General features: G+C 43.8%; 1 protein-coding gene across 1 annotated transcript; it reads left to right on the forward strand.

Moving 5' to 3' along the window:
• Positions 1-21,737: 21,737 nt before the first annotated feature.
• cacna1bb (calcium channel, voltage-dependent, N type, alpha 1B subunit, b) lies at positions 21,738-119,588 on the forward strand. Its single transcript, XM_036528791.1, has 46 exons — positions 21,738-21,766; positions 22,558-22,710; positions 27,565-27,752; positions 41,586-41,689; positions 46,743-46,858; positions 47,576-47,665; positions 50,231-50,320; positions 51,682-51,900; positions 53,105-53,217; positions 53,923-54,035; positions 55,794-55,925; positions 61,449-61,521; positions 62,036-62,153; positions 62,448-62,515; positions 63,109-63,215; positions 66,543-66,605; positions 72,296-73,048; positions 73,790-73,995; positions 74,837-74,969; positions 75,639-75,768; positions 76,391-76,450; positions 77,392-77,498; positions 85,731-85,827; positions 86,755-86,915; positions 87,456-87,593; positions 88,539-88,740; positions 89,697-89,861; positions 90,722-90,832; positions 92,332-92,415; positions 93,919-93,924; positions 94,462-94,578; positions 95,303-95,368; positions 97,144-97,235; positions 98,861-99,011; positions 99,425-99,552; positions 101,386-101,482; positions 104,692-104,797; positions 105,204-105,311; positions 106,671-106,780; positions 107,571-107,731; positions 108,588-108,723; positions 108,941-109,051; positions 112,020-112,058; positions 113,943-114,162; positions 117,321-117,541; positions 118,962-119,588. The coding sequence occupies exons 2-46, from the start codon at positions 22,584-22,586 to the stop codon at positions 119,514-119,516; spliced, it is 6,492 nt and encodes a 2,163-aa protein (XP_036384684.1). The 5' UTR covers positions 21,738-21,766; positions 22,558-22,583; the 3' UTR covers positions 119,517-119,588.
• Positions 119,589-144,179: the final 24,591 nt, after the last annotated feature.

A 144,179-nucleotide genomic window follows, 5' to 3' on the forward strand; every position in this document is an offset into this window, starting at 1 on the left:
TTCCCCCAAAGAAACACTGTGGAGTCAGCCAGTGCTGGGGAGGCCATGTGTGAACTTAGGTCTCTCACACTCTCATCCTATTCTCTGTGGTGCAATTTGGCTGGACTTAAAAGCACACCAGCTGGACAGGGCACTGTTTCATTACCAAATCTAAACCCCAAAATGCTACACACCGGTCAGAGAAGCAGTGTGTGCTACTTCTAAAGACATTTGTGTGACTCAGCTGGGGATTGGACCCAGCGAGTGTAAATGTATTTTTCGAGCTAGTGCTATGTTACTTCCTCTTGGGACGGTGTACAAGCCGAGCAGCTATCGGAGGAAAATCGTTAAGTGTATTTCCAGCACAGTTGCTGGCTCTCAAATTGGCTGTATCACCGCAAATACTGAGAATATGTGTATCTTTTTAGCTACATTGCAATCAACGGGGACAGCAGTGTGGCATAGTAGTATGGAGCGGGGCATGTAACCTGAAAAAACATACTGGTTAATTCCAAGTTGGGGAAGTGCTGTTATACACTTTGGCAAGATATTTAACCTGGATTGTTTTGGTATGCATCCAGATGTATAAATGGATAACGTATAAAAACCAGTAAGCTATCAAAGTCACTCAGAGCAAAAGCATGTAATGTGTGCCTCTTCCATTGCAAATGCATATATTTTGCAAGGAGGTCTATTTTAAAATTATATCTGCCATTTTTATTGCCTTCAAATGAAAGCTTAGAATATAAATATATTTAGCATTTGGTTTTTACATGAAGCGCATATTATATAGCTTCTTATGTAATAAAATAACCCCTAGGTGAATGCATAATAGCCCTCTGAGTAAGAAAACACATTATGGCAACTGAATTGCATAGACAGAGTGACCTGTAATCTTATGACACTATACTCTCATATTGCCTGTAATTACATGCTTTATATGTATAGGTGACCTTATGTCACCTAATATAAGATGGTCATAATTAATATGTATGCTTAAGAAAATGTTCCTGCTAAACCCGGAGCTAATAAAGATGTTATGAATGCTGTGTAAGATCTACCTTAAGTACAGTGTTACCAAGATCATTTTTGTCTTGAGTGGAGAGAGACTTGTAGTGCTGCCAGAGGAAATTTGTTTTACCCCCCCCCCCCCCCCCCCCCCTCCTCCTCCATGACTTTATGAGCTTCATTATGTACAAGCTAATTAAGGTTCGTTCTTTCGTAGAGACCATTGCATAGTGAAGTAGACCATAATTATCCTATAGTTTGCAAATGACTGTGACAAGGGTGCGCAGCTGCGTGAGGGGTGATCCATCACTCGGGATGGCAGGGATCAATAGCGGGGTAATAAAGATCGAAAATGGTAAATGCTTAAAGAGAGCCGCGTTTCCCAAATTGATTAGCGCCAGAGATGCATTCATTTCCCCCCTGAACGGGGAAAAGTTAGCCCAGGATCAGCGATCGTTTATCATAGCACGCGAGCCCAGCTTTCGCTGTCAAACTATCGTGCGCGAGCAAGTGTCTCGCCATTATACAGGCTGTGATTAATGAAGGCCCCTGTACTAAGGCCAGAAGGGCGCTGATGCTATGTGTACAGTGTGCCTTAGGGTGCTTTCACACTAGAGCTTTTGGTGCGGCCCCCGAGTCTGCTTGAGCCGTTGGTTCGGTTCATTTTGTTGATGTGAAAGCTGTTTTCCTAACTCGGGTGCGTGCCAAGGACCGTACCCGGGTCCTCCAGAAAACGGGGGTCTGGGGTACGGTTCACCTGATCTCCAGTGCGGTTTGCATTTGGTGTGACAGCTATCCAATCTAAAACCAGGAAGTAAATGCTATTTTGCCTCCCTTTTGCGTTGTTGCCTAGCGACGTTGGTAAATAAAAGCTGCACGTTCCTCACGTGTTGATGACGTAAACGGACCAGGGTTCGCAACCAAAAAATGTAATGTGAAAGGAGACCAGCGGGGGCAGGAGGAGGGGGGAATAATCGCACTCGAGTTCAGACCAGCAAAACGGACCAAGTGTGAAAACAGCCTTACAGTCTCGTGATAGACCACATTCTGCCTCTTTCATTGAACGAAAAGAAAAAGTTGTGTGGTATTCTTCCTGTGTATTTATAGCCTATTGTGATTGTTATTGGTGTTTCCAGTATATCTATGCCTTTCTGTGTATGGTTTCAAAGCTTCCAGTATATTCATAGTTTAAATTCTGTGGTCTCACTGCTTCCAGGATCGATATAGCTATCTGCTTGTGGATTATGTGCTGCCTGTGTCGTAAGTTTGTTGAATGTAATTTCACTGATTCCAATGCATGTATAACTTCCTGCATACCTTCTCAATGCTTCCCGTATAATCAAAACTCCCTGTGTGTGGTCTCCATTAGTCCAGCATAGTTATAGGGTGTCGTGTTTGGTGTAAGTGTCCTCATAGCCTTCTGTGTGTGGCTGCAGTTAGTCTAGGTAGTATGTGCTACTGTCAGAGTGGTGCTCCCTCTGCAGCCGCTCCTAGCTTTGACACTGAGTGACATCTGTGGGCTCCTACTCCGACAGCATGAAGCTGCATGTGCCATGGCCCTTGTGACATCCCTCTTTGTTGTCTGGGGTCAGGGGTCACTCAATGGCACCGCCCGGGGAACAGCGTAGAGAGAGGCGAATGCTGATTCACCCACCTTTTGCAAATCATTTCCACTAGCGGAGCTGAGTGTAATCAGAGAGCCGGTTAAAGGTTAAATCCCAGGCATGGGAGCACCAGTTATACGTGTGAGTAAGGAGCATGAACTCAGTTTCTTCAGTAAAATAGCCAGGGGCTTGAAAAGGTAATATGTTAGATTCTGTAAGTTACCCTGAATAAAGATCCCTGCTAAGCAAAGGGATCAAGGTCATTTTCTAGAGAGCACCCTGGTCACACATGTGCTCCATGGTTTGTGTGAGACATTCTGCTCAAACCAGTGGTTTGCCATTTTGAGGTTGAGAATGATTGTGCGCTTTGCATTGTTTGCTCCGAGAGCTCCCTACCTCTCACTACTGTGTAAACAGCTCATCTGAAATCTTCGAAGCAGATCCTGAGAGTTGGTGAGGCTCCAGATGAATCCACGTAACATCTCACTCTGCATTCCCCTTTGTTTTAAAGTCCATTCAGACTCATCCGTGTAAGGAGAAAATAAAGCCCTCAACCCCACCGAACATTATCCCTGAGCTCGCAAACAAAGCCGGCTCTGTCTGTGAACAATGTGAGCTGACAATGTTAGCGACAAAAACTTTGTTGCTTCTTTGATCCCTCTAAATTGGAAGGAGGGCTTTTACATACTTTCCGTATTGTGTGCTGAAATGTGGCTGGTCTCCAGTGCCCTGCTTAATGGCAGCTGCTGCGAGAAGGGTCTCATTCATCGGCTGGAGAAACTTAATAAATTACGAAGCAAGGGCCGTATCATCTCTCTAAAACCTCCAGCAGTCAGCCGCATTAGATTAATTGCAAACATGCCGGCGTGCTCTTTTTCACTCTCTTTCCTTTGTCATTGTTCACAGGTATGAGGAGAATTTATTTCCCATCATTTATATGGGAAAAGGAAACTTTTTATGCCGTGGTGTTCTCTGTAGTTCATCAATCCCATTCATCTGCTGAGGAGGCATGACAAAAAACTTTAGATAATTCTTGACAGTTTCCACCTCCTCTATCTGAAAAGGATGGACTCCAAACTGGTTACTATTTGTGCTGTTCTGTGGATCTAGCAAACAAATAGCAAGCTGCTTCAGGACAAGTCCTGTCACTTTGTGATGGGAGCCAACATTAGAGAAGTCTATGTTAGATGTAAATCTGTGATGCTTATTTGTATTCTGTGTTTTTGGTTTTGGTGTGTTGTAGTGGACAGGGCATTGTTTTGACAGCCTGAGACTCATGGGGTCACATCCCATGGGTCACACCCTTAAGCACAATGCTGGAACTGCTCTCACAGTAATGGGTTACACACACCATTGGCTTAGTGATGTTAGCACCCCCCCACCCATCTTGCTTTCCTTCTCTCTCCCTCCATCCCTCTCTCCCACACATTCTTTCCCTCTCACTGGGTGTGGATCTGTTCCCCTGAGCCCCTGTGGCAGAGCGTGAGACTGCCTGTTTATGTTGAAGTAATTCACACTAATGAGAGCAGCCCTGAAAGTCTGTGGCATCCTCGCTCTGAAGTAACAGGCAACAACAGTTTCTTGCCTGTCTGCTTGTCCTATTTGTATTTTGTATTATTTCTTTCCCTCTTTACTTGTGTTTCCCTCTTTATTTTTTCTTTGGCACAGAGAGCTAATTACCCTGCCTGTCTTCTGAGGTACAACAGGAGCCCTGGTGTATATCGAAGGTTCAGTCGCAGAATTGAAGTCTTTGATGTTTGGGCTATACCTTCTGTAGGTCAAGCAGAAGTTGGCTAGTTTGTTAAGTTGTTTGCGTTTGAGAGTGTGGCAATCCTGCCTCTTCCTCTATCATGTCCTTTCTCTCTCTGTCCACCCCCCTCCTTTCCACTGTGAGAGTTAAAGAGAGATATTTTATAGTAACAAGCTCAGTGTTGTCATCAGCCCCATTGTTCTAAGGCTATGACATGACAGTGTTGAGACCTGATAGGAAGATTGATATAGAGTTTTCCTGTGCATGCAAGTGAGTCGTTCACAGATTTGGCACACATTAGCCACACATTAAAGCACATTTATTGTATTTGTGTTTGTGTGTGTGTGTTTTTTTTAACCTCAGTTGGAACCGTTATCTAGACATTATAGGTTTGGAAAGTGTGATGCAGTGGCATCCTGAATTCTCAACAACCAAAAGTTTGATTTGTTCCCCTCTTGCAGTCATTTCCCATTGCTGAGAGAAATGTTGTACACCCTCCACCTCTGATTTGCACTCAACGGTAATGTGGTTATTTTGATGATTAGTTAGGAAATTGATGTGAGCTAAACTGTATTGCTTTTCCATTTATTTCGTTGTGTTGTTTTGTTTTTTCCTGTTAGGTAAAATAAGGATTAGCAGATGAAATGACATCATTTCTCATTTCTCAGATGAACCCCCTGAGTCCCATGGTTTCGAAAGATGAAAACCTACATCAGCTTTTGAAAACAACCAGTGGCTTTGAAAGCACATGATCAGATTATATTCCCAGTTTGTAGGGTGGGAGGATATGTTAAACCTAGTGGTTGAAAGGTGATGCTTCACGAACCCCATAATACATAATTGAGCCACCATTTGCTGTGAACCAATCAAAAGACTTGCTGTCCACACCAAACAGTATTACTGATTACAGTGAGAGAATCACTCATAAAACACGGTAGTTCCATCCATTTTAGGGTTCATGAAGCCTTACGCACTAACATTACTAGTTAAAACCTTACCTGGATACATGAACTAGACTCCATTTATATGGAGCCAGGCTGCCAGGAGAAATTTCTTTACGCTGTAATAATTATTAAAGAGTTATGGAATGGACTGTGAACTGTAAAAAGCAATTAGGTTAAACTTTTGCAGTTTCTGTAACCACATGCTGACTCACAGTAATAATCTGGCAGTTGCTAGATGGCAGCTGCCAGATGACCACATTCTGCCCCCTTTCACAGCTGTTTCTCTGTATCTGCATTTAGTAGCTCTGGAGTAAAACTCAAACATACAGCAGTAAAGGGAGTAAAAACTGTTTTACCCACAGATGGGTGTGGACGTTGTCACCCTTCTTCATGATGAAATGCTCCCTCTGTCGTGAAAGCGGCTTCTGCAGTAATGCACACAGGCAGAGACACCCAGGAGAATGGAGCTTTTAACTCAGACCTGTTCATTTTGAGGAAAAGGTGATGTTTCAGGACAGACGGTTGGCTGTGTACCTGTTCAGATGGAGAATACATCGTGCTGCCCTATCCCTTAAATTACGGTGCATACAGTGAGCCTAACAAGAACCCTGCAAATGCTGCCCCTGTGAACACATCAATCCCCGGGCCTTGCGTCTCCCCCTGAGGGCTCCTGTTACTTCATCGTGATATAGTGTTGCTGGAAACTCGGTAAATACACAGTGTCAGTCAAACTGTTGGATGGCTTTTTAGCTCCGTGCTCCGACGGTGGAGGAATTATCACTGGCTGGCACAGATGCGAAACAATGTTTCCAACCAGCAGCTCCAGTATCTGGTGAGCGGCCCATTATTTCATGCGCTGGTTGGAAACCTGTTTGTTTTGGTTGGATTTTTCTGCGTAGGCCGCCGCCCACAGTTTCCTGTTTATTTATGTGTTAAATCACTGTGATTTTTTTGTGGCCGGGCGCAACACCGACTGCAGGTAGTTTGTGAAATATGTCACAAGCAGTTTAATAATGTTACTGTTTAGGAAAAAAACTGATCTGTTCCAGGCAAAGATGTGTGGGTGACAGTAACAAACCTTGTAAAGGCCTGGCCAGAATGGTGCCTCCGAAAGTCTTTTAACCACTGTATTCAAGTGCTTGTTAGAGTGAATGTCCTCATGTTCTATGTTCCCTATTCAATTAATGTCTATTGCAGTTGGGCTTGCTGTGTTTATTGTTGACGAGTGTCAAAATACCCAGTTTGGTGGGTCTGTGCAGATCAAGGTACTGTTTGTACTGAAAAAAATTCAAAAATGGTTTAGATATTTGAGAGGTTTCCTGAGAGATTGTCGACACCCACAATTTCGCTCCTTTGTTTGCCACTGCATTTCATTATCATAATGTATCATTCTGCAGAACACGAAGGAAGATGATGAAAACTCATTGCAAATACTAAACACTTGTAGGTCCAACTGATCTGGCCTTTGTCACCTGATCTAAACAAATCTGTTCCCATGATGCATGATGGGTGCCTGCTGACTGTTATTTAAGGGGAATTCTCACAGGTTTTGTTCTGATAAGGATAGAGTTTGTGGTAGTGCTGCCTTGGCTGACCAAGCTGACAAAACTTTTCTGTGTGCAAACACCTGTGCATCTATAGATTTACTCTCAACTATAGATTTCATGCACCAAACCAATAGACTGAGCATTGAAAGTCTGACGTTTTTTTACACTTTGATCATCCAAAGATGTTGATCATCTTGAGAAATGTATTATTTTGTGATTCTTTAATTCAGCCTGCACTCCAACAGATGAACCACTCTGTAAGAATAGAATGCAACAACTCAGCACTTTCCTTTAAAGTGCCTGCTTGCAGATGGCAGCTGCAGTGTAATAAAGGGACTAATTACGCAGGGTTGTCTTAGTTATCTGAAGCTCCATTAAGTAACTAATTTCCTACCAAGCACTTCCAGCTCTTTTCCTCTCCCTCCTCGCTTTCCCAACTGCCGTCTCTCTGGCTCTGTGGGTTGGCACAGCACGGCTCATGCCAAGGATTGCCATATCCGGCAGTGCCTCTGTTAAAAATGAGATCTTCCTGCCCTCCCTCTCGACGTAGTTTTCCTTCAATGCCAGATGGAGGGCCAAATTGTGGATGGGAGGCCGTCCGGGAAATTAAATTGCCCCTCTCGTTCGTATCCATTACTGTCCTGTCACGACAAAGCGGCCTGCTTCGGTCTTCCTCCTGTTGGCTTCTTTTGGTGTTGGTAGCTTGACTGGCTGGATGGCTGTGCGGCTCATAGCACACGCTTGCCTTGGGTATGCAGCTCAAATGGGACAGTGACATTTTAAGGGAATAAAGCTCTGTCACTGTCCTTTTGCTGCACTCTTACAGAGTTAATGACAGTCTTTTATTCCCCATTAAAGCAGCCAGGGCCAGAGGGGATTGGTTATAATATTAAAGCTGATGCATACCCTCTCTTTCCCCTTCTAATTAAACAAATGAACAAAGTGTAAAATGGATTTCCAACTTGACATGTACACTAAGTACTGTAGTTACAGAACATCAAGTCATTTGTAGATATATCTTTTTTTTTTTTTTTCATTTTCAGAAATATTCGTGGTTCACAAGTATGAACAAATAGGGAAAACCGGGCAGGGAAAAAAAGAAAAAAAAAATCCAGGGCTCAAATGCATATAAGGCACAATCACACATGGTGATCAGATTATTACACAGACGTTTACACTGCAGAATTGTAGTAGAAGTTAGAAGAACATTTTCTTTGTTATTTTGGCTGATTAGACTCCCTTGCATAGTGTCATTCTGCTGGAGGTTTTTACCCAGAGAATTCAGCTTTGGGCACCACTGTCCTGTCTACCTGAGGATTGAACATAGAATCTTGAGGGGAAAACACGGTTCCTTAACCACTCTGCTGCGCTATTGTGAGCTCACTGAGTGTTTGTCCTTCTTAGCCTGTGTGACTGACCTGAACAGATACAGCGGGTTTTTCACACGGGACCTAAACCAAATCGCATCACAAGTTGGAGTAATGACAGAAGGAGACACTGTATGGCACACACTGACACACACATACACACAGTTCCTGTGCTCTCATGCCTAGTCTGAGATCCCATTCGTGAACGCTCACAGGCTGAAATGGGAGAGAGGGCCGAGGGTGACCATGACCTTTGACCTTGTTAAACAAGTTCCTGAAGGAACAGGGACACGCTCTCTCTCCTTGCCCATGTGTTTGGATTCAGACCCAGGCTTCAGGGCCTCCTCCTTCAGGGCCGACTCAGCCACGCACTGCCTCCTGTGTCTCCAGCTCTCGAGGTGAAATGGTTACTGCGTCCAAGTGGGGATTGTGTTAGTGTCAATGAACGGTGTATAACAGGGGTTTAAACCAACAATCCACCGGTTTCAGGCCAGATGCTGTAATGGCAGTGGCATGAAGAGTATTATTATCTTATCGAATGCTTCAAAAACATTTCTTTCCCAAAGCTGAACCCTCTACTCTGACTGCAGATGATGTAACTGGGGCTCAGATGTTCTGTTGCTACATTTCAGTGGGCAGAAGTTACTGGTTATCAGCAAACATCTTTTTCCTCTGCATGGAGGCCTCTGCTTGCTTAAAGACTCCTAGAGTGTGATTTGTGTATGTTGAATATGTATTTTTTGGCAAAATATTTATTTTTGCATAACTCAGGTGTTCCCCTTGGTATATATTCCGAAATCAGTTGCACAGATTCTGCTGAAGCTGTGCGCGAGTCTGTACTGTGGCAGTGTGGGTTGAGAGCATGTGAACTGGGAGATCACCACAGTGCTTACACCACTGGGGCTGGTCTAAGATAAGGATGTGTCTCTCTGTTTCTCTCTCCCCTTCTCTCTCTCTGTCACTCTTCCCCCCTCTCTCTCCCCTCCTCTTTCTTTCTGTCATATACTCATTCTCCATCCCTCTCCCTCTCTCTCTTTTTCTCCCCTTCTATCTCTTTCTCTCATATACTCTTCCACTCTCTCTTTCAATACTCCATTTACTTCAAATAAGAGGCAAAACCCCCCGAAGGCCTGGAGACCCATATCTAGTTTATGTACTTTTAGATTTGCTGAAATTTCAGGGAAGAGAAGCCTCCTGCTGCAGATTGGTTTGAGGCCTTTGCAGAAGGCGGAGGCTGGTTGTCACCCATGTTAACTCGAAGTACACCGTGCTGCTTTGCGACGTCTCCAAACCTGTGCAGTTTCTCTGTGCTCCTCTGCTCAGCAGAACCACCGTCTTTCTCACCCCCATTAATGAGCGGGGAACGAGACAGGGCATCGACGGGGTGAAGGAGTCGTCTGCTGCTGTCACACTGTGGCAGCCGATTAGCAGAGGAGTGGTGATCTGCCTTTGAAATGGACAGCCTATTACCCACACTGCCACATGTGTCTGTCATATGTCCATATGTCTGAATATGTGACATATGACATCCTAAAGTTGAGACTGAACCAGAGGAGTGAGGGTCTGCAATCTCTCAATTGCGATTGGCTCCCTGAAAATCTTGAGCTGAGGGAGGGGCAACACTGTCGCTGCAGCTACAACAAGGAACGGCTGCTTCTTGAACACATTGAGGTCTTTGCATGACTTTCTGTTTCAGGAGGGCCAGGCGATAACTGTGCAATTTCCTGTCCACATTACTGGGGTTTGTGTGGATAAGCGCTGTGGTAGGCATCCATGCAGTTGTGCCTTTACTGAAATGAGTCAGGTATCCATAAGGATATCACATTACAGCTCTGCAATCCTACTCCCTTTGCAGCATGCGAGTACATTAAACATATGGCTCAGTTAATATTGTGGTTGCTTCTGTGGAATAACGTTTTTGGTCAATAATAAAGCCCCCCCCCCATGCTACATATATGTCCATGATGGAAGAAAGTGAGAGCATTGGAGGCGGTGGGAGAGATCGGCTGTGTGAGCTGCCTCCACTCTCCTCTCAGTCCCAGTCAACACCCAGTGAGGTGTGTGCTTCACAAAGCCAAGAGGTGCTGTGCGCTTTTTCCCTCGGCGACACACGGGTGGGCGGCAACCGGAGGGGGTGGGGTTGGGGGAGGGGAGGGGAGGAAATGCGTGACTCAGGGTTTTTTTTTTTTGTTTTTTCCTCTTTGCAATTAGCGCGAGATCGGCTGGGGACGCATTAGCTGGGGCCAGCATTAATTAACACTCTGGAAAAGAGGCGGAAAAAAGGGGGAGGGGGAGGCAGAGCAGAGGGCAGGCGGGCCGAGATCTGCACGCTTTGCTGCTTTAATCGACTGAACGCACGGCACACGGGAGGCTCGGGCCCGGACCCGCCGCCGGCGCTGCAAATCTGCCAAGCGCGTGGGGCCCAAAAAAAGACCAAATATTTGCACGAGGTTTGATGCACGCAGGCCATAGCCTGAAGCATTTACAAAAATGGAAAAAAAAGACAAACAGCAGATTATGAAAGGAGCTGTGCTGTTGTCGAGTGCTTGGTGAGGGCTTTATTTATCTGTTTTTCATTCTTTTGTTGATTATTGCTTTGTTTGTGCCAGAGTTGTTCGAAAGTCAGTTCTAATTTACATACGAGCCGAAAGTTAATCAGCGCCACGCGCCTCGCAAATTTGATCCAAATAGTCAATGGCAGGCAGGAGGACTTCATTATACTTTTCTTCATGGGCATTATAAAAATATGATTCTGTCTCCATGTGCGTGAGTCCAGGCATCCGGGTCCGCCCTGTTTTCCTTGCCGTCTCACTCGCTGACACTCCACATCTGAGTCGGCATGATCTGATGACTTCTGATGGCCCTCAATGAATGAAGAACCTGAGAGTTTAATATGAGCCCCGAAACAAGAGTGAAAAGCCATTTAATGGAAATTGAAAGTGGGAATTAATACTGAGTGGAGTGGAAATGGAGGGTATTAAATGACTTCGAAGGGTCTTGAGTGACTTTTTTGAGACAGAGTTCACAATGCAGGTCCAGTTGGAAAAAAGTCAAACCTTATGCAACTGATGACTTAACCAAACACCAGCTCTATCTGTCTGTCTGTCTATCTATCTATCTACCTATCTATCTATCTATCTATCTATCTAATCAACTTTATTAGTATGACTAACATTATGTGTAATGCATTGCTAAAGCATATAAATTAAGAATAACTATAAAATTAACAATAATGGGAGGGGGGTGAAGTAATAATGTTAGTAAATGTAACAGTAAGAATAATGGTAACAATAATGATTTCTTTCTTTGATGTCCTACTTGCTTTCTCACTGCCAGTCTGACTGTCTGTCTGCTGGTCTGTCTACTCACACGTCTGAATATTAAGAAACTAATGGTGCATTCATGTCTGCTTTTGTATCTGTTGTTTATGTCACAGTTACCCTAAGTTTGTGTGACGGACAGTGTCACGTGTTGTCATTTTGTGTGTCTCCTGTATTCTGGCCCTCGGCGATACTTGTTCTGACATTTGGTCCCTGCGTATCATCACTGAAGACATTTACTTCAGCTGCAATCTGACTCGACCTCTGGCACTGCCACAGTCATGTGATTGGCCGTGTCTGTCTGTCCGTCTGTCTGTCTGTCTGTCTGTCTGTAAACAAAACAGTGCCTGAAAAAGTTAACGATAGATTCAGCGGAAACCTGCTGAAATTAATACGGGATACTCTGAGGACTCCTGGGAGCGGCAGGGATATGCGCTCAGTCTCTAGCGAGCGCCGCTCTGGTCTGGATTTGTTGTCTCCTCTGTTTCTGCATCAGTGCTGTCACTGAGGAATGACTCAAAGGTGTCTCAGACACAAATAATGTACTGCATGCCATGTCAAATCCTTATGGCTGCGCTTGTGAAAATATGTGTTGTCATGTACAAGATTTTAGGATTTGTTTATCTGGTTGGCAGATGCCCTTTTCCGGAGTGACTTAATGCATGCTGCCTGCTGTTCTACTTCTGGCTATTATTCTTATTTTAGCTTTAATTTTAGTTTTCAAACCCACAATCCACTGGTCTACATTCAATTAGCCAATATGAGGATGCACTGGGTATAAAGCATTGAAAAAGTATTTCTGCCCACCCCCACATTGGGTGGGCAGAGATATTGGCACCGCTTTGTCCGGACGCCGTTCTGGTCGCTCCGTTTAGACTGTGCTTTTTACATTTCAGTACAAGTTGTATACTGTTTATAACTGTGTATGTGACAAATAAAGAAGTTCTTCTTGAATCATCGACATACATGATCGGATTGCTCTGTCTTGTCAGTAGAGATTGAGGATAATATTCCTGTATTTTTCACCTTGGAGTTTTTAATCTGAATTTCCTGTAGGTAATTCAGAAAATCTGCATGCGTAAATTGCGAGGATGTTTGTGAGCTACGCCACCCATGAAGGCCAGTGCAATAAGTGCAATAAGAGTAAGATTGTCTTATGTTACTTGGCCTATCTATCAGACCGGGCACGGTGCCTCCTCAGTTATAATGAAGAAGCGGTTGGCTGCGCATGATTAAACCTGCAATAATCGGTCAAAAGAGGTATGGAGGAACTAAAAGGATTAGTTCGCAGGGAGTCAAATGTATTGGAAGGCATTCAAAGTCTCCCTGACCGCAGGGTATGGCGAGTTATATAAGCGAGCCACCATAAATAATATAGTGCATGTCAAAGACGCTTATTTTGACATCAGACAAACAGCGGTGGGGGGTGCTCTCAGATTAAAACAGCATGCCCTGAGACATGTGAACCTTCACTCCATCTGCTCTCAGAGAGCAAGTGCTCCTTCAGATACCTGCTGCTGTTTCTCACATGATGATTTGACAGAGCGTTCCTGTGAGTGAAGTGCTTAATCACTGTGCTTTAAATTTGTCTGGAAAGTATCGGGCAGCTGGGAGAGGAGGAAAGGTTCATAATACAGAGATGACTACAGGTTCATGAAAAGCTATTTGAGCACTGCGCGATACTTCAGAGATTTAAATATCTCATGGATGTACCGGTGTAGTTATTACAGAATTCTATGACTGGAGGCTTAATCAATGGTGTTCTTTGCTAGGATCTGATCTACAGCTGTGTGTGCGTGTGGAGGACTTCTGTGCCAGACCAATTTGCTCCAGTGAAGCCTTTCACAGCCTTTAGTCTTTCAAAGTCTTTCTGGAAAAATTACACTGAAGCCTAGTGATCTTAATTCTGCTGTGGCTCTCCTTCATCAAAACATTTGACAAGTGAATGCCATGTGGTTCATTGCTGGAGACAAATAGGAGCACAGCTGATGAATTGGCAGAGAAGACAGGCAGTTAGACAGGCAAACAGGAAGGCAGACAGACAGGCAGTGGGCAGATAGGCAGACAGACGGACAGACAGAGAGGCAGACGGGCAGTGACACAGATGACAAGCAGACAGACAGATAGACATGGGCACAGGTAAGCGGTGACGCTGTCACACAGATATGCGACAGGAGACAGCACTGCTCCTGCACCTGGTGACAAACCGGGTCCTCCTAGGAGAGTAGCCCTGTCTCCTTTTCTGGAGACTTGTGAAAAATTCAATTCCGATCTCACGCGTCTGTGTGCAACAGTAATTAGACTGTATCCTTCTATCAGGGAAGGTGAGAGCTTGGCGGCGGGGTGGGGGCTGTTTTTTCCGCCTCCCGACAGTGCCGTGTGTAAAGGCCAGTGGGACGGCATTTTTATTTGCGCCGTGGTGTATTTCTGCTGCTGCTCAAAGCCTCTGAGGTCTGAAACTTGGGAACAGGACAGAAGCTGCAAGCCTCAACACGCTGGCATCTCCTCCCTCCCTCTACCTGCAGATGACTGCCGCACGGCCCACAAAAACAGCAAATGGAAAATAAAAAACACCAAAAACACTCAAGTTTGCAGTGATGCCGTACTTCTATTTTAATCAGAAATGAAACAAAAGTCCACTTTGTGACCACTGACCTGTCCTGGGCCTGGTCCAGGAGGGCTCCTTTCAGCCCAGAAATTTGAATAGTTTAATTAAAATAATTACTGCATTATAAAGGCACTGCATTCAACTTCTCTAATTTCATGTGTTGCATAATACAGTGTGTGTGAAACATTACTTTCATGTCTGAGAATAATGCTTTTAAAACGCAGTTAGCCTAGAGTCGAACCTCACCATCATGGCTGCTAATGATGTAACTGGAAGTAAGAACACTGATCTGAGTTTTTTGCTGTAATTCTCAGGGATCTAGGCAGCCTGTTTCATGAATGTTATACAAAGTATCAAATTACATATACCGACTGGAGTGGCCCTTTAATTGAAACCAATTCCTCCCAATTCAGGGATTTCTGCTCATGTAGTGGGTAATTTCATTGGAGATCAAAAATATAATATGTTGCTCCTTATTTTATAGTTTTGTGGGTATTTGTTCTGAAAACAGTGAACTGGATTAAGGGCAGATAGAACTCCATTTCCTGGTTTGTTTTTCCATCCTCTGTTGTGACATTCCTTATCTGTACAGATTGAGTGATGGACAGATGATGGAAGAATAATAACCCCCTGCAACAGGTCTGTTTTTTTTAGTCTTTGTATGAGCATTCAGTACATTCACTGGTGGCTGCCCTGAAAAAAATCATTTCTTTATTGAAATGTTGCTATTTAAAACAGAATGATAATTCATAGGGAGTAGAGATAGAGAGTTGGAGATGGATTCAGCAGTGCTTTCTGGGATTTGCATGGGAGCAAGACTGCAAAACCAAAAAATGATTTCAAACATTTAAACAAAACCTTTTCCATGTACATACAACCGTGGAACAAGGTAAACTACTACAACTACTGTTCAATCCTGTTCATAGAGAACTAGGAAACCTGGACTATGGTCATCTAGCAACCTAGACTTTGGTCGTCTAGAGTGCATATTGAGCTGTCAATATTGTAGCAGTTCTCATTCTCATACGTCATTGTATTTTTGTGTGTTGGGTGGTGGTAAGGAGGTAAGGAGGTGGTAAGATGTAAGCCAGCTTGTCTGCATAGATTTGCCATCATGTCACTGACACAACCAAGCACTTTGCATAACAAGGTGGCATTTCCCTTGCCTGACCTGACATTTTCAATCTCCTCTTTAATGTGCTCTGTACATTCCTGCTTGAAGCTTCTGAGGAATATCTAGAATGGAAAGTCTCAATATCCCTGCATCTGATGTGTGTTTGTGTGTGTGTGTGTATGTGTCTATCCCCCACGTCCTCTTGTGGTATTCATAATGAGTATTGTAATAACAAAAAAAGTTTCTGTCACATTTGAAGGTCCTAATGTTCTGTTATGTTTCATATTTTGGTCACCCGTAGATGTGATCATTCAACATCACATTTTATAATAAAATGTCTGATTCTGCTTCTGACAGTTTAAGAAAATAACAAAATAATAAAAGAAAAAAATAACCCATAGTAAAATTGTCTGTACACCTTTATGCTTTGCCTTTCATAGTTAAACCAAAGTTGACATCTAAAGCAGGCAGACCTACAGTATGTCACACAAGCATGACACACATGTACTGTTTTTAAAAGAGTCTTTTTCATTTTTCATTCACTAAAGTGGAACCTTGGGTCTTGAAGTCAGAGCGCATATTGCTTGGGAAAAGGTTTCAGAGCACCAAATGTAAGTAGAAGGTGTTACACTTAAGAATCGGCTGGTGCCAGTCAAAGCTGTTACGTCAGCCTTTATTTAATCTGGTAAAGGACCTAATGCTCCTCGACCTTACTGCACTAGCTTTAACAGCTTCTTCAGTTGGCAGGCGGACAGGCAGGCAGACACGTTCCGCATGCTCCTATCATGCAATGTTTTCCAACACAAGTCATGTGATCAGATCCAATGATCTTTATTTCATCTGGCTGACTCATCCAGTTCAGTTGGATTGGAAACATCACATGTTTTGCATTGTTCATAAAGCAAATATACCCATCATCAATACATCAGTTAGCAGTAAATCAATCAGCCAATCAGCCATTCAACCAATTATTCAACCATTGTATCTACTGTTGTAAATGTTGTGTGTATGAAGTACTCCTTCATAAAGGAATTGTAAGAGTGTGCTTTGCTATTGTCAGAAGCCCAGTTGAAATGGGGTTGGTTGGTGGTTGGTGATTTTTGACAGGGCGTTAATCTATACATATAAAACTTTGTAGCAGAACACATATAGCAAAAAGAAGCTTATACACCGTGTAATGACACACTTACACATGACCATGCATCACTCAGGTTGGCCTACACTCTATATCATTCAGCATGGGCCTACCTGCCCCTGTGATACACTGCAGGCCTGGTCAGGTATAGGAGAGTGGCAGTCACTGTGTCCAGTTTGTGTGTGTGTGTGTGTTTGTATGTGTGTGTTTGTATGTGTTTCAACAGAGAATAATAGTGTGAGTCGGCACATCAGCATCCACTATAGAAGGTGACATCTGTGAAAAAGTGTGATTAGTCTCCTCAACCTGGGACCTTGGATGACCTCACCGTTACCCTCGACACACTGGAAATGGCAAAGGCCGTATTTTCAAGACTGGGCCAGGTTCATGGGTTTTGAGGGAAAAGCTACACAGAGTGAGTTGACTGGACAGGACAGTTTCTCTCTCATGGGGCCTTGGTCCAGCCAGGGAAATGGACCCCCTCTCTCTCTGTCCTCTCTCAATGCATCTTTAATGGTGAAATTATACAGTCGTGAGCATGATATTATATCCTTGAGCAAAGCCTCTAAGCTGGTTCCTTGAATATATCCTGCTGTATGAAACAGATAACATATTAAAATCAAAGCAATGAGTCACCCTAGATATTTGGAGAAGGGTGTCTGATATGCAAATAAATAATAGCAGATAGAGCATTTTCAAACAATATTCATGACTAGATGTCATATTAATTATTAAAGCCTGCCTGTAATAGTTTAGATAGACAGATGGAAAAGCATGTTGGTTTTAATATTAAATGGACTGATATATTAATTTTAGGGTTTTCCTTTTTTGTCATTGTAGAACCAGCATTTGAATTTTTAAAAATGCAAGTGCGACTGATACCTTGATGTGATGGTCACTCCACTTGCGGTTGCTGTCAGGTCACATTAAACGTGTTTTGTCACTGAAGGCGATGACTGCATTTTAACCTTTTAACTTCTGAGTGAACTCACTCTCGCTACCATTGCAAAACTCATGATGTAACCTGTCCCCCTACTTCACATGCCAGTTGTATTATTATGTGTATTGAAATGTTATGCAAAAAATATGGCCTAATATATCTTATCTTGCACAATAGCAAGATGAATCAAGATGTTTAGCATTTTTGGGTACAGTGTTCTTAATGTGCTATCCTGCCCTAAATAACATCAATATGTTAAGTCAGGATGTTTTATGTGAAATGGGAAAATCATATTAAAGACATGCTACACAACAGTGATGAAGAGCTCGTCGAGTATTACCACATTGTTTCCAGTCTTCAGTTGCTGGAGCTCTCAAAATAGAAAACGGCAATGTCTAGAGATTGTGTGTTTGGGAACTGATTAAGCAGACTGTAAGCCACACACACAGAGACTGCTGTGGGATGTTAAGGAATATTGTGGGTTTCCTGAGCATCTCCACCAATGCATCAGAAAAAAAATGCTCCCTGTGTTTTCACCAGCAATGTTAAAATTCAGGATAAATTCTGCTATATTGCTACATGCTGCATGGGGCTCAGTTCCTGCTCAGGCATGCAAAAGCAAATGAAAATGCCTTACAGCCTCCTCTGGTGCATTTCATGTCTAATTAATTGTTTTCTTACATCTTGTGATCTGACTGCATCCATCTTATCAGATTTCTCATTAGGCCCTGATTAATCTATTTCCACACTGCTTTGCCTTGATCCATTCTGTTGCAAATCTGTGAATTTGTGTGTGTGTGTGCGCGTGCATGTGTGTGTTTTTTGCATGCGTTTGTGTTTGCGTGCAAATTGATTACACAATCAATTTGTTGAAGACATGATTTGGGCGGTGGACCCCTGAAAATGTAAAGTTATATACCGCACTGTATCAGAAGGGATTAGGAAGTCTTCTACAGAGGGATGAATCTTTCAGTGCTACCCACAGTAATACCAAAAAAGGATAACAGCGTGCATGAAGATGGCTGTTCATAAGCCTCTAATGGAACTGTATATCTGTGTCTATGGGATGCACAATGAAGAGTAAGGATTTACCTTTCATTTCCACAGATTATTGAACAAAAGTCCCCCACCTTCCACAACCTGGTTGTATTAACATTGCAAGTTTGAATCCCCCATGTGCCCATGCTGTTGTGCTTCTGAACAGGTGCTTAACCTTAAATGCTTTGGTAAATATCAGCAGTGTCTTGAAAATGTTGCCTACATAATACATGTGTAATGTGTCTCTGTTTGGTATAGCTCTTCAGTGCTCTCTGTATATTTATGAACATGTCGCGTTATGGCTGATTGTTTAAATATTTACATTTATTTAGCCATGGGCAGAGTAAGTTATGAAACAGAACATCCAAATGTGGCTGCTGCATGCCCACAGCCAGCTCAGACGCTTTTGGAACAGTTTGAAACGGCAGAGGAAAATGTGCGCCTGTTTGCGGCTGTGAGTGACGAGCCAAGCGTGCATTTCTACCCGACACCATTGCATGTGCTTTTGCTGTATCCAGAGAGACTGTGCGCACACACCAGTCCCCACCCGGCGTGTGTGACCGATGGCCCGTGCCGTCGTGTTTCATAAATCCTGCGTGCGGGCGAGTCGGTGCAGAGATACGCCATCCCGCTGATAAGGCCCACCGGTCGGCTCCCGTGCGGGAGAGACATTGATCTACCGTGCGCAACATCCAGTGTCAGCTTCTACAGCTACTGCTGCTCTCTTGCCACATCATTTCCCACAACCAGGCTACATCCATAACATACATAGACATGTGAAAGAGGGCTCTGACATTCAAGACTGAGTAGCGGTCTTACACACTTATCATTTTTCTGGCCCTCATCATCGTTCTCCCACATATGCTGATCATTTCGTGCTTTGTGGTCTTACTCAGGCCATTGCCTGTTTGCTTGAAGCAAAGAGCTGAGGATGTAGTCTGTCCTGTTTCAAGGTGTTCCAAGTTTTAGGGATACTTTTGTAGGTTTGTAGGATTTGTCATCTCTTAGTGTACTGTGGTTGAACTCCACAATCTGTGACTGTCGTCAACCAGCAGGGGGCTCCAACAACGAGGCTCCTCTGTCCCCCTCTCCTTTCTCTCCTCCTCCCCTGTTTCCGTCCAGTCTCCCCCTCCCCCTCACTGTCCTCTCTCCTCCTCCTGCTCCTCCTTTCTTTCTCTGACTGTGTCTTAGTAGTGCCCAGAGCGAGGTTTTTGTGTACGTGTGTGTGTGTGTGTGTGTGTGCGCGTGCGTGTGTGTGTGCGTGTGGCATAGCGCAGCACTCAGCTCTCCTCCATGTGCCTCTGCTAATGGCAGCAGCCAGCTGTGGCTCCCTGGCTGTGGGCGACGTGGCGCACGGGTAACGTGATGCTCCGCTGTCCCCTTTGTCAGGGGAAGCCACTCGAATGCTCCGGCACGCTTGACTTGTGCAACAGCACTCAGCAAGCAAGGATGGGGGGGGGGGGGAGAGAGACAGAGAGAGAGACAGAGAGAGAGACAGAGAGAGACAGAGAGAGACAGAGACAGAGAGAGAGAGAGAGAGAGAGAGACAGAGAGAGAGAGAGAGAGAGATGCAGGGCCAGGTAATTAGACTAGCTTAAGTGGCACAGCATAATAGTTAGACATGCAGGCCCCCTTCACCCCTCCCTTCTCCATACTGTCATCTCTGTATATATATCTCTGTCTCTCTCCCTTTATTTATCCCTACTCTCACCTCTCCCTCCCTCTCTATCTCACTCCATCTCTCCTACTCTTTCCCTTCCTGCCTCTCTCTCACCATACATTTCTTGTTACTCTTGCTCTCTCTTTCTCTCTCTCTCTTTCTCTCTTTTTCAGAAAGCATTCAGAATAGTTTTATTTCTGTGACAGGAGTTGTCCATTGTTGCCAAAGCACCAACATATTGTAAAAAAAAAAAAGACAAAGTAAATTATATAAAATGATATCTCCCTCTCTCCTGCTGAAACCAGAAAGTGCCATTACGTCAGGCCATTACTGGCGGGCAGGGGACAGGAGTGCAGTTTTAAGCAGAAGGGCAGCGGTTATGCCCACAACCAAGAGAGTAAAAGTACTTTTTAACTGCCCCAGTTTGAGAGCCAATCCACAGTTTCAGGGAGGTGGACCCTCTCTGGCCCAGGAACTTTCGGTTCTTCGTAAATAACAGTCACGAACAGTCACGGTTAGTTCTGCAGAAAAAAAATAAGAAACATCAACTGAGGCCCACCTTCACCTTACCACAGCCGTATCAGGGGAGATGAATTATGCTGTTGGCATGCATTTTCTCATTCTTAACTGTCTTTCCTGTGGATGTTTCAGCTATGTCTGGAGTGGAAAGAAGGGAATTGCACGTGAAAGTCCCTTTCACGTCCAGTTCCCAGCATGCCTTGCTGCAAGCGAGGGTGCGCAGGCCATGCTTTCCCTGGCAGTAGGTCTTGTTTTATTCTGATGGGGTCAGATTAATGCACCTTGTCTCCTGTTTGCCTCTGTGCCGCATCAGTATTTTGTGTGTGTCAGACACATTTAACAGCCAGGGATAGAACAGAGGAAACTGTTCCTTTGATCATGCTGCTCGTGATCCTGTTTCATTTATCTAAAATGAAATTGGTGTCACATTGTTGTTATTGTGACAATAATGACAAATTTTATCCTTATCTAGCTTACAAAAAGAGCTACATATGATACATTGATACAGCCAGATATTTACCGAGGCAATTCAGGTGCCTTAATAAAGGGTACATCTGTAGTGTTCTACCAGGGAATCAAACCCAAAGCCTTTGGTTTAGAATCCTAGCTCAAGGTAATAGCCTCTGGAACATATCCTGTGAAAGACTGAAGTCACTCTGCAGCTTGTGCAGGGGGAGAACAGAATGACATGCATCTGACTTACTACGAATGTTTATCTGCGGAAGACTGTATCTAGTCGCTAAATGCAGCCCTCCACCATTGATTAGTTGCTGTTGATGATAGACAATGATTTCCATATTAATAATTGATGATTATGAATTGTTTGTGGGTAGTAATGTTGTTGTGGGTTGAAAAACAGTAGACTCTGGTAGGGAAATAGTAATCTTGTCCTCATTTTTTTTCCCGATACTGTAGGACATTAGGATGGTCATGAAAAATAAATTTTTTTTAGCTGTGTCTACAGCACAGTATAATCACAGCCATCACAAGCTTTATTGTGATATAGTGAACAGGAATCAAGTGATGTGTGTTTTCTCTGGTGATATAAAATGACATCATCAAAATCTTTCGTTTGAGGATGTTTCTCTTGGTGGAAGTGAACTTGTAGGTGATGACTGTCCTCCCCCCTCTGTTTCCACAGGATTTTGACCACCGTGGGATCGGACTTTGACCTGCGGACCCTGAGGGCAGTGCGTGTGCTTCGGCCACTCAAGCTGGTGTCAGGGATTCCCAGTAAGTGCTGCTTCGTTTCCGCATCAAGGTCAGAGGTCAAAGGCCACCTTATTGGTAGACTCTACTAAATTTTTAAGATGGTGTGGAAATTATGAAAATTACCCACTGTCTCATTGCTCAGAAGTTTGCTCACCAGTGGGGCTTAATGATCATTGTTCTCATCTTAGTTGCTAAATTGGTCTCTATCCATGTCATGCAGTCATGTAATAAAATGATCATTAACTAGCTCCGCCAGCAGCGCTACTCACTTTTAGCACTGTTCATTTAAACAACAAGCAATCCTTTAGGTGTGTGTTCAGCCATATCCTCTGTACAAAGAGCCAGCCATACCGCACACTGTTTGTTCAAACTGCTGAATCTGCAAACCCGTATCTTTCAAGGTTAGAATGCAGTTACAAAAAAAGGTGAAACCCTGTTTCTCATAAAAAAAAAAATAAAAAAAAAACAATAAACAGAACAAAACTTCAGGGCAGTAACTTTAACTGTCAGTTATGCTATTTTTTTTTAACATTTTTTTTTTTATCATAACTGATTTTTAATGCATGTTAGCCTGAAGCCAAATAACACAGTTTCTGTGTTTGAATTTGTGTCAGTTTGTGTGGAAATGTGTGTATATTTGTGTTTGTGTGTGTGTGTGTGTGTGTGTGTGTGTGTGTGTGTGTGTGTGTGTGTGCGTGCGTGCGTGTGTGTGTGTGTGTGTGTGTGAATTATACAGCTCGATATTCTTGTTTCAGTGTCTTCACGTCTTCCTCTCTCTCTCTCTCTCTCTCTCTCTCTCTCTTTCTCTGCAGGTCTCCAGGTGGTGCTGAAGTCCATCATGAAGGCCATGGTACCACTGCTCCAGATCGGCCTGTTGCTCTTCTTTGCCATTGTCATGTTTGCCATTATCGGCGTTGAGTTCTACATGGGCAAGTTCCATCAGACCTGCTTCAAGCATGACAGTGGTAAGAAGAAACAGTCACACACACACACACACACATACACAGAATCAGTCACATATTCACATGTACATATACTCACACACATTCACACATTCACATGCACACACAAACACTTTGAAGGCAATTCATCATCATATACAGCACCTATCTCTATTCTGTCACAGTTACAATGAACATAATGCTGAAAATGCATTGCTACTGTTATGATGACATGGAGATTAGCTTGTGAGAATGCTGTTCCAATGTTGGGGAATGATGTGGTAATGTGTTTATTGTGGCGTTGTCCATAAGATGGGTGGGTTTCACCCCTTGTCCTAAGAGGGTTCTGCCTTTCAGGTTTTTCTTTATTCGGTGGGAGAATAAATGGCAGAGATGTGTCATGCTTTCAGTTGGGATCTGATTTGGCTTTGTTTAAATTTCAAATTAAGAATGTGTGTGTTGGCATAGAAGGTTGCATTATAAAGAAGCAGACTAGACAGATACTGTGATACTTTGACTTAGATACAACGATGGGTGCCTTAAACAAGCGTGTAATATTTGTCCAGATGTTATGTAAAAAATTTACAACTCCCCTCACTCCACAGCTCTCATCCCATGGCCAAATTAATGATGAGAATCGAGCACACTTAGATATGTATTCTGCTTATTTTCAATATTCTCGCATTACGTATGCTAATCTATCTGACAATCTGAGAGAAAAATAACAGCCTGCTGTCTCTTACAATAAGAGCTTTTCTTAGATCCATGAAATGGACTGTGTCAGGACATATTTGAATATTGTGATGCATTTTGTATGTGTACCTTATTCACAAACAAACTGATTCATTTTTAGACAAAAATTCAGCACATTCATATTTAGCACAGGCACAGAAAATTGTGTTGAAAAGCGTGCAAATAGAGTCCATTATCTGTACATTACTGTATGACTTCATCTGTTTCAAGCTGCCGAAATTTTGCTTCTGCATTTTTGATGTTCCAAGTGCTGCTTTTTTTCTTGGGGCTTTGAATTGTCAATCATACTGACACCTGCAAAGACAGGACCCCTGTGCCTCTGTGTGTGTGCACCTGGCAGCGTGTGGTTTGTGTGGTTTGTGTGCCTGAGTGCTTGAATGCACTGCATTGGTGTGTGGGTGGGTGTGTTTACGCCTGTGTATGCCAGTGTGGGTGTATGTTGTGTGTGTGTGTGCCTGTGTATGTGTATGTGTGTCTGTGTGTATTTAGATGTTGAGAGCTTCTCACCGTTTGTTTGTGTGTACAGTATGTGCGTTCATGTGTATGCATCTAGGTGTAAGCAATGACCATGTATATCTCCTTAAACATCAAAGGACAATTCTGCTTGTAAATGTAACTTTAAAGGTTATTCATTTCTCTTGCTTTCTGTAACAGTGAGTGTGGTTTCATTAGGCAAGTGTTCGGAAAAGCGAATGCGGCTCAGAGCGAAACAGGACTATTGGCAGCTCTGAGCGCATCCCAATCAGTGCTTAATTCAGAGCCCTTACTGTAATGCCGAAGAGGAGCATGCGGAGTGCTCAGAGTGTAACGATAAAGACGGCAGTGAAGACTGAAGGGACTGGAGGCGTCACTGCATGCACGGTCCTGTCACTGCTGTTCTGTCACAGACGCCCCACAGTGCGTGCTGACAGTCAGAGCAGAGACTTCGGGGGTTGAGGATTTCGGATTGCTGTGGATTGGGGGGGGGGGGGGGGGGGGGGTGACCAGGGAGCACGATTCTCACATCCCTCTACCCCTTCATCACCATATCTCTCTCCGTCACACGGCTCACTATCAGACCTCCTCCTGGTCTTTCGCGCTCTCAGTCATCAGCAGCTCGAAGCTGGGCGGACAGGGCGGAATTGATGTGGTCGGTTTTCACAAAGCTTTACTTGCAAGTCCGGGCACAGTGCACCGCGCAGTGTCAAGATTGTGAACACTGTCCCATCTAAAGCAAGCATTACCAGGATGCTGGAGCCACACATTGCAGAGCCCCTTGCCATTTACCAAGGTCCAGCCTCTAGTTGATTAGCTTTTATTGTACTTCGTTGAATTATGTTCTGAAGTTGAATTACATTCTGCTCTAGTATAGATACATTGTTCCCATGCAGCATCATGAAAGAATATGATTGAATATGATTGGTATCTTCTAAAACCTTTCCATTCTTAACCCTTCCCTCATTGTAACAACATCAGTATCATCAATATAATTAATGTTAATCTGAATGTGGCACAGCTGAAAATGGAAAGACCTGCACTCAAAAACATGCAAACAAAAACTCAGCTTTGTGTGGGTTAAGGACATCTTCCCAAGCCAGCTGTCCTAAGGGGCAGCAGTGTGGTGTAGTGGTAAGGTCTAGGGCTTGTGATCAAAAAGTTCCTGGTTCAATTCTCCGCTGGGGCACTGCTGTTGTACCCTTGGGCGAGGTACTTAACCCACAATTGCCTCAGTAAATATCCAGCTGTATAAATGGATAAAATTGTAAGTCACTGTGGATAAGAGCGTCCGCTAAATGACAATAATGTAATGTAACGTAATGGCTCAGGGTTCTGGGCGGGGTCAAAGGCTCGGCCCACTCTGGCTATGTCCTCTGAACCCCCACACTCTCGTCCTTTTTGTGGATGAGCTGCCCCCCCCCTTCCTCTCAGCCGGTAGAGGTACCCCAGTGAGAGCTGTCATCTCCCCGCCAGCCCGTCCAGGAGGAGCTCTGCTGCACACGCTCCCTCCAGTTAGTCGCCTGACTCTGATGTGCGCTCAGACCCCCCGCGGATCGCTCGGCCCGGACGGATCACAACATGTCAGAGAAGACTCGCTTCACGGGCCACAGAGGAGGGATCAGGGAACAACATGGTGTCAGGGAATAGAGACAGAGAATGGCTCAGAGCTCAATGTTCCCCTCCCTATTTATATTTTACATTAGACTGACTGATACATTCATGAACCTGTCCTGGGATCTATTGCCATAGATTTGTATCTAATGCACACATTTTTGAATGAAGTCAATAGTTGCATGGTGATGATGTCCTGATAACCTGTTTCCTGAGCAGATATTAACTTGGTATGTTAAACATGGAAAATCTATCCTTGAGACAGACCATTCATATAAAGCACAAGAAATGCATAAAACCCACAGATTCTTTATATATTGAAATTTTGCTTTGCCATCATTGGAGCTACAAGTGTTCCATGGTAAGCATAGGAGTGCAGGTAGCACTGAAACCTCCTAGACAGAGGACCAAAGGCATGCTTGAGCTGAATATCTTTGCCTGAATCTTCCATAACCTTCTGTAAGAAATTCTTAAATCCAGAAGGAAAGAGAATAGAAGGAACACAGAGTTGTGTTTTCTGTTCAGTAAATAGAACATCTTTGAGGATACCTTGTGGAAATAATTAAACAGGCAAATCTTTAATTGGTCATGCCCAGCAGTGACCTTTGACAGGATGATTCACCTATAAGTATTGGTTACAGAGTGGCAAAGTGGTTAGGTTACTGACCTTGTAACCAGGTAGATTTTGGGTCAACGTTGGGAGCGTGGCACTGTCGTTGTACCTATGAGCAAGATGTCTAAATTGAATTGCTTCAGGAAAGTGTGCACGGTGTGTAAAAGACTGTGAGCTATGTTAGTTGCCATGGATAAGGGCATCTACCAAGCAAATAAATGAACAACGTCTGTTCTTACTGTTCATTTTCAGGATTATGGTAATTACATAAAAAACAATTATCTTCAAAATGATCTCGTAAATACTCCACTCATAAAATCTGCTCAGGGGTATTAAGTTATATTGGGGCTGTGAGATTGATGGGAAATAAGATAATTAGTATTGTCTAAACTTATCAGTCTTTCAAAAAAAAGGCATAGAGAATCACCAACATGGTTACAGCTGTAGGGGTAAGTGAAATCTTTTGTTAGCTCTGAGTTGCCAGTAATCACAGATTAAATGATTCAGATGATGATGGTATTCATTTTCACACCAAAGATCAGATTTCAGCAGGTGCTGGCCACTTCGCTGCTTATGCCAAAAACACCGCATTTTTTTTCTCTCTGTAATACTATTAAAATCAGGCTATCATAATCATTTTACTGTATGTAACTGACCAATTAATAGGTGTGTTGAAAGTGCAGGGTGAGTGTAATGTGATGCTTTGAGGTGTTGTGTTTGCTTACAGTAAATAGATAACTCAACACTGACAGCAGCAGGACAGAGCAGACTACTCAGCCAAGAGTTAACAAGGCTGGAGTTTGATTTGTCTATTTGACGTGGAGACAATGTGTTGAAACAACTGCCTGTTTGTGGCGTGTGAAGCCCTGACAACCTGATAATGTAGATGTGCATGAGCATGCGGGTTATTTTGGTAACAGGCAGAATGTTTAATTAAGCACAGATGACATCACCGCTCCCGTTGTGTAGCCTTTAGAGTCGTTAACTTTCTCCCAGCTGCTGGCTGCTGCTTATGAGTCATCAGCAGGTGCTGGATGTTTGTGAGAGTGTTAACTCAGGGAGGTGTGTGTGTGTGTGTGTGTGTGTGTGTGGGGGGGGGGGTGGGTGCATTCTGTGAGATGTGTGTGTGTGTGTAAGTGTATGCTTGTGTATATGCACAGTATGTGTGCACTTGTGTGTTTGTGGAGTGTGTGCATGTTTGCATGCTCTGTTTGTGTATATGTGCAGTGTTTGTGTGTGGTTTCTTTGCACTTCTGTGTATTGGGTGTGTGTTTGTGTGTGTGTGTGTGTGTGTGTGTGTGTGTGTGTGTGTGCGCACGCGCGCCCATATTTCATGTGAAACTCTGGCCCTATCTTTTGTTAGATGCAGAGGGCATGTCAGTTTGTTTGATCTGGTTCTCACCTCATTGTACGTGTCTCTGCAGATGAGCAAGTTGCCGAGTACCCCTGCGGCCTGGAGGCTCCTGCTCGGACCTGCCCCAACGGCACTGAGTGCCGTGAGTACTGGATTGGCCCGAACTTCGGCATCACCAACTTTGACAACATCCTGTTCGCAGTGCTAACCGTCTTCCAGTGCATCACAATGGAGGGCTGGGTGGAGATACTCTACAACGTAAGTCCCCTTCTCCTCTGCACCTGACCTACTGCAGCTGAGTGGGACTGATATTTCTGGGGCTAAACTTTAGAGATGGGGGAGCAAGGCCTAATGGACTCCAACATGGGTGTAACCATAATGTCATCAGTCAGCTGGTGAAAATACGAGTGACTTGATGACCAGCATATTTGCTGCGGATAAAAGAAGTGTTTTGAATGGTTAAAAGTTAAAAGTCTTTTCATGGTGCTTCTCTCTCCCACCACTTCTGAACTATTGGTTCCAGTTCCAGGAAAGTGGTGTGCATGTAGGAATTGACACATTTGCTATGAACGTTGGCACTAGAAAGCAATCAAAGCTAATTGAAGTGACCTGAGGTTATATGGAGTGGGAAATAAAGTTCTAAAAACTGAAGTTAATAAAATAATTATAATTGGCAAAATAATCCTCTGCTCTGATGGTCAAATCCATCTGTGGTTTGTGTGATTCTGGATGGCTGCGACAGTGCTGATGTTGGGACAGCGGGTTGCCCAGAATCCTTCAGTCACGCTTTCTCTGTCAGGAGTGTTGGAACTCTCTGTCTGTAAGTTAGCCAATTTGGATAAAACTCTACCAGGTTCAGAGGCTGGGCTCTCCAGGACCAGGATTAAAGGATTATATTTTTTTTCTTTTTTTGGCAGTGGGGAGGAGGGGGCGGAGAGAAGCTTCATGCCTTATAGAAACTGTTTTCCACGTTACAGATGGGCATACTTCACTTTCTTGATCTATCTTTTCTTTTTTTACTTTGTGCTTGTGGGGAGCTTTGCCAGGCAAAAGAAATAGTGGAGGGCTTTTGATTTGCCCATGAGACTCAGTTTGGAGTGCATATCACAAAGTTCTGGAGCTTTTTTTTGAAGTGAGTTTCAGAATTCAGACCAAGCGCTGTGCAGAATACTGATGCTCCACTGCCCCGGCATGAGGTCGTCTTTCTGTTTGAACGGCAGGCTGTGTGCATGATGTTGGCATCGGGTGACAGTTCTCTAGCTTCCTTTGTGTTATGTAAAAGTAATGGAGAGCCTCTCAAGGCTTCCTTATGCCTTGTGGTATCTGTCTGTGTTCCTCTACGCTTGCAAGAGACTAGCGGTTTTACCATTCAGGTACCTGTCTGTGAGCTGACATGTCTCTCCGTATGCACAGCAAATATTTTCAATGTTTGGCGTTTTATATATAACATTTCTTGACAAAACACTTTGTTTATGTGGCAAATGAAGGAAACTGTCTTTGTTCCATGCAGCATAAGTCTGATTGATACTTTATAAAATGTGCAGGAGCTGATACTTATGGTGTCATGAGCCATTTAAGTGTGGGATTTGTCCTGAGGGGTCCTGAGCTAATGAAGGTGCTGGGGCCCATCCTCACTGTCTTCTGGGGTGTGTTCTTGTGGTGACTGATTCTTTGCTCCTTGCTCACCCCTGCAGTCTAATGCCAAACATGGTGGACATCAGTAGAAAGTGGTGACATGGAGCAAGTGCTTGTGTGCCGAAAGTTGCCAGTTCAAATCCCAGGTGGGCAGTGCTGTTATACCCTTAGGCAAGATGCTTAGCCAAAATTGCCTCCGTAAATATCCAGCTGTTTACAGTTGTAAGCTATGCAAGTCACTCCAGGTAAACGTGTCCGCTAAGGAAATGCAATGTAATGGACTCCCCAACCTGCTGCTTCGTTATGCAGAGCTGTGTTTGTCTTTCCTCCTGAGTGCAGCGTGGCTTGCTGTCGCTCACTGTTCTCCCACTCCACCTCCCCGCTGTGCGGTGAAGGGGTTTATCCTGAGCCGTGGAGAGTGCTCCTCCTAAATAGGACAGCCGGTTCTCTGCTGGGATTGATGGAATGTTAGCATGCTCTGCCTTTTTTTTTACTGGCACAAAAGAAATCCGTGGAATTGTTATTTAATTAATGCGGGAAGATTGTCAGTGCTACAAGCAGCGAGTTAGTGTCATGCTACTTTTTCCATAACCTGGCTACACTGATGTCATGCAAACACTCATGTTGTGGGCCTACAACTGACAAATTGTGACGGATTAATTATGTTGGGTTAAGTTAAAGTGCTAGTACCACGTGCAGAGTGGTGTGTATGTCGGCAGGGTTTGCTCATTTCACCAGCTCACATTCCCTAAGACTTGGTGCAAGCCTACAGGGAGATGTCACTCAGCTGACGTCATGGAAACGCTCCTATTGTCCATTTGGTGTCTGGTCTCCTGGTGTACTGTTGAGCTTGTGGTGTGGAAAAGAACAGTTGGCTGCTTGTGATCGTATAAGAGGGCTGTACTTGTGTTACAATACTCCTAAGCAAGTGCAGTGGTGTCTGTGGTGAAGGCAAGCCTAATGTGTTCAATTCTGGATTCCAAAGGTAGGGTGCATGGATAAAAATGTTTGAATTATTTTGGTAAACCGGCGTGCAGTCAGTAAAGTCACCCAGGACCTGATTAGTCAACTTGAACATTGTTCCCCCACCATGCACCGCTTTCCTGTGTTGAAAAGCCAGAGCAGATTTCAATCTGCCACAAAGCCGTGTGTCGCAATTTAGAGTCCCTTTAAAAACATGACGTCAGCTGTCTGCTCTGCGGGCACAAGTTACCTCCATCTCAGTGGTTCTGTTCACTAGGACTATAAGAGTGCTGGAGTTCATATGTACAAAAAATAAGTAATTTATTTATATATTTTTCAAATGCATCTCTTTGTATTCCTTCCCTGCAGAGACTGCATCCCACATTCAGTGACCGAGTTTTGCATGCTTTCAACACTGACACAGTTGGTTTTGAATGTTCTAGGCTTTAGGCCTTAGTGACCTGACCGTGTGGCATTTTCCTCCCGATACCAAGGTGATGCCAGCACTGTTTCGTTGATACAGATGCAAATCGTGCTTATGTAAGACCCTGCGGTCAGATCTGGGCCTGTCTCCCGAGCAGTGGGTCAGGGCACAGCTGCCTTTTCTCTCCTCAAAACCATCCTGAAATGCTGACCCAACCCAAACTAAAACCCATGTTGAGCTGATGTCACCACAAATTCTTGACCCCCTGACTTTGAGATTTTTGGGGGTGTTTAGGGGTGGACATCCATGATGCTTAATGAAGGAAACCATCTCCTTTTGTCTTCCTCCCTACTACTGTGGTGCATAGGTTGTAGTGTGTATGTTTTTTAGTCATGAGGGGAGTGGCACCCCATTTATAAGCAGAGAATACAGCCATTCTTACCACTGTAACAGTGTTCAGATTCTGATGTAACAGTCAGTATATTTTCTGATGCGATATTTCAGGGTCTCTGTGTCGCCCATAAAATACTAAGTCAATGAGAACTGGTAGAAGTTATGGGGCTGCTTTTTCAGAAATGAGAGCCAGCAGGAGAGAGGAGGGAAAAGAGCTGCAATGCTTCTTTAATAATTTCACATTCTACCTTCATATTCCAATATTATTCATTTTCAAAAATCCATACATTTGATGTATTACACTGTGCAGAATGCTCTGTAGATATTAGAGTAGAGGGCTGAGTTGAATCAATCACTGTTATACATACTGCCTGAGAGTCCAGAATCACTGAGCCTGAGGAACAGCCCCGCCCACCTGTTTATGACATCATCTGTTGTACCAGGACCTCATTCCTCTTGCTCGGTTGCTGGGGGCCATGGCCCAGGCCCCTCCCGCTGCTTCACTCCTGGTGTGAGGTGTGGGGGGTGGGGGGGTGTGAAGAAATTTCAGATGCCAGCCTGGCTGAGTGGAGTGGTGCCACTCTGCTCGCAGGCTTAGCACGTGGTGCCAGCAACTGTGCACCGTCCTCGTGCCCGGGAGATGGACGTTGCCCCTGGAAACGGGGAATGCTTCCAGCGTCTCTGCTGGAGCACTGGCAGCAGAGGACAGAATGTTTACATTCCTGCTTTGGGGGGGAAGGGGGGGGGGGCAGGGGGATGGGCGGAAAGGAGTGAGCTCTGGTATGGATCAACAATGCATTCGTCTCCATCTGTCCTGCATGTTCAGAGAGTGCCCGCCATATGGCGAGACCCTCTACACACCTCCATCCACCATGTCTGGCCTCCGTTTCAACCCACCTTTCCCTCCAGCCGTGTTTCTTCCTGTTGTCCCTGCGGTGCCATGACATCCCCTCACCTCCACATGGCTTTGTCTGAAGTGGGCAGAGGGACGTGAACAGAGTTCACAGCCCTGTTCCTCGAGCGTTCCTGTGCAGCTCACTGCAGGGCAGCGCAGGTCCATTGATTGTCCAAAGCGGGGCTCCTGTGTAATTACCACAACCCCAGCAGCACCGGACCCTCTTTGACTTTCAAGCTTTCTGATTTCTCACGTTGGGTCGCCCGCCTCACACGTGTCAGCGTAAATGGCTTCATGAGACTAATGTCGGTTGGTCCTGGGGCTGATAAGGCAGCCTTATGTAAGTCATCCATCCTTACCTCTGGCACTCAGGAGGCCGCTGAGGAGCACGGGTGTGAAAGAGGCCCACATGAGCCGTGAAGCAGCTGCAACAGTCGCTGTGAGAACGTGTCCCGGGGGTCAGGAATCGAAGAGCCATTTACACTGTGATGGGGGCAGGGAAAGCTGGGGGGGGCAAGCGGGCTGGGGCGTAGCGTAGCATACGAGAATAAATGATAGGAGGATAATGGCTGTGGTCCATTTTCCAGATTGTGGGTTCGCATTACCCCGTTGTAACCTGTGAATTAATGGCTGCCGTTAGCGGGATATTTCGTCCAGGGGGTGGAGGAGTGGAAAGGACCCCAGGGGATTCTGGGATATTTGCTAATGGTGGCCTGAGCATCACTTTCCCCACCCCCCCTCAGTCCAGGCCCCAAGGTTCCTCGCTTGTATCAGTGCCTGATTTACGGGATCCGACATGTGTTCTTCCCTGGGGGGGGAAGGGGTACAGGGTATGGAATCGATTGAGCTCAGCTAGGTCCTGTGCAGTTCATTAAATTCACTCCCCATAAGTGAGGTCAAGTATGAGTGTGTAGACCAGGGCGATGATGCGTTTCAGCCTTAAGGTACCATGCACATAGTCGATGCATCTTATGTATCAAAAATTTTAAAGTAACACATTTTATAATATTTATAATATTTACATTGCGATATATTATTTTATATGATGTTGTACAGTTTATACTGTGTACGCATATACATGTATGTGCATGTTTGTGTATTTGTCTATAACTGGGTACAGATAGACACTGAAATGTGCAAGGCTGGACTTAAATCTTCATACTCCTGGCTGCTGTATTTTTTGTACTGAAAGTCACCATTAGTAATTATGATATGCAGTGTAATGCAGTTGTTACTCTAAGGTATGTGGACTTTAATTGTACAGTATGAGATTGCTACATGTTGCTTTTGAGATGTAACATGTTAGATGTTGAGAGGTGTGCAATACTGGTCATATTATACTAAAACAATTCTATGTCAGGGACATGTTTTGACATTTTTGTCCTGTTGTTCTCTTAGCCAGTTCTTTAAAATTGTGTTGCATTTTACACATTAAAAGTATCTAAACGCAGTGCACCCACCGCTCACATCCCTGATGCTGAGGGACATGAGGCTCCCGTATTCCCCAGCTCGTTTCTTGTACTTGTTACTCAAACGTTCCCTTAAATAATCAGCAGTGTAGCGCCATGTGACTCTGTGTAAAATGTCATTGGATCAAAAGGTGCAAAGCTACATCTAGCCTTGTAAACACGGCCTGTGCAGCTGGAGCCTAATCCAGGTATCCCACAGTTCAGAGACAGCTGGATGCCTGAGATTGTGACTCTTCAGGGCCTTCTCATTAGTGAATGTGAGAAACCCCTCAGGTGCGGACTTGTTTTCACTTCCCCTTCCGCCAGAGTCACACTGAGGGCTTGGGTGGTCTGTTCTAAACTAGCGGCCATTGTGAGGCACTGAAGTGTATATCCCTGCTCTATAGCGCTGCTATTTCTGCAACAGTGTGGTATAGTAATAAGTGGCGAGAAAGAGGGCTACTGAATGTAAGCTACTGTATGTCAGTCGTTCCGGGTAAGTGCATCTCCTTAGCAACTGTAATGTAATCTGTTTGAGGTGCACCAATTTTTTGTTGGTGTACTTTGATGCAGAATCAATTGAGTTTTATCTTCCAGGACACACTCTGGAGTTCTGATGGGCTCTAAAAATACAAGTTAGTTTGCTGGAGATTTTCAGGAGCACCCCTAGATAGGCTACACTAGACATACCCAGAAGCAATACACCATGTTCATGAATGGAAGATTATTATCCTATTATAAATTCAAAAGCAATAATAATTGGTTGAGTTGGCCATTATCCAAGGGGTCCCAAGTGTAATATCTACATTGTTTTCAAAGTAAAATTCAACTGTGACATTAATACTCAAAAACGAAAGTGTTTTTTTTTTGGAGGCAGGGGTTATGATTGTCTTTATTAATAATGTGGCAATCTTCGTTTCATGCCAGCTGAGTTCAATTTTCTTTTCCAGCTTCATAATTAGGTTGTGCAAATGAGAATTCTGCTTAATTGCCTATGCTGTGTCATGTGTTGTTTTATGGCTGCTGTCCTCCTTCTGTGTTACAGCATACCTGGCGATACATAAACGTACCAATTAGCCCTTACATTTCTGCACGCGCTCTGCAGCGAAAGTGTCCCCTTAACCTCCCTTGTGTTTCCCACCGCACTTAACTGCAGTAATCTGAGCTAATGATCTAAGTAATTGTCCCCGTCTTTGTTCTGCTTGTTCTTTTGTTTCCAGTGTTACTGGGTTTTTTTTGTTTCTTGTTTTTTTTGTTTTTCTTTTTTGTCAAATGAAAAATCATGATCGACCGATACGGCCAGCAGGAGGCCCCAGCTCAGTCAGACAGAGATGGCCTCCCCTATGTCCCACACCTCATTAGGGGCTGTTGAGTCACTAAGCTGAAACCACCTAGTTGTGCACCTTGACCCAGAGCTCGAGCGTCCTGCATTGTTAGAGCAACGACAGGACTCATTAAGCGCTTTCAAAAATAGCCGCACGGGGAGCAGAGATGGATCGTGTCAGGGACCCATGCAGCAGCGAGTCCTTTTATGGACTAGCTGTTTGTTAATTGGAGCGGCAGTAAAAACAGGGGGTGGGGGGGGAGCGTCTCCAGAATGCATGCAAGAGAGTAAAGTGGCACTGTTGCTGTCCATGGTGCTGAACTCAGATTCTGCAACCAACAGGTGAGCTTCTGTTGCCACTATATACTGCTTTGAAAATGTATGCAGGAGATGAATTGAGTTTGATTGAATTAAAGGTTTATTACTGATTTTTCCTCATTACTGATAAACCCCCCCCCCCCCCCCCCCCCCCCCCCCCTCCCCCTAACTTCCCAATACACGCACATGTTCAGGACCTCTTTCTCCTTTTTACATTGTGCAAATGAAAACAATTCAAACCTATAAGAAGTATAGCATTTAACAGAACATTCAGGCCCTGACCCCCACCCCTACACACTTCCCTTTGTTATCTAGTGAGGACAATGCTTAGGTGCTTGGTATAGAGGTGTGGGCTGAGTGCTTTGAGATGTGCTTCTGTGTAACTGTACACAGTGGCAGAGAGAGCTGCTTTCTTCCCTGTGCAGGGCCACTTGGGGCCCCCACATTCTTGTGGGTAACCACTGCAGGGCACTTCCCTCCAGGGTCAAGGTGAGTCTGTTTCACTATGGCTATTGGAACGCAGTAACCAGGAAACTGTGACCCTTATGGCAGTGGGGGTGCAAGGAGCCTGGTATGAAACACAGGCCTGGTGGATGCTGGGTTGTGCTGTTAGCCGGGCTCATGCTTGCCTGGAGGCCTCTTGGCCTTCTGGGGGACCAGAAGAATAGGAAGAGAATGCTGTCCTACTGGCAAAGGATTATGGGTCTCCAGCATGATGGAGGCACTGGCTCCCAGAGGAATAATCCTGTTAACATGGAAACCAAGGCCCCATGGAAACACTGAGGCATTTAATTTCCTTATTGACAGGTTACATGACTGATTAACACATCCAAGGTAGTGAGTGCATGGTGTGTAATGATTTTCTGAAGAGTGCTAAGACTTTTTTTTACTTTTAAAATTTACTACCTGGACGGCTGTCAAAAAGAGCAGTAATTAACAGGAGGAAAGACAAAAAGGAATTGAAAAAAAATTAAAAAACACAAGAAAGAGAGTGAGTCAGAGAAAGACACAAACAGTGAGAGGGACAAAAGAGAGATGGAGAGGGAGTCAGAGAGAGAAAGAGGCTGTATGCTGTTAGATTCTGTGGATTGTGGCATTTGGTCTCCAAGTCTGTTTGCTTAATGTGGTTTCAGTGTTCAGTACCAGATGGGAAGCTGGGTGGCTATTTATCATGAAAGCACACTTTACCACACCTAAATGTTAAAAGGTTTTTGTTTAGGGGACAAGAAAATGATTTTGCCCCTGCCTTCACTGGAGCTGTTCCACCATGTGCTTGGATTGTTTGCAGCTTGTCTGAATTCTCAAAGGGACCATATGTTGCCTTCCTTTTCGTTGGAGAAATTTCTCTTTGTTAGAGCAGGTTTTTCAGAGGACCTTGTGTGTATTTGTGTGTCTGTGTGCGTGCGTGTCTGTGTGTGTGTGTGTCTATGTGTGTGCGTGCGTGCGTGCGTGCGTGTGTGTGAGTGAATGTAGGCCTGTAACCTAGCAGTGTATTCATCAGTGCTTTTAAAAACAGACTTCCTCCTCCCCTCAATGGAAGGATTTGATTAAGCTGTGTGTATGGTTCACAGAATACCCTGTTGATTACTACAGATCCATCATGTCTCTGTGTACAGTAGTCCATATTTGAGAATTATTCCCTAAAGAGTATCGACTGAAGATGTACTATGTACTCAGTATATTTCACTTTCAGTTATGTGCCTCTGATACAAGAGTGCCACCTCTTACACCCTGCATGTAGTTTTACTTCCAGTGTTACTGCTCAGGACCTCTTCATGTGGCCAAGAGTCTCCCCTTGTCATTGGAGCAGTTGAATTATGTTAATTAATCGTGAAACCAGGAACTAATAGACCTACAATATGCATGCATATTTTAAAGTCTCTTCACTTGTGTAAGCTCTCAAGCAGGTGCCTGATTGGTCCTGAATTATGTCATAAAGGGCAAGTATCTAATGTCGCAGGTCGGCAGTGTAATTTTCCACACAAAGCCCTGGGTCTATTTCCAGCCCAAGAGAAGACTGTAATTGAAAGTATGTTCTCCCAGTCTAGAGTCTGAAGGTGGGCTTGCATCCCAGGGTTGACCTGTCTTGGATTCAAGGAGCTATTTTTGTCCCGTGCTGAAAGGAACCGGGGCATTATCACCTGTCACTCATCGCTGGGCGTCTGCAGACACCAACAAAAGGAGCTTCCTTTATCTGTCCTGATGGCAGAGATGCTGGCTTGATCTGCACTTCATTTACTTGTGTACTTATTTATCTATTTTCCCGATGAGAGTCTCCATCACAATGACTTTGACCGGTGCTGAGGTGGACATCGCTTTTGGAAATGGGGCTGTTCTTTCAATGGTCTCTGATAAGGTTTATTTTCAGTTACGACTGAGCGATCCTATAAACATTAATCTCCCTCCCACACTTACAGGATGACTGAGTGGCTCCGCTGAGGGAATGACAATACGTTTTGTTAGTCCTGTAATTCAAAGATACTCCCAAGCTGTGCCCTTGTAGAGTTTTACAGTAAAAAGGTGAATGCCCTTCCATGAAAACATACACTTATGATTATTGACTGTGTGCCCCTGTGCATATGTGCATTTGTACATGTGTTTGTATTATTCATGATAAAATATTTTTGAAGTGTTTAGTAAGCTGTGAGTTGTCACAATTTAACTCAAAGATCAGTTGATTCTTAAAAATGATTTGGTTTGTATGCAAGACCTTGACTGGAACAAATTAGTGCCATCCCCCCAAAGCCCTTTCCTGCACACAGGTTTCCACTAAACAGCAATTTCATGACATGCTGATGAGCTATGTTTATCATGAGTCTGTCCTTCCAGGTAATGCGTTAAGAGCAGATCTTATCATCTCTCGCTCAGGATGGGGCCGTTGGGTTGTTTTTTTCACCTCAGAAGCAGAACGTCAGAGCTGTAGCGGGGTTGTTGTGTCGCAGTGTGCCGCTCTTGTTTCCGGCCCGTCACTCAGGGATGCTGGGGATATTGATGCGTCCGGCTCTTTCACCCAGCTGAGTGATCTTGCAGACCCTGAGAGAAGCCTCTGGGGCCGTCCCTGGCAGACCAAGCCCCTCTCCACCCCTAGTCCTGCACAGTTCATAGCAGGATCACTCAAGGGCCATTACTTTAATATGGTGAATTGGAGACGGAAAGAGGAGGTGGTGTTGACAAGGAGGAGGCGGAGGAGGAGGGGGAGGGGTGGGGGTTAGAATAATAGTTGTCAAATTCAATTCTGCAAGTGATTGAATTAGCATCTTTGGAGCGCTGGACGGAGGTACTGTTCAGCATGACAGACAGAATCAATCAAGTGCAGAGAGAGAGAGGGGGAGAGAGAGGGAGGAAGAAAGAAAAAGAGGAGAAGCTCATTGGAAAGGTCAGCGTGAGCATTAGGAAGTCTCTCTCTCTCCCTCTCTCTCTCTCTCTCTATCTCTCTGGTTTTTCAGTTTTTGATCTGATTATTATCATGTCACTTATTTGTTAATAATGATCACCTTTCATGTCGTTCCATTACTTCTGATAGTAAAAACACCCTATGCCCACCCCCCTCCACAGAAAGAGGATTCTTCTGCTGAATGCAGCAGAATGTAGTAAATTAGATTTGGCGCAGTCCATTGTTGGAGAATGGGGGAGGGGCAGGGGTGCTTTTAATGAGGAGGTTCTTGGCCCTGTCACTTGGTTGTTGAATGCGATTGATTAAGATGCCTATGTTCTCTCTACTGCAGCCTCTCTCTTCTGCTGAATAAGGGTTTTTTTTGGTGAACAAAAGGATAAAGAGCGTGGCTGGGATGTGTTTTAAAAATAGGTATTTAACTCATTACAAGGGACCTTTTTCATAGGATTGTATATGCATTTTTAAATGTGAGTCTATTGTGGTGTCTTAGAGTGATTTATCACTGTACTATAACTTGGAGAGATCCTGCTATCCTATATGGAACACTTTTTTTCTCCTAAGGTGCATATTCTTTTGAATTTCCAAAGATATCTCAGAAACATTCTCAGTGGCTATTATAAGCAGCTATAATGCTCAATACAGGAAAAAAAACTCACATTATATTGCTTATTTGCTCATCATATATCCAAGTCCCCATGATTTTACAAGTTACCCATATTCACTAATGGAATTTTACTAAAAATATCGTCATAGCTATTCACATACTGTGCCTAAGGACACAGTTATGACCAGGATTCGATCCGTAATGTTCACTACAATAGAAATGGTAGCTAGTTAGCAAGGCTCCACTGAATAGGCCATAGGCCTATTCATACTGACAATCGTAACATTTGTACAATCATATACAGCTGTTAATGGAAAGGCATACAGTGTCTCGAGAGACCTGAGAGCTGACTAGTTCAGACCATGGACAATCTCCTATCCATCACTGTCCGTGTGTTTCAAACAGCTCCCATGTGGGATGCTACGGAACACAGATCAGATGCTTTCATAAAATTTTATAAAAGTTTTAAATCAATCATTTCATATAAAAAATGTAACAATATGTTCAAATATGTAATTGTCACAACCGATTTGTTGTTGCTGTATTATGGATCATTACCTGATGAACAATGTGAGAAAAAAAACAACACACTTTTTTTTCCTTTTTAAAATAAAGTATTTAATATTACTTATATTTTTAACTTCTGCCATTTTTCTTAAGTATTGAAAAGGCTCATCTCAGTTCCAGAACTGCTTTATTTTCTCAGACGTATCTGCTTAGCTTTCAGAATTAAAGTGTATTGTGACTATATTCTGCAAAGAGGACTGATAACTCAGCAAGAAAATTTACTGGCCACCAGACCCTGGGCAGAGAGGTGTGGTTTTCCAGAGCAATTTACATTTATTTGCAGTGAACAAGTTTGTACTAAGTTAAGTTTGAATACTAAAAAACTGAAAAATACATAAATAAGGTATGCAATAAATGTTTCAGTCTGAATTGGTCACTTGATTTTGAATGCAGCAAAAAATGAAGCAAGCGTCATCTTCTTGATGAAAAATATTCTACATTTTAATGCAGGGCTTCCACTGAAAGGCAATGACCTGCCAGCAACTGATGTTTTTTTTAAAGCACCATTCTAACTGCTCATAATTTCCTCCTCCGCATCATTTAACATTGCAGCCATGCCTTCACTTGTCCACTTGGAGATTTATTTGTTTCATTGTGTTATACCGTTCCCATGCATTTTCCATGAAGCAACCTGCAGGCCTTTGATGACACACTGAATTCCTAATTGAACTGAGCAGATTGTTTTCTATTGGTCAGGAGACACAGCAGGTATGGCATGCTGTTTGTTTGACTTCAGTTTATGATCTGAAAACCAAGACATGGCATTTCAGCCAAAAATAGGTTTTGGTGCTTTCTGCTTCATTCCTGTGCTTGGTATGGATGTTCTGTTTTGACTGTATCCCTTCAATAATACTCATAACAAGCCAGCAAATCAGAACTTGTGTAGCTTCAGCAATGGAACACACACAGGTGTATCAAAGTGGAGCACAGCGAGCTGACTGCTTGGTCCATATGTTTAGAATCTGTTTCTTTGTCCATTATTTTTTCCTCACGGATCCCCTAAGCAGAGAATGTGCATTTGATTAGCAAAATCAAATAGGCCTGTCATGCAGTCTCCTTCCTTTGATGTCTCAGTTTTGTCAGTTGTACAATTAAATGAAGTCAGCCCTGCTGGAGTAGTTAATGTGACTGATATGTGGAATGGGTGAGGGGTGAGGGGGGTTGAATAAGAATAGTTTAATAGATGCATATCCTATTTATTAATTCAGTTACTGTGACCACCTACCAAGCCCTCATTTAACCAACAGTCACAGTGTTAATGATCAAGAGTTTTAATCTTTCATCTAGTTTCCTTACCTTATGTAGCTTTATGGCAATAATATCTAAAACATGACATTCTCTGTAGTGTGATTGACATTTTGGTGACATCCTTGACCTCTTCCCACCTGTAGCCATTCAGTTTAGCGCATATCTAATGCTCCAACTGCATGGATGGATGGGCCAGTATCTTCTTGAATTTGTGTACTGGCAGCTGAAGCGATGCGGAACGCTTCAATCTCCACATGCTGGCTTCCATATGTTCACCCCAGTGGGTCAGCATTTTACCCACTGCGGGATGCAATAGGGTGTGGCGTAGTCCTTAGAATCAGATTTGTTAGTTATTTTGTGCTTTTTTGGGGGCCAGTTTTCTTTGAGCAGGAAGAGGTTTAATCACTTGCTCAACAGAGAATCTGGGCACTCAGTTAAACTGTGTGTCAATGTGATGGGAGGAATTAACAATACTTTTACGTGATTATGATCATATACCCTATTGCATCAATTAGAGGCAATTTACTCATGTAATGACACTGTAGCTAGATAACTGTAATTACATTAGTTATGCAAGTAATAGCTATGCAAGAACACATTGTTAGATAATGTCTAGAACTGCAGGCTGCTGGGTGAATTTGGGGTTAAATGTAAGATGGACCTGATGCTGATAATAGGGTTGAGTAGCACTCTGTTTACATAACACTGAAGGAGTAACACAGTAATTGTGTTATTACAAAGTTATTACAGTAGATTCCCTACTTACATAATGGGACCCTTCAACGCACATTGCTTAACTTCTGTTAAACTCCTAAAAATTGTTACTAAGACAAGAAAATAGTGGATAAAAAAAAAATCTTTCTCTCTCTGTCTCCCAGGCTAATGATGCCTCAGGGAACACCTGGAACTGGCTGTACTTCATCCCCCTCATCATCATCGGCTCCTTCTTTATGCTCAACCTGGTGCTGGGAGTCTTATCAGGGTAAGTGGCATCTGATCTCACTGCACTGTCAGCACTGTACCCACTTTGCTGCATCTTGACTCACTAACCGAAGCTGTATCAGTCTCTCAGAGGGATGTGATGAAAACCATGCAATGCAGGCACTGAAAGGCTTGAGCGCAGAATGCCAGCTGAAAGGAAGCTATATAAGCTTGCCTCTACACAGCTGAGTCCGTTTTAAAGACAGTTAAAACAACAGAACATTAAATAAATGTACACAAATAACATTAATGTGATATTTATTTGAGAAACATTTCATGAGAAATCAAATTTTTTGAGTCACTGTTGTGTATGAAATAAAGAATTTCTATACTGGAGAAAACACATTGAAAATAAGGCCTTTCCCAGCATGCCTTGGGGCCAGCAGTCTGCCGATGTACAGACTTGGCATCGCTAACAAACCATCAGTTTTAATTTACCATGGCGGAGAGGTTTGCTGGAACACATTTGTGTCTACCCCCAGTTTGCCCTGAATTGTCACGGGGAAGGACAGAACTAAGCATGTTTCAAACAGAGCTGAATCCGTTCAGCTCAATCTGGGGGGAGAAAGCCAAATTACTGAAATCGTGTACATTGCTAGCAGTTTTGTCTGAGTGGATGGAAAGGGTGAAACACACAACACACATACACACACACACACACACACACTGGGCTTAATGGAGGGCCTCCTGGTGGCTGCACAGTGGTACACTGTTGCCGTAGCAGTAGCTGCTGTGAGGAGCAGCTGAATTGATTACTTCTCGGAAGCCTAATCTCATTTTCACTGCTGTTCCAGCAAATGGCTCCTGTGCTCTCTGAGGTGTCAAAGTAGCATCACAGTGCATTTGTTACAAATCCTTTGTTCCATTCCAGCTTTCCACTCTCCGTTTTTATTCTTTTCATACACTTTTAAATCAGATCTGGTTGGCGTTCATTTTTTCATCCAATTACTGTTTGCATGCTCTCTTGCGCTTTCTCTCTTTCGTTCCCTCTCTCTCTCTGGGGCCACTGGGTTACTGTAAGTTAATCACCCCCTGTTGAATCCAGACGAGAGATTCTTTTGGTCATGTGTTGACACTGGGAACACTGTGAGAGACAGAAATCAAGCGCATGTATTATAGGGACCACCTCCTTCACATTTACAGTGTTTCAAGCAGAGAGCTACAGACCAAGACAGAGTTCTAGGTAGCTACGCCAGGACGGAGATGAATGACAGAGACGTGTTGCTCTTAAGGGTAATTGTTCTGTATTATGTATTTGCTAATACAGGCACTGCTATGTGTTTTATTAGTGTATTAGTTTTATTATTAGTTTTTTTTTTTTTCAACTCGATGCTCAGTTGCCGTTTTACCTGTTTTTCTGCTCTTTCTGTGTTGTTATTGTTGTTTTTCCTGCAAAATGTGTTAAATGTGTCTTACAATTACTTTGTAAATTGCTCTGGATTAGTATAATTGCCAAATTAACAAAACAAATACATAAATTATTTTTAGCTCAACATTATGATGTGATAACATTCAAATATCAAGTTTATGTTAATTTCATACAGGCCTCTTTGAAGTCAAGAACTGGTTTCGAACACTCTGCCCTGGAGTAGCTCTCTAATGGAAATGGCTTGCAGAGCCCTGATGTCCATGTCCATAGTCTAGGGGCCTGGACAGAGAGAGTAAGGCCACTCTTTGTCCTCAAAACATCTGCAGAGATGTATAGAAAATCCTGATGAGGTGGCCTGAGCGCCTGATGTAAAAGGGTGTCACAAACTCTTGGATGCTTTCAGGCTCATGAAAAAAGAACTGAATACACGCTGGCATTATCCCTCCCCAACCTCCCAACATGATGACCTGAAAGCCCGTTGCGATAGATAACAGGTCAGGCGCCCCAGGGTGCTTTCAGACTCCTGAGAAAGAATAAAACGCACGTCGGTATAATGGCTTCTCCCGCCTGTGTCCTGACTCACGCTGGTGATGATTTCTCTTAAGGGAGTGATGGAAGGGCAGTGAAAAGACACTCACACCGTTAGGGGTCTTCCCTGGCTTTACGCATACGTGTTGGCTTTTTGATTACAGTGATCTCATTCGGTTTTTCCGTACTGTATCTCACCTCTTTGTCCTTGATCAGAACGTGTCTGTCTCCGTTCGCCTCCTTCTCGTCTCAGAGCGTGAAGTGAGCTCATTAACATACGCTCTGGTATTCAAGGTGATTGTAGAGGACTGACTTGTCTGGGTATTATACCTGGAAAAGAGGAATGTAGATGCATTGGGGCTGATGCTTTGTGCCAGCATTCGGTGTAAATTTACATTTATCATGGAAATTAAGTCAGATGTTAAGCGGATTAACGTTTCTTTGTGTATATGTGTGTATGTGTGTACGTGTATGTGTTTGCATTTATTTGAACATATGTATACTCCTTGAATATGAATTACATTTGGGATATCAAATGGCTCAGAGAATAAAATCTGGGCCAGATCATTTGGAGTAGGTTTTCACAGCATCTCGGAACTAGGCTTTCCTGGGTTCCAATTATCGATTCACCCTGTGATTCCCCATCACTTTGAATTCAGTGATCACTGTGATTACTAACTTTGTCAATCTGGATAAAGTCCTTTCTTAAATTTGTTCCTCAAAACCAAATGACAAAGGGCTTTTGTATTGAGTCATGTCCTATGTCTGAATAACTGTGTTATCGAGAAGAGGCCACCACACGCTGTGATTTGGGTCTCTGCAGGAGCAGTGCCGAGGGGCGGCGCAGTGGGGTATCATACAGGACTGAAATGCAGCAGGTGGTGGGGGTGGGGGGCAGGAAAGATGTCAAAGGTCATTATCCTCTGTGTAAGGTGGACAGGACTGCCACCCCATGCAGGGATGAGAGAAGACAGTCAGAGACACAGACAGTGGGGAGGTGTACCTCTTTTCCCATCACCCCTCCCCCTCCTCCCCCCTCCACCATGTGGAAAACACCAAGGCTTTTCTGTGAAGTGGGCACCTCTGGTGGGAAATGTCTAAATGTCTGAGTCACATCACAGCTGGAGGTTAGGGAGTGGGAGTTGGGGAGTGGGGGGAGGCAGGGGGTGCCAGGATGCTGTAGCTGGTTGCTGTTTTTTCCTTACTCTCTCTTTTTCAGTTCAGTCCAGTTCAATAGTGCCTTATTGGCAGGTCACACCAAAGCAGTGTGGCCAAAGCAATCATGTACTCTGCAATGACTATCCAAATAAATAGGTATATAAAACATAAATATGCATACACGGTACTTCCCCTAAATATTTTTTGGTGGGGAGCAGTTTGGGGGGGTGGCTCTTTGATGATCATGGTCATAGTCATTTTCAGAGTTTGGTGTTTGGTGGGAGCCCCCCCCCCCCCCCCCCCCCCAAGGCTATTTTAGGGGAAACCCAGATACATGAGCCTTAGGTCAACACTGTTCAACACCTTCTCTCTCCCACTCCTTCTCTGTCCAGCCCTCCCTCTCCCTCCATCTCTGGTGTAGAAGGTCAGTGTTTAATGATCTTGCACAGTGAGGATGACAGAGTGGTTCTTTTCAGTTGGTGACTCTGACAACAGAGGGCTCCCATTGATCCCTCACTCACACACGCATAGACAAGGCACACACATAGTCACACATACACATTTAAAATTGGCTTTCAAAGTTCAGTCTTAAAGGTAAGGGATTGAATGGACTTGACTTAATTGAATTGACTGATGATTCATCTCAGAATTTATAAAGCACAACCCCTAACCTCAAAATTCCTTAAATTTATGATAAAGTATGTATCTGCAGAACTAGTATTTAACGACTTGCTTATGTGCTTATGTCTGTCACCAACACAGTTTCAGAGCTGGGTAAATCCTGTATTCTTGTGTCAAGTCAGATTTACTTAAAAGTCGCTTGAGTTTGTGTGAGTGTGTGAGTGAGATATTTGTTTGTGTGTGTGTATGTGTGTGTGTGTGTCTGTCTGTCTTTCTGTCTGTCTCTGTGTGTGTAGTGTGCTCATGTATAAGATGGGCATTGTGAATCTGGCCTTCTTCTTTGCTGCCCTCTCCTGGTTCTAGATAGGGGAAATCAATGGTGTCTGTCCGAGAATGGGGTTCTGAGGAGGGGGGTCCCTCATATTCTGTCTCATTGTCTCTCCTTCACCCTTCCTCTATCTTTTCTTCCCAGTTATCCCCTACCTCTCTCTTTTCCTCTCTCTGTATCTTCTTTCCTTCTTTGTCCTGCCTCCCTGTCTCTCTCTCCCCTCAACTTTGATTAAAAAGTTAATGACACCAAGAATAAAGATGTGCGTGGCTGAAATAAATAAAAGTCACTCTTTCATGCTTTCTCATTATCAACACTTGTATTTCAGCAGGGTGCTGCCTCACTCACAGATACTCACAGCGTCAATGCATGCTCATGCATAGAGTAAATATCTACATCTACATCATGGTTTAAAGTTAGGGTTAAGTTAAGTAATAATGTTCCCTCAATCCACATTTTCCTAAATTATTCTGTCCCCATGTGGTATAATTGACTAAAGGATCATGATAATATCAATCACCATAGTCATAAGCCTTAGTCCCCAATAGGACTAGCAGTTGTTGACCTTTGGCATTTGTAATCCAATGGATTATGAAGATAGCATCAACCACTGTTTCCAGTTCTTAGTTTAATATTATGCTTTGAGGATTGAAGGGTTAAAATAATTTCAAAACATTTACAATACAATTAAAACAATCGTGATGTGATGTATTCCATCCATAGCCATTACACACCTGTTATGAAAAAGGCAGTAAGTGAGAGCTGCCTGCTCTCAGAGTGGCTGTAGAACAGATGGTGTGTCGTGTGGCTCCATAAATACCATTTATCCTGCAGTTCTCAGTTCCAGAACTCAGGAGGCGAGTACAGAGAGAGAGAGAGAGAGAAAAAAAAACCTTCAATGGAAGTTAATGGAGCGCATTTTAAATGATCTTGCTCGGAGAGATTGCAAAACGCCTCGCTTGCTCACCGTTTGTGTGTGTGTGTGTGTGTGTGTGTGTGTGTGTGTGTGTGTGTGTGTGTGTGTGTGTGTGCGCGTGCGTGTGTCCACAGGGAGTTTGCCAAGGAGCGAGAACGGGTGGAGAAGCGCCAGGAGTTTCTGAAGCTGCGGCGACAGCAGCAGATTGAGAGGGAGCTCACGGGCTACCTGGAGTGGATATGCAAAGCAGGTCAGGCCAGATCCTGATTGGTTAATAACCAGACCCCTTCCTCCACACTCCATCCCCCCTTCACATGGCACCCTCGTAGCCCCACACTTCATGATGCCTCAGGGTCTCACACTCAGGATGTGCCGGATAAATGCCTCACCTTCAGCTTCACCCTGTCACACAAAATGTTCTGTTGATTTGTCGCCCATGTCAGCACTAAACACATGAGAGAAACCACCTGGGGAAACCTGAAGTGTACAGTGCTGCCCTCGGGAGGTTTCTCCTGCTGGACACTTTGCATATGCTGTAACGTGTCAAAGGCTGCTCATCGTGAGTCTCCAGCCAAAGTGCTGACATGCTGACACGGTTTTGGTTGTCACACTTTGTGTCTGGAAAAGGGTCACTGAGATACAAGGCTGATGTTTTTCTCATTCTCATTTCTCAAGATACCTGATTGATTAATAACACCATAATGTTCACACCCTAGGAGAAAGCAGCTTTTAGCAGACGCATTTTCCCTCTCTCAAGTAGAGCTTTGGCCATTTGATCTTTATGTCAGTTTAAACACTCAAGAAACGTGTACCTTAATTTAACTCACCCTTTTCAGCTTTTCTTCCATCTGTGGTTTTGTCTGTGTCAGCAGGTGTGTCTGTGTGTGTGTGTGTGTGTGTGTGTGTGTTTGTAATCACTGATTTTTTTCCTGGAACTGTGCATGACAACATGATTTCCTGCTTTCAGAGGAAGTCCTGCTAGCTGAAGAGGACAAGATCGCCGAGGACAAATCCCCGCTGGATGGTGCGTGGTACAAGAGGAAACAGAACAACCCAGGTGAAATAGGACTAGAGTGATCACTGGGCTGTGGTTTACTATAGTATCCTATAGTAAAGCACGTCAACCTGAGTAATGATACATAACATGATGTCATTGATATTTTTTTGTCTACAGACTCAAATTCAGAAGTGCAACCGGGGCGAAACAACAATATCGCCACAAGGTGCACGGTGGTAGACGGTGGTACTGAATGTGCCGTGAACACAGTCCTAGTCTTTTTCACCTGGGGAACGAATGCCAAAGGGATCAGCCTCAAATCAGCGGCCTTTGAGAAACGGTCTTGTCTCTTCCGCTGTCTTGCATCTTTTAACGTCCCTGTTAGCCCTTTGTATGAGTATTGCTGCGTACAATGATACATGGATGGGTTCCCTCAGTAATTTTCAGCCTTTGTAGTCCACAGCAGCAGAAATTCATTGGGTCTTAGATGGGCGTGTTGCCTCATGAGGCATGGCTTCCTCATAGGCTTGCACAGGCTTCACTGCAGTGATGCTCTGAGTAAAGCGGTCTACAGAGTCTGACAGAATACAGCTTCTTTTTCTCTCTCTCTCTCCCTCTCCCTCCCTCTCTAAAATGATTTCAACTCAGTTGCCTTTATTAACATGACAAGTGTACGCTGATTTTGCCAAAGCACGTGATCTAAAAAAAAAAAACAAATAACAACTGGAATGATAAATGAAACAGGACTTTATTCTCTCTCTCCCCCTCTCTCTCACTGCTCGCTCTCCTCGCTTTGGCATGCAAGTGTGAGGCGGATGTGCCGCTGTCCCCAGTACACTCCCCAACCCCCCCGCACCCCCCCCCCCCCCAAGTTCCCTCACGTTACGGAGGGCCTATAATCTCAGCCAATTAGGACTGGTGTGGGAGATGGGGTTAATTAGGGGGATTAGGGTGACATGCTAATTGGATTACTGCTGGGGAAAGCACTGGAAAAGGCACACGTGCCATTGCTGTCCTCCTGCATGGCACAGTCTTTGTGCTGAAACAGTCAGCCTGCTTAAACATGTCCACCCTAAAGAATCAGGCCCTCATTTCCATATGTATCCCTCAATTTATCACCACAGACGTGAAGCCTGCTTTTTCATGCTAGTTAAAAATACACCATGTAGTTAAATATACGTTATTTTAGATATGTACAACCCATATTATAATTATATACAGTCTTCATAATATAATGATATATGCATAAACTTTGTATGCAGAATAGAATTTTAATACAATAACCCCTGTGGTTGGATTCAGTGTGTTTTTGAGACACAGCATGTTATTGAGGGCTATCTCTTTCTTCCAGAAGGGAACACTTGAAGGGAAAGATTTAAAGGGACAGCATGGGAAGGCTGAGGCTGGGTAGTATAGCACAGCTCAGTGCATGTGGAGTGACTGGAGGTCGGTTTTCTGTGGAAGGATTGGACATGCCTGCAGGGGATACCATTACCCACAATGCACTGGGAGAGCAGAGAGGGGCAGAAGTGGAAAGGGGGGAGAGGAGGGGAGTCAGAGCCCATCTTAATAGAGGATATGAGTCATCATGAGATTTCACCAGCGTATGGATTAATGAACACACCGCAAGTGTACGAACAAAGGAACATGTATGTGTACACATTATGTAACACACATGAATCCACAAATGATAATTTATGATGTAAGGTATATATAAACATACTTGGTTGCCTGGAGCTTTGTGCCAGCAAACAGCTCCCTTCATGGCTGTAAAACAGTATATCTTTTGACAAATGAATTTAGTTAAGTCATTGCAGTGCAGTTGTTTAGAAGGTAAACTACAAGGCACATAATGGTATATTGTTATATCTTACTGCAGACTGACAGCAGATTTGCATGAGGTGTGAAAATCAGATCCTTGCAGATGTTTCTTCATCTACAGTATGTCAAAGAACAGTGGGTAGATTTCATCAGGCTCTGGAGGAGGGGAACCCACACACAGGCACGAGAGCTGGCTTATTTCTGCTCATTTCAGAACGGATGGCATTAGGATGGAAATTATCACCATTTTTGTTGTACTTGTGAAACCCTTTGTGTGGAACAGAGATAGCACCGTATTCTGCTCTGCTGTTGGGCAACCGTGTGGCGTGGTAATTTGGAAAAATTCATATCTTGTCCATAAGGTTGTAGGTTCAAATCCCAGACTGGGCACTACAGTTAAGTTAGCAAGGATTTAACCCAAATTTACATGAGTAAGTGTCCAGCTATATAAATGAGTGGTAAGATATAGGTAATTCTGGAGGAGGGTGTGAGCAACTTATTAATAATATTACTAAAATAATCTCTCTAATTAATTAAGGGTGGCTGTTACGACTGTGCCTTGCAGGCTTGTGGGATTTAGGCGTGATTTCAGGTGTCACTCCTGTAGTCTGTTGGCTCCACTGCAGCGCTGCTCACCTTAGGGTCAGAGCTCCATCTGTTTGGATGTCTGGCTCAACGCTGTTTTGCTGGGAAACCCACTAATGGAGCCCCATGCTCCCATCAGTAATTCCTGTGAGAGGAAGTGTCAGGAGAGCTCTGGACATGGCCTGACTCCTTCATGTTTTTGTGTGTGTGACTGTTCAGTGCTGAAGAGAGCCAAGACCAAAAAGAGCAAGAATGACCTCATCAATGCCGAGGAAGGAGAGGACCACTTCACAGACATCTCCTCTGTAGGTAAGTCTCAACCCTGACCCCCCCGCATCTGTCACTTGGCCGATTGTGGTGTCTGTCATTGGTCAAGAGCATCGTCTTACGCCTTCTTCCTCCTTGCTTTCACACTGCACCAGTCAATTTGTACAACACTTCTATACAACTGCTTTGTGTGGGCCAGCTAGCAGACACATCCAGCTATCTCTTCACAGGACAGTGAGACTGCAATCATTTTCATGACATTTGTTTGATCCACGATCTTACAGCCTTCTGTTAAGATCTGAACTCAGTCATCATGAGCTGCAAGTTAACAGTGCACAAGGGTTGTCACTTGGGATTCCACTGGTATTGAGCTGAATTTAGAGGTCAGTCTTACTCCTGGAAATTCTAACAGGGAAACAGAGCTTCAGTTTAAATACCACTCGCTGTCAACTGCTGTAGTACAAATACAGCCTCTAGATGAGATTTAGCGTGTGTTTAATCGGTGCCAGTCAGTGTTCAGAGCAAATAAATGCAGAAAAGAAGACCGTGACAACAATACAGAGAGAAATGACCGGGCTTTGCTCTTCTATTCAGGCTCTTGTCTATCACTGTCACTTGGAGCTGTGAATAGTCCCACCCAGCGATTTTACACTTAACGAATAAATACACGTCAAGGAGCCCTAATGAGCCTGGATACGCTGATGATGTGATGAAGTGGGAGAAGTCCCTACAGGAAACAAGCTGCTGGACAGAGAGTGACAGCACATGATTTCACACCCAGCTTTAGGCTTCATCTTCCAGTTTAATAACAGACTGAAATAGCCAGAGGAGTGAACGCTCCCCCAGGTCTTTCAGGGCCAGTAATGAGATGCTAATTATTCTTAGCATCTTATCACCTTCCAGTGTTATTATTATTATTATTATTATTGTTATTATTATTTATCTGCTGCTGTAGTTATTGTAATCATTATCGTTAGCATATCATTAGGTCAGACTCATCCATTTCAGTTTAATCATGGGGGTTCAAAGTTTCAGATTACAGATTGTACAAGCGTAACACATATACGGGTGTAGATGTACTACCCTGCTGTTACTGTGAGTTCATCAATGCTGTGTTCCTTTGTTAATGACATATTAACGCACAATTTGTCACCTCAGTAAATGCAAAGTGAATGCAATGAAACACATGAGATCCTGAAGAAAAGAGTGACATTTTTTATACTGTACATCTACTGCATCTTAAAGTACAGATTGATCCCTTTTGCCAGTCTCATGTGTGGCAACTTCATGCATGTGTTGTCAAATGTTGGATTTTCAGGTTTAGCGAATGTAACTGCAGGTGCGCGAAGCGTGTTGTAGATGCTGTGACTTTATGGCCAGTGCTCCCGCTTCCCCACCCACTGCGCCCCCAGGGTCTCCCTTTGCCCGTGCCAGCCTGAAGAGCAGCAAGAACGATAGCTCCTCCTACTTCCGCCGCAAGGAGAAGAGGCTCCGTTTCTTCATTCGCCGCATGGTCAAAGCGCAGAGCTTCTATTGGATCGTGCTGTTCCTGGTGGGGCTCAACACGCTGTGCGTGGCCATCGTCCACTACGACCAGCCCGAGTGGCTCACCCAGGCCCTGTGTAAGTGCAGCCAGAACATGGGGACTCCTGCTGCCTCCATTTTGTGTTCACGTCTATTTGTTTGGCAGACGCTGCCGTTCAGAGCGACTTACAGAGCTCTGAGGTTTACAAGAGTTCGAACAGTGCACCTAAATCTGTACGGGTTAATGCACATGTCGGGTTGATTCCTTGGAATAGGGTAGATATGAATCCTGTAGCTGGGCATCAGCTGACTATGAGAACTAGTTCACTTCCTGAATGTATGATAGTGTCATACAATGGCCCTTGAGAGATGGTCCGCTTTCCCCAGATGAATTGTTTGGCGTCAGTGAGCATTATATGCTTGATCTGGAGCATTACGGTGTCATGAGCTTGCATCCAGCCCAGAATGAGGGGGGCCTTTTCCTGTCATGGAGTTCCCTGCTTTGCCTTTGTGATTTGCGTGTTTGGCCCTCAGAGTGCCCTAGAAGGCGGTCAGTGGAACATTCCGGGGCCACTGCCACAGTGTGAACTGAGACTGCTAAACTTGGGACAGGGCATGAGGGCAGTCCTTTCTTTTTTTCACTCTCAAGCCCTCTCTCCTCACCCCTCCCATCCCCATCTGAAGAATATCCACTGGTTTATACTTGAGCTCTTCTCCATGTGCAGCATCAGTGCAATCAAGTGGACAGTCAGACAAAGCACAGTTTGCTTTCCACTGGACAGGAAACATGGGCCACGCCAAGTCCCAGAAGCTGGCCTTAGAACTAGAGTGGAAGTTCTGGCTGGTGAGAGGTGGTATAGATTTGAATATCATCTGAGCCCAGTAAAATTAATGCGTAATATGCTTTCCAAAATTTCTCGTGGAATAAATACACAGTCACCTTATTTTTGGTAAGCAACCTAATAAAGACCACCATGTGACAGGCAATTAAGAGCAGCAATCTGGGTGTGTAATCAGAAGGTTGTAAGTTCAAATCCTGACCAGAGCATTGTTGTCATACCCTTAAGCAAAGTACATGATCTCAGCTGCTTCAGTGCATGCCCAGCTGTGTGTGAATGTACAATGTGTGAAAATGTAAGCCTTGGGTAAACAACTGCCAAGTAAATGAATAAGAGCTAAAATACTCACTGTGTTCAAGTCAAAGAAATTAGGTCTTTATCTTAAAAGTAGACTGTATTTTTCAGTGCCGTGATTTAACAACTGTGTGTTTGCTTGGCTTGCGCCCCACCCCCCCCCCGGCAGACTTGGCAGAGTTTGTGTTCCTGGGCCTCTTCCTGACAGAGATGAGTCTGAAGATGTACGGCCTGGGACCCAGGAACTACTTCCACTCCTCATTCAACTGCTTTGACTTTGGGGTAAGGAAACATCGGATTAGCTCCGCCTACTGGAGTTCCTCCTGGGATCATGCATGTTTGGATTTATTGCAGTAGTGGAAGGTTTTCAAAGGGTGGAGTTGCACTACAAAGTGCCAGGAGTTATGCATAGTTTACCTTACAATCATCCTTCACTGATATCCAGATCTTTCACTGATAATATTGTTTGCATAAATGGATGTTGCCATTAATTTAGTCATTTTCTGGAATAAAGGTATTTGAAAATGAAAATGTTTACTTGGACATAGGAAACACACTGAGGTGCAATGGCTCTGAGACAAGATGAATTTGTATATGCCTTTCCATACTCTTTCCTTGGGCTTTAGTTTGTCCTAGAGTCACTGAAACTGAAAATCTTCACATTTCATGTGCCGGGTTGCTTTGCTGTTCCGTTTTCATAAACAGCTGGCTCATGCATAAACTGCCATTGTTTGCTGTATGCATGTAAATGCTGTCACCTCATTTAATGTTTTAGGTCTTCTTGATACCCTGTGTTTCCTTGTTTTGCATCATTACAATAACAAGTGGAATGTGTAAATCTTGCACTTTTCCATGGGTGTGAGACTTGTTTTTGTTGCGGATTTCCAGCTGTCAGACTGCACAGGTGTTGTTTCAGGAGCACCGTCACGGTTTGGAATGTTGATACCAGCGGGCGATTGTGATGTCACTGAGCTCTGTCCTGTGCAGGTGATTGTGGGAAGCATTTTCGAGGTGGTGTGGGCAGTGGTCAAGCCAGGGGCCTCGTTCGGCATCAGTGTCCTAAGAGCTCTCCGCCTGCTCAGGATCTTCAAAGTCACAAAGTAAGTGCACCTGAAAGCCAGGGGGATACTCTGTGAGGAGCCAAGCCAACAGTAGAAACAAGGCATTGTGCTCTTCATGCCTAGAGAGGCACCATCAAAACGTCATCAATAGTTTTCTGCAGTACTGCATTTATATACTCAACACACCTCCCAGAAAGTATAGTAACCATGGGCCTGTGGGCAAAAATCCACATTGATAACTGCGTGTAAGATGGTTACGGGTAGCTGTGTGTCATTTTGATCTTCTGCATTTACTTCAATGGGGCATGAAAGAGCAGACAGAGCAGAATGAACAGGCTGTGCTAATTCGTTGACCTTCTCCCTAAAATGGCTTTGAATTAATAATTACATTTGAATAAGGGAGGATGTTTACCCATTTTATTAAACTGGAAAGCCAATCTCTGTATACAAACAATTTCAAGTAAAAACATGCACCTTGTGATTCTGCTTATTAAGGTTAATTTCATCGACGTGGACAGGAAACTAATATCCACTTTCCCCTATTCTGTCCAGTGTTCCTGTCCCTTACAAAGAGAAATATTGGTTAAAATATTTAAAGAATATGCTTTAATTTAAAAACATATTACATATATTTGAAAATATATGAATTACTGCCATTCTCATATGTGCATTTCATGCATGCTGCAGCATTTGTTGTAAAATTGCATACATTATATTGTAACACATCTGTAATGAAAAAAAGTATAAAGTATCAGATGACCCCAGTTTGAAACTAACTCTAATGCCAGAAATGCATTAGAAGTTAAAAAGGCACTCTTCCCCAAACAGAATTATATAACTTGCATTTCAGATACTATCCTCTTACAGCTGGATGTGTGCTGATGGAATTCGGGTTTATTTTATTCAGGTTTAGTGTCTTGCTTGTGTACATGGCACAACAGCTGTGTCCCACCCGGGTTTCAAACCTGCAGGCCCCCCCCCCCCCCGGTACAACTCCATTTCCCAAACCAGCACTCTGCACCTGTTGCCCCAGGAAAGGGCCTTTTTCAAAGCCAAGCCACGCTCGTGACAGAGCAGCGTGTCACCTAGAAAGGAGGTCATCATGATCAGAGTGTGGGAGGATAAATTGGTTGTTTTGTTGTTGATTTGTTGAGTGGTATATACCTCTCTAGAGAAATATCTCTTCTGTCGATGAGGCAGTTGATTTCATATGGGTGTGTGAGAGACCATGCTGTCAATTTTGATCTGGGATTGTCCCTGAGTCACTGCTCCACCCATTCTCATAATATACGAATATAGTATAAATGGATAAAATGATTGTGAGGTATGCTCCATCTGAGTCTGCTCTCCTTTTTTGCGCTTTCACTTTCTCCTCTTTGTCTCACTTGCTTTCTTCCTCTCTACTCTATCTGGCTGTTTTCTCTCTCTACAATTCAAAATTCACACAGAGCCTCACTGGCTTGAAGATAAACAAACTGTGTTGCCAAAGTGAAAGAGACAAACATTGATATGCAAAACAACAATTATAATCGTTCATATAAACATATATCTTCATTTTTTATCAGTTTAGTATGGCTCCTCAGGTTATGACAGCAGGAATCATTTCTATCTGCCAGGTGAACATTTTTTCATCCTCTCCCAACAGGAGAGGGATTTTTTTGGTGTGAGGGAGGGAGGTCAGTTTTGAGATTCTCTGGCACTGTGTCTGTTTTTCTGCTTCTCTCACTCTCTCTCTCTCTCAGTATTGCCAGAGCAGGTTCGGAAGTGTGATTTTCTCTCCCCTCTCTCTCACTGCAGGTATTGGAACTCTCTGAAGAACCTGGTGGTCTCTCTGCTCAATTCCATGAAGTCTATCATCAGCTTGCTCTTCTTGCTCTTCCTCTTCATCGTGGTGTTCGCTCTGCTGGGCATGCAGCTCTTCGGAGGACAGTGAGTACCTGCTTGCGCTCTTGCCCTGCCCAAGGTCCCTCCCCAAATCTATAGGCCCTGCCCCAGATTCCCAACCCGGGCTCCACCCTCAGCCTGGCTCCTCCCTTCTTAACCTTTTTCCACATTAACAGTTCATCCATTATCCTGTCTAACCCTCTACAGAGTGGTGCTAACCAGACACCAGCACAGCAGGGGATTGCTTTGTTATTGCTTTCTACTGAATCCTGCGTCCCATGCTACCCTTAAGGATGTGCTGTATTTATCAAGGATGTGGTAGTTTAAGGCTTGTGTTCAGATCTTTAGCTCTTACAATAGAATCATCTGGAGGAAGCAGATGTCTCAAACCACAAAATTTATCTCGATGAAGGTATACAGATCACTGTGTGTTTTTCAGTCTACAGTAGATTCAGTGTGGTATTGTGAACCTGCAGAGCTTTTTGTGCACAAATATAATGAGATTGTATGCTACGTTATTCACAATGGTATGACCACAGCGTATGAATTGGATATGGAAGGGACAGTAATATCCCGTACAACTCTCTCCAACATCAGTTCTTTTGCAGCTAGTGTTTCCTTTCACTCCAACTTCAATGTCAAGTTCAGATAATTTCAACAGCACTGCAGTCAATAGCATAACTGAGTCAAAGAGTTCTGGCTGGGCAATCACAGTAACTATAGTTGTACTACTCTGCTGTCTTATTCAGAAATCTCTCCATTTAACCTGAATCTATTGCATAAAATCCATGTTACCAACTCCAGCAAAAGTTAAAAAAAAAAAAAAAAAAAAAAACAGTCATTATGTCTGTGTAGATCACAGCTGCAAGGTCTTTGGTCTTTGACACTACTGTATCTCACTGCAATGAGTCTGCAGTTCCTATGACCTTTGTCATTTTACTGTTTGCTTTTGCCCCGGGCTTGTATAAACCAGTGAAATGTGTGCCGTACAATTTTTGCCTCTTTACTGCTTGGATAATTGAACTGATGCAGAGACATTCACTTAGATGTTCAGCTGATCTGTAGATAGTCAATACATGGAGAGGCAAAAATGAATGAATTAGAATCTGTTGCCAGGAAAATCATATGCAGTCTTTACCCGCAGCGGTGACTGGATAATGATGGGTAATGTAAATAAGCCCACGCTTACTGGTCTTAGCTCTCTGTGTTCCAGGAAGACAGTTAGGGTTTGATATGTCATAAATGTGTAAATATATCTATATGACTGCTGGAAGTTATATATAATCATAACCATATCAAAACCATATTCTGCTTTTATGTGGGTTCACAAAGCCCCACAGGAAATTAAATCCTCTGAACATGCCAGTGTGTTCTTTTGCAAGAGTGTTTAAGGTGACGCTAGAGTGCATTAATGTAGGTCTAAAATAAAACCCCACTCCTTACTCTTAAGGCTCCTCAGTGCTCCATTCTCTTAGGGATTATGGGTTGGTGTCCATATGAGGGTTAGGTCAAACAGTCACCCTCGATGCACTTAAACAGCTCCTCCCATGCTTTCATGCAGGTCAGTCTAGCGTACCCACGGGCTGTTGCTGCAGTATGACAATGGCCCAAAGATTAGCAGTGCTCCAGTTGTGCATATCCACTTGTTTTCTGGGGTGACTGCACTCTTAGCATAAGCTCACAGAGTTCTTACATATCTAAGAAGCCTCTTACTGTGGCAAGGTTTAATATAGTCCCTCCGGACGCCTTCAGAGCGTCTACACAAAACAGTTATCGGAGCGCGAGCTGGAGGAAGCGTGTTTGTTCAGATAGTGGGCGGGCCCCGGTGAAGTGGTCCTCGTGAGCTGGTTGTTTTTCAAGTGCAAATAAATAAGCAGGTGCGCAGTCTCTGTTCTGTCGGTATTCGAGAGCAGGAAGGCAGAGAGACAGCTGTAGCTTTTTTTGCTGTCTGAGAAGAGCTGAGGCATTTTTGACTTGGTCTGGGAAGCCATGAGTAGCAGTTACAGAATCCACACCTGCATGCCTGTCATAATGATAACTCGGTGAGCTCCTTTCCCCCCGAATGCCTCACCCTGCTTTTTTACTGCACCCACACCCCTTTGTGTTTTATAAGTCTGTCTGCGCAGAAACATTTTAAAGGGACTGATTTAGGCTGCTTGTGGAGCGCTTTGTGTACACCTTTTTTTCACATTATGACTGAGGCTGAGAGCCCATGAATGCAATTTCTCAACAAAGATGGACTCTCCATTGATCAATATTTGATACGCTGTGTGAAAACAGAAATGAAAAATATCCACTTTATATGAACACCACGTTTATAATGCATTTTTGTACTCATTGTGTCTTATAACATTTTCCTGACAGATTTTTGCAGTGTGGAACACACAGATGATCATTTAGCACTGATTGTTAAAATGCTAGTGCTGTACAGTGCATTAACTACAACAGAGTCAGGCGGAGGGATTTCAGGCATAGAGTGTGTTTGGCATCTTTTAAATGGTGTCCCTTTCAAATGTTTTTTCCCCATTCTTTTTGAAGTTTTATAAGTACTATTCTCGATTATTCTGAAGCCATTAGCAGCAATATAACATTCAGCATGCCATGCTGTTCCTAAAACACAATTTTATTGTACTGACAGCCAGCAAGTTATGATCATGATTTATATTGGAGTAACAAGAATATTATCACCAATTTATGTTTTAATTGGGGAAGATGGCTCCATGTTGGTAGTCATGTGTTATAGGCTGGATCATAACACCACATTTTGGTTATTATATTGTGCACTGTAAATTACATTACTCAGTAATTACCATAAACAAGAGCATTGCACAGATAAATTAATGCATAAATAATGATAATGTGCAATATACTGTAATACAATCATTCAATGAAACCTGGTAACTATGTGATGTAAATATTGATCCCACCAGAAAGAAAAGGATTGTTTTTGAGCTAATGGCTTCAGCATTTCCTCTGTACCTGTTGCGAATGGGAAGAGTACCCAAGATTCAGAGCAAAGCTGTCATGGATCTGTGGATACTCTGCCATCTATTTTCTGACTTTGACATTGATTAATGAGTCCATAATTGTTGCATTTGATCTTGTTCATTTAATTAAGTGTTATGTATAGGCAGTGATAGTTTAAATTTACCACAGAGCACAGCATGGACCTATATCCAGAAAACATGGAAGGCTTATCGTAGACCATAATTCTCCTCCTCTGTTGATGCACATGTATAATGTGTACATGTGCAAGGATTATGTATTTACTTGTTTTTTTTTGGGTTGTTTGTTTTGTTTTTTTGAGTAGGTTTTTCTATTGTCGCTCAGTGTACGGCTTTAATGTAGCCTGAGGGAGTGTGTGGAGCTTACCGTAAGATTCAGGAAGTACTAGAGTGACAGATTGATACCAGGTTACTCATGATTGATAAGGGGGTGGTGTTTGGGGGATGTGGGGTGCTGTGATTGTCTCGCGGGACTTCAGCGGTTTTTATTCTCTCACTGTCTTCTTCAGTTCCAAGACTTCGGAGACAGGTTCACGCAGGTTTGTCCTCCAGCGGGCTGGAGCGGGTGGGAGTGGGGAGTGGGTGGTTGAACTCAGTGTTGCTCTGTCTGAGGACAGTGTCCGAGCTGCGCTCACCGCAAGGTGGATCCTATTCAGCGGATGGGGTGTGGGGGTGGGGCACATGCAGTCGGATTACTGTGTGTGTGTGTGTGTGTGTGTGTGTGAGTGTGCGTGGTGTGCGTGCTGTGAAAGATGAATTACAACACCGTTACGCAAAATCTCAAAGCAGGAAAAAGTCTTCCTTAATCTCATTACTGTTGCTGTTATAAATTTAAGGAAGTGGTGTGAAGAAAACTATGATGCTCTGTCAATTGCTAAAACATTTGAAAAGCAAAAACATGCTCTTCTCTTGAAGACTGATCTCTGCAAGGCATTTTGTGTAATTGTGGTGTGATACATCTATAGGGGTTTCACTCTCCAAGCTGGAAAAGGTCTACCAGGAGTACAGGTGTTGACAGGGGAGCTTGTCAGTGCACAGAATGGCAAACTCAAAGGGTGCTGAGGGGTGCAATTAAAACTGACACTCTCTGTCTGAGTGACTCATGGAACACACTCGTGTGACAGAAACACAAGCCAAAACATACACACATATACATACACACACACACACACACACACACACACACCCGCAGGCAAACATACTGATGAATCATTTAAAATTCTCAGGGAGCCAGACTAATTACACATAGTTTTGTCACCTAACAAGCCATAAACAACAAAGTCATCTTGATCTGCCTTTTATTCCTATTAAGATCAGTCCTTAATATTACCAGTAGCTGTAACCATATGTATGTTGTCAGTGGCTTGCCATTTATTTCAGATGACCCTTTTTTGTAGTTCTTTAAACAAGCCAAGCAATCAATGATGACCCAGTAAAACCTGTCAAGCGCATTTACTGTCTCTGTGGAGCTGCATCTCTTCTTGAGGCAAAGCACACCTTGTGTTTGCCATTGCTGTCTTGGACAGTTTTTTGTTGTTTTGGTTCTTTTTGTTTTATTTCTCATTTTTTTTATATCAATGAAGCCGGTTGGTGGCTCCAGGTCCTACTTATCAGCAATGTTGAAGCGCCCCCTTTGGCTAGAGTGCTGTGAAGGTTGGATGAGACAGTGTGGTGGTGATTAGTTTCTTCCTGGTGTAGCATGCCTCCGTCATTTTGTCATGGAAACAACCTTCACCATTTCTGAGGCCGCTTTTGCAGCAATGGGGAGGATGAGGCTATAGCAACGCCTGAGGGATCAAATGTCCCTCTGCACAAAACCTCTATGCAATAGTACTGTGCAGCTTGTGTGTACGTGTGTCCATGTTCAATATGTTGTTTTGATGCTGAGTGTCCCCAAATGCATGTTTTTGTACAACCAGTCCATGTGTGTGTATGTTTAGGTAGGTGTGTGTGCGTGTGTGTGTTTGTGTGCGTGTGTACTTCTGTGCCTTTATGTACACAGTTATAATTGTCAGATTACTTTAATTAAAACAGTCGAATTGATTGTCAGCACTGGCCCAGATACAGAGACACATTCATGGGTCTTTTAGTGGTCATGACACTTTTAACCAGCAGCTCAGAGTGGTACTGGCATCAATGCTTGTGAAAGGTCATGTGACAGATGAAAGTGCTATGACCATTTAATATTTATTAATTCAGCACCTGTCCTTATGAGCAGGTGAACCAGTGGCACACAGACCAACAAAAGCTGTCAAACTAATTTAAAATATTTCTCAAAAAAATAGGCATACATTTTGAAACATATTCCTTTTTGGAAGTGTGATGAAGTCCTTATCCCTATTTTTGTTTTCATGGTGTGGACTTCAGCCAAAGTTGAGTTACCACCTGGCTGCTTGGACTCAAACCCGATTGGAGGATTTCCAGTGAAATCATGGGCTGAAATTGCCTCATGAGTCTGGTACTCTCCAGTGATTACAGGGAGTCAGTGGATATTGTACAGCCATGCTGTCGAGATATTGAGCAGAGTCCTTCACTGAGCCTTTGTCCTCTCTCCTTCGAAAAGGTTTAACTTCGATGAGGAGACTCCCACGACAAACTTCAACAACTTCCCTGCTGCCATTCTCACCGTTTTCCAGGTACTCCGAGAGTAATAGGGTTAATCCCACAAAGTAAATCAGAACAGAGACTTTGGCATTTGGTGGTATTTTCTTAAATTAGAAGCTTTGAAATGCTTTGATACACTCTAGATTATAGGCAGATGTTAGCGTAGTTAGCCTGAAGGACCTGTTCTCTTCATTAAACTTCTTACAGTGTTATGTTCTTAAGCTTCTGTTCCTATGAAAGCTATCCCACATCTGCCAGTGGGTGTGGATCTGTAATTAGTAATTAGCAAGTGAGCCCCTGCTTTGAGTCTGTCTGTGCTTTAAAAATAACAGAACAAAATCAAACAAAAACTTTTGGCCATAACTTGAGATTTATTTATTTTTTTTAAACTCTTACTCTAAGAGAAGTAAATAAAAGTGATTACATTTTTAAGAGTTGCATTTCCAAAATGAAAATAAATTATTTTCTCAGTCACCTGCAGTCATCTCACTCTTCCCACACATGATCACGTTTAAACAAGCTCCTGGTTTTTTGCTCACATCTTAGATTCTGACAGGAGAGGACTGGAATGCAGTGATGTATCATGGGATTGAATCTCAAGGGGGTGTGCGGCGGGGAATGTTCTCCTCCATCTACTTCATCGTTCTCACCCTCTTCGGAAACTGTATCCTTTTTGATCTTCAAGTCTGCCAGCGATAGTTGACCCATTTAGCACCTCAGTGATTTTTGCACAAAACGTGTAATACATGATATAGCTGCCCATCTTCTTTCTTCATTTAAAAACAGGCACAAAGAAACCAGCCAGTTACTTGGCTTTATTTTTATTTTCTGAGGTCTGGGTTCTGTGTGCATGTGTTGCATTGGGGTGGGAATGTTTACCCTTTGTCTGATGTCAGTAATGGGCTGTGTGGGACTTTCTTGGAGCATGGAGAAGTTTCCTGAACCCAGACCTGATCAGACACACTCCTCAACGTCTTCTTGGCCATCGCTGTCGACAACCTGGCAAACGCACAGGAGCTCACTAAGGTAGAGTGTTCCTGTCTCCATCTGCTGTGAACTCCAATAACCCAGGAAGCTATGGTAACAAATGTGCCAGAGCTACAACCCAGCTGGAGGTCATCCCCGCAGGATGACGATAAAGACACCCTCTTTGAGTGGACATTATCGTCTGCCTTGACCTTGTGATGAGTCCACGGTGGATCTAAAATTTAATTAGGATATCTAATATATGTCAACATAAACCGCATACATTTGGAAGCATATCTACTGTTGCCATTTTTATATTCCAAAATGCTTGAATACTGTAGAAATATTCAAATAGTAAAGCAAATTTAAATGTATACTAAGAATTGCAGTTTAATGCAATTATGTATGTTTTCAAGATATATGCTGTGAGAAAACCTGTACCTCACATATAGGATTTCTTCTTTTTCCATACATAGATGTTTACAAATCAGGGTGTTCCTTGGTTAATTGTCCATAGTGTTGGTATTCTAAAAAGAGATGACCTGAAGGTTAATAGCTTCCAAGTACCAAAAGGGATATCTCAGCTGTGAAAACCAGAATTCCTATTGTGTAACCCTCTCTGGTCTTGCCTTCATTCTGTTCACATTGGCCAGGATGAAGAAGAACAGGAGGAAGCAGCCAATAAAAAGCTTGCCCTCCAAAAGGCTATGGAGGTGAAGGAGGTCAGCCCCATGTCGGCAGCTAACATTTCCATCGCAGCGTAAGTCAGTTCCCCTGATCCCCACCCCACAGGCTTCTCTCTCTCTTCCTCCTTTTGCAGAAACCAACCATGTTTTAACCTTCCCGATAATGACCTTGTGCTTGTGCATTCCTTTGCTGCTGTCAGATAGTTACTGTATGTGTACCGTGTGCGTGCCTAGGACTGTTGGTGACATTGTAATATTTTTGTGTGTATTGTTTAGTTCAGTATCCAATTTTGTCTCTCACCCTTTTTGTGTCCATGGAGGTTTGTATACACATGTGTATGCGTGTGTGTGCGCGTGTATATATGTGCATTGGTCCAGTGCCCCCCAACCTCCTTTTATCCATTTGTTGGTGCTGCACCACTGAGGTGTTTTGATATGGTATTCCCCCCTGTTCTGCTTCCCCCCCGACTCCCTCTCCCACACCAAAGGCGAGGAGCCTGCAAAGAGGTGGATGCTTTGGCAGAATTTTGGAAGTTTGGCAGGGCAGACTGAGGCCAGAGGTGGAGCAGACAGACAGGAGCAGTCCCAGCATGGCACCAGTGGATAGAAATTGCATGGCACCCCTCAGTTCATGGGGGAATTTTCCTGTCCCTGATTGGACTGTAATTTTCCACCAGTTTTCTTGGCTGTAGAGGGAAGGTTTTGGGCAATAAATACCAGGAATAATTTGAGAATCCACAGATGTTATGTCATATTGTTGGACAAGTGAATTTCACTAAGCAGGTACTAAGCAGCTGGACCTAACTGATTTCAATTGTCACAGTGCTGGAAATTCACAGGTGGATGATGGCTACTTAACATGCAGAGATAGGCTTATGTTTGATAGCCAGTTAAAAGATGTCATTTGGCTGCTACCATACAGTAAATAAGTAGGTGTTAATCTGAGATGTGGCTCATTAGCATTTCCCAACAGATTTAAACCTTATCTGAATCCACCCCATGTCTGCTGGCGGATGCACTTAGGTTGGTGTCAGCTTTTAGTCAAAGCCCAGCTCGGCAGAATGTAAGTAGGCTTACTTCTGAGTTCTGAGTTATCATTGTAATCATTTATTTATCTGGTAAAGAGCTCTTATCCAGAGCGAGTCACAGGGCTAGTATGGGATAAGATATTACATACATATCATGTGTCATATTTGACATCAAGCTGAAAAAGTGCAAAAATAAAAGCATAGTGAAAATAGTAAAAAAACAATATCTAACAATTATAATTGAGAGAAACATAAATTACATCATACTAAAGTGAACAGAGAAGCTATGCATACCAACACATACCTACGAATCATGTAGCCTAGCAATGGTCGCATTATTAGTCGCAGTGTTTACATATTGCCAATGACCATTAAGAGAAATGTTAACTTGGACCTTAATGCCTTAATACTTGTAGTAAATGACAGTGTTCTGTAAGAACTGTTTTACTCTATATCAGGATTCACTTAAGGGTGGACAGGTCAGATTATGGGTCCCAGATATAGGACAGGCTTAGCTTCTGGTAGTCAAAGTGAAACTTAAATAGATGTTTTTTGTAGTGGTTCAAAGATGGTGTGCCATTCTGCCCTCCTGACAGTAGTGGGTCATTACAGAAGAGGTAAGTTGTACCATCTCTGGGATAGATCTGAGTTGGGAAATGCTGAGCCAGGTTAAAGTAATTTTGCTAAAGGCGCAGGTGTAAGGAGAGGGAACACCAAAAAGCATCGTCCCCCTTTTGTACACTGCCAAAGTGGATTCTGCAATCCCCACGCATGTCTGTGAAGTTCAATACATCCCCCACAGTTTCTTACCCTGATGAGTGCCCGTTGGCACCCATGGTTGCCCCATGGTTTGTGACCACAGCTCCGGTCACAAACATGCAGAGGTGGTCAGTGCACTTTCTTGATTGACACAGTAAGGGGTTCGAATGCCGGTAAGTACAGTGGACACCTTAATGTGCAGCTCAGTGCATTTGTGTTTCCATGCAAGGCGTAGCCAAACTAGCAACGTGCTCATGACTGTGTGCTATTGTTCTTGTAGTTTGGCCAGCGCTGGCTCCTTCTCTCCAGACAGATTATGCCACGATAATGCCATGTGTGTCTCATTTGTCTTTTCCCACTTTTGGATTGGTTAAATAGTGCAATTAATTTTTCTGTTACAGTTACTTGTTTTAACTGATGGTCGAAAGCAGATATCAACTATTTTGTAAATGATTTCAGTATTGATATATGTGGATTTTAAGGCCTACATACACTGCATTGTTTGCACTGTAAGGTTGTTCCCTGTCAGACTGTATTATTTTCTTTGTTGTGATGTGGATCATGTACAAGTGTTCAAGTGTTGTGATGTGGATCATATACAGCAGGGGTGGCCAACCGGGGTCCTGGATTGTGTCTTTTTTTTTCCCATTCGAGCTCTTGAGGCAATTTGAGTTAAGTACCTTGCCTAAGGGTACAACAGCAGTGGTCAACTTGGGAATCAAGCCAGCAACCTTTGGGTTAAAAGTTCTGCTCCTCATTGACAGCCACACTGCTTTGTGCAGTAAATGGAATATATAGCAGTCACATACATTAAATTAGGACTCCAGGACCAAGGTTTCATACCCCTGAGCCATTGTATCATCTATTTTTAGTGATGTGAGCCTGAGGCTTCATGAACCCAGAAAATTTGTTTATGATTTATGATTTATCTTGAATCAAAAAGCAGTGCCTTTTGATTGGATCCTGAAAGTCCGTGATTGACAGCATAAGGTACAGTGCCTCCAACCATTATGTGGTTCAAGAAACCTCACTCACAGTACCTCTAGGGATTCACATATGGATGCCGACCAAATTGTGATTGCACACTATTAAAGTTTATTTCAAAGCCCTATGTTAAATACGTAACCGTTTCTCTTCATTAATAATACTGTTATTTTTTAGGAATTTGGAAATTTACAAAGCTTTTTTCTCTTCAGGAGATAAATTAAGTTAATAATTAATTTAAAAATTACTAAATTAAATTAATTAATTAAAAATTACTTGCAAAGCTTCAGTAGTCTTGTTGCCGCCTTCTTAATTACTGATGAGCAGACTACTTTCACAGTTCTGCACTTTGAGGTTTAAAATGCTTTGTAAAAGTCAGCACATTCTTTTCATTTTGTTGAGTTGTATTGTTTTGGGGTTTGATGTTGTTGAGTTCATTTTTTTTTCTTTACTCCAAGACAAGTCTGTAAAGCAGGCTTGCATTGGGTGGGGAGAGGACATGCGTGTAGACAGAAGACAGATGGACAGACAGACAGTCCCCCAGCGAAGTCCTCCTCACTGACGTCTTCCCTTTGTGTTCTTTTCTGTCTCATCTTATTTGTTTTGTTTTGTTTTGTTTTGCATGTGCAGTTTTGTAAACCAAAATCGAGGTGCTCTCTCTCGCAGCTCGTCCGTCTCCAGCGTTAATTCACCGTGAGTTTTTGCTCTCTGTTACAATATTCTCAAACCCCCCCCCCCCCCCCTTACCCCACACCCCTTTCCCTCTTGATACCCTCCCAAACGCTCTGTCCCATCTCTCATGCCGTTGTCATCCCCCGCGCTGCCTGGGCTGTGGTTTCTCTTCTCCTCTCTGTCCGTCTGAGTGAACGTGGCAGCCTGTGGATATGTAATGTGGATCAGACACATGACCACCTGCATCGCTTCCTGTTTGCGCTGTGCTACGGAGGGGATGCGCGGGAGCATGCACCAGGTGCAGCGGCTGCGCTTTTCCTCATTAACACGTTTCGCAGCTGTTGCCAGAGAGGACGAGATCGCTGCTGTCAGTCTGTCTCCGATCGCTTCCTGCCCTTCCCCTGAGGCACTTTGGCAGCCACAGGAAAACCTGTCTGCTTGGAGTCATGGCAACAGCAACCTCTGCCCATGGCCCAGTTCGCGCTGCAGGGGGTGGGGGGTCTGACTGGGGGAGTCTGAACTGTGCTTGAACGTGTGACCTCTGTAGTCTGACAATAGCCAGACAAATCCTGTTGTTTAGTGTAGAGGCACTGCCTTGTCAACATCACTGACAGGCTCGTGGACACACCAAGCCTAGCAACACTCTCCTCTAAATGGCCACAGCAACCCTTGCCCAAGTAAAGGCATCGGCCTCCAGTGTGCAAGTCATGTTACTGATATAACTGGCATTTTTCTGAGCTCGGGCCACACCCGTGTACCCACTAGGAAGTGCAACACACACCTCCCAACAAGAGATGCGATAGGCTGACCCAGGGTGTGAGGTGCCTGCCCTTAGTGGACTGAAGTACATGAGCTAATCTCCCTCAGCTCTCTCCACCCCGCCTAGCTTCACATTGCATGCGCCCAGTGAGTCAGCGGTTGAGAAGCTGCCGTTAGCCACCGTGTTGTAGGAAACAGGGTCTCGCTCCCACGCCGAACATCTGTAGAGCTCAGAAATGTCAGCTAGTGACCTCTGGCACAGTGGGATCTGTGTACCCCAGATTTATTCGGTGCACTGTAGTGCGATGCCCTGAATTCAATGTTGTATTACAGGAGCTCCAAAGATGCTATAAAGCCAAAAGGCCATTATTTCTCTGTATCTCCTTTTTAAGTAATAAGAAAAGTAGTCCCAGAAAGTATAGACAGTTGCTGTAGCTCTCAATATCAATTTTGAGCATCCAACGTGATGCCAGTGCTCAAGGAACGAGAATAAATCAGTAGACTCTAAGTAAGTCAGGGATTTCTGTAAATATGAAAATACATCGCAGTGGATAAAATCTGTACTGAATAGTGAAAATCTCTTCATTATGGCATTAAGAAGTTTTTGTACACCACTTGCGTGCTTATCTTTCAACATGGAATGTGTTTTCTTCAGAAGTCAGACAAAACAAAGGCTGAACCAAAGCAGGATTGGAGACTCTTCCTGAATTCTTACATTACCATATTTATTTGGACTGTGAGATGAGAGTAGATAAGCTATAAAAACATAAAAAAAAGAGATTTAAAACAGAATCTGTACACGGCACATGTAGTGCTGGTGGGAGGGGTAAGTGATGCAGTGCCTCCATTCATTCCAAGCTGCTTGGAACGCGTACATAGTGTCACGGCTTGCCTTGCTCTCCTCAGCAGAGAGCAAGCACTGAGCATTACTTCTTCAGAGTGTCACTGCATGATTGTGACATGTAAATGTAAATGTGCTTAACATATTCTTTCTTTCCTCATTTCCTTCTTTCATGAAAATACCTAATTCTATACGCAAAAGCAATACATGTTGATATATGTTAAAATGCGTCATGCATTAGAGATATATCAATCATTGCAGTGTTCCAAACTTTATTCCATGTATGTTGATTCCATGATTTAACATATAATGTACAAAAAATATATTTCCATTTTCTAGTATATACTTATTGAAATCGTATACATGAATGTGGCAATAAATGTGTCCAATACATAACATATGTTATAACATATATTTAAATATGATCTGCATTTTTATGTTAAGATTTTAAGCATTTTTGATAATGAAGTAGTAGAATGTATGGTTCTCTATTTGTTTGAAATTCTAACTTAATTAATCAGTAGTATCAAAATAAATAGTACTGTCCCTTTGTGTATTGTCTGGTGCACAAAGCATTCATCTCTATTTGTAGGTTATACCCATGGGTATGTGTATGTTTCCTAATGTTCGCACAGACAACTGTGAAACATAAAGCAATAATTTTGCATAGAGAGCTTATGTGACCTTAATCTGAATCATCTCACAGGCAGTTTCATTTTACATTCCAGTCTAAACATGAAACAGAGCAGTGCTTTAGAGCCAAGTTGTCAGTTTTCAGAATTCCTGATGCAAGTTTGCCTTCTTACCCATGATTTTTGCAGGTAGTTCCAGTGAGAGAGGGGTCGCCTGTTGCTGGACTGATATGGCCTATGGTCCAGACTCCAGTGATATTTGTTTAGATGGGGTTCGGGGTGGGGTTGAAGACAGTGTAGTTCTTACAGTGCAATGCCAACATCTGGGTGTGTCTCCATAGTCTTAGTTTTATTTTCTTGTCAGTCTTCTCAGTTGATTAATTTCTCTTGAGTTAGCATTATTTGTGTCACTCGTAAGCCTCCCTGTCTGTCTGTTTCCAGTTGGCTTCCAGCCTCTCGTCTCTCTCTCTTTCCCTCGCTCCTTCTCGCATGTGAAAGGCACGACTGTTTTTAACTTGTTTGTTTTTACTGCGCTATATGTGTTTTTAGGAGTTTTGTCCACTCTTCTGCCCGTCGAATCTTGAGGTATAAGTACCACATAGGATGTGTCAGTGGTGAAAGTCAAAGTCAACATGCATACACACATATCCACATACATGGAGTTATCTGGTGGTAGTATTTCATTGTATTTCATTTCTTGGAGTTGGGTGAGAATTTTTTAATCAGTATTCTTCCTTCATTGCTTCAGAGTGAACTGGCCTATTGACTCTGGACCACTGACTCTGGACCTACCTTTTCATAATCTTTTGCGGCTTTGTTGTCAAAAATGGTCCTAAGTAGACAGCGCTTCTATTAGTAAATCCATAGCAATATTTTTATGCCTGGCAATACTTGTTGCTAAGCTATACATCAGCTTCATCTTCTGCCTTTACATTTCAAGTTACCAACAGCACATTGACTGATAATGTGAGCATCAAACAAACAAAAAACATTTGGATTGTAAATGATAAAACTAATTGGACAGATGGATTATAGTGATTTTTGAAAGAGAAGAATAGATTTTTACCACTATATTGAGTAGGCGCACAACTGATAATGAAGTGCTCCTGGCTGAAAAATGACTGCAGCCACCTCCACCCACATTCCCCGATTCTCCAAGTGGCCGCCCCATGATGCATCGCACAGTGGGCCTCGTCGAGGCGAGCTGGGAGCGAGGCAGCGCTTCAGAATGCAGCCTGTCTGCATTGTCCTCCATTACCTGTCCGCTGTCTGTCAGCTGCTCACCATAGGCGGCCAACCATGACCCGACCCTGAGGAACAGCTTGACAGCCAAAGGTGTGCGTGGAATGTAATTGCAAGCAGAGGAGTGGAGCGGGGCACCTCTAGCCAAGCTAAAAACCAACTGCGAGTGACAAGCATCTGCCAGCACCGGCGTTACGCTCCACCTGTTATCTGCACAGTGCATTTTTCTCTAGAAAACTGCTCCTTGTGTTTACGACAGCGATCTTTCCCAAGACTGGCAGTGGAGACAAAAGACTCAAAAATGTGCTATCGCCTTGCTTTCTGTATGCAGATCATGCAAGCGCCAAAAACCAAAATCTTTGACTGACACGTGTGTTATGTAACTAATGGAACACTTTTGAAGTGCAGGCAATCCAAAAGCATAAACTAATTTGACACACTGAATGTTTGATATTTAGGCCTTTTACTGCCAAACGAGGAAATGAATCACAGACAGGAAAACGTGATACATTTGTGGACCTGTGCTTTGGCCACTCATGCCACTGTCCATCACCAGGTGCACATGAAAATGCTCACCTGCAGTTGCCGTACTGATGGGGAAAGATCAGCAGCATGAAATCCTCCAAGAAATTAAGATGGCAATTATCATGTCCTCTATCTAGCCAGAGCAGCCAATCCCCAGGTTACATATCACTTAATGTACGTAAACTTGTCCTTGCACAAGACCCCCCTAAAAGATGAAAAGATATAAATATAAAATATCCAGACTATACGGAGCACTTCATGCTTCTTGCATGAGATATGCAGTGTAAAGGAATGCACTGCAGTATAAACACTGAATGTAAGGTTGTTAGGGGATACTTTTATAAAGGTATTGCTCAAGGGTAAAATCCAAGTTATGGTATCCACTCCCAGCTCACTGTTGCAGGCTGGCTGTATTTCCCAGCTTTCAGTGGCTTTCCTTCATCCTGAGGTTTTTTTTCCATAATTTCACAGCTGTGTTATCAGAGGGCATGTTCCAGAGTAAAAGTCCCAGATTTTTAAGTTTTTGACTTTTTGAAGACCCTTTAAGCTGGACCTACGAAGGTAATACCTCAGGTACTGTAGAACCTGATTGGGGAAAGACCATGACTCATAGCCCGTGACCCAATGAAGGAACAACATTGATTAAATTGGGAGAGAAAGGCAGGGGACGTTAGACGCCCACTTGTACAGATCATCAAAGCCCTCCTGAAAGTTTAATGCCCAGGAGAACCATGGTCAAAGCTTTGCAGCAAGCGTGATGGCTCAGAGGTAGCATGGAACAGATATAAAAGCAGGTCAGTGTGGTTGAAAGTGGTAGAGCATGTATGTACTGTAGCATATATTAGCATGATAAGCTGCAAATTAGCCATGGTGAACTTTTTGTATGGGCGCATCCATAAAGGCCACCTTTTCACACAGGCGGTGGATAGCTGTCCACAGCACCCTGCTATGCACAGTTGTAAATGCTGATGCCATGCACTCATGACATTGTGTAGGAACTGTGAGGACCATAACATTTGCTGACACTATTGTCTGGAAAATACACAAATCACATAAAAAAACATTGTACAACAGTTGTGACAGTTAATACTGTTAGATCACATGGGTGGTTGCTTCCTGGTAGTGACACCATCAACGCCCCCAATTAAAAGCCAAACTTTAATATACATCACTTCCATAGTAATATTTCAAACATGCATATTTTTTAAATCGTCAAATTTAGTGTGTCTGTGATATTGCATTCTAGGTGTTTTACAACATGCAACAAGAGTCACTTGATTCATGCGTACATTATATGAACAAGGGCATAAATATTTCACAGAAGGGAGTGTAATTTTACTGTGCTCATAAGGCTGGTTGTTCATGATATCAACTGAACTGTGCAATCTCAGTGATTTTTGAAGACTAAGGGCACTATACACACTCACACAAAATTAGAATTAAGTTACAAACTTGGATTTCAGTGCAATGCAAATCAGTCGCACTCTATTGACCATAGAGCAAAACACTGCATTCAATTGACCACAGAACACAACATCGCTATGAATTCAAGAGGTTTAAAGGTAAAAGGTGGTCTTCAAATGGATGTAGTTGCAATTTCATGACACATCAGTCAAAATTGCCATAGCAACCCCCCATGTCATAAGTGTGGCTTTGTCCCGTGGTGAGCTGACTGCTTGTCCCCCATCCGTCTCCACCCGTCCCTCCTCCAGTAAGGAGCAGCAGAAGTCTATGAAGATGATGTCGGTGTGGGAGCAGCGCACGACGCAGCTGCGCAGGCACAACCTGCGGGCGAGCAGCGAGGCGTTGTACAACGAGCTGGACCCCGAGGACCGGCTGCACCTGTCCTCCGCCCTGCGCATCCGGCCCGACATGAAGACCCACCTGGACCGCCCCCTGGTGGTGGAGCCCTGCAGCGGCAGCAACGGCGACAATCCGGCCGAGGGTGATCCGGGGGAGGGCGACACTGTGGCACACCCGCGCAAGCACCACCGCCACCGGGAGAGGGCTGCAGAGGACGCCAACGGGACCAGGAACGGGACCGGGAACGGGACCGGGAACGGGACCGGGAACGGGACCGGGAATGGGACCGGGAACGGGGACGCCAGCGACAACAGGGATGGGCGGCACCACACCCACCACAGCCGCAGCAAGGAGCACAACGGGTCCCGCGGGAGGGAAGGCCGGGGCGACAGGAGCCGCAGCCGAGAGGGCGAGAAAGAGCACCGGCGTCACCATGGCCACCGGCAGCCCAAGGAAGGCAATGGCGTGGCCAGCAACGGCGCCAAGGGAGAGCGCAAGGGGCGGCACCGCGACGGGGCAGGGGGGGGCGCCAGAGGGGAGAACGACGGGAATGGCGAGCGGAGGAGACACAGACCTCGTGGTGCTAGAGCCCGGTCCACACTAGAGGGCGATGAGTGCAGGGAGAATGAGGAAAGGGAAGGCGTCAAGGGTCAGGGCCACAGGTGAGCCCGCTGGCGGAATACAAGTTTTATCAATTAATCAGTTAATCAATTAATCAAATAAAGTTTTATCTGGTGCAGCCTCTGGTGCACACCTCACAAATGCAGTCATCACAGAGGGCTTTACATACACATGGTCAGCAGGCAGCTGACATATCTACATGTTATATATATGTATGAGAGAGAGAGAGAGAAAGATAGATAAATATGGTAGATAGATATGGTAGAATATATAACAGTTGAACAGACTAACAGACTGAAATTTACCTTCGAGGAAAACTTCAGAGGCTTCCTAATCAGCACCTTCAATCAAAGCAGTCAGTTCTTAGAGGCTTATGTGCTTTTACTCATCTTACTTGTACTTATTATCATTGTACTCATTATATTTGTCATTATTATCTTATGATAAAAATTGACCTGTAATGGTTTTAATAGCAGAGTGCTGAGGATCTTTAATGGACATATAATTCCCCTGAGCTGAAAACTTGATACTCCAAATGTCTGTGAGTACAATGACACCAGTAATGCTTATCTAATTGTTATGTTTAATAGGTTTTACTTTACGGTTAGACTGCGGATGAACGATGTGTGGCAGTTGCGAACCACACCCTGATCCCACACTCTTTCTGACAATGCCATGCTGTTCCAGATACTTGCAAGAAATGAGGCTAGGCCTGTTTCGAGAGGAGGTCTGTTTTCCAACCAGAACATCATATCATCCCCCCCCCCCCCTGTATTTCCCAGGGGAAGAATGACCGATGGGGAAGGGGACAACAAGGCCACCAGCCCGCAGGTGCCCTCCGATGGCCAGCAATTGGCTGGTGACAAGCCAGAAGACTCAGATAACCAGAAGAACCTGACTCGGACGGGACAGACGGGGGTTGGCACTAATGCAGTCCACATCCCAGTCACCATTACCTCCCCACCTGGAGAGACCACTGTCATTCCCAGTCAGTACCAGCAGGGGGCAGAACGGGTGGTGTCCTCAAGGCTGTGCGCTCAAATGTTATAGTAGGGGCAGATGCTGTCTTTGCTGGGCCGTTACAACATTTTGCAACACACCTTTGCTTTAAAGGGCAATGCTGGCAATTAGATGAGCAAGTCTCACTTGTAATAAGACAGACAATGTCGTCTCTAAATGACTTTGATGGATTAGGCCAGAATTAGAAAGTACAGAGGGATTGTGTTACTCTGAATTTGGAATGGAAGTGTGGTGTCGTATTTAAGGAGCTAAGCTGGTAACCCAGCTGGTGCAGTCCTGTTCTACCCTTCAGCAAGGTGTTTAACTTAAATTGTTTCAGTAAGAACATGTGAGGTAATCTTGGGATGATTCTTATGTTCATAAGTTATTATGAATGGAATCAGATGATTCTTATGTTCTTAAAAGATCCACATAAACACACTGACACATTGGTGCATTAAAACATTTTGCGATGTAATTCATATCTAATATCATATAAGTACCACTGTCATACATTTATTGATAGTTTATACTGAGGTACTGAGGGGTGGTTTATCACAAATCTGACCCCAGGGAAAGTGTTTGGATATGACAAACATTTATAAGTCAGCCTTGTGAGTGTCATCTATCTGCTGTGTGCGTCAAACTGAACACTGTCTCTGGGATCCATTATTAAACAATTATTGTTCTCCTGAAAACTGAATAAACGCCAAGATCCAGTTAATGGAGGTGAAGTACATAGTAACTGATAAGCGTGAGCTAAACTGCTTATTGTTCTTCAGAGAGCTGTGGTGAGGGTGTGAGCTGTGATTATGCGCATGTATTTTCAGTGGCAGTGAACAACTTTGAATGTGACAACCTCCCGATGAATGAGGAGAAGAAGGACCTGGATGACGAGACCAAGAACGGGCCCCGGCAGATCCTACCTTACAGCTCCATGTTTGTGTTTGGCCAGGCCAACCCGTGAGTGTTCAGCAGGGTGCCTTAACCGTTTGTCATAACTCACTGTGTGCCCTTTTTTACAGAGACCTCTAACTGAGTGTGAAGTATTTTGCACCCACAAAGAGAAAGAAGAGCAGGAGTTCATCAACACAGTGTTGATGATGCTGCTGCTCATTGGTGTTGTCTTTCATTTTGAAAGATTGTTCTAATATTACTGAAGGATATCTGCAGTTTGGAGAGAGGGTACCAACAGATATATAGTCATCCCATCCACACAGTGTGACAGTGTATAATTAAGGGCTGACCCAGGAAAAAGTAATAACACAGTAGGTTTGTGGGTTTGAATGATTCTGTCATCTCCAAATTAGGTATAGAGGACAGGTCATCTCCCAAAACAGATAAATGAATAAACAAAATATGTGTTTAGTCATTTTAGTATTCCAGAACAGTCTGTAAATTAGTCAATAGTGAATGCCCAGACTGGTCACAAGTGAACCTGACCTTTATGTTACAGAGCCCATTGCAGCTCATTGGCTGTCTCTGTAACTCATAAGGGCAAGTGATGCTGGGAAAGAGGAAACTGTCACTCACTGTGCAGAAGCAAGATGAAGTGATTTAAAAGAAACAATGGCAGAGGCAGTCATGGTTTTAACAGATGGCTTCTCAAGGTGTTCCTCTGTTGATCCGCAGCGTGCGCCGTCTGTGCCACTACGTGGTGAACTTGCGCTACTTTGAGATGTGCATCCTGATAGTCATCACGATGAGCAGCATTGCCCTGGCTGCGGAAGACCCAGTCCAGGCCAACGCCCCCCGCAACAACGTGAGTCCCCCGCCCCCATCTCTTACATGACTAGTGACAGTATCGTTTTGATGATGATGCCTGTGGCAGGGTCATTTAGGGCGTTTGGACAGGTTTTGGAAAGGACTGTTGGTGGATTTTCTATGGACTGAAAAAGAGACAGGCCTGTATTACTGTATGTAGATCAGGCTGTATGCAGCTCAACAGGAGATGGCTACTAAGGCTTCCGATATAAACCATTAATCAGTGTCAATATACATGTCAATATATAATAAATATAAAATTCAATTTTTAAGTAATTATATATATATATATATATATATATATATATATATATATATATATATATACCTTAAATATTTACCACGAAACACAAAATACAGGACTAAATATGTCATTACCACTTTCATTTATGAGTATTTTTTAAATTTTACAATACATACACAAAATTACATACATGAAAGTGCCCCTAACTTATATAATTTATAATGCTGTATCTATGTTCAACATTCCTTAAATTCCTTAAATTCTGGAATTGCCTGATGTTACCTTGCTGTAGCAGCTGTCTGACAGTGCAGAGTGAGGCATTTCTTTGGTTGACTAATGATGCTTTATGAAAATGTATGTTTTTTTTTCCACCCAGGTGCTGAAGTACTTAGATTATGTCTTCACGGGCGTGTTCACCTTCGAAATGGTGATTAAGGTGTGCCTCTCCCCATCTGCATGCTGATAAGTTGCTCCAGACTGAATGCTGTCTGAAAAATGAGGTTTTGCCAATGACAGTGACTTAGTGCCAGTTGGTGCCCCTACAACCAGAACACATTAGTCTCCCACAGTTTTATTGTCTGTCTTGTTAAGGAAATACCCTATAGTGCTTGTGTGCACTGTTTACATTTAGCTTAGTGAGGATCAAGATTTTTCCAGAGACAGTGGTTATAAATCATATGAATGGCATTAAAGTGTTCAGCAATGAGAATCCCTTCACAAGGTTTGCAGCTTCGCTGTTCATTAGGACGTTGAAAGACCACTCAAAGAGGAAATCTGACTCTGAGCATTTTTTAAGACTTGATATCTAATGATAAATGAGGTTTTATTAGGGTTCTGTTTTTAGAGTCAGTCATTGATTTCCAAAGATAAAAGTGACACTGAAGGACTTACTGCATATCAGTGTGCTGGAAAGACTTCTATAGAAATCGAATTGGTGTCTTTTTCCTGGGTACCGATATAAATGAACTCTCTCTCAAAGGGTGTTTGTAATTCCAGCCGAAATGAAAACTTTTCCTTTTATATCTAATATGCAGTAGTGTCAGTGAGTAGGATCAGTAGTGGTTGTGTGCTGGGTCAGTGTGTAATGTCGGCATCTAGTAGCAGTGTGTAGTGTATGTGTGTGGTGCCAGTGTGTGGTTTAAGCATATAGGACCAGCGTGTAGTGTAAGTGCGGAGTTTTAACACGCAGTGTCAATGTGTATATTGCAGTGTGTAGTGTGACTGTGTAATGAACAGCGTGTAGCATGATCGTGCAGTGTCAGTGTGAAGCGTCATTGTGTAGCATCAATATGTGCTGTGAGTGTGTAGTGTCAGTGTGCAGTGTCAGTTTGTAAATCAGTGTATTAATGGAAACTATTTCACTTTCTCCCCCTCCAGATGATTGACCTGGGCTTGGTGCTGCACCCAGGGTCCTACTTCCGCGATCTGTGGAACATCCTGGATTTCATTGTGGTCAGCGGTGCTCTGGTGGCGTTTGCGTGTTCGTAAGTACAAAGCCCATTCCTCAAATAGTTATCTTTCCCAAACAGCCAAGCAGAAGAGGTATGGCGATATGCATGTTAACCTAATAGCCCCAGAATCACTGGCAACTATGTCTGTCAAACCCAAATAGCACATGGAAAAATGCTGGCATTCTCCTGTGTGCTTTGCTTGCAACATGCTGAAAAATTAGTGTGAAACTGACTTTAGTTTGTCCCTTCCAAATGATACCTTAACTCCAATGGTGCAGTTCTGTACTTTATAAACTGTAAGGGGAGGTATGCAGTCTTTACTTTGAGCAAGCGTTGTGTTCTTCATATTCCTGCTCTTCACATTATCACTAATATAGTGATCACTTAAATTATATGGCTAGAAACAAATTGGAAATCTGTAATATTTGCTTGTATTAAATAAATTCATACCTCAAAGTACAATATTGTAGCTAGTAGATCGAATGCCCACCTAATACACGCTGATGCTTTTCATAAAAGTGCGGTTTCACTTCGAGACCTGCATAGAGCTAGATCCTCATAGTATTAGCACCTCTAACAAATCATCCACAGAACACACAATAGGGCTTCTATAATGGTGGCCTCACCTACAGTGCATGGGACATTAGTGATCTGATATTGTTGACTAACACACAACACACACACACACACACACACACACACACACACACACACACACACAGTCTGCCCTCTTGGCGCTTCAATGGAACGCGTGCGATTGTCTAATGACCGAGATGCCTCCTCTGAGAGGGCTGATCCCTGCTGGCTTTTTTTTCCACTGTTAATTTGCAGCTGTTAATTTTTCCCTCCTGCGGGAATAATGGAAAAAGATGCCATGAGGATCTCTTACAATGAATGAACTGCTGAACGCTACAGAGGGGCTCAAATTGCACTGTCAAAAACAAAGCAGGTACCGCTCAGAGACTGCTACCATGTTGGTGGATCACCTTGTTAGATATTCCCCATCTCGTGGAGCAAAGGTTGTCATTACTTTGTACTTGGTACTTTAATACCTGAACCAAACCCGGTCTGAACCCACTCATACAAAAAAAATAAATCCCACAGTATGTATTCAGCAGTTTAACAAATGAACACAATACCATCCATCCTTGTGGGGAAAAAAGTATATTATATGGTGATTAAGTCTGTACAAATAAACAAAAGGCAATGGTAAAATTCAAAGTCCTTTCTGGGACAATGGAGGGAACATTGACAAAAATAAGTTCTTCGTGTCTTAGCAAGTACATAAATACATTAATACTCCTTTCAAGCCTGATATGTTCAGTAAGAGTGTTAATATTTCTTGCATATTTGTCATTTATTCAAAATGAGATCTTAGCCCTGATTTTCACTAGCAGTGCATTCCAAACCTGACATCCAGAAATGATGACCATGACCCGATCCAGACCTGAGTGCTTTAATGCTATAATTATGGGCCTGAATTGGTCAAAACCCAACATGTTTTATCTGTTGCCATCAGATTCAGATTGTGTTGCAGGGCTTTATGTTGAGGTGAACCGCTTGCTCAGTCTGTCAGTCAGTCAGTCAGTCAGTGAAGTAAACCACTGTTTCTAGGGCCACAATATCAATCCCCCAAATCACAGCTTCCTGCTCTGTGTACTTCTGTGCTAGATGACAAAAAAGTCAAAAGTTATGCAGTGTAACTGTGCTGCCTTATGCAGCCTCTGGGGGCGTTCAAGTATTCATCAAATAGAATGCTTTTTGTAGAACCTTTTTATAGAACCTTTTTTTATAGAACCTTCCATGTCAGTGTGTTTCAACTTGTTGACCAGAGCAAATTATCCTCCCTGTGCATGTCACACATTGTCTTCCACTGTGCTATGACGGGGTAGCAGTGTGATGCTAGTGTTCTGTCCCCTGTGCTGTATGTTCTCAACATGACAGCTAATGCATTACTGTGAGAGATCTCCTACTAAACTTCATGAACATCTGCTACCTGTGCAACCTGTGAACTGTGACTTTCTGTTTTGGACTTTGTATACAACTGTGGTATCTCTCCCTCTCTTATTTGCTCTCTCTTTTTCTTTACCTTCCATACTGTTCTGTCTACATTTCTAGCTTGCCTTTTTTCCTCTCTCTTTTCCTCCTCCTCCAACTCTCTCTCCATCTTTTTTCTCCTTTTTTTATTAATCATGCTTCTCTTTTGCCATCAGTCTCCCTCTCTCTTTCTCATCCCTTCTCTCTTGCTTTCTGTTTCTGCCGTTGTGTACGTGTACTGTACTTAGTGCTTATGTGCTATGGTAAAGTAACAATGTGCAATGGAATAGTAACAGTGTGCATGTGTAATGGTACAGTAACAATGTCTATGTGTAATGTTACAGTAACAGAGTGTACATGTAACAGCACAGTGTCTGTATGTAATGGTACATTGACAGTCTGTACATGTAATGGTGCAGTAACAGTATGTATATGTAATTGTACAGTAACAGTGTAAATATGTAATGGCAGAGTAACAGTCTGTATATGTAATGGTAGTTACAGTGTATGTTTGTAATGGTGCTGTAACAGTATATGTATTTATGTGGCCTTCTGTGGTACTGACTCTCTCTCTCTGTTTCCTGTTGGCTGGAACTTCTTTCAGGAGCTTTATGGGGTAATGTCTTTGTGCCGCTTGCTTTATTCTCCTATGTCTGTGTAAGCCAGCAGGGTCTATGCTCTGCTCCATAGATCAGCAATGTAGCATGCTCCGTGTCGAGCGCTCAACGTCCCACCTCTCTACCTCTCATTATTCGTCTGTGTTCATCTTTCCTTCCGCTCATTCGCCTCTGAGAGGCTACATCTGCTTGTAACACTTGTTTTTACAAGTGTCATACTGTCAGAACTAATACCTCATCTATTTTTAATGCATCACTTGTTTTGTGTCTAACATATTTCATATGAATGTAACTGTGCAAGTTTTAATGTATTGGTCTTTTCATATGACAACAATGGTTGGGGTCCCAGTTAAATAGAGTTATTTTATGGTAGGTTTGTGGTTAGTTTATTTCATCGTGTGTTTTTGTTGCTTAACTGAAAGAGGATTGAATTAAATTGAGGAAAAGAGAGAAGAGGTACAAAAAGAGAGAGAGAGAGACAAAGAGGGAGAAAGAAATAGAGAGAGATAAAGAGATAGAGAAAGAAAAAGTTAGGGAAAGACAGAGAATGAGCCAGAAGGGGTGAGGTGTGCTCTGAGAGGGAAATCGTCACAGTGAGTGACAGCTGTATGGACCCCAGCAATGCCCGCATTCACCAACCCCCCTCGCTGCCCATGGTGGGCTGAATTTGGGGTGATGTGTCACGTGTGTTCGCTCTTGCCTCCCAGGATGGGAGGGGAGCAGTGCTTTGCACAGACTGACACCCTGTATAATTCAGAGTCCCCCTGCATGCCCTCAGGGCCACCCAAACCACCCTCCCCCTCCATCTGTGTGTGCATGCGTGTGTGTGCTTGCGTATGTGTGTGCGTGTGTGCGTGTGTGTGCGGGGGAGAGGAGGGGAGTTAAATATGTACTAACTTCCAGCGCTGTGCGGCGCATGTAGTTGTGTTGAGACGTACCATCTGTGGTGGCCGTTTCCAGCGCGCTGGTTCCGTCTGATTGATGCGCCTGACACTTTCCCTATTGTGCCTGCTTCCCGAATGCTGCCCCTGTCCGTACAGCCGTGGCAGGTTTGAACACTTCCTCTGTCTCTGCCGCGCTCGCACTACTCCGGGTGACTGACGGATCGGATTTAGGATTTCTCTCTCTAGTTGGCCGGGCAGTTCCCGCTCTGCTCGATTGTGATGTTCTCTGCCGCTGGAGGTTTTTTTTCCTTTCTTGATATTACCAGAGGGAGAGAAGACTCAGTTTGTCATTCAGAGTAGGAGTGCATGGCAGGAGCAGTCATATATACAGAGACCAGGAGTGGCTTTCACCCAACCAGGACAGTGTGTAGAGGCATATCAGTCCTTGGTGCAAACAGGATTAACTTTCTACATCAAAATTTTAGTGACATCGCTCTGTCCCTTTTTGTGTCAGTCACCAGTCACCTGCAGTGAAAACTAGGACTTTACGTCTTGAAAAATTGCTTATTTTACCACCCTTTTACTTCTATTATGTGTTATCATTTGTGTAGTAATCTCTTGCTTTGTTTATGCGTTTTTGTAAACTGTTTGCATATTTGTTGTTTTCTCTGTGTGTGAAGCAGTCGTAATTTCTTCTGTTCTTTTTTATTATCATTGCTTTCCTTTATTAGATCGCAACAAAGCGTGACCAGGTGGGGACCCACAGCAACCACAAGCCCCTCCCCCCAATGCCACCCCCCTGATACCCCCCCCCCCCCCCCCCACTCCCCCAGTCTCGCCCCTCTGATCCCATTCCTAACCCAGGACAATGTGTCCTGTCTCTCACAATGGACCCATTCCTGTATTGAGTAGGAGCCACTGAAACGTCATTCTGATGGCTTTCGAAAGACATCCCAGAGTTAGTGGATCAGACCTTTTGTCATCTGCAGCATTGAGTGGGGCAGTGAAGGTGAAGGCCAAGGCCAATTCTGTTTTCCACAACCTTTTAGGCAACAGGAGGATCTGGTTTTGACCCCCTTTCCCCCACCACCAAGCCCTAACAATTAATGCAATAACAATGTGATCCAAACTCTGTAAGATGTTTCTCCTGATTGCGCTCAGAATGTTGTGAATGTGTTGTTCATCTCCGTCTGAACCATAACCACATACCCTACTGACCGTGAAATCATATTAGGCTTATCTGCATCTCAGCATGAGATCTGCATGTTGTGTTTGGTAGAGTAGACCCCCTCCCCCTCCAAGAATGGAGGAGGATAAAGTAACTACATTATGCTGAGATTGATTCTTTAAAATAACACTTTCAACAAGGTGTTCTTCTAGAGAGCATGTGTGCAAATGCGTCAGCATTCATCTTCTGTCTCACTGGAGTTGCCCAAACCAGTGGCAGGTAGAGTGGTGTGTGTGTGCGTATGTTAGGACAATAGTAGCACATAAGGAAATGGGTTTGTATGTAGACACAACCAAATTTCAATCGATCCTTTTTTTTGTCGGTCTTCACAAACAAACCAACCAAAAAAGTCACAGATAAAAAAATCAGGAGGTTGCAGGCATGGGCGTCAGTTTGCTTTGAAAAGTGCTGGGGACAACGACGGGTTTGATGTGTTCACACCTTTTTTTTTATTATGTGTATACCTTTTTAAGTGGGGGTACGAAATGGGCCATGACAAAAAGTGGTGGGGACATGTCCCCAGCGTAAATGATGCCTATGGTTGCAGGTTCAAATCCTGGGTGTGACCCCACCATTGAGGACGACCCTGCATCTGACATGCAGCCACAGCAATGGACAGAATCTAAACTGTGTGCAGTAAGCTGCCCTGAACAAGGGCATCTGCCAAGCAGATAAATTATGCAATGCACGTGTGTGTGTATGTGTTTTGGCAGGTGCCATCTTGCGTTGGCAGCCATAGGAGAGTTGAACCCATCAACCCATATGCCAGTTAAATATGAAACACACGTTTACCAACAGTACCATCATTCCAAAAATAGGTTAAACTTGACCAGTTTGATAATAGAAGTACAGCCCACCCCAGCTATGCGCCATCAGCGGCAAGGGTGTTACGGCACTGACCCAAAAGTGTCACTTCAGAACTTGGAGTGACGGCCTGAATGTGGCATCTTCTTTCTTCTTCTTTTAATTCACCACACACATGTCCCTGTCTGTTTGTTCATTTGATTGTGCTGCACGTGGGCGTGCGAGTTCCGACTCAGATCGTTGCCAGTGATTGCACTAGAAGCTCTCTGCAGAGTCTCTGGCCTGGAACGTCTCGGGAGGGAAGCAGGAAGAGGAGATCAGAGCGCTGGGTTCCGGGAGGGACCTCCTGCCAGAATGCAGGCCTGGCCGGTTCCGCTGGCCCTGGTTCTCCTGTTGCCTCCAGCCAGAACTGTTCCTTGCTCCTGGGCCCTGGAGCAAAGTTTTGTGCATTTCAGCACATGGGAGGAGGGCTGTATCAGGGGACCAGGCTGAAGCCAGCCTTACCTCACCACAGAGAGACTCTGGAGCACAGAAATGCAGGTTTCTAAATGTACTGTCCACAGAGCTAGCACTCGTACTTATATGTGGTGTAGACCAAAGTAACACACCTAAAATGAAGGGCTGATATGACAAACTGGTTCATCATTGGTTGTTACAGATTCTACTGCACAGTGCAACTTTGTACCTAGTAGATCACTGTGTGACATCACTGCAGTGACATCACCACAGCCACTGTCAGGATTGTAAACTTCACATAGCCTGCATTTTGTTGCTATAAAGTTTATGCTCTTATGGTGTGCAGTACATGCAGTCCATTACTGGATTCTACTGAGGTGTGTAATTATGTTTTTCAGATCACCATATGATGTTAGTGTAGTCACTGCTGGGATTTCAGACTTCATGCAGCCTGCAGTTTGACTGGACGGTATCTCAGCTTCTCAGGCTTAATTCCCTCCACTCCCTGATTGAGTCCAGCTCCACTCCTGTCTATAAGGATATTGGCTGACTTCACCTGAGCATTGGTTGTCTGTTTCCCCTGATACAGTTTTTCCACTGCAGACCAGGAGAGAGGCCACACATTCAAAAGTTCTGATAAGCCATGACTCATGAGATATTTTAGGTTTTGAATGTACTACAACCATTTAAATTGGAAAAAAGCAAAAGAAGGAAATGCAACATTACACACAAAAGTTTGTTAAACTGTACCCATGTATCCCACCCTTGGGGACTGTGTGGACATTATGTGCGTGGAGTGATGTATAAAGATGGCAGCTCCAACATGTTTATTGGTTAGCTCATTGCTACATGAGCAAACTAAACAAGCTGGTAAACGCCTCTGCAAATCAAAGCAAAGAAACAACGCAGACACCAGTTATTGTTGAGCACTGAGCCTGACTGGTGATTTGACCAGTACTTTTGCCACTTGTCATTTTGATTCAAGCTTCTGACGTCATGTAACCTCATGTGTACAGTTCCTTCCATGAAGTGTATTAGTCAGCACTATATTAAGCGGAAATATGCTGAGGTTAATTACCTCACTTGCGGGGTTGAGAATCTATATGAACAAACACAGATCTCATGTTCCCTCTACGCAGCTACTGGTTCAAACTAGGTTTTGTGAAGCAGTCTGAAACCATAAAGATTTAAAATGGTTTTGCCATCTTGCCTGCGCATTGCACCAGATTCAACAAACCATTTCCTCTTTCTCACTTATTTCTGTGCTACTAAAGCTGCACCCTCCTAGGCATCATAACTTTACCTCCAGTGTCTTATTTCATCATTCCAGCTCTGTAACCTATTATCAAGGATGGTGACTGTGAATTAAAAAAAAATAGACACAGTGGTTCCTCCAAAGAAACGTCTCCCTTTTCCCTGGCCGTTTCTTTGTGCCTCTTTTCTGTCAATTATGGTGTGTTATGCTGCAGAAACCCACCATTGAACCCACAGTGTGCAGAAGGCCTTGTTCATGCAAGCTTTCTTTTTGGCAAGGACAGACTACGAGTTTTATATCTTGTTAACTTCTGACATAATTCTCTTTGGGAGGTGGGTTACTGTAGAATAAGGCAGTATATGCTCACATGCATGCTCTAACTGAAGGATATGTAAAGATAGCTCCATGTAATTCAGGATTACATGAGCTCCACAAAGGAACATGGACTGGGGAGTGTGTGTGTGTGTGTGTGTGTGTGCGTGCATGTGTGTGTGTGAGAATAAGTAAGTGTGTGTCTGTATGTTTGTGATGGTGTGTGTGCATGTATGAGTGAGTGAAAGAATTAGAGGGTGTGTGAGTTTATATGTGTGTGACAGTGTATGCATGTGTGAGCGAGTGAATGAGATAAAGAGTGAGAGCGTTTGTGAGTCTGTGCATGTGCAGCTCTGCATGTATGAGTGTGTTAGTGAATGAGTGAATAAGAGAAAGAAAGAATGGGTGAAAAGTCTGTGTATGAAGCGAGTGTGTGTCAGAGTGAGTGAGAGAGAGGTTGTGAATGTGTGTATATGAATGAGTGATTGAGTGAGATTGTGAGAGTGTATGTGACTTTGTACATGTGTGAGAATGAGTATGTGTGTGTGTGAGGTAATGAGCTAGAGTGAGTGTGTATGAGTCTGTATGTTTGTAAGACTGTGCGTGCATGTGTGAGTGGATGAGGGAGAGTATATGTAAGTAAACTAAGCCTTGCTTACTTGCTTTGTGCAGAGGGACCAAAGGAAAAGACATCAACACCATTAAGTCTCTCAGGGTTCTCCGTGTGCTGCGACCTCTGAAGACCATCAAACGGTTGCCCAAACTGAAGGTACAGTACTGCCCCCTGTCTATCATCACAATAATGAACCTCAGAGAGTGACAGGTACTGCCACCAGTTTATCCTGACAGTGCTGATTAGAGAGATAGAGAGACAGGTACTCCCATCTGTGTCAGACAGACAGGAACCATCACCTGTTTGATCTTACAACGAGCTTCAGAGAGAGAGAGAGAGAGAGAGAGAGAGAGAGAGACAGGTACTGTCCCTTGTCTAAACTGATAATGCTGAGCTTGAGAGAGGAAGTTGATGTAGATGGAGTTAGCTAGCTGTGTGCTTGTGTCCATTTATTAACACTTAGCTACTGCAGGTATTCATTAGCTTGCTAATGTGTTACCTCCTCTCTCATTCATTTAGCTACAGCAGAGTTCTGGCTGGCAAGCTGATAGTGTGAGCAGTTGTTATTAAACAGCAGGGCTGGGCATGCACAAAATCTATTTCACTACACCACAAAAAGATGGTTCATCATCCCTCACTCCATTCATTTTTGTAATACTGATGTTATGCATTTGTATGTGTGACGCATGTATGAAGTATGAATATTGCATGATTCCTTGATTTCTTTAGTAGTATAACTGTTATGGATGTCTTCATGGCATTCACCTATTAATAAAAACATTGAACAGAACAGATTGAGCTGAATGATTATAGTAATGTAAGGTGTATCTTATGCTGTGCTCATCAATAGGACAGTTACCAACCATATTGTACTACCTGTGATGTTTCATGTTGTGCAGAACTGTTCAAGTTTAGCCTACTTTTGAAGCCATTATAGACTTCGTGTTACAAAATGTCTATTGCATATGGAAGTAATGGCACATCCAGGTATTTAACATGTTTGTGCTCATGTATGTGTGTCTGCACGCATGTGTGTGCGCGTGTGTTGTCTGTGCACATGTATGTGTGTGTTTCTACCCCCAGGCTGTGTTTGACTGCGTGGTGAACTCCTTGAAGAACGTGCTGAACATCCTGATCGTCTATATTCTCTTCATGTTCATCTTCGCTGTCATCGCCGTGCAGCTGTTCAAGGGGAAGTTCTTCTACTGCACCGATGAGTCAAAGGGGCTGCAGAAGGACTGCAAGTGAGTGAGGTTTTAAACTCCGAACTGAGCACTTCTGAACTCAGCTGTGGAAATGTGATCTTAACTCTGCGGATGTCAGCTGCCCAGGTGTGCTCCTGGCTGGACAGTTTTCATTTCGGCTGCGTTGATCTGACTGTAGCCACGGCGTAGGCCTCACCTCTGCTGTGCTGGTATGCTCCTGGCTGCAGACGTCTTATTCCAGCTACACACAGCTGATGTTGATTGGCCAGATCTGATTCACAGATCTTGCTGTTGTCAATCACAAGACAAAAAGGGTCACACTGCAGTCTGCAGACCTGGCAGCTGTTCTATCAGTCTGTCTGTGTCTGGAATGTTTGCACATGTCTTCAGTCAGGTGAGTTTTTTTTTTTCAATGAAGACTAATGTTAGAAAACTACAAGCTGAACCTGAAAGCTATCAGTATTGCTGATGCATTGAACAGTGAATGTAAAAAGAGTTTGCTTTTCTACCTCTCTCTCTCTGTTTACTTCCTCTCTCTTTTTCTTTCCTTCTCTCTCTTTCTTTCTTTCTTCCTGAAAGGGGTCACTTCCTGAACTACAACAAGGACGGCGTGACTGCCCAGCTCCGTGAGTGGAAGAAGTATGAGTTTCACTATGACAACGTGCTGTGGGCATTCCTCACCCTATTCACTGTGTCCACCGGAGAGGGCTGGCCCATGTGAGTGCACCAAAAGATCAATAGCAAAATCCAAATTCAGCATTTTGCATTCCAAATTCCTCATTCTGCATTTAAGACACTGCCTGCTCCAACTGCTTCCTGCTCTACCAGGCTGTTATGTGATGGGGTGCACATTGTCCTCTGGCAGCATTTTCTATGTTTGACCCATGCCATCTTTGTTCTGTGGGCTTTGGATCAGCATGTCCAGAGCTCTTACAGAGAAGGCCTTTCTCCGAAGCAGCTCTACATGGCGCCCAGGACCTGGGCCTTTGTTCTTCTGATCGAAGGCCCCCGCCGTGGAGACTTTTGAAAGCCCTGGCCACGGGGTTGTTTGAAGGGCCCTTCTTTTGAAGTGCCTTTGAGGAGCCCCTGTGATATCTAAAATGAGTGAAAAAAGCTGTTAATATTTGATTTGAAGTGTGGTGAGAGAGGTGCGCCTTTAAGAGGGGCAGCAGCTTACATACAATTTGAGACACTGTGAGAATGTATTGCACAAGCACCTGATAATTGACACCAACTCTTATCTCCTGTAGAAGTGTGCATGGTTGTTTGACCAGGGCACCAGAGTCTACTAGTGTGCTGGGCTCTACTTAAAATCTACCTCTTCATTACTTCATTATCTTCCATAAAATAAGTCAGTTAAGCACGTGTACAAATAATTAAGTCATGCATGATATATGAAGTAGGGACTAATGCTGTCATTTCTTAGATTAGGAGTTAAATTGGTTCCATAGATTATTCGATAAAACCTGAAGTTCTAAGATCGTCCTAAACCTGACAGTATCTCAGCTCTGCTGCTAGCACATCTTATTGTCAATAATGTTGATGCACAACATTTCAATGCATTTTCTATATATCAATGTCGTTGTATACTTTTAAATCCTATGCACATATATTTCTGTGTAATATTCATGCCTGAAGTACTTCCAATTTACCGTCCCCCAGGGTCCTGAAACACTCAGTGGATTCCACCTATGAGGACCAGGGTCCTAGTCCCGGGTTTCGCATGGAGACGTCCATCTTCTATGTGGTCTACTTTGTGGTCTTCCCTTTCTTCTTTGTCAACATCTTTGTGGCCTTGATCATCATCACCTTCCAGGAGCAAGGGGACAAGGCCATGTCCGAGTGCAGTCTAGAGAAGAACGAGGTGCTAAAAACATCTACACACTTCTTTTTAGCTGTTATTTTAGCTGTTATGTGCACTTTCAGTCAGCTGACCCATGAACTTCCAGTCAGCTGATTTGTGTACTTCCTGTCAGCTGACTCATACTCACAGTCCCAGAGAGTGGTCATGGTCATCTGGTTATGGCTGTGTGGTTAAGGTTGTGGTTGTGCAGTCCTGGTCACATGGTTGTGCTTGCGGTTGTGTGGTCATGGCTGTTTGGTTGCGGTCACATTGTCACATGGTTGTCATGGGCCACTGTTACTGGACTCTATGGACATGAGAGCAGCACTGATATATGTCAGATTGATTCTGTGTCCCGTCTGAGACCCACAGAGCTGCACTTGACCTCCCTTGTCTTCATGGAAATAGCTTGAGGGAGTCAGAGCAAGGCTACACGAAAAAAGGCCCTCTGTCTGTGTGCTTACCTAACATGACTCACCAGCTGCTGCTCGGTCACAACTGCAACAGCTCAGATATCTCCACTTTAGATGGATTCAACAGAATTATACATGGTCTCTTGTGGTGTAGTTCTGGGCAGGTTTATCACAGGGGATCACCTATTCAGACACACCCCATTTGTCTTGTGCCAGAATCTTCAAACACACTCCCAGGACCAGTCCGTAACTGTGTTTTAGTTCTGTGATAAGGATAAGCTTGGTGCTTTTGGCAGTTTTCTGTTCATTAGTCTTCTTGGATTTGGTTATAAACAAATAGGGCCTTTGTATTTTTTCCTGGAGACATTTGTAAGTGTTTTTTGAAGGGGCAAAAATAGACATGCAGGACCAGGTTGGTACTAGTGAACTGGAAACGATTCCATAGCAGATGTTAGCCAAGCAGTGGCAGGAAGTAAAAAAGATGATTATGGGAATTATGCATAACAAGCTCTGAGAAAGCTCCCAATGTACGCAGAATCTCTTTATTTTGTCTTGTTTCTGCAGAGAGCGTGCATTGACTTTGCTATCAACGCCAAGCCTCTGACACGCTACATGCCTGAGAACAAGCAGTCCTTCCAATACAAGATGTGGAAGTTTGTGGTCTCCCCGCCCTTTGAATACTCCATCATGACCATGATCGCCCTCAACACCGTGGTGCTCATGATGAAGGTCAGTGACCTACCTGCAACATAAGGGGGTGCTGTGGTAGTTACAAGGCTTAGACTAGGACAGTGAGGAAGTTATGGCAATTTACCATCTCAGTCACATGACCTTTTGAGAGAGAGAGAGAGAGAGAGAGAGAGAGAGAGTGAGAGTAGAGTAGAGTAGAAATCAAAAATCTATGGAAGACCTTCCTAGACTTTTCCTCCATGAAATTTGTTTGAGTATTAAAACTGAAAGAATAAGTTATCCTGGCTTCCTTGCCTGTCCACATGCCCTTAAACAATGTTGTAACCTTAGAAAATAAATAACTTTGTGTCTGTTTCCTTCAGGTTTATTTAAAGCCACTTTTAGCCTGTCATGAAGTAAAATTAGGCAAGCAGGTTATCACAGTTTAATGCTGTAAATAAAGAAAGATTCAATGAGCAGTAAGTGAAGGCAGATGCTTCAGACAATGGTGGTTATTTAAAAGGAAAAACACAAAAGAGGCATTCTCTGTGATTGAGGCTGTGAGTGATTTATGATAGATTTATAAAAGAATTTATTGCAGAGTTCTGCCCCCCAAGTCTTTTGAGCTGATAGCAATTTGTGTGAATTCAGCAGGTAAATTCAACTGAACCCACTACACACACGTAAACACTATTTGAACGAAGTGTTTTTTTTATTGTTGATAGGTCCCAGGGATTTGCTAGGCTTAGCCTTGTTTGGCATTTAGGCCCTGTAAAGATAGTAAAAATCCACCGAGTTCAAAGGATCGAGGTTGACATGAGCCCATTGTGAACCAAGGAAGATTCTGAGGCTTCTGAAGCTTCTAAAAGTCTTTGAACACTGAACTGCTTGTGTGCATGAGCTTTGCTTCTTCCCTACAGTTCCATGGTGCCCCCGAAATTTATGAGAACATGTTGAAGTACCTGAATATCGTGTTCACTGCCCTCTTCTCTCTGGAGTGCATTCTCAAGATCATTGCCTTTGGACCACTGGTAGGTTCCCAGACTTCTGCATATTCTTGAATAAGTAGATAGAAGGAGGCATGGCTGGATGGAGATAGACATAGATTAATAGACAGAAAGACAGGTGACTGGCATTATGGAGCGGTGCACAAATAGATACAGACACATTTTAGATGGATATACATTCTTGCATACATACCTTCATTCACGCACACATATATCCTTTATATACATTGATACACACTTACAAACATACACTCTGTGCGCACACACACATACATGTACACTTCCATACACCTCCACAGGGTAATTATGCCTGCTAGTGGAGCGGTGAGACAAAAATGTAGATCTTCCATCTCATTGCGGCTGTACTCAAAGAGGAAACGCCTGCAGCATTCACACGTCCTCCACACGCAAATCTAGAGAAGCAAAAGGAGCAGGCTCTGTTGGGAACAGAGTAATGTTTCCAGCCCCGGGCAGGGCGCGGGGAGCGGGCTGCAGACTTCTGCGAGGCGGGGCCGCTGTAACGCAGACAGCCCCTGGGCCTGGCGCTGTGGGTGAGAAGATGAATGGGAAGGCTGGTGAGGCAGCTCAGGGGAACAGGTGACGCGGCCAGCCAGGCAGAGGGGAATAAATCTACACTTTCTCCATTTCCTGGGGGCGCGCGGCAGATACCTCTCACACTGATTCCTGCCTGCGTTCCTCACTCAAATTTGTCTTAATGTTTTTTTTTTTTTCCCTCACTACACGTGTATCTTAATCCTCTCAGCGCTTAAGTGAACGTTATGTAAGAGGGCATAGGCGGAAATTAGATAAAGGTTATTTTCACACAGAGTTATTAACACATGGAAGAGTTTACATTTTCTAGGACTTAATTTTGAAACCCACAGAGTGCTGAAGACCAGCTTGACACAGCTAGATGCACTCTAAACTCTAAACTGAGTAAAATGCAGAGCTTTGTTCTCATCACTGAACTCCTTTTATAATGTCTGTCCCCACCGTGCTGTCGATGTGAGCTGTCGGGTCCATATACAATGCATACATTACAAGAAGTATGGATTATTGCTGCTTCAGTTAAATAGAATTGTATTTATCCTCACAAAAATATATTGCACATTTGTATGTGTTCTCAATTATGAGTAATATACAATATAAGCATACAGTTCCTTTTGTGAAAGATACAATCATTTATTTATTCTGTAACAAAAAACAAATTTTTTTTCTTTTTTTCTTTTTTTAACATTTTGATATTTCAAATTTTACTATATAATAGCAGCTGAGGTGATAATAATGACAGAGAGACCTGTTCCTCTATTGTGAATAGCATGAATGTACTGTATACCAAACCATCACTGTTTCTGTACCAGTGGTGAAACCATATTGTACTCATATCAAAGGAAACCTACTTAACGAGCACTTCAGATAACGTTTTTAACAAGTGCAACGTGCCCACAGATGTGAAAGCAGGTAGCAGGTAGATCACTGTGCACTGTGACTAATGCTGACTCCCCTCCTCCTGTCTGTTTCAGAACTACCTGAAAGAAGCCTGGAACGTCTTTGACTTTGTGACAGTGCTGGGAAGTATAACAGACATCCTGGTGACGGAGATTATAGTAAGCAGGACGCCCGCGTGCTCGTACACTGATGGGTTTGCAGTGACACGTGCCTGAGCGATCTCGTGTGCTTTGGGAGACAGAGAATCGAGTGTTCTGGGTGGGCAAAGTTCCCATGATCCTTTAAAATCCTTGAAAATACCACAAGCATTTCCATCCTGGAAAATGTCTGGGAAAAACTCTCCCACTCTGTTTGAAACACCTTTGAAAATTGTCCAGAATTTGTCATTAGCTAGTTACTAGTTAATGGAATACATACATCTTTTTCCATGTCATTTGATTGATGTCTTTTACTTGTATTAGCTGGTTTATAATCTGTGAACAGATTGGCTAGGTCATTGGCTGCCCATGACCAAAACTCAACTCCACATTCATAATCTTACATGTGTCTTTAACACATTATTGAAAATTCATGGCAAATATGGATCAAAACATACTTTCAGTGAGATGTGCTGTTTCTTGCTCAAAATAAAATTGGTATAGATCATTCCACAGAAATCGTGGGTAAGTTAAAATGTAAAGCCGATCATCACTTTGCTATGAAATTAGCTTTGAGTCCATTTTTACCACAATCACTGTGCTTCAGTGTCACCAAAAAAAAAACATACCTGCCAAATCAATCTCCCCCAAAATTAAAGTCATTTAGGGAAGAGACATGGCAGTTATGTGAGGACCACCTTCTGAGTTTTGATAGCGTATCCCCTAGCATTAGCAAAAACATGTGGCATATCTCAAGCCTGAAATTTAGATTTGTTGTTGCCATGACTAAAGCTCTTAACCTTAATTACTTCAGTGATATACAGTGACCTACTGTACAGACCGATGATGTGAGAATCCATCGTGTCTAAGTCACCTTGGGTAAGGTCGTCTGCTAAGTAAATGAAAGTTGTGTACACAAGACTAGTCGCACAAAAATGAATCACACAATTCAAAGTGAGCCTAAGAATTCAGCAGCGCCCATACTCCCGTTAGCACTGCTCTGTCATCACTGGGTTGGCATGGATGATCTGGATGATCTTAGTATCACTTGTGGCTGTGCTTTGATCCTTTTATCCTGCCCTTGAACAAGAGACAAGGAGCCTCTTGTCTGTGAGACTGTGAGATGAGTGCCTGTATGAATTACAGAAGCGGAATCGAAACACGGTTTGTCACGGTTTTGAAACAGAAAAAGCCTGTTGTGCTTTTTTACCATTGTGGCTCTGCGCTGCCTCTCCATGGTTGTGTTTTACCTTCAGTTTATTTCTGTCATTTCAAAGTCGAGTTGCACTGATTTAAAAGTGTGTTAGTTAGTTTTTTTTTTTTTTGCTCTTTGGGGAATTTCCACTACATGTGATTGTTGTTCTCTTCTTCCTTATCTCCTTCCTCCCCTCTCTGTCCCTCTGTCTGTCTGGCTTTGTTTCTCTGTCTTCATCTTTCTCTCTCTTCCGCTGTCCTCCTCTCTCAATGTCCACACTCAATCTTGGTTGATGACTGCCCCGCTCCCCGATTGAAAAACTGCACTAGTCAACGGTAAGTAACTCTCCATTCAGTGTCACTGTCCTGCTCTCCTTTCCCTCTCTCTCTGTCTGTTTTGAGGTTTTCCACATTCACACTCTCCTGTCAGTCAAAAGTAGTCCATGCAGTTAGTCCCTGGTGGTTGATGAGGTGAGTCTACCCCCTGTGTAAAGTGCTTTGAGAGGTGCTGTATTAATCAGTATGTCATCATTGTGTTCCTCATCGTTTGTCAAAGTATCTTATACGATATTCACAAGCACTGGTAAAGCCCCCTTTTTTGTTTTGTTCCCTACTTAACATCTTCCTCAATTACCTTCTTCACAGACTAACCCTGAAAGGTTCTCAATGAAGCTTTCTAACTCACTGCTCAAATTGCTTTGTAGTACTGACACCACTTCTTGACAGACACACACAGACAGGTCTGTGTCCAGTCAGAAGCAAGGTTAAGGTGGGATAATACTGAGTGGGTGATTATGTGGGGGCGCTCCCAATGTTGCGAAGTGGGGAGGGGGGCCTGTGAATGTGAACCCCTCTGTACCCCTCTCTCTGCAGGACAAGCTGATTAACCTGAGCTTCCTGAGGCTTTTCCGGGCAGCGCGGCTCATCAAGTTGCTGCGGCAGGGCTACACCATCCGAATCCTGCTCTGGACCTTCGTGCAGTCCTTCAAGGTGTGATTCTAAACCCTCTCCTCCGTGCTGGCCCCATGCACTGTCCACTGCCACCTCCTCCTCCTACTCTTCACATGCCACACCCACCAACCATACATATCCCACCCACTACCCAAATTCCCCACCCTACTATTTTGTGCATGTCCATGTGCCCTGCCCATTATTTTTGTCCTGTCCACCACCCATGCCATATCTAACTCCTGTCTATATTTCAAGGGTAATTTCTTGGGGGAAAAACTCATTTGCTCATGTAATGAATTCTGAAACATAAAACTGCTCTCATTTGTAAAATAAATATATATATATATATATTTTTTTAGAGGAAAAACGTGGGATTTATATTTGGCAAAGTTCATGTGCTTGTTTACTGCAGGCTTCTTATCGTTTTGTTCCAAATTAAGTGTTTTCATTTAAGACATGGACTGTTTCACAGATCCTTTAATTGGAGTACAGGCTAAAAACACTAACGGGAGGCTGAATGCCAGGTGGTCAGCAGTTTATTCGCTGCAAAAATGAATGTATTTTCTCATGTGCCCAAAGGTTCTTGATTAATTCAAATAATTATGTCCCCAGTATTGGACATAAATACAGAGTAAAAGGATTAAACCATGCAATAGGCAATGAACTCATGTGGGCAAATGTCCAAAATACCACTGTGCAGCTTTGTCTGGTGTTTTATCTCAGAGGGTTAGTTTGTAACTGAATTGCTGTCCTCTTTCTCCAGGCCCTGCCTTATGTGTGCCTGCTGATTGCTATGCTGTTCTTCATCTACGCCATCATTGGAATGCAGGTGAGTGCGGCTCTCTCATGATGCTAAAGGTGGCTGTTTACTGTACTCTTATATTAAAAAAAATACAGTGTACTGTACTGAATGTACTTCCCCAAAATACTACTTCATCAATCAATGGTGGAATTTTTTTTTTACTCCCCACACGTTTTGGGAGTTTAACCCATTAGTCCATCTCTTCAAACTGAACACATTCTGCTGAAAAATATTTTTCTTTGAGGCTTAGCATTCAGAAAGGGTTCCTTTGGCCATAGTTCGTGCTAGAAGGTTTATGTGTTTTTCCTATCCTTATGTTAACTCCACATGTGCTAAATGCACACTCTATTCACTGGTGCTGGTTTGGCCAATGTTGATGCCTCATTCTATTTAAATTTAGTATGAGCAATTTTGACTCATCAGCAAATACAGGGCAAGTTGCATTTTTAAAACACATATTTTGAGGGAAACCTCACCTTATATTCATAGTATGGTACACTGCCTTTTCATAATGGCATGTTTAGATATATGACAGGATCGGGTTAAATAATTACAAGCACAGCTGCCCTGTAAGGTAAAATCATGTTAAATTCAAAATATGCACCTGTTTTATATCTGCGTTGTGCCTCATCTCTGTGAAAGTCCAATCTTTTTTGCCAGCAAACGTTGAGACGATCATTTCACTGAAACTGAGTGACTTCACGCTCTGACCGCACTCAAGAACTTAAATGGCAATCTCCTTAATTGTATGCACAATGAGGATGCATGCAATCCAGCAGATTAACATAACACTGTAAATCAATGGCAATTGTGTCTGTTCGAGTAGGAGCAGCAGTTTAATCAGGATGCTATTTAATCACCGCAATGCATTGGGTGAAACCCCAGCATTCTCCCGTCCCCCTCAGAACTCTCAATTAAACAAAGTGAAAGTTGATTTAGTTCCTAACGACAATATTTTCCTACTAAAACTGAGTCGTTTTTCAGCTCAGGAATGTCTATCTCAGGAGACAACCATATTATGCTTATAAAAAAGTGGTATTTGTTGAAGTTTAAACTGCATAACACAAATATATTGTAGAACATATTATTAAAAAACATACATTTTAGCATATGCACTTTTGGAGAAGGTAGCTAACTCTTCTCACAAAAATGAGCAAAAATAGTAACCATTCAAATAAAGTCAATAATTTATTTTAAAAAACAACAAGCAAACACAGAAACCAGCCTGAGCAAACAGTCAGCAGAAACAAAATGAGGCCCTTGCTCTCCAGCCACACACCTGCATTTAATAGGCCTTTAATTAGGCTGGTGTGGCTCATTAACCAATGAGCTGGTTCATACAGACATAAGACAATTATCACTTGCCAATTAAACTAACCTGTATAGAATGGAATTGATAAGTTAATTCAATTATTTACAAGGCTCTCCTTCACAGCACTCCAATACATGCAAAAAATGCATATTTTCATAAATGTATGCATGTTGCTATATATATTCATATATTTTAGATGTTAGGTTTCCCACAGACAGGATGGACATATCCACTTGTATCAGAAACTATCCACATTCAACCGGAAGGCTGGAATATTGACAGGGACAGCCGTATCCAGTGCATCATTAAGTATTGAAAGATTCCTCTTGTGTGTTTTTTGTGGTGTCTCAGTGAGAGAGCTCATGTTGTTGCAGTGAGAGGCACTGCACTTGAAGCTGTCAGCGCAGGTAGGGTTCAACAGTGTGGCTCTCAGCTCACTGCACATCCCAGGATGCCGGCTGTTCATCAGTCTCCCTCTCTCTTCCCCCAGGTGTTCGGCAACATCGAGCTCAATGAGGAAACATCCATCAATCACCACAACAATTTCCGCACCTTCCTCCAAGCACTCATGCTACTGTTCAGGTAAAGCGTGTGTGAGTCAGTATGCAGAAGACAAATTTTAATATACATTAACATGTACAGTATGTTGTAATGTATGCTGCTGCCGTTTTCATGTATGCGTTTTTATGTATAATAGAATAATTGCCATATTTCCACTGGCCTGCCTCAGCTGAGGATTAGCAATACCTTGGGCAAGCCAGAGGCATTTCTGCAACTAATCAATCCTGCCCAATAATATGTTGACCAATCCCAGATAAATTAGTAGGTTACCCTGGAGCCCTGGCCAATTAGATGGAAGTATGCGTATTCATGTAAAATACTGTAGTCAGAAAGTGCTCCCAGGGAGTTGGCATGGTCTTTTGTTAATGTACTCTATCACTGATATTTCATGCTCTGCTGGATCTGCATGTAATCAGCATCATATATAGCATTATTATTTTCATGTCTCCAAAAGAAGGACTGCATCTGTTTGACAAGCTCTCTCTTTTATCTGAAAAAAAAAAATACAGGTGGGTGTAGGTGCTACCAGGGAAGCTCAACTCTTTTTATGCAAGTTCAGAAGCACTTAAGCAACAAGTGGGACTACATAAGTCAAAATTCAAGATGGCTCATATTACATCTCCTTGCATATAGCTAGAAAGAGTCAGTAGAAACCTTAATGTTAAACTTTAACCTTTCAATCGTTAAACAGTTTGCAAAAGTGGTTTAATTTCACACAGTACTGTTAACTGTTTTACTGTATGGCATAAATAATGATATTTATTTTCTAGAGGGCTTCACCTATCTTTTGTGATCAGCTCTTTGGGGAGCTGTAGAGTAATCTCCCGAAGCTGTTGCAGGATCATCTTAAAAAAATGAATATTTATATGTGCATCACTGAGAAAGAGATTCAATTTCGTACCAGCCTTCTTTGCTGTGTTGCTTGGCAATTAAACCTTGTGATCTGCGAGAAAACTCTCAGGCACACAGACAGTACAGTATTAGAGATGTGCTGTACTCAGCAGACAAACTTTCCTCAGAGCTACAGTTACGAAAGCCTGGATCACATGATCGCATCCGCAAAGATGCAGCTGTAGTTTGTGAATGGTCTGTGTCAGAGATGAATATTTGGTGTGTATGGGTTCATGTATGCATGTGCACACCTCAGATTACGATGGGAGTATGAGGTGCTAGTGCAGACAGCTGCCTCCCCCTGGGGCCAGTCTGCGCTCCCCTGTCTACCCCACGTCCTTCACCCTTCACGCTGTTTGCCACATATGGTGTCGTTCTGCACTAAAGTGCATGCACCTTCTGTTCTGACACACTCAGTATGTCGCTGATTGCGTCAGATGTGTGAGGGGCAGGCGGTGTGGGGTCAGACTGAGAATACCATATGGGGGGAATGGAAACCACCAGCATTTAACATTCTGTTTTCTTGCACGCTTAATTTGACGTGTTCATAGCTGGAACTGAATCACTCACTGAATGTGTGAATTTGGTCCAACTACTCAACACTGCTCTGTGTGTGTGTGTGTGTGTGTGTGTGTGTGTGCGTTTGTGTGTATGTGTGTCTGCATCTCTCCAACTGTGCATATGCTTTGCCTATACTTATATGTCAGACTTTTCATCTTCTTGTCCGTATGTCTGTCTGATTGTCCGTCTGTCAGGAGTGCCACAGGGGAGGCATGGCAGGAGATCATGCTGTCGTGCCTGAGCCACCGCCCCTGTGACGAGCGATCTGGCTCCAGTGGGAAGGAGTGCGGGAGTGACTTTGCCTACTTCTACTTCGTCTCCTTCATCTTCCTTTGCTCCTTCCTGGTCAGTGCCGCGGGCCTGATGCATCAGCAAATAAACTGCCAACAAAGGCCCCTCAGACACACACACACACACACACACACACACCCTCGCTCAGTGCGGCCCGCCATGCAGGAGATACTCATTACTGTGATAAATGGAGTTGCTGAAAAAGAAATTACTTTGTTATAAGTTCTCTAACATAATATCTATAACATAAATATGACATGTTAAAATCTAATCATAGTTATGAAGCCAGTTGTGTCATTTAAAACGACTCAGGTTAAACAAACAAGCTGCAGGCAAAGTTATCAGGGAAAACAGTTACATCAGTTATTAGAAAGTGACAAGAGCACATTGTCAAATGCATGCAGCGCAGCCCTGCGAACGTGTTCTGTAATTGTGAGTCACCAAGCTCCTCTCCGCCTGTCCTCCAGATGCTGAATCTGTTTGTGGCCGTCATCATGGATAACTTTGAGTACCTGACCCGGGATGCCTCCATACTGGGGCCTCACCACCTGGACGAATTCATTCGCGTCTGGGCTGAGTACGACCCCGCTGCTTGGTATGCGTCCTCTCCGCCGCAGCTTCCGACAGGCAGAGGCATAGTTCCCGAAATGTGACAGCTTTGATTGGAAGGGGCTGGGGGGTTTTCGGTGGACTAATCTGGCGGGCTGAGTCCCTCTGAAGTGCAGTTTTTCTGAGATTCGGAAGTTCCGCATTGATGCCCGTTTGTGGTGCTAAGCTGGAGCGGGGACACGACATGCTGTGTGACAGATTCATGTAAATCCGGTTTTCCGCATCGCACAAGGGCTGCTCCCTTTTTAAGCACAAGTTGAAGAAAAAAAACCTTCATTTTTTATTACATTTTTCCTCCCTTCCATACTCTGTAAAGTCCCTGTAAGCTTCAAAAGCCAATTAATAGTAGGAGAATAATTGTAATTTATTCTAATGTCAGGAAACAAACAAAGTCTTTTCTTTGCCAGAGTTGATGTGAAGGAGATAAGAGGTTGGAGGGAAGGCTTTGAGACATGCAGGGATCAGGGATCTTAGGCAAATACGCTGTAAAAAACCAAGACTGCGGAAGACTCAAGACTTAAACAAAAGACAGAAAAATATATATGACAACCTGTCTGTGCTGAGACTAAAGTCATTTGAAAAGTATTGTTAAAAGATGTATGGGCTCCAGATAAGGCTTGACAAAGCATTTGAATAAGCCAGATGCTGAAAAAAGAAGCCATATTTACAATAGCTTATATTCATACAATTGTGTACAATATAAGTAAGTAATGTACATATTTAAAGTGTATTTCACGCATTTGATATCTTTTTACATTAGAAGTTATGATATTTTTTTAATTAGAAAACACTTATTGTACATTTGTGTGGATTTCCCTAATTATAAACACAAATGAGTGTACTTTATAATTTTATTGCCATTAGAATGGTACAAGCAGTAGGTGATGCAAATATGGTTCATTTAGGTTCGTGTAGGCATGTAAACAGAGTCAAAATTTTGAGAAAACTTTCCACCCACATGGAGATAACAGTGAGGCATTGCTGCTATAGGGTTTAAGATACAATCCCTGCCCCGACTAGCTGTCACTCAAAACTCATAGCTCAGTAGTGTGGTATCAGCAACAACAGTATGATAAGCAACATAAAAACAGATCAGAATAGGTGAGAGCCCAGAGATCTGACATCTGTGTACCTATATGGATATGAAGTCCAGAATATGTAGTTTTCCTCTTCATACTTGACTGTAAGATATTTGATAATAGAAATTCTGATCTCTTCCTTTAAGTTATTCTTAAATCCCACTCCAGCTTTCCCTGATAAAGTAAATCCTCTTACCCTTCCAAATAAAAATCACAGGTTGTCATAATTTAGGGCAAAAAAAAACTTTGCCACAAATAATCCTAATCAAACCAGGTCAAATCCAGTTACTTCAGATTTGGAGCTGCTGGTGTATGCCATTGTTTAAAAGTGTCACTGGGCTTCATGTTTTGGTCTGATTAGGACATCCCACCAGAGCTAAGCATTTTAGAAATTACTAGATGTCAACAGCCCCTTCTGTAAATGAAGTGAACACCCTCTTATGTTTCCAGGTTGCGCTATGTATTTAGAGATTCCTGCTAACACATGTGCTGAGGTCTATCCGACTTGAGGCTCACTGACCAGTTTTATAATGACAAACAGAACAAACGCACCTCTGTCAAACTGTCATTCAGAATGTTCCAAGGGACTTGATTTTTAGTAATAAATAGCTAGACTGGACTCATCAGAGCACAGGATGACTCAGCACCTCTTGGCCTGGCAAGTTGAAATTGTGTTTATTTGAGTTCACGTGTGAAAAGTGCTAATGCTTGTGTGCTAACCGTACCTGTTCTTCTTGCAGTGGGAGGATTTCCTATAAGGATATGTACAATCTGTTGCGTGTAATATCGCCTCCCCTCGGCTTAGGGAAGAAGTGCCCTAACAGGGTGGCGTACAAGGTGTGAGAACAAGCTTCCTCCACTAGGGGGAGACTAATGCCGAGAGACCTATCAGAATGGCTGTGCCCCCAATGCCGGCGAATGACTTGGCCGCCAACTCCATCCTTCCATACTAATTGGCGTGTGGGTAATTATGTCCGACTGTGAAAACAAAGCTTTCAAAGCCTCTTTCAAACCAAACATCTGGCAGATTCAGAAGCTGACCAAACCTTAAACATCTAGCCCTCTAGCCTGTCAGTAAGAGCGTATCTTCCTACTGCAGGTAACTGATTTTCCCTGTCTGTTTACTGACCATGAATGACTAGTTGTTTGGTTCAGAACCATAGTGAATGATTTTCAGCAGTTGATGGTAGGAGTCTCAGTTATTCTCTAGCTGGTGATAAGCCAAAAGTTGGCTTTGAAAGCTTTGTTTCCCAGCGCCCAGTGGCTACCCACCAATGACTCTCAGCATGAGGAAACAGTCATCCTCCCCCCCGGACAACATCCTGTCACTCTCCCTGGCCTCTGAGCCCTCATTCACACCTCATGTCCCACGCTTCCCCAGGGAGCTGTGTGTCCCAGCTCCTTTTTCCTCCTGACTTCCCGGATCCATCCGAGTCCAGTCAAGGGCTGGCATGGCATCTGCTTCCCAGCCTCTCTGGAAATCTAAATAACACAGATTTCTGTTTCTTTTCTTTTTTTTTTTGTCGTGTATTTCTTTTTTTTTTCCTTTCCTCTGTTCTACCCTCTTCCTCTAAATTCCCCCTCTTTTTTGTGTGTATTTGTTTTGTTATTGTTTACGTTTCGCCCTTGCGAAGTGGCCGCATCAGCTACATCGATATGTACGAGATGCTGCTCCACATGACCCCTCCCTTAGGTTTGGGAAAGAAATGTCCGCCAAGAGTCGCGTACAAGGTAGCCCTTTGTGTGGCCCTCCCCTGTCCTGTCGCTGGCTCACCACTTAGCCACTCCCTCTGCTCTGTTGTGGCAGTGTTCTTTTCTCGTGTTTTTTTTTTTTTTTTTTGTTAAGTGCTGCTTTGATCTTGCTGGTGCACAGTCCCCTCTCTCTGTCTCTGAGCTCCACTGTATGGATGTAAAGTGTTTAAATATTTTGCTCCCTGTGATGCAATAATTCTCAGTGTTAGGGGATGAATGTTGGAGTAAAATTGTTGCGTGTGTCACAATAGACATGTGGCCTGACGGTGAAAGTGAAAAGGTTAAAATGATAATAATATACTGTGTGCCCACAATCTGAGAAAAGAAATCACAGGGGTCCTGTCAGAAAATTAGCAATATAAATATAAATGAGCAATCACCCCCCAAACCCACCCCCACCCCCAACATTTATGAACTTGTTTTGCTTTCTAGCCTTTCACCAGCCAGAATCGCATTCTTTGAACAGTGACAGAGAAAAGAACACTAAAGACATTTATATGGACTCTCTCCTAGCTGTTATATAGACCAGCTAGAGGAGGTCAGGACCATTCAGGCTGACGTTTGTCACCCGCGTTTTGGCTCAGTCTCCAAATATAACTCCACATTGAGATGAGCTGAAAGATGAGTTGAGTGAGGCAAGCAGAGGAGGCAGTGTAGCTGTGCAGTGAAGCGAGGCATTCCTATTTTCCATCTCCTCTTTTCTGCTGTTGTGGAAAAACATTGCTGTCTCGCCTCTGTGATGAACACGCTGCTGTCTTCTGCGCAAGCCTTTATCGGCCTCCCTCCTTTTTCAAATTTCTCACTTTCCGCTCTATCGATGTGTGTGACGTAACCCTCACTAACACTTCCTGTCACTTCGAGCGGGCACTGTTCTCTGACTTTCCCTCTTGGTTGCATTGTGGGTAGTGTGGCTGTCATGGCTTCATGACTATGTACTGTATGTGCTCAGCTCTGCATGAGTGTGTGTGTGTGTGTGTGTGTGTGTGCGTGCACGTGTGTGTGTGTGTGTGTGTGTGTGTGTGTGTATTTGACCACTTCCCCTCTCTTCTCATGACCCCCCTTCTTTTGTCTGGCTGACTCTTGTGCTGCCTCGTAGATTTGTTCATTTTTGCTCTCAGCGGAGGTCAGACTCCTCCACAATCAGGCTTCGCATCACTTAACAACGATGTCATGTATCGGCGTGGTCCCTTCCTGTCCAAACAACACGTGTGTTTTCCCCACATTATCACTGCACACGGGGGGGGGGGGGGGGGGGGGGGGGGGGCATGCATGCTGGGAAAAGGTTCTCTTCACCCTTTCACCCACAGAGAGCAGCAGAGCATGCGGTGGGGTATGTGTAGCATTTCTGACGTGTAAAACACCCTGACATTTTCATGTAGCGCAAAGCGTGTGCTCTGCAAAGGGCCATTAGCAATGGCCACAGAATTTCCTGTTCAAGCAAGCATCGCATCCTCAGTTCCTCTGCAGTGGAACGGCCTGCTTTCATTTATGATTCTCTCTTTCTCTCCCCAGAATTTAAAATAAAGGGCATATTTTTATGTATTTTAAATTATATGGCACATATGTTATTCTGCTACATTCCACTTTCATATTATGCATATGTTTTAAATATGTATTTTATAATATATCATTTTACAATGCACTCTGATGGACACATGAAATTGGCAAATATTGATATGTTTATAATACACCCAGGACATTTGAGCATGTGGAAATATATAAAATATATATGCCCTATAGTAAAGGTTATATATTTGAATTTATAATAGGCAGAAGCTTATGTGTGGTTTGAACGCTTCAAGCTGTTATTGAAGTAGGGTCCAGAAATGAATGACAGATTTATGGCAGGCGTATGGCTTTGGGCTGCTGTGAAGGCCTGAGCATGCATTCCCACCCTCCTGTCCCTCCTCTCCCTCCACGTCCATCTCTCACCAACACGCATACTCTCACAGCCACATGTGCTGCCATTTGAATGGGATCTGAATGTGCATTTGTCTCTCCAGTCCCTCCACAAAACTTTTTGGAAGGAACTTTTTTTGTGTGGTGAGATACGGTGCACTTCAAGACTCAACCTCCAGAAATCAATGTGAACCTGCAAATCTGATTTGAAGTATATTGTACAATTTTACCAGCACCTGGTGCTGGTCTACCTAGTTATGTGACTTGTGAGTGCAACGTATGTCACCGGCACACAGAAGATTGCATATGAGAGTGATTGATGCTATCTGATTGGGCGGCCAATATTGGGGGAGTGGTCTAACAGTTTTTTACCCCCACTTCCCTCCACCTTAAAGCGGCTGGTGAAGATGAACATGCCTATCGCTGAGGACAACACAGTGCACTTCACCTCCACCCTCATGGCTCTGATCCGCACGGCTCTGGAGATCAAGCTGGCGTCGGGTATGGGGCTCCGCCCGGGATATTCTCTGTTTCAGTTCCCTTCCTTCTTCTCATTCCTAAACACCTGAAGTGAAGTGGAATACCACCTTTTTTAGAAAAAGGAGGAGAGGGTGGTTGAGAACAGCTGTGAGGGGAAGAGTCATGGCAGATGTCAGTGAGGTTCAGAGCAGGTGTGAATGGGGTACAGGGTAGTGGTGAATGGGGAAAGGTGTACAAAGCAGGTGGAGAAGAGGATAATGGACAGGTGTGAGTAAAGTAGGGGGGACAGGGTAGCAGTGAATGGGCAAGACAGTACAGGGCAGGTCAGAGTGTAGAAGGGGGTACAGAGCACATATGCATGGGGGTACAGGGCAGGGGGTGAATGGGGAAAGGGGTCTCACATAGCTCTCTCCCTGGGTCTCCTCAGGAGTGCTGGCCCAACGTCTCTGCGATGCCGACCTGAAAAAGGAGATTGCTAACGTCTGGCCCAACCTGTCCCAAAAGACCATGGACTTGCTGGTGACCCCACACAAACGTGAGCTCCTCATGAGTCCATTCATACTGTCTGTGTTCGGGCTGTTTGTGTGTTTGGCTGCTGTGTGTTGGGATGTGTGCGTGCATTCACTTTGTGTGTTGGGCTTTCTGTGCAATGAGATACTGTTGAGTTTGGCTTGCCTGTGTATTACATTTCCTGTGTTGAGCTGTTTGTGTGTTGTATTTTTTTCTGTCTCTGTTTTACACTAAATATTACATTGAATTACGTAACATTTCATTTGCATAGAAGATGCTCTTATCTAGAGCAACTTGCACAGCTTACAATTTTTACACATTATCTATTTATACAGTTGGTATTTACTGAGGCGATATGAGTAGGTTGCACAAGTGCACAACAGCAGTGTCCCAATAGGGAATTAAAGCAACAACCTTTGGTTTACAAACCTGTTCCTTACTGCAACTACACCACATTACTTGGTAAATGATCTGGATGCCCAAAATACACCAGTGTGTCTCTCCCTACCACCTCCATATATCTTCTGTCCCATCCACTCAGCAGCTGGGCTTCCTCATGTACAAACACACAAACACATGCCAACTGCTGCAGTCTGGCTTGCACCGCGCACAGCACCTGCCTGGAGTCTCATGCTCTTATTTCACAGATTGCCCCTGTGATAAAATAGTGCTGCAATTCCAGTGACACCTAGTGGCCAGATTGCACACTGAATCCACATTCACCTCTGTGATGGATTGCGAATTCCAGCCTTCCATCATCTTCCCTCAGTCATTGCCATAGCTGTCATGATTCCACGGGCGGATGCAGTTACGTCAGGTTAACGACTAAGAGGATTTGTGGTAATGTTTACCGAAAAGTGGACATGTTATTTTTTTTTTGTATAAATGTCTTGACATAATTTCAGAGGGGCAGTTTAACTGCACTGCTCCCCTCGTCCATGTATGTCCTGTTGAGAGCTCTTCGATGGCCTGAGTCAGACTGTGATGAGTGTCCCGCCGTTTATGTCATAAATGAGGGCCCTGGTCTGTAAGCACTGATCTGAGATCCCGCAGAGAGCGGTGGAACCCCAGAGTGAAGCCGTGTGCTCGGATAAGATAATGCCATCTGCAAAAAGGAGGGAATCGCAGCGGAAACCAGGCTAAACTGACAGCCTCCCCTCCCACCACCACTAGCACTCCTGCCATTCAACCCCCCACCAACAGTGAATCAAATCTGGGAGGACGCTGGGAGGAAGCACTAATCACTGATGTGTCTAACCCCCCTGCCCCCCCCCGGGAGGAAGCACTAATCACTGATGTGTCTAACCCCCCCCCCCCCCCCCCCCCCCCCCCCCCCCCCCCCCCCCCCCCCCCCCCCCCCCCCCCCCCCCTTTCTCTCCCCAAGACAATGAACTGACAGTTGGGAAGGTGTACGCGGCCCTCATGATCTTTGACTACTACAAGCAGAACCGAGCCAAGAATCTCCAGCAGCAGCAGCCTACAGGTGGAGCCCAGGTAACTGCACTACCCTAAGTGGGCATTAGAGGGTGCTGTTTCCTTGTAGAGAAGGAAGTCAGGATTAGTGGAAATGTCACCCTGGGTCATAATTTTCTCCATCACTGCATATTTCAGAAATGTATCTGAATAAAAAGCCCTCCTCCAGAGCATCCCTCTGTAGTAGTTATATGATAAAAAGAAGATTGCAGAACAAAAAGTTATTACCACACCACACTATTTAGCTTAGGTGGTTTGACCTGAGGATAAACAGTTTGGACATATTATTGAAAGGTACAAAGCTTTCATTATTCAATGATATGAATGGTTTTCCCATGCCTGTCAAAAGTGAAAATGCGAATCAGAGAGATTTTCCATGGGTTTATGAGTAAAGACTGAAAGTTGGCAAAGATATCCTATGCTGTCAATACAGTGTCTCCTGGGCCTGAGTAGTCCATTATGAGCCTGCTCTCATGGTGGTTTTTTATGAAATTGTTTGCTGTTTTGGGATGCTTGATTTTTGTAGACCATGCTGAAAACCACTGCACAGTAATCAGCCCAGGTGCTTATAAGCAGAGCACACACTTTTTGAGAAGTAAAAATACATATTTACTTTTGAACTACATGGAATGATGTGCTCTCCCGGTATACTTCTGTCAGCACTTTTAAGCAGCTTAAAAGGCCCAACCACGATTATCTCTAATCTGTTGGCTCCATGATTGACTGTACACAGTAGCCCCGCACACAACAAGGTTCATGAAGCCGGGGTATGTCATCACTGCTGGCATGTACTTGTGTCTGCCCTTTACAGGGAAAGGTTGGGGCCCTCTTCCGGCCCATGCTCCCATTGGCTCACATGCAGGACCAGGAGCCGCTGCTTAGCAACGCCAAACCGCCGCCCACCCAGCCTGAGCCACAACCCCAATCAGAACCGCCACCCACTGACACCTCTCTGACCAACGGGACCACAGTGTGAGTGTCTGTGTATAGCTTTACATATCACAGCAGCATCCTTAGCCACTTCCAAAAGCTTGGTGCTTTTGTGTTGGGATAGAGGGACTTTTGGCCTGCCAAGAGACTAATCAATTGTCACTTGTAGTTTGGGGGGACTTAACAAATTGAAAACATTCAAATGGTGTTGATATTTCTACCCTGCACTGTATCCAGGCCACTGACTGTAGACTATGATTCTTGTGAAACTAAGTGTCATTGCATGTATTGCACAGATCTGCTCCTCTGGGGCAGGGCCCCACTCCCCAAGTTCTCACTGTGTTAGACAGAAGACTGACAGGTGCACAGAAAAATCATGGCATGTTCGTGATTGTGATGCAGGTCTGGCCCTTTCTAGCTCTAAATTGAGGTCCCTCTGGTGAGATTTGATGCAAGAAAGTTGTCAACTCTGGCCACATATCACAGCTGCCCTGTCTCTGGGAGCCATAAATATTGGAATCACTTTCTCAGTATGCTGGTGCTTTCCTTTTGTTATTTATTTATGGCCATGTTATACCACTACGTGAAAATTGTTAATGTACACTAAAACTCAAGCATGAATACAATATGTACGCATCTCTAGAACTCAAGCATGAATATTGCTCGGCTACTCATGTATGTTCCCAGAATGTAGCTAGTGTTTGACTATAAAAGGGAATGGGTCAGGTTTGGTTATACATGTGACACAGTAGTGTGTCACCATGGGTACTCAACTTTTCCATACAGCTAAAGAGACTAAGATCTATGCATGGGTGTGTGTACATGTGTGTCTTTATGCATGCGTGTGTGTGTGTGTGTGTGTGTGTGTGTGTGTGCTTTTGTGTCTGTGAAAACCTAGACAAAGCCAGGACGCCACTGTCAAAGAATCTCCCTCCAGGGTAGTGGAGAAACCACAGGAAGTACAGCGTCCAAGAAGCAAGCGAACCGTCCAGAGGGGCCAGTCAGAGGACATCCCCAGCACTACCAAAGCTAAGGTTAGACTGTGGCTCTGCCATGTAGAGTCTTCAACTCTCACATACACACCATGCTGTTATGCAGCTAAGCCTGAGGCCCACGGTGAGTATGGCCACTGGAGGCAGGCAAAAAGTGTTGGTTTATGTTAGTTTATTTTCACAGGTCTTATGGTCTTATTTTCTAGCGTTTCTTACGTGTGTGCGTGTATGTGGTTCTGTGTGTGTATGTGTCTTGCAGGAGTCTGTGGAGATGAAGAACATGGAGGACAGTACTGATGTTGGGGGTCACCCTGGTCTGGAGAGCCAGGGAAGAGCTGCCTCCATGCCTAGACTCAATGCAGAGTTTCAGGTAAGCTCTACTATGGCACTGCACACATACTACTCTCAGGTAGGCCCTGGACTATACACACACTAGTCTCAGCTTTGGCCTGTAATAAACACACGCTACTCTCAGCTAGGCCTTACACAGCATCCATGCTACCATCCATGCTCAGCTCAGTCATTTTGAGACTGCACTACATTGGGGCCTGCACTACTCTCAGCTAATGCCTAAACCACACATATGCTCTTCTGAAGTATGCCCTGTGTTGCATAATGCACATGCTAAGGATTCAAAGGAGATTGTTCTTACTGCAACTTTAGAGATGTATTCATGTATTCCACAGTTGCAGTAAACACCAGTCAACATGCTGCCCTCAGAATACAGACAATTTATGCCCAACAAGGCAAATTAGCATTCACCATAAGGCAGCTAGGGTTTCACACTTCTCATGGGCAGCACCCAGCTCCACATCTTTTGTGTTAAAGAAACCAGGATGAGTTAGCTTTTCTAAAAACCGGTGAAATCCAGTCCTCCGCTTGCTTGTTTTGTGGATTTTCCCGGTTCACGCCCCTCAGTGCTCGAGACTTCGGAGGGCGGACGTGCGGAGGCTGGATGCTCCTTTGGGAGAGAGAGGCCGGATGGAGATGAATTAATGAAAGCAGCTGGAGGCAAAATAAGGCAGAGCATCCCTCTGTCAGAGCAGATCCACTTCAGCAAGCACCGCTGACAGCCTCTGCTCATAACTTCAGACAATATTTAGACAACAAAAGCCAAGACTCCTCTGTCCAGAGGAACGCGGCAGTTAATCAGATATTGCTTTCATAAAACGGTGATGCAAATCATTCATTTTAAACGGGCTCAAGGTATTAGAACTTGCTGTGCTCTCTGTAATTTCTGCTATTTCCGTATCTCTCCGTGACAGCCAAGACACAAAAGACATAAATGGTATGATTACAGGTAATTAGCTGTAACCTAAAAAAAAAAAACGAATACATTCATAAAGCTGCTAAAATCATTTTGATCTCATTCTCACCTTGTGTGATTATCATTTTATTTGTTGTCGTATTCTTCAGTGTTTCACAGATACAGTCTAATACAATTACTGTAGTTCCTGATTCAGTTTTGGGTAGATGTTGGCCACTTAATTAACCTTGAAACTAAATTCAGCTTAATTTGACCCAAAATACCCTGAAACTGACGAGGGTATGGAGAATATTCCTTTACTTGAGGAATATGTGAAACTGATAAAGGTTTGTTCTATATCGTCTGAGCAGCTGAAAGAAACTGCAATTCAAATGGAATTAAAGTTGTACAGAGTGTGTGCTTCCCGTGTGAGCTCTCCTCCTAGCTTTCGTCTGGATGCCACACCATCTGTTTATTATAACTTCTCTAGGACCAGGTAAATGAGTAACCTAAAGGTGTACTCGGTAGAGTGATCTGGAACAAAGCAAAATACAGAATGGGCTAATTTTTCATAAGCATCAGTTCAGAGCAGGCACTGTATAGCAGATCATTAGGTGGGCTGACAGTAAAAACTTGATTAGACTGAGGCATCTCTATAATATAAAGATTGGTGGATAAGTAGTATGCTGCATAATCTGATAACATGTGAACAAGCAACTCCTGCTCCAGATGTGGAAGGGACCATGAAGAGAACAGCATCATAGCAAAAGTAATTTGAATTCCTGTGCCACCAGCACTACTGATTTCACACTACCAGAAGATTTTTTTTGGTCATATATTCTCCTTCTCTTCTCCCATTTCTTTACTCAGGAGTGAAATTTTGAAGTTCTAGTCTCAGTATATTGTTTCTTCATAGGTGACACTTGACTAAAAACCTAGTATCGAAGACCCATTAAGCAATGCATTCAAGCGTCACCTACAAATCTCTCAATATTATGTCCATTTACTCCTATATGTGTTAATCGTCTTTGTACTTTTTCATAATTTCAACATTTTATAAAACCATTTTTGTCTTTACTTTCATTCACCTCTGTTTCCATTCACAGTCTCTTATAATAAAGTAATGCTTCATTGCTTTTTTCACCTTGTTTTTCTTTGCTAGATTTGCATTTGTCTTCAGCTATTTCATCTGGCTACCTTCGAGTTGCTCCCATTGGCATTTTTGTTTCTTCCTTTGTTTTTTGTCCTTCTCCTCTCCTCCATCTGCTGTCCAGGAGGAGTGAGTTGCTGCTGTTGCTGCCCATCTGAAAGCCTCTCCAACCAGCTCTCGTGTCCAGCTGTCTTATTGACTCATGTGTCTAACCATGTGGTTCCTGTCTTGTCTCGCTTTGCTGTCTGTCTCCTTGTGTTCTTTCTTCCTTCTCTCTACTTTCTTCTCCTCTTTCCTCCCCCATGTTACCTCCAAATTCTTTTTCCGCCCTCCATCCAAATCCTCACACAATGGCTCCCCTCATTGACTCTATCCACTTTTAATTCCTCTGCTTCACCTATGTTGTCCCCTCTCCCTCTTTTCTCCTCATTTGTTTCATCCCCTCTCATCACTCCTTCTCTCCTTGTTCTTTCCTCCCACCCTTTTCCCTGCTCTACTCCCTCTTTCTCCCTTTCTCCCCCTCTCCTACTCCTCTCCTTCTCCCTTCCTCCTACTCTCCTTTTTCACTCTCTCCCTCTGTCTCCCTTTCTCTCCACCTCTACTGCTCCACTACCTCTGACTCTCATGTCTGTCTCCCTCTCTCCTACTCTCCTCCTTCTCCCCCTCACTCTCTCCTCTCTCTCCCTCTCTCCCTCTCCTACTCTCCTCCTTCTCCCCTTCTCACTCTCTCTCCTCTCTCTACCCTCTCCCCCTCTCACTCTCTCTCCTCTCTCTCCCTCTCTCCCTCCCCTACTTTCCTCCTTCTCCCCCTCTCCTACTCTCTCCTCTCTCCCCCTCTCCTCCTTCTCACTCTCTCTCCCTCTCCTGCTCTCCTGCTCTCCTGCGTGGTGCCTGCCCATGGCTGCTGTGTGCCTTTTCCTCCACCCGTGTGCCGCCTGGCAGCGAAGCCACTGTCGATACGCCCCGGGAACGTACCTCTCAGTATGTACTGCTGTTGCACCACTGTCCCAGCTCTTTCACTGTCCCAGGTGACCCCTGTATACCCCTCTTCCTGTCCCACCCTCGAGCTGTGACCCCCCCCCTCTCCCATGGCGGCGAGCTTTACGCACTGCCTCTCTACAAGAGCCTCGAGACAGAGCATGACCGGTGACAAAGGGCACAAAACGCAGTGATTCCCCTTTCCTTGCGCATTTGTGGTCGAGCTCCCATGCCACTCTATGTTTTGCAGTGCTGTCCTGTCGTCTGCCTGTGTGGTGTCTTTTTCTGTGGAGTTTCGGTTCATGTTTCATGTGGAGGAATTAGCACAGGAATATCTGCGGTCTCCACTTGACCTCTTTTGCTCCATTACATATTCTTCTTCAGTGTTTGCACACAGTGCTGCCATAATATTTATGCAGGTAAAAGGGAACACTACCATTGATGGTGTTTTTTTGTCTTTATTTAAATTGAAAGAAAACTGCCACTCACAGTCCTGTGTCAGGTTGATACCATTTGTAATATTTTGTCACATGACATGCCTCCCCCATTCCTTCTGATCTTTACTGATACTTGTGAGCCTACAAACATAGCCCTCATATCATCTTCCTTTGATAAGTAACACTGATGCTTCAAACTTCAAATTGCACACAGACATGACCCATCTTAGTTTACAAGGAACAGACAATGTCTACAGGTTATCAACACATTTGGAGTCTATGTTCATGCATTTCAGAGACCCAGAACATTTTTTAAAGGAGTGAGGAACAGCAGTGTGATGTGCAAATGTAATTTCCTACATTCTTCCCGCAGGGAGAATGATAGGTGGATTAAGGCATAATTTTGAATAAGGTATAATTCCAGGCTTTGTGTGGGGGTTAGATTGCCCCAAGTATGTTACAAAACCTTGAAATATTGGTTTTCATTTGGTTTTTATGTCAGTGTTCTTAGCTGTTTAATCAAATGAAGAATCTCTGAATAGGGAGACTTATTATCCTAAAGGTAATGAACAATGTATTAAAATTTAAATTGAAGGGGAAGTTAAGCTTTAAATAAAAGTATAGTGGCTACCGCTAGTACATTGTAAAAAAAGGAAAAAAAAAGAAGGGCCCAAAACCTGGCCTGTGCCAAATCAGTGATCGGGGGTCGGTTCATGTCTTTGTTGTCATCTGGGGACCTGACAGCTGCTACATCAGGGAACTCGAGGGAGTTCTTGTTAGTACTGCAGACACCTGCTGTATTCTGAGGGCTGCCTCCTTTAATTGTCAGAACTAGGGGAGCTTGACTCATAAAGATAAAAAGAAGTAAAATATTCCTCCACTGTTCTTTGGGCAGAGATTGCAAGAAACAAAAGTTGTATGTCATGGTGGGTAGGCAGATAACTTCCAGTTGTCACCACTAGATGGAGATAGTGGGCCTTTAATGAAGCCAAATAAGACAAAGATTTTTTTTTAAATCTAAATAGCTCAAATTAGACATAATCACTACTGTCACAAAGCAGCTTCAAAGAGCTGACAGGTCCCTTTTGGCTTTGTTAACACTATACATGTGTCGATCACTTTGTGTCTAGGCACAGAAATGTACTTCGTAAATTTTAGGCTGAACAAAACACTGTAATAATGCCACTCAAACATCTGAATTGAGTGTGCACAGCATGCAATAATGAGCATTAACAAAGCACCCCCACCTCCCATTCGAGAGATGTGTATCCTGATTCACTGATGTTAACCAAAAAAGAACTGAGTAATGTCAAAAATAATTGTTTCATTTTGTAGTTACAGAAATCCTCCTCCTCGCCGATAATGGCAGTGGAGCTCCCATCACTCCTTCACATCTTTTCACTGTGCCTCTGTGTCTCTCGCTCCCTCCTCTTCCACACGGCCCACTCAGCCAATACCTGACGCTAGTCCAATGAGGCGCTCCATCTCCACCCTGGCCCCACAGCGCCCCCAGGAGGTGAACCTGCGGGACTACGCCCTGGAGCGGCCGGCTCTGGAGAAGCCCCACCACCATCACCACCACCACCACCGCTGCCACCGTCGCAGGGACAGGGAGAAGAAGCAGCGATCGCTGGATCAGCCGACCAGCCGCCAGCCGTCCACCACAGCAGGTCAGTGAGAACATAGGACATGCACAACACATGAGGTTAGGGATGGGTGAGGGCGGCCACAGTTATGCTATATATTAATGCCATTTTCAGCTCTTTGTGTTTCACATCCAAAATTGAAAGCTCTGCCATTGTTATAAGTGTCACAGGGTCCTTATGAACATTCTTTAAGGGGTATGGTCGAAAACAGCACAGCGCATGGCCTGTGTGTATGAAAAGTCAAAATTACCCTAGAGAGCCTGGATGGTAATCATCAGTCAAGCCCAAGTTCCAGGAGCCAGTACAATTTGCTGCTGGGAGACTAATGACAAGAACAAACCCAATGATGAGTGGTCACTTCAAAATTTTAATTTTTTTGAGAGAAACAGAGCGGACTCAACTGCCATTTTGTTGGAAAGAAAATTCTTTCTGGGATTAGGTGGGCATTATGGGGTTATACAGGGAAAGAGTGTTTCCAAAGGGCTCCTTCTGAGTAAGACAGAATCACGAGCCGCCAGTACAAATCTGCTTTCCAGTGGGCCTGATTTTTGATTCCTGGGTGTTTCCTTTTCTTCCATGGTTGTGACTGTGCAGCAGAGGTTATGAAATGTTCGCTAAGCTCTTCTAATGAAAAGTTTTGTTTTACTTCTTGTTGCTAGGGCTCACTTTTTGGGTGCTGTAGCAATTTGGGCACCTTGATTGTTAGTTCTTCTCAACTACACACATTTCATAAAACATTATTCACTAGGTTCACTCCAAAGATTGCTCAGTTAGTTAATGCAGCCCTCATTTTTTCAAAACTTGTTGCAAAAGGACATATTTCAGCTTCGAATTTCTGGAAAAAGCATGGAAAAAGGAAGTACATCAAAATGCCATCATTTGTTATTTTGTGAAGAGTTCACAGTACCAACCAAGTCACAGAGATATAATACAGCAATAGCATTTCTCTTAAGAGCCCCAGTGAAAACCATAACTAAACTGTAAGCAACCAAATTCTCACAAGATCCATATCTGCCAGGCTGCACACTCCCTCAAAAATTCCATTGATTTGAATGATATTTAATATTTACAGAGTAATAGATGACTCTTCTTGTTCCATGCCAGAAGACTTGGGGAGCATAACTGAGGAGAGCACCCATTCATTTAATGACTTTCAAGAAAAAACAAAATATTGCCTAAATTACAAAACACAAAATTGTCACCTTTGTCATAATGCATTTTTTCAGATATCACAGAATATATTGTCTAATTTATATTTAGAAGTATTACAGTATAGTCAATAATATGGCTTAAAATGACATCCTATAGCGGAAAATATTTATGTGTTTGACATATATACGTTTACGAGTTGAGATTTTACGACCCTTTCATGTGGGTATGAATACGTCTGTGGCCTCGTTAGTGCCTGCTGTGGAGGGTCATCTGTGATAGAGATCAGGGTGTTTTTATGGAGGTGCTGTTGTTTGGACTGGATGTCCGAGGCTACAGCTGGGCTTCATTACGCAGATTAAAGGGGTGTAATGGACACGCTCACCCACTGACCTCCTAATTTACGGCCACTTCTCAGAGGGGCAGCGAGAACCCTTTCGGACTGCTGTCATCTCCCTGCATCCAGGAGAAGAACCCCGCATTCCAGAGAGCTGGAAAGACTGGGATCATTTTGAGGAATGGAGGTTTAGACACCTCTGGGCACTGCAATGGGCCTTGTGGTGCCATTCTACCAAACTGGTTTAGAGGTCCTGCTTGGTGTCTTGTGTAATGTGTGATGTTGATAAATTTGTCTTTGGAACGTTAGCTACGTTTACATGCACACATTTTTTTCATTCATTTTTTTTCCTGTCATTTTTTTCATTTTTTCATTCCGAGTGATGATTCCAAACGTACTGTTTACATGAAAGCGATCGGATAGTTTGTGTGCTTTTTCATGTCACAGGCATGCAATCGGAATAGACAGTCTGACATTCGCAAGATCCTGCATCCAGCATTCCCGCATAGCCGACTTCAAATATGGATGTGCCATGTATTATAGCCAAACTTTTCTCAATTCTTTTCTCTGTTCTAATAAAGCAATAATTTGAAAGAAACCTCCTCTTCGTAGAGATATTGAATAAGAGAAGTCGAGCACGGGATGCTTTGTGCTGGGATACCGTCCTGTACAGAACAATACCTTTACTGCCCATTCCGTCCATCAAAACAAGACGGATGTGGATGAAAGTCCAAAGCAAGGACTGATGGGACAAAGTTGTTCTGCATGAATTTACTTATCTGGAATGGAGAGACAACTTCAGGATGACACAACAGTCATTCACGAAGTTATGCTCAATTGGGCTGCGGTGGCCAGCGGCCTCCGTTATGCCAAAAAATGGAAAGTTGGTAGGGGCTACACCACTTTTATTTTGGTCAGATTTTGCTTTATAATACCCACTCTTCAGCCCCTTCCAGTGGTTCTTAATTTGGTCAATAGACCTGTTTACCCCACTTCATTAAGCTTCTCCCAAACTTGCTTAAACAACTTGTTGTTGCGGGATTTGCACCCATCTAGTCACTCAACTATGCTTAATTCTTTGGGAATGTTTAACATGAGCGTGGTCTCTGTCGTCGACCAATTTTTCGCACTGGCTGCCATGTTTTTTTAACTGTGTCATGCATAGTAAAACGTCAATATGCCATTACTTCACGTAATGAACATGCGCAGAAAGTTCCAAGTGCAGAAGGCAATCCGATCTACATGGCTAATATTTTCCGATCGAACGGATTATCAGAAATCTACACCACCTCTTTAAATCCGATTGAATTCTCGATTGGATTGGGGTATTTCATTCCGATCGAGGTATTTACACGAGGCATTTTCATTTCGATTGAGCTTGAATCCGATTATTAAAGGAATATTAGGCTCCATGTAAACGCACCTATTGATCTGTGATCATTTTTACACCTGACTTGTTTTTCAAGTGATTCATAAAATCATGCTGTTCCTTTGTGAATGGCTGTTTTGAGATTCATGGTCTTCAACATTCTGTTATAAAGATGTTACAGTAGGCCTTATTTGTTTCCATAGTTTGTCAATTTAGTGTCCACATGTACAACTTCATACCAATGGTGGAGGAAACATTCAATATCAGTTTCTGTGCATGTGTGTGTGGGTGCCATTCCTTGGACTCAGGTGAAGTTGCTTTTTAAAGGTACACCAGGTGACCCCCCTGTGGAGTCCACGTTCCGGGAGCGGGCGTATGACCGCGGTCGGTCACACGAGAGGAAGCACCATTCCGCGTCGTCAGAGAAGAAGCAGCGGTACTACTCCTGTGACCGCTATGGCAGCCGGGAGCACTTCCACACCAAGCCCACCTCCGCCAGCTGCGCCGTGTCACCCAGCGAGTCCCAGGAGCCCGGATTCAGCAAGCAGGTGAGTGGCTGGGGGGTGGGGCCAGGGTAGCCAATAGAACGCAGGGTACGGTAAGGGATATTCCTGAATCTGAGGTCTGGGTGATTGGGATTAGTAAGCGAGTGGGGTCAGGGGTCAGAGGTCATGGTAAGCAGGTTCAGGGTGCAGAGGTCAGGTTTAGCGGAGTAAGGGGTCAAAGATCAAGGGAATTTGAAGTAAGTAAGCAAGTGGGATCCGGGGTCAGAGGTAAAGGTTACTGAGGTTAGTGAGCGAGTGGGGTCAGTGGTCAGAGGTCAGGGATAGTAAGGTTAGTGAGTGGGTAAGGTGTTAGAGTTCAGGGTTAGTGAGGTGAGTAGGTAGAGGTCAGAGGTCAAGGGGAAAGGGGCTAGTGACTAAGCAGTGTAAGGGGTCAGGTGTCAGGGATAGTGAGGTTGAGGAGTCAATGGAGTAAGTAGTAAAAAGTCCAAGTTTAGTGAAGGTAGTGAGTGAGTGAGTGATGTAAGGTACCAGAAGTCTGGGTCAGATTAAGAGGAAAGATGATCCATCCTCCATCTGTTTCTGCAACATGATTGCTGGCAACGTTGCCAGATTTACAGTGTATCACGCCAGCATTCACACCAGACACGATCCCCCAAAACCGAAAGGAGTCTGAGACACAGTTGATGGAGCTTGATGAGGGCTGTAGGATAACACAGTATCTCTGAGGATGCACATATGCACTAATCTATATATAATGATGCAACTTGAGGTAGCATCGTTTTTTGCCATTGGAGTGTACCATCGCTCAGTGAGCACTGTAAATGCAGGTTGTGGAGATTGTGGAGTGGAATGCATGGATGTCCCCTCACTAATCTCTCTGTCTCTGAGCTGTTAATGGACCAAAAGAGGAGTGGGTCCATGAGTGGCATACAGTTCAGAGAATTTTTTTTTTTTTTTTTTACCATTGTCTGAATATGATCAGCTGTTACTGCTGAATTCAGGCATATGGTATAAATAAACATCCCACTGACCTGAGGTCAGTTGATCTGTCCACCGTCATGGATCCAACATGTTAACGCTCTCTTTGGCCTGGTCTCAGTACAGCCACTTATGCCTGTTTACTTTTGTTTCCACTCTCTTCTTCACCACGTCTCCACATCATGTGCCTTGTATCTGTGTGTTTGTGTATATGTGTGTGTTTGTGGTATCATTGTATTGTTTGTCTTGTCGGCTGTGACTATACCGTGTTTCTGTCTCTCTTTCTCGCTTCTCTTTTTTCTGTGTTATTTGTCGTGGACACTCTCTATCCCCTCCTCTGCCTCTCTCCCACTCCCTCCATCGCACACACGGAGGCCCTTTCCTGTTTGCCCCCCTCCCCCTGTCCCCGTGACCTGGGCCCTACCCCGCCCCTCCCTTTTCATCCTTTTGTTGTTTTGATTGCTCTGTTCCCATTTTCATGTAGGGCAGTGGTTCCGCTAAGGGGAGCCCCGTGATGCTGACCTCAGGGGCGAGCACACCCTGCCGAGGGCGACGGCAGCTGCCCCAGACCCCCCTCACCCCCCGCCCCGGTGTGGCCTACAGGACCGCTAACTCTTCCCCCGTGCAGTCGGGTGTCGCCCGAGCCGGCCCGCCCACTCTGAGTACCGGCAGGCTGAGCCGCGGCCTGTCTGAGCACAACGCCCTCCTGTGGGGCGAGGTGGGCGACTCTGACTCGCCCGTGCCCATCACCCGCATCGGCTCTGACCCAAGCCTGGGCCACCACGACCCACAGGACAGGGGTTCATACTGCGGCCTCTCAGAGGAGGGGGACGTTTTTCAGGATGCACTGAGCTCCCAGGCCGGACGCTCCCCACGGACCGCCGCCCCCCAGGGGACTGCTCTCCCGCCCCCTCCATCCCAGCAGGGCCGGGGTGTCCCCAATGGGTATCATTTCGCCCTGGGTGTCAATGCTGGCCCTGGATCCAGCACCACAGGGCGTGGCAGCCAACGGGAGGCTGAGGAGGATGAATGGTGCTAGCATGGCTTTAACAGACAGACAGGACTCACACACACGCATACATGCACGCACGCACGCACACTCACACACACACACACACACACACACACACACACACACACACACATACACAATCATTCACCCGCTCACTTACATACACACACACATACATATACACAATCATTCACCCGCTCACTTACACACACACACACATGTACACAATCATTCACCCGCTCACACACACACACACACGCACACACACACACAGAATTCCTGCAAGGTTCTTGCAGTATCTTTCCAATGCATTTCAAGGGGAAATTGTGATGAGTTTTATCATCTTTGAGAAGGCGGTAGTTTACACTGTTGTCGTGTGTATATGTATATGTATATGTGAGTTTCACAGTGCATGATGGACGAGACTCATGGAATAGTCAAAAACACTGAAAGGGAAGAAATATAAAAAAGGAAAGAAAAATAACATGAGAATCATTCCAGATTTTAAATTCTTTTTTTCTCAAGGGATAACTGCCTGCCTGTAAACATTATATTCTGATTTTATTGTTTTGCACTGAACTCAAAGATGATTTCATGATGTGCAAAGCAGGAAACCAAGATGCCGTACTCCAGGTATGCTGTATGATACACCGTTTCATCTACAACCATGAGGAGTGAAACGGCATAGTAGGTGAAAGATGCCAAAATCTCCTCCCCTAGTCTGCGGGGGGAAATACAAGCTCCCACATTTACTCAGCAACAACATGATGGAGGGCATCTGCCTTCTGCTCTGTGAATATGACTGAAGTGCTCTATTGGACATTCAAAATCAGGTGAGAAGAGAGATGTCAACTGCCAACTGTCAGAGAATTGGAGAGCCGCTGAAATTTTGAACCGGAAGATTCAAATGGTGATACAATTGCACTGCAGTTGTTTTCCCTATTCTCGTCTGCTTTTTTTCAGTATTTTACCTTGTTTCCACAGGATTACAATTATGGAATCATCATAATCTAATATACATGTATACCAATACAGAACAGACAGAGTAATATTTACCATATAATCGCAAAAATTATTTTTGTCTGCTGGTTGACTCCATCTTGTAAACACCACCAGTACTTGTGATTTACAAAATAAACCTTTACAGAGAGACAGACACACGCACGTGTGCGCACACACACAGATAAGGGTAAGCAAAATGTGATTATTTTATATCCAGCAGTCATAGACCATATACCTTTTCATTATGTGCATTTTTGGGTAAAACTTGTAAAGAAAATTATTACCATTTATGTAAATTGTATATGATTCTGTACCATGTCAGGCCTATCTTTCAGTATGTAATGCTACTTCTCCAGTTGTTAATGACCAAGTGCCTAACCTTTTAAATATCTTGTAGAGATGATGCAGCCTCGTTTATTCCAATGCATCTACACTTTGGGGGAAGGGGTGTGGGACAGTAGATGTGAGAGAACTGCGTATCAATCAGGTTAGATGATATATTCTGTTAGTTGCAAGCAAAGAAATGTTTATGAACTATGGTTGAATAGATATTAAAATTGTGTTTTATTTTTTGATTGAAAAAATCAGAGGACTTGGGGCTATAATTTCCATTCAGCTTTTGTTTTTATCAATAAACTGGGGGGTGGGGGGGGGTTTCGAATCCCAGAGCAACAGATTTATTCTGTTCATTTAAATGAATATGAACAAGCTTATGAAGACTGTAATGGTTTCCTCTTAATTTCCTCCACTGTCAAAAGATGCGGTTGCATGTCTGGGTCTTTTTAACTCGAGTGACTGCATAGAATACTCAGTATATACACATCAAGTAGAGGTGATTTGGGTTGATGAGTACAGGATTGTGTTATAGGTGCTGTAGAGTTGCAGAGATTCAGAGATCTGATGGGCCAAGACCCTGGAACTGGTACACAGAATTCCATCTCTGTTTTGGGTGAATTCTTCATCACCCCTGATGCCAAGGGACACCCCCTTCTCTCTATAATGGTCTGTTTCTCACCAGCAGGAACAGAATAAGGACTGCCCAAAAGTTCACCATGTGCAAGGTTTGTAAAAGTGCAATTGGCTCGTTATGTTCAAACCACTCCAGTAACATAACAGGAGCATTGGTTAAAATGGTTAATCACGCCGTGACCATTTTGAAACAGTGCTTTCAAAAACTCAGCTTTTTTTGATTGCACGATGTCACAGAATTGTAACATTCCTCCACATGCATAAAATTGTCTAAATGTTGGCATCCTTCACTGTGTGTCTGTTACAAAATGTTTTGCATCAGGATCAAATGAGGTTTTCACAGGGTGTAATGACATGTAGGCCACTAAGGGAAGTATTCTATGATGGCCCTTATGAGGAAGCTGAACTGTCCACATTCTGAACTGTTGCTGTTATTAATACCGAAGACTGTTGATTCCAGTCCTTTCTGTTTTACTCTGTGAGGTGGAGCTTAGGGGTTTTATACATGGTATAAGGGTGGAGCCAAACGTTGCCATGGCCGCCCTCTTGTCAGGGTTCCAGCCATTTCCCAACGCAGGGTCTGACTATGGTGAACACAGGGCTATGCAACAAGACGACAGTTTCACAACAACCTTCATTCACCCTGTAGCTTTACTGTATGGGTTCTCCAGATTCAGGCTTTAGCATGATTGTGACCAAATTATTTATATAAACAGCTGTAAAAAATAATTTAAACAATACATTTCAAAATGTGTAAAAAGGCAAAATAATTATGTAAGGAAACTGAGGAAGAAAAAAAAAACATTTCCAGGGAAAATAATCAAGTTAATATTTTGAAAACTGCATGCACACATAACATTTATCCACTCCCAAAAGGATCTAAAGTGTTTTGTTTTCAATGTATTTTTTAAAGACAGTCACACGGGAATTGATTATTCGTGTCTATGCCCTAATATAAGACAGCAACCAATGCATACTCAATGTGTAGTGTTAAACAATGTGTGTAAGACATTACATTGAGCTCCATAAGCAGTGTCATGGCTTTTATATTTAGTTAGAAAAGGAACAGTAACTTCACACCCTGGACCATAAATAATTTCCTTCTAACCACTAAATGTTCCCATAAGTTGCCAACGTAGGGAGAAATCAGCTCTCCCCTCTTTCCGTGACGATCCCTTCATCTTTGCCACCTTTGTAGTGTATTTACCCGAATGCTTCAGTCCGTTGCCAAACGTTAAACTGCGACAATTTGTTTCTGCATACTGAATCAGCTTTAGCTGTATTTAGCTGTACTCCTTGAATATGTCACGTTTGCATGTTATGAAGAAGTATGTGCATGTAAAAAAGGAAATTGTTTATCTTCATACTTTTTGATATGATGTATTCAGTTGTTAATTTTTAACAATCTTTGATATGAATTTGGGGGCTTGTGGAAAAAAAAAACTTTATATGACAAAACAGTGTTAAACCATATGAAATATTCCATCCATACAATATAGCTGGAACTGTCTTAACTAAGGTCCTGGGATGGAATCATCTGCTGTCTGACTTATGTTTATTGGCCAGAATTTGAATTCTGCTGTTGTTTCTACAGTTACATTTTGTATGAAGCAAAGTCCTTGAAAATAAAATAAAAAATAAATAAAACTGAGGGTAAAAAAAAAAATCTTCTTTCTGACGTCTGCTCTGATGTCTACTTCTCTGCCACTCATTGCCACATAATGTAATTTGAGCTGTTAACTCGATTAATTATTATTCTTGGTATTTTTTTTATCTTAAGTTTCAATCAGCAACCATCCCCCCAAAATGAAACAATCAGTTAATTATTTCATTAATCAATGAAAAGTAGGTACCGTGATACAATGCAATACATGATTTGACCTGAACATAAGCTTGTCCATAGTATGATTTTCTGTTTCAGAGATGTACCTGCAGCAATGAACAATACGACTGTGCATTACTTAATTACTTAGATCCAGTTAGCAAATTTTGTCATGCATTTGCCAATACATTTGCATTTTGCCAAGTCCTTTGGAATTTCGGGATCAGGAAATTAATTACATTAGTTACCATAAGCATTGCATGGGTTGGGCGCCCAGAATTTATCCTCAAATGGCGGGTGTAGAGGCGTAGGGCACTGCTGTGACCGCTGAGGATGGCGCCAAGTGAGAGCAGAGTAGAGGGGCGGGGCAGCGTGCCTATATACAAGAAATCCTCAGAGTAGAATGCTGTCATGTTGCAGGCAACAGTTTGCTTGTTGAGGACTAGAGGTGTAACTTTCCTGCACATACTGTTCCTGTATGTATATTTCCTGTACGTTGCCTTCGCTTCTTTGTTCTCTAGTAGGATAGTCATATAAACTGCGCGCTGTCTTTGACAACTCCATCGTTAAAATGAATTTCCGGGGGCTTTAGCTATGTAAGTCTCAAATCACTCTAAATGTATCTGGATGTGATCACAAAAAAAAAAACACTTTAAAACAACCGATTGCGTTTCATTGGCCTGAAGCAAAGACGAGGGCGGAGACCCTGATAGAATAAACCCAGGAGCGCGTGAGCTGATGGTGTGCGCGCGCCGAGGAGAGGCAATGATGCTGTAGCAGTGCAGAGCAGAGGGCGAGAGGGGTCTGTGCTATGAACTTCAGAAGTTACCAGCAGTTAAATTAAGAAATATAGGCGCATACCATTATTGCACTCAGTTGTACGCTCCCCTTTTAATTGAAGCAACTTTCAAGAGCCCACAAAAAAAGTTGCTCCACTTTTTCCTGCGTAAAAGGCACGCGCCGTTTCTATGGAGATTACCTTATACTTGAACCCAAAGGCGCATCTTCGCGGAAGCACATTTTTCTCTCCTTGCTGTTTCAATTGAATGTTTTCGAAAAGAAGCATGCTGCCCCGCGCAGCAGAGTGGGTAATTTTGTTCCTAGCTCTCACCAAAGCCTCCACGGTGAACGGTGGACAGACAGACTCTGCAGAGACTGGGTCCGGGGTGCCGGTCACAGGTAAGGAGAATAGCTTGTACAAGCAAGCAAACAATAAATAAATAACGCTTTCCGTCGAGTTGCGGACGTAGGTGTTGTGGTTAATACAAAATAAAACGACATACTCACTGATTACGCTGACAGTGTATATGCACTGCTGTTAACTTACAGCCTCTAATTTGCGCAGAACTGTCGAACGCAAATATGAGTACCGGGTTATTTAGTGTTGTTTAAAAAAATCAGCCTGTTGCGTTGCAAAGTGTTCAAATAAAAAACAGTTTCCAGATTTATGTGAATGGTTTTGGCAAACGAATGCTGTATGTTGCCTGGAAACGTGTTCCTCATAAGACAGGTATGAAATGTGCCTGCAGTTTGACCTACGCACGGAATTAATTTTCTGAGGTCATGCGCGTCTGTAAGTAAAACCCGAACATAATTTTAAGAATTTGTCTCGTAAAAACGAGACTGGTGTCAAATATTCTTCAACATTAAAAAGAATTAATGTTCCTATTTTAATTAACTACCAGTTTATTATCATGATGGTTGTTTTAACTCGTCGGTGGGTGTTGTAAAGCTGGGAGCGACTTCGTTACTACTTTAGAAGTGTATAAAGTTTTGGTGTATTGTGTGGCCTCGTGGAGCCGCTGTTGTATAATGTTTACTTCAGATGGGTCAGGTGCTGAAACAACTGTGAAAGTAGACACTGGCTTCAACTCTTGTCTATTACATTCACCGAAATAATAATTTCAGTACACATACTTTCCATCCGGTGCGTGTGTTGATCTCGAAGTTTCATACAGTATTTCTGTCTCAGACAAGTACTTAACATTACTTGCACGGTTTAGGAAAACAGACATGGAGGCAAGTGTGCTGCATTTGTGCAGTACAATTTGAGCCAGAAGTACCCCAGCCGAGGATTAATTACACATGTGTGCTCACATACTACTTTCTTACTGGTCAGTTGATATTAGCACGCAGTTTTGCCAAGTTCCCTTTTTTGGAGACAACACTTTAAACTCAAAGCACTCAAATGACCAATATTATTGGGATGCCCCAGCAACTCTTATTAAATATTCTGTATCCACTATGCTCATATTTCCCCCATGATTTCCTCAACGGTGAAGAATTCTTGACATTTTATCACAGTCTTTTGCTCCATTTATAGAGCCTCATTGGGGTGAAAGGATTTGTGAGAAACCCAGGGTCAGGAAACAGGGTCAGGCACTTGTGAGGAAGAGTTGTGGTTCTCTCCTCCACTTTGTGCTGGTCTTATGGGGCACTTCACATTAACAATGGGCTGTGCACTGCCGCTTTCTCAAAAAAATTACGCATTGTTGGTGTGGTGGTGTCATTCCTCCAGATCCCCATGTGAATAAAACTGGAGCGGTGCTGTCAAGCACCAGAAAGGGCTGATTGCAATGACCTTAGCAGTGATTTACATTTTGAGTGTCAGTTTCTGGACCACTATTATAACTACCACTCTATTGTAACTGGAGTGGCTGTTGCTAATCTCGCACATGAGGGAAAAACCATTTCAGTTCTTACAGAGTTCAGCAGTCTTGTGCTTTAAACCTGATGCTTAACACCCCTGCTAAGGTCGTTGCAGTTGGCTCCTGTGGTGGACTTCAGAGCTGACTCATCTTTTCTGCCTGTCGTGTTTTTGAATCCCAGCCACCCTCAGTAAACAGGAGCGTAAACGCGAGCGTTGTGCCTGCGCTGTGTTTTTAACTCGCGTTTAGAGGCCCTGTGGCCGTAACGTCAGCCAAAAACTCCCGTCAAACCAGGTCAAAGAGTGGTGTGTGGTCTTCAGCAGAGCAGAGGGAGAGCAGCATTTCTGAATGGCCGTGTCCTGCTTTGCAGTACGCACACACTTGGCATAATCCGTTTAGAGCAAACATACTCATCATTTTCACTGTTCGCGTTGACTTTGAGGCGAGATTTTTCCGCTATTCAGAAAATGTGTACGTTTTGATTGCCGTCTGGATTCATTAACACTGGCGCTGTATTGAAATGATGAAGCAAATCCCTTGGGAATGTAACCCACACCATTCCCAGTGTGCTATGGGGCCTAATGTCAGTAAACAGTCTAATTAACTTGGTTGCCCCAGCTATTTGCTGAGATTCAGTGCCCCTCCCCTTTCATAGCGTTTGACACCAGTTTTTCCTCTAGGTTCTCTCCATATATGGAGCGAAAGAGCTGTGCAGATGCCCCCTAAATGGCTTGTGCATTCATTCTAATAAAATGTGTAGTGGTAAGAGGCAGTGCTTGTAACCCAGGGGTTGCTGGTTCAAATTCTAGGAGGGCACTGCTGTTGTACCCTTGCAGCTTGATGTTAAGCGTGGTACTTAACATCAAGCTGGATGATACATAATCTGTGCAAGTTGTTCTGCATTAGTGCATCTGCTAAGCAACAAGATATTGTATGTAAGATTACAGGGGCCTTCTGTCAGCAGTAGAGAGGTAGTTTAAGGGGACAGGTCTGCTTGGGGTGATGAGCATTTGAAGTCAAAACTGTAAACATGACTCATTGTGCTCTCAGCAACATCAGGTCATTTTTTGGAGCCTCAAATGGATGTGTGCTATTTCATAAAGTGAAAAGGTGGCAAAGAACAAAGACAACATATGTACTCCTGAGGTAAAAATGGAAGAAAATTCCATATTCTTAGTTCAGTGCAACATGTATTTAATTATTAAAATTGGTAATTGTTAATTGGTAAAAAGTGCACAAGTGATGCAGTACAAAGGTGTGACTGCCATAGGTGAGGACTTTCAGAGGTCTGGCTGAAGGTGCAGGGGATCAGGTTACAATCAGGAATGGCTGTCTTTGATCAGGCTTGTAAGGGTGGTGGTGTTGGTGGTGTGTGTGTGTGTGTTGGGGGGGGGAAATGACAGCTGATGTGTGTTACTTCCTAACATGCATTTCTGCAGCCTAGATTGTATTTGCACCCCAGAATAGTTCAATTCACCTGGTTCAGGGAAGAATGTTTTCACTACGAGTTAGAGTGCGTTGTGTGAGGAGCAGGGTTAGGGTGGGCGAGTTATGGGAGTTTGGGGTTCACTTTACCAGCCAGTCCCCAGGGTCCATGCCGAACTCTGTGTGTGAAAGCCCTCCTTAAACAGTGCCCTTTTTGTGCAGGTCCTCCACTGAATAGACGAGAGATTATGTAATGCAAAGATAATAGTTCTCTGGGCAGCTGTATAATCGAGCTATATGAGGAGGCTCTGTTTTCGTCATTGTATTTTATTAATACAGAGTGGTATAATAACAAAACAGGAGTTGCGCTCACCGAGGAGTTTATTTATTTAAAAAACAGGAAAAAAAAGATTGGTATGTGAATTAGGTATCCGAAACAGCAGCGTGGTCAATGAATGTTTCGGGAAAGGTCCCTCAGTAGTTAAGATCAGTGGGCTAAATGTAAATTTATCCCACCCAAGGGGGATGCAAGGGAATTATTTTCATAGCCTTTGACACAGCAGAGATGATTTAACCAAACTCACATCCAAGTGACCCTAATAATTGGCTTTGTTGGAGTTGACTGTTGTTAGTTACAAGACATGCTAGCATGCTTGCTCCAGTTCAGCTCCTGCTCGACCATGAGTCTACAAGTATTCTTCATCTGTGCATGAGTCCATCCCACATACTTGAACACCATCCAAACCCAATAATTTACCAGAAGCAGTCATTTTTAATGTATTTCAGTTGATGAATTGCATTTTTTTCATTGAGATGGCTTTTTAAAACCAATTTCCGTAAAATAAGTGGTTCATCCATTTGGCTCAGAGACAGGCACCAGTTTTGATGGGACAGAGCAAGCTCAAAATATGCTGTTGCTGGGTGAAGCTGGGCCTTGGAGAGAATCAGGCAGAAAACACCTCAAACGATGGCGATTGTTCAGGCCAGATTTGTTTGAGTTCAGGCCAGTGTATTTAGGCTGGTATCTGAATTTTCCCTCTGACTAAATTCTTAGAATTTAATCTAAGACTGGTGCTAAGATTAATTACAGAGGGAAACAGCAGTTAGCTGATATGACTCCGTTGATATGCAGTTGATTTCAGATGAACCTGTATGTGTGGCTGAGTTCAGAAGAATGAGAAAAATTGTACCGGGTAGCAGCTAAAAAGTGTTCCTTTTTGTCAAAAAAGCAATAAAAATGCAGGGATCAATGAGCCTCTTCAGAAGAAAACAGTGTGCCTCATACGAAAGGAGAAGGATGGTAGGGTAGCTTGCTTGATCTGAGAGAATGTGTACTAATGGGGAACATGGAACATTGTGCATAAGGATGCACCATTACGTGGAACACTATATATGATAACATTCCATTGCAGAGGGGATGTTCCACTGTACAGAACACTTCTCTTTATTCTAGCGTTGTAGATGGACATTTACTCAAACTACTATGAGGCTTTGTCCATATCTCTCGTATAGTAGATTTCTGCAATTAGTATTATATTTCATCTTTTTATGTTTTTGTACATTTTTACACTTTATCACAAGTTGGCAGTCATTGAAAATAACAAAAATGTTGTATGAGATTGAGCAGGAATGCATTACTTCTTTAAATTCATCAGTCAAAGCTGAAGCACCATAGTGGTCAGACTGAATGCCCCTTATGTTGTTCCCAGAAAGGATGTGAAAGGAGATCAAGCTCCCTGCTTCCTTTGAGTCCAGGAATAAGGGGTCACTCACCCTCATAAAAGTTTATTCAATAAGCAGTTCTCCAGAGAAGGAAAGTGCCTGTCTCACTCTCTCCTCCCAGCTGAGTAAATTGACGCTTGTGGCTGAACTCCGCAACCTTCCTAATTGCGCCCTGAGCGTGTTAATTGGGTTCATCCAGAGAGGGGGCGTGCCTGGGTGCACGGGTTGTGGGCTGGGGGTGAGAAGATGCAAGCTGGAAGCCAGGGGCTGGTGTGTGTTAACCCCAAACTGACCTGCGTAGCTTCAAGACCCGGTCACGTTTCATTAGATCCACAGACCGGGAGCTCTGCACTACATTCAGCCTATCTGAGACACTTTCTTCAAGTCTTGCAGTCCCAGCAGGGGACTGCTTTGCACTGTTTTGCAGTGTTTTCTGAGGTCCAGCGCTGGTGCGGTGTAGTGTGCTGCAAAGTGTTTGTATTAGGATTTGTTTCTTCATTAGTTAATAAAAGGGTTTCTAAGTTTAGTGTGTCTGTTTCAGTTACAAGTTAATTCCTTTGTGTGCTTTGTGCTTCCCATTGTAAAGGGTTTAAAGCCAAAAGGGTGATTGTTGGTGATCAGATTCAACTGTATCTTTTGCACTGCTGATTTGACCTTTCAGCTCTGTATCTTTTACAGGATGACGAAACGGATTACATGAAGGTAATTATCTGTAATCTTTTTTGTGTCCCTCCACAAGACAAGAACTAATAATTTAGCTGTGACAGAAAAGTTGTTAAATTACTCGTGCGGTTAACAGTTGTTGTTTCAAAGAAAGAACCTGAACTCAGACGTGACCGGCAGACCCAGAAGAACGATAAGCGCCTTACGAGGTTGAAGTTGAGAGGTTGAGAAAATGCGGAGAATGTGGAGACACAGACAAGATGGAGCAGCTCGTAATTTCCAGTATCTCTTTTTCCTATCTTTTGCGAGGGGGGCGCCTTGGAGTTTCGGTCGGTGTCAGTCTACAGGATCTGAGATATCGGAGGAGTAATCCTCGACTGTGCCCAAGATGTCATTTCACAGAATCCCCGTGGCCTGCCTTTGCGTTGAATGCGTGTAACACGATCTGTCGTCCAGCCGTATCTCTCCCTGTGCTCTGACAGCTGATCAAAGAGCTGGCACAGGCTTCTCTTCCGAGGGGCACGGCCGAGGTTACGATATGACCAGTCAAAATTAATAGAACGCAAGATTCACGGTCGCGGGGTGAAATGTGAGATCCCATTGCTGATTGCTGTCTGGAGGTGATTACTGTGTGTTAATGCCAAAGCTGAAGCAGAGGGTAAGCAGGCTGAAGTATGGAGTATAGATATCGTGTACATTGTTGCATTTGGCTGTCCGTTCTGGCAGAAGCCTCTGTCTGGGTGACCACCTGTGGATTCAGTCTGGAATCTCCATGTGCCAGCAATTGGGGGAAAAAGTAGATACCATGCAGCTGTCAGTAACTTGGCATACGTGGGAGTGCAGGCACTAGGTAGGGATGGAGGTGGGGGGACATGGGTGTGGATTAGCATGGAAGCTTGATAGCATAGATTTATGCAGCGTTTAGGTCCAAATGTTTTCTCTTATTGGAAAACCAGATGTGCAGAATGAGTCCTGTTCATTTGCAGGAGTTGTACCCTGATCACACCTGCAGTGCTTCTCCTTGTGGCCATTGTAAAATGGGAATGTTTCGCTGCCCTCTGAGAGGTATGGCTCTGCCAAAGGTTAGATCACATTAGATCTTTGACCCAAAATACTAACACAGCCTGACCCAGTGGGCAAAATTTACATTCTGTGTCATTTCTTAAGCCTTGAAAAGGACCAAAAAAACCTGTCAGTGGTAGCAGGTATGTGATTAACAGTCAGGATGGGGTCACAGTTTGCATTTATCATAATTCCAGATCTAATTTGCTGGAACTAACCCGGTTATCCTGGACTCCCAGCTCTAAGTTATGTCCATTATTTTTGTTACTCCTGTAAGTTCCTTCACAGCTCGTAAACATCATGTTACAGCTGTGCCTGAGGTCCAATCCATCTCCAGGGCAGTGTTGATCCAAACGACTTGGTAGCAACTGGCCATAACTCGAGCCATAACTCAAGCGGCACAGTCCTGGAAAAAATCCGCTAGTAACACCTGGTGTCTCAGGTACGCCAGTAATCTGCAGGGCTGTATACAGGGCCTGTGTTTATAGCTGTAAACACTTTCCCTTTTTTGTCAATTTTTGCTCCCTCTCTCTTTTCCTCTCTGTCTTTCAGTTTGTCTCTCTCTTTCTTCCACTTTTTCCTTCCCTCTGTGACTCAGGACTCATTGTGTTTCTCTCATTTGTGCAAACCTCTTAAAGTCATGGCGTCTCTTCAATTACAGGTTATGGTGCGAGCCCAGGTGTCCTAAAACCTAATTCTACTAAGTTTGGAATGGGGGGGGGGGTGTGTTGGCAGGCCATCAAGCGCAAGCCTGGTCGAAGTCTGAAAAAAGAGTTGAGTTTAATAACATGCTCTGACTTTACTTGGCACCACTGTGCCCTCTGGGAAACTCTTAAACGATCAAGATATTGCAATTCATCATCAGGAGGCGGAGGCTGGCAGTTCAAGTTTAAGTGGAGCAGCTGTGACATATATTACACTCTAATTATCCTGGCGAGTAAAAAAAAAAATAGACGCCAGATGACATAATGCTGTTTTACGCTGGATACAGACACACATTACATCCACCCCAATGGAACCTGCTTCTCTTGGCACCCACCCCGCAAGCCCCAGTCATTGGCATGACTTGTGCATGACATCATCAATGTGAGCCAACTGAGAAAATTAACCCAAAACCCTGGACAGTAAAGGTGAGGTGTTGGTCTGGGTCTCTTTGGCTTACTTGTGAACCAGCTTGATATGGGTTTCTTCACCTGGAGATGCAGAGTCATGAGCTGGGCCTCGTTCCTCATCACAGGGGTGTGTGTGTGATGTTATCACAACAACAAACACAGTATAGCCATCACGTGGGTCTGCTGTGGACATGCCTTAACAGCAACCTGCATGCCAACAAAATGCTTCTTTGTACTTCAGATAGAAATGTAACAGCTATTCATTGTCAGATCAAACAAAAACATCTTTGACAAGAAACAAATTTAATTATGTGTTAACTCATTAATTTAATCAACCATTTAACCAATTAACCAGCCAATAAATCAATCAATCAGCAAATCATTCAATCAATCATTCAACTAGTCTCTGGTCAGATCAAAAAAACACATATTTCACATACATCATTCTATTTTATGCAAGGAGCTAAAAGTTTTGAATGCAAGAAAACTTTAAATAGGTAAAGTTACCTAGGCATTTTGTACAGAATATTTGATATACAGTGTAAGCTTCCACTTTCTCTTTTTTATACGTGTGGTATTGGCAGCTTTTGTTTTTGAAGGTGCAGTAGAACTGATGTCATTTTGATAAAACTAATTCGGGATTAGTGTCTGTTGTTAACATGGTAGCTGAATAAGACTGGAGATGCCCAACATGGTGCCAGCTTTGAATATCCAAAGCCCTCTGCGTGTCATGAGATGAGCCAAGGAGGGCTTAATGCTGATGGTTTGAAGGAGGGAACAATGGGGTTTTTGCATACAGCAGAGTCCCAGGACAGGAATCTGCCCTGTCTGTGCCTGTGTTGGGGCACGTTCAGCTCCTGTTTACTCTTCTTGATTGATTTGTTTAACACCATGCTCATTCGCCTGTTGCAATGTGAATGTGAGTTCAAGCACCAGTGAGCCTCTTTTGGTTGATTCCAGAAACCCTTCTACCCCCAGAGATGGTTTGGAAAAAGGGGGAAACTCAGCCCCTGTGCCCTTCCAGAATCTTCCATTTTTTTCTCCCATCCAACATGTTTCACGATAAGGTACCAATGGCATGCTGTGCTCAAGTGAAACCTCGGGTCCTTTATATATTCTTTATAGCTGGCATAGGCTTACTGCTCTATTAGGTGGCTTCAGCCGTGCTCCTCCATGAGACTGCAGAAAAATTTGATGAGGGCTTCAGAGGCGGAAGGGTGGGCTGAGGGCAGCCCTGACCCTCACAAAGTGCTCTTTATCGAGCTATGCTCAGACATCTGCTGCTGCTTCCACCCCATCCTGTGTGTGGTGGAGCGGGCCTGCTGTGAGACCAGGCTGAAGGTGGTGTGTGTGTGTGTGTTTGTGCATATGTGTATGGGGCAGGGGGAGGTTGTAGATGAGAGTGGAGGAAACAGGGTTTGGTCACATTTTTCGTTGATAGACTGTTACCCTGAGGTGACCCGCGGCACCAAGAGTGCATTGGAGGGAAGGCCATGCGGGGGGCTTGTGGAGGCAGCAGGGAAAGCGGGAGAGGTCTCACTACCTCTCCTGCAATCCCCCATCATCGCCTGCTCCACTGAACACATTCAAAGAGCCTTTATGCTTTTCAATGTGTTTCAGCAATAAGGGACTGCCATTGTATAGTGCATTATTCCTCCCAGAGTACAAATCAATGAGCAGGGCACTTCTGGGACCTGTCACCAGGGATGGACTTTTATTGCTCTTGTGGAACAGACAGAAAATAATATGACTTTCATTCGGAATAGAATGATGTGGGTTCTTATTTGGTTAACTGGTATGTTCATGGGGTGGTGTTTTAATAGACCAGGGGAGGGTATTTAAGAACAGTTTCAATCCCAATAAATACATTTTTCCATGGTGATATCACAATCACTGTGATATGAGAGTTAAACAGTAACATTGCTTCAGTGCTCCTACTGTTTGAGATGGAGTGATTAAGGTTTTCTGTGATCATCTTACTCATGGTTGAGAGTATGGCATGCGTGTCCAGGTGATTGATAAGTGCTGAAACATAAACCATGGGGACTCAACCTTTTAAACTTCACAGCGAGAAGTTTTGACCCCAGGGTTGTTTGCATTACTTAGAAAATGCCGGATTATTCACCGCATGTCTGGCCCTGAAGATGTGGCAGAAGTGAGGACAGATGTCCTTCAGAGAGGCTTGGTACATTAAGGGACAGAGACTCCAACTGCTCTGCTTCTTCTGCTGATAGAAACTGCTGTTGCTTCCTCTGTGGATGGAAACAGTGACCACTCTGCTTGCTGTGCTGATGGAGACCTTGACCAGGCCGCTTCCTGTGTTGATCATTCCGGATGGAATTATGCACTGGTCCTCTTCCCCTGCTAAAGGATACTATGACCACAGCCCTTCTTCTGTTAATGGACATCAAGACCACAAAACTTCTGTTAAATAAGACCAAGACCACAACGTTTCTTCTGATGAAGGAGCCTGTGACCGCAACCTTCCTTCTGTGAAAGGAGACTATAGCCGTGACTCTGACTCTGATCCCAACTCTTCTTTTGCTGAAGGAGAGTATGATTCATTTTCTACATTAGTGGAAGCCGTGAGCCTTTAGATCAGACCAGTCAATGCCCTACTGTCCTGTTGGAGAACTAAACCGTTGATGGTTACCGCTTCCTGGGCTGATGAATGATTGTGACCACTCCACTTTCTGATATGATAAAGATTATGACTGTGATCCTGAATCGCTCCTTATGCTTGGCTGACTGCCTTGCATTGCAGAATGCACTGTTATGATATAACACCCCTCTCCTGAGTTATACTCACCAGGCCTCACAAATGTGTTTTGCTCTGGTGAAGCTGCCCTGTGGTTCTGACAGATTTGCACCAGATATGGAAACTTTGAAAGTTCATCCATAGATAGACAGAGTTCCCCAGGAAGTGGTGCATTTCAATCAAAACTGTTTTATTATGGTTTGAACCTAATTCATAACTGTTCGGGTTCAACTAATGTCACCCCCCTAAATTATTTCCATCAGCAAGTGTTATTCCAGAACGTATGTTCTCAATATATTCACCACTTTTTCATTTCTATTGTCAGTGCTGTTTTCTTTTGCTGGGAGGAATTGAGACTTGTGTGTGCGTGACTGGAGTGCTGAGGTAATTGGCTTTGATGTGTGGGGGATAGGGGAGGGAGGGGGGGCTTGGTGGAGTTCTGAATGGTCTCAAATGGTACGTGTTAATGTTTCGAGGTGTTAAAAATGCCCACTAGGGACTTGGACGTGGGGGTGGGCGTGCCGTTTCAGTGCTCTGGGTTTGGCCTGGCTGATGGGCCTGCTCATCAAAGACACTCCACTCCCTGAAGGGCTAAGGACAAATTTAACAGGCTTACAGGTCAGCTTTCTGATAGCCCTGCAGCGTTGTAGGTCAAGACCTGTAAAAATTTACAGGACACTTTACAAGCACTTAAGTAGTCCTGTTAGTACAAGGCTGGTGTTTTCTTGCCCCGTTAAAGTTCACCCGACACAAAAGTAGCGATAAAGGCAAGGCAGCTGAAGAGCCATACACATATAAACACACGTTCAGAACACGTCTCTCTCAGGTATGTGGGTTTCGCAATGGGTTTGTGCCGCATATCCTGTACCTTGTCAGGAAAGTAATGAAATACTGTCTCTATACCCAGCCAGTCAAAGACCATTTCAGGATTTTCAGGCAGGATTCCAAGGAACGGACCCCATTTGTCCGATCATAGAATAACGTCTGCTTTGTTTTATGCACAGCCAAGAGCAGCTTCAGTCTGTGATTCAAAAGCAATCAATACTCTATCATCGGAATATGCTGCTGCCAAAGTTCAGGGAAGACAGTAAGATTCCATTCAGTGCTAGATAAATGAAATTGGGGGAATCCCCTTAAATTGGATTATGGCACTGTGTTGTGTGTGTGTGTGTGAGAGAGAGAGAGACACACACACACACAAACACAGGGGGCCTTTTGCAGTGCCAGCAGCTGGACACACGCTTTCACTTGCATTCGACTGGCTGTGGTGTCTCCCTTCCCACATAACACCCGACATAAGATCCTACTGTGACCGTGACTCCATGTTGGCAAGCTGTTCCATTATTCACCACGGTTTGTTAAAAAAGCAATAATAGATTGCAGTCCCATGAAGTATAAACTAATAAGCTGAATCAATAATTATAAAGATAACCGGACTGGCCTAACAGCATAATCAATGCAACTATCTCTAAACTATCTCTAGACTTTGTAGCCTCCAAATGTTGCAGGTTCAGTCCCCACATGGATCAGTGCTGTTGTGCCTTTGAGTTGGGTGCTTAGCCTGAATCCCTTCTGCATCTAATTAGCAGTATAAATGAAGAAAAGAAGGCTGGTCACATTAGCTCAAATGTGAGCTAATATGTAATATTGGTTTGCAGTACCCTCATCCTGGGGAAAGGCCCTAAGTCAGGTGAGATCCAGCTGTGCTGCAGACACAATTTTAGAATTTTAAATGAACACAGGAAAGGTGTTTTAGTCCTGTGATATTATATCATCTCTCAACTGAAAGCTGAAAGCCTCTCAGATTTCAGACACGAGGGCTGAAACATCAAAGGCAGATGGCGCACAGGAAGGAGAGTCATCCTCCTTGGAATCTGTGACCTGTTTTGGCGGACTGGAAATTTGTCACAGTTTAGATTAGCATAAGCTGTGTAAAGTAACATTTGGCTAGTGCTTAGCCTAGGAAGTGGAGCTTTGGCCGTGGCCGGAACCTGCAGCTGATTAAACTGCCGTTATCGTTAAATCGTTAAATAAATGTGTTTCCTCGAGAGCGGAGTCACCAGAGAGGATGTTTGCCCAGATGAACCCGGCTTACTGGAGTTTAATGAGGACCTTGCGTTGCCCCTCTGCTCTGCCCAGCAGCTCCCTCGCTGGTACTGTTATGTCGGCCTCTCCAGATTCCAGCCGGCTGATTAACAGGCGGCCTGGCTTTGTGTTCTTGTTTGTCATATCCAAAGCAGAATGTTCCTGCAACCCGCTTCTGCCCTCCGACCCCTCATCTGTTGTGTTGTAACAGCAGTGAGCAACAGGCCTTGTTCAGGTGGTATCATAACACTCAAGGCAACGCCTGACAAGGTGGCTTGAGCAAGCCATATGGACTGTCTTTCAAATAAGTGCAAACTAGCACAGGACTTAAACCTGCAGTGGATGTTTAAAAATTGTTCATATTCAAATAGTTGCCTGTCTCTGCTGCTGAAAAGACAAACAAGCCCTGTTATTAGAATTTTTTTTTAGCTCTAGAGGTCAAATATCTTGGTGTTGTTTCACCATCATTGACATGATATGCAGATGGTTGAAATTCTTTCGGAATTCTTTTCATCACGTGGTACTGTGGATGAGGGATCCGCCATTAGGTTTTTCACATGGTCTTGTTAGAGTTCATTGAATGACTATGGAAACAGGGTGCGCATCTGTAGGACCAAAAGACCACAGTTTACAAGTAGCCTCCTCATATGCTTTACCTGCATATCCGGAGAATATGAACTCATCCCGGATTTCAGAATTCATTTGGTGTGTCAGGTCAGAGCAACTCCAAAGTAGCCTGCTCGTAAATTGTGTCTTGCTCACCGGCAGTGTGCGTGTTTGCAATGTTTAAGAATCATAAAATGTGTACTAAGCTAGAGACATGTAAGCATTGAGTATTAGGTTAAATTATTTGTTTCCTTTTCTGGGCATTAGATTAGATCGCGTGTATCCTTTTCAACTCCCTGAGGCATCAAATGTGACTTTGTTGCCAAATGTGTCACTTCTTCATGGATCACTTGCTTACAGTTGTTTGACATCAGATGAAGCTGAGCAGAACCTTCCCTGGAGGGGCAGGTGGATGTGTGCTCTGGCTGTGACGAATTGCTTGTTCACGTCCAGAGGATCAAGCCCCAAATGAGGAGTTATTGAGGATGCCATCAAGGGTACCTGTTACAGTTGCTTAGGAAAGGTGCTGTCAGAGTCTCCCATAAATCTGCATGTAGTAAATCGCCTTTTAATCGACATGTACATAAAAAAAAGTCTGACATTAATTAATGGATCCCATGTTTCCTGCAGGGTTTTCTGTAGCTGACGACCTTATGGTGTGATTCGCATCAGTACTGTGTCCCAGGGGAAATGCAAGAGCACCAGCCTCTCTCTTCTGCTCCACAGAGGGCTGAAAGCAGTGCAGCCAGGGGGAACCTGCTCCGCCCCCAGCCCCCCTGTCAGAGCTGTGTGCAAGGAGCTCCTCGCGCCTCCATGTGTCACACCTGTGAAAATAACACACCTTTGCGGTGCTTTCCTTTCAGTATTGTGCCGTTTAGTCTTACCTCACCAGCCCCCATCCACTCCCCCATCCACTTAGCCCCCCCTAAATGGCCTAAGGAGGGATCCTTTCAGATTTTTTTTTAATATCAGAAGTTCTGTATTTCAGTGGTGAATTAATGTTAGCTCATAATCTTCTTGCTCTTCTTATGCTGATGATGTTGATGATTATTGTTGTTATTTGATCATTTTTCTGATGTTCTTGCCTACAGTAGCTAAGTTGCAGCATATGTACAATACATATTTAAATACAATAAAACTGTTTAATATATAAAATATGTAGAGGGGCATTCTGGAACTCCAACTGAAGTCAGATTCTGAGTCATATTGCCAGAGCATTCTAATTTCATTTTAGCAGGTGTAGTAATGGCTAGATAACAATGGTGGGTAAAGTTTTTTGACTGATAAGCTAGCTCTTCCCATCTTCCCCTCAATGTAGGTCATACTTAAATACTAAGCACATGCTCCTTTAGTGGAAAAGCATGTCAGGGTGAGTTTTGGAACATAGCCTCAGTTTTTCTACTGTTTTTGGTGGGAGCTCAGTGGATTGGTGTTACCATATTGGAGAGGCCTCCCAGGAAGGGTCATTAGGGTAGGGGATAGGAAATGTGATGAATGGGCCAGAAAGCCACCCCGAAAACCCTGCGTTACGGCTCTCAGGGACTCCCTGCTGAGTCCTCTCCAGCACGTCCTCGCTGATCGACTGAACAGGTGGCAAAGTATCAGGAAGCGGCAGGCCAAGATCCAACACTACTACCTCTTATCGCTCCATTTCACTTGGCTTCAGGAGCCCAGTGTCAGAATGGCTCCACATTGAGGGCTGGAGTGACATTCTGGAGTTCTGTCAGGGTTCCAGAGATCCTCCCATGGGTTATCCATTTCCCTCAACCTCTAAAGTACTGCATACTCACAGTCTCCCTTCCTGGAGGATGTTTTTTCTCTATGAGCTGTGTTGCATCCTCAGATCTCTGTTCTGTCTCTTTTTATACCTATTTTTGTCTCTGTCTGCTGCATGTTCGCTGCACGCTGGCACGCTGTCTTATTTTCCAATTCCAGGCCAGTGGCTCAGTTGTGCTGTTCTTTTACTGTATCTGTGTATTTGCTGTCCAGGGTGGCTGTGCAAAGAGCCAATATACATCTTTGCTCCACCCTTAAGTAATGAGCTGGACCGACAGGGAAGCACACATCGACCACCCAGGTGCAGTCATTTGCAATATTTATACAGCACGACCCAAGGCCACAATGCATAAGACTTCCTTGTACGGTGAAATGGACTCAAACTAACTGATGGGTGGACGACACATATCTTTTGTCAGGTGCTGAATGCTGCTTTTTGTGTGCAGACACCTCTAGCCCACTAATCAGCGCCATTCAGATACGCCAGACCGGAGAGTTTTACCAGGGGCAAAGTTCCCTGTCGTTCTCCATGTAATACCCAAGGTGGTGAGCTCAGACTGAGATTAAGGCAAGTGTTGACTGGTGAGCCTCCAGACTTTGCTCTTCCTTGGCTTTGAGAGCATTTAAGGAGACTTTGTTTTGTCTTAAGGAATTTGCATGTTGAAGGGTTGTGGCAGGTCTCGAAGCGCAATCATTTTTCTCCGAGGTGGGGTCAGGTCGTTTACAAACATGCTCCTCACAAAACAGAAGGTGCTGGCGTTTCAGATTTCTGCAGCTGTGGGTCACCCTGTTATGCTTAAATATTATTCTTCTCACAGATGGGAAATGAAAAAAAAAAAGTTTGACACCAGAGGAAAATGTAAGGAATGTGGTGAAGTGGTCGGCCTCTGTGCTAAATAGCTGTAAAATACACTTCTCAGGTTCTTCACAGGGCAGTGACTACAGTCAGAATTGCAGAGTGATCATCAGCTACCTTGTGGGCCTCTCAGTTAAGCTGAATTCCACGCTCCCTGCACTTTGCTGCGCTGGGCTTTTTACCACTGAGAGCCCCCTATGGTCTGTGATGGATGGCTACAAGCCAGTAGTTCCAATGTAGCATTGCCTAAGAGCTGGCCATTACCCAGGTGACATGAAGCAGTTTGCAGTGTATATACCTGAGCATTTCAGCAGAATTCAGTACCTGTATGGTGAGTTCTGATCCTGAAGCCTTCTGGAGCAGATCCCCTCCCGCTGTACTACACTTGAGCTCACTCTGGAGGATGGCTGGACCAGCTGCGCCGCAGAACAGGCTCTTCCCTGCCGATCCAGTCCATTAACAGCCAGCATAGTGGGTCCCAAAGAGGCCTGCTTAACAGGCATGTCCAACAGACACCACACTTTAAGGGACTGGGCGTGGTGGCGGTGTTTATCCACCGTAGCATGTCTTTGAGGTGCTGTGTGAACTCCATCTTGAACTGCTGGGAAAATACCTCCCCAGAGCCACTGGTGAAAAGTTACTCTTAACTTTATTGCCTTCGGTGTCGTCATCTTCTTTTATTCTTTCAATTAAATTGTTTTTGGTTTCATTGATGTCTTCCATGCTGTTGCCTTGCGGAATGTGAGCATCAACAGTTATAGCTGTGGAGTGTATTTTTCCACAGTGTGTATTTCTGTGTTGATCCTGATCCCCCAGTGGTGAAGTCCCCAGTTTTAGATGAGGAGAACAGATGTTGGAAGAGGATGGTAGACTATAAGAGTGAGTGATTTCACAGGTCACCATGTGTGAGAGAGGGAGACAGAAAAGAAGGGATGGGTGCAAATCGATCAGGCTAATTTTGGTGACTTCCCGCTGGTCCTTGTGTTTATGTTGTCTCTCAGCTGTGACAGAGGAGGTCTCTCAGGCAATGTAGAGTGGTCAGGAACAAAATAACTACAGAGTCCTGTGTCACAATTTATCATGTCTTATACAGTGCCCCTGGTGGAAAACATAACGACTGCTTCCCTTTTTTTGAACAAGGGAGTTGTGACTGCTGCTCTGTAGGATGAAACTGCTGTTTGAACCTGAATTGCTATTATGTGGTTGCCTTAAGCCTCCTTTTTGAAGGAAAAAGGCCTGTGGTACAACGTGTTGTCTCTTTCTCTTCAGCACACCTGTGGAGAGAAAGTAACATTCAGTGAAGAAAGACCTGCTCGTTCATTTACTCATCTTTGAACATAGGGAATGAGACGGTCGAGGGCAACACACCTAAATTAGATCTTATTATTCTTATCATCATTCTTTCACGCCTGTGTAGTGCCTACTTAGTCTGTTTTTCATTTCTCTTTGGCAACACTATGCCTAATGTTTGTCATGGCAGTAAAGCTAGTTAAAGTTAATTTCAGGGATAGAGAGTGAAAGAGAATTGTCATGACAATAATGTGGTTAAAATGCAGAGGCCTATCTCCCTGAGCCCTGCACGCTAATTGTCCCAAGGGACAGAGAAGGGTTTGTTTGAGTGACCCGATATTACACTGCAGAGACAAAACCAGGACTTATCTCCGTCCTCACTCTCTGTATCTCTCTCTGTTTCTTTCTTCTCTTTCTATATATGCCTGTCTCTTTCTCATTGTCTGTCTGCATCTCAGTTTTCCGTTTCAGTTTGCTTTATTGGCAAGACACACATTCATTCATGCTATTGAAGCTTGTGTATGGGAAACAGGGGAAGCAATAGTAATCCAATATCAAAAGAATAATACCAACTAAGCATTTAGAATGATAACAGGCATATGACATATTCAGTTAAACAAAAAAAAATGGTTTGTGTTTTGTGGGACTTTGGTCAGTGTAATTTGATTGGAGGTCAGTGAAGGTGTTGAGTTATTAAATTAGCTCCACTATTAGCGAAGGCTGCAGTTTGTTCAGTCTGTCTCTGGGCTTTAACTGCACAATTAAGAGGGAGAAAAACAGCGGAGGCGAGTGGGTCCAGGCTTCGATCCCACCCTCATGGGAGTGCGCATGATTGCACCCTGGAGACTTTGCCTCAGCTGACCTCGCATGAAAATGAGACACATAGCAGCACAGTGCCGAGAGCTAATTGGGCATTAAATGGGAAATGAATGTGCCGGGAGACCGCAGGCCAAAAACACTTACTCAGCCCAGTGGACTCTGGTAATAGAAAGAGGATAATCTAAGACTCAAGGGGGGTTTGGTTTGGAAATGGCAACCCAGACATCCTGTGACGGCAGTTCCAGGGGAGTTTCTTGTAGAAGTTACAAGTGGGGAATTCTAGGGGAAAGGGGCTGGCCTAGTTAATTGGTACAGGGTCCTCTGTGCTGGGAGCATTGGCTGGGGGGATGGGACAGGGTAAAGGTTTGGAGGGGCCTGACATGGAGGAATGGGATATAATTCAAAAGTAATTGCCGCCCCCCACCTGCTGGCTGGCACTGACAAAGCTCTTAGGGTTCAATTAGAGTACCAGTTGTCTGCTCAAACACTCACATTTCCTCTCTGTACAGACTGGGGGAAAAAAGAACAATGTGTTCCGTTCTGTTCCCTCCTGCCTGGAATGACCTGGAGGACCTTGTTCATAATGAGTCCTGGTGGGTTGGCACCAAGGGTGTGTGTATGTGTGTGCATGTGTATGTGTGTGTGTATGTGTGCTCATGTGTATGTGTGTGTGTATGTGTGCTCATGTGTATGTGTGTGTGCATGTTTGCGCGTGCGCGCGCGCGCGTGTGTGTGTGTGTGTGTGTATGTGCATGTTGGCATGTGCCACTGCACATCATACATGATGCAATACACATATACAGAAATCCCCTTCCATCTGTCCATGCTGCAGAGTTGAAGTCTTTAATTAGCTGCTGATTACAGCCTCCCCGCTCCCCTCCCTCCCACTTCACAAATCCTCTCCTCTAACAGGAACCCTTACATCCCACCCCTAATTGTGATACATTGACTGCTCTGCTCACAGGCCCATTATGGTAATAAATCCTCACTGTGGGTTGTCGACCCATTTTCCCATGATTAGTACCTGAAGGTGGTCCTGTATGTACCTCACCACTGTGAAAGAGTGCCGCATAGCCCAGGCATTCACCACGGAAATGACACGTTCATCTGTCTGCCCTTATTGCCAAGTGGGAAATTGCTCTTGAAGCGCTGGGTAATACCTGTTTTCATGTCAAATCCAGCCAAACAGAGAAGAAGTAAAAACATGCAGTCATTTTCAGAGAGTAAGAAACGCAAAATTAAGATTGGGGTAGATGGTGCACTCCAAAGAAAAAGGCCGAAAAAACTCCAGAAAAAAAATCTAATGATCAGAAATCAAGGGGCCCACTCAGGAAATTTATTCCAACCTGGGAGCACAGAAATATGTAGAAAGGGGCTGTCATTTTTGACATCACATGACGTCCGTATGAAAGTCGTTGGGATTTTTTTTTACTTTTTCCATTTGACTGTTCCTGTGCCACTACCGTACGCTAGTCCTTTCTGGAAGTTTTTTATTGACTGTCTTATTGAAGCTCTTTTTTCTTGTGGATTTCTCCCACACTGGTAGAGCACCGCACTTACCTGTCTTCTTGATTGTTTGCTGAGGCATGGATTTTGCCCCTGCTGTGTCACCTCCCCTCCTGTGCTGTGTAGTAAGGTACGCAAGATCACTACCAATTAGGAATAATGCCACATGCTTTTTGAAAGGGATTATACTCTGTCCAGTGGTAATATGTGTTAAGAATTCCATGCCAGTGCCCCATTATGCACAACAACACATTTCATTAGTTCTTGTCTAAGTTTGTGTAGTGGAAAATGGCCTGCTCTGACTTGCACAGGTGTGCTACTGTATACAGCCCTTTTTTCATCCCTTACTCCTTTCCAGTCTCATTACGACCAGGTAGGTTTTCATATCTACATTAGGAGAGTAGTGTGTGTTAATTATTTGTAATCTGTTACTTCAAGCCTTTTATTTTTTTTTATTTATTTCATTTCCTTCAGTATGTGCGCTAAAGGAAAATTAGCCATCACTCAAATAACGGCTAACAGGGGTCTGAGAAATTAAGTGAATGAACTCAGATTGATAGTCCACCCAC

The sequence above is a fragment of the Megalops cyprinoides genome, chromosome 5 (genome assembly GCF_013368585.1).
Source record: "Megalops cyprinoides isolate fMegCyp1 chromosome 5, fMegCyp1.pri, whole genome shotgun sequence".
Taxonomy (NCBI): Eukaryota; Metazoa; Chordata; class Actinopteri; order Elopiformes; family Megalopidae; genus Megalops; species Megalops cyprinoides.

What these genes read in the sequence shown, in the direction of transcription:
- cacna1bb (XM_036528791.1), top strand. Translation starts at nt 22,584, where the DNA reads ATGAAGGCCATGGTACCACTGCTCCAGATCGGCCTGTTGCTCTTCTTT. An exon ending in AGAGACCACTGTCATTCCCA is followed by an intron (nt 73,996 to 74,836) that starts GTCAGTACCAGC and finishes ATGTATTTTCAG; the next exon opens with TGGCAGTGAACAACTTTGAA. An exon ending in CTGACCAACGGGACCACAGT is followed by an intron (nt 107,732 to 108,587) that starts GTGAGTGTCTGT and finishes GTGAAAACCTAG; the next exon opens with ACAAAGCCAGGACGCCACTG.